We start from the raw sequence: 144,179 nt of genomic DNA, 5'->3' as shown, positions 1-144,179 counted from the left end.
CGGGTTTGAGAACTTCGGCAGTTCGCGGACTGAGTTCGCAGACTTGGCACTTGCCATCCGATTTCTCTTGATCAACAAAGTTCGCAAACTTTTGGTTCAAGAAATAGGACTTATACATAAATGTGTTTCCACAACAATGTTTATGTCCACCGTTGGTTATGTAATCTAAACTCTCATTTCTATCATTGAAACATTCTCAGAGAACGTTATATAGTTGTTACTCACAGACTATTTTTCGTCAGAGCAATTTTCAAAGTGATTGAAACATATCATGACTTTCGTCACTAGGTAAAGATAAAATTGATCGAAGCGAAAAGCTTACCAACACTTATTTCGAGATATAGATAGGCGAGGTATACTCGGATCTAAATACCAAATGTGTATAATCCAGTCTATATATATAGCATACGACTTCTTGTCTCAAAGAGTAGGAGATATAGTAGATAGACTTTTGAGTGATAGATAAGTTCAAGTCTTCACATACCTTTTTGTCTAGAAGCTCCACCGGTTCCTTGAGTAGTTCTTCTTCTTGTATGATTAATTTCCATGGAGTCCTTGAGGTCAACTACACTTTTTATCCTAGTCCGAGACTTAGCTATAATAGACTAGAAATCAAGACTTATAGTTTTGATCACTAACATTGACAAACATGCTTGAGAAAGCAACGCATGCGAGTTCGACCGAGCAATTCTCTAACAATATCCCCCTTTGTCAATTTTAGTGACAAAACTATCAATACATATGGAATACAAAAAAGATAAAGAAACTTTAGTGGCTCCTATTCCATAATCTAATCTTCAACATTACTCGAAATCTTCGTCACTTCCAAGTACTCCAATGATCCCAAAGGTTTTAAGTTTAGTATCACCGTTGTTGAAGATCCGTAGCTATAACAATGAAAAAGCATCGGTCTCGATCATTGTTATACAATGTCATAGTATTATTACACAGTGTCAAAGTTCAATTGTATCACAACTTCAACAATAATACTATGGTGATATGTATCACTCCCCCTTAGTCAATACTCCATCTCACATGGAAACCACTCCTCCTTACATAACGATCCGAAAACCATATGTATTTGTAGTATGAAACTACATATTAATTCTCCCCCTTTTTGTCTATAAAATTGGCAAAGGTACAAGAACGGGATTATAATGAAATTTCCGTAAAAGACATTACATGACCAAAAGAAAGAATACATATCAACTTAATTTAGTTGCAATCATATAGCCGAAGCTAATAGCATTCATCAAGGAGTTTAAAGATACAAGATAACCCCTCTAATATTCCACAGCCGCACTCTCCACAAAGATAGGACCATTAAGCACAAGTTCAAAAGAACTCTCCCTCATTAGATGTCATTCCCGAAAGAACAACAAGAGCGACCTTAATTTCAAAAAAAAAGAAAAAAAAGGATTTTATTGGATACTAAAAACCAAGAGAATGATTTCTACATCCAAAATACTCAATAAAATTAATCACAAGTAAACCCATGATTAATTTAACCGGTATACACAATCAAATTAAGCACAAAAAGTGGTCAACTTAATTGAATATGCTCAACATAAAAAGTAAACTTATGGAACATATGACTAACATAACCATTAGAAAATGATTAGGATAGCCGTTCACATACTCAACACAAGGAAGGCTTATGGAATATATGAAAACTCAACTAGACTAATTACAAGAGAACTCATAATTAATCTAATTGGGATACACAATCAAACTAATCAAAAAAGTAATCAATTTAATTGTCAATCGTTTTTGCTCGACATAAGAGAACTTACGGAGCAATAAATAAATAACCGAACGAGATGATTAATTTAGTTCAAAATGCTCGACACAACATACCTCATGGAACAACCAACAAAGCCAATCATAATTAATCAACTTTGTTGTATCGTGCTCAACATAAGATACATTAAGAAGCCTCACAGTAATACAAAAGATATGGATCAATAAAGATCTTTACTGTGGAATACACAAGGATTCATTCTATCTTCCATCATTATATCATAATAACATTAATAGAGATAATCCTTGAAAACAAAAGATTTTAACCTATCTTCCATCAAAGATTGACAATATAGGCTTAACTTTTGTATTTGTCAAAAGTCTATTCATCCTTTAACTCAATAGTGAATACCGATCATGAACGACTTTACTTTTGACAATATATGGGACCTTCAAGTCACGGACGGAAACATACATATCCCATCACAAATTTCAATATAACAAATCATAAAGATTAATACTGCAAAAACATCATCCTCCAAATATTTTTAGAATTTTAAACTCAAAAACCTAAGAAGAAACAAGAAGATGAAAAAACAATAGCTATGTGTAGTCACAATCGTCGCTATTCAAGCACTAGTTATTCTTACAACTAAGCCAAAGAGAAGACGTACTAGGCAACAATAAACAACAAGCTAAAAAAAACAGACTCTAGTGATGTGTCCGAACGCAAACTAAGATCAGATAGACGGTTCAGGAACCTCACGAATCATAGGGTCTTTGAGCTTGTGATTAACAGCTACCATTATATCATCGGAGAGATGATTCTCTTTGCAAAGATCGTTGATTTTCTGTTTTATGAGACCAAGGTCAGAGACAACCTTTTCTAACTTAGTTTTCAAATTATCAAGACCTTTTAGAGTATCAACGAGATGTTGTTTTGCTTCCCCAAAGTATTTCAGAAAGTCATGAACAACTTCAGCAGAGATCATATCATCATTCTCAGCATCTTCATGAACATAAGCAAAGAAACATGAAGCATTGCGATGATCTTCATTTACAAGTGTTCTCTTCCTCTTGGATTCAAACGCAACACATTTGTTAAGGAATCCTTTTGCAAAACCACCGTATCAAGAATAAGAGGAATACATTCTTGAAAAGCCAAAAAAAAACACACCAGGAGTACACGTACGTGACTTGTAACCCAAGGGGTTGCATATTTATTCTTGGGGAAGATATTCTAGGGTTTCAATTGAACTGTGGACTCGGACCAGAACATGTATCTGTACGAGTACAATAATTACCCAAAAAAATAAATCCCCTAGACCGTTTATCACAAACAATCAACTACAAAAAAATTGAGTAGTTGAAATAAGAGAAACACAAATTGCAACAAATTTAGACTTAACCAATACTTGATTTGGCAGATTTGTCACGCAGATTTAGCTATGGACGATAAGAAAATAGCTCAATCTTGACAAATGCAAGCAACAAGTATACCTAATTATCAAAACATCTTACTCAAAGGTTTTTATGAGTAAGTTCTTTAATCTTGTGATTAATTAGCACAAGTACGAGCCACAGGCTCATCAAGAAATTTGTGTTTATGATTAAGTCTTTTTTTCCTTCTAAAAATAGGGAGAGATCCATTTTGATGTGAGAAATTATCATAAAACTTATTGTCATCAAAATATGAGACATAGTTGACGTTCTTACCTGAAATATTTTGACGTGAGGAAGAAGACATCCTGTTAACGATTTCTTTATAACCTTCAATTAACTCTTCCAGATTATTTCCCAACTTATCAATTATCCTCCTTTCTTCTTTCTCATAGGGAGTAACATTGCTTCCAGAGATCATGACACGATTTTTCTTTGGAAAATGTTTAGTAAGACGTCTGTCATGCTCTTGAGTGTACGAGGAATTTACTGAACTGACTTTCCTGGTAACATACACAGGGTAGGTACGAAAACCAATCGGTTTAGTCATACGAATGTCAGTTACACCTTTAAGAATTAAATCTAAGGTGTGTTGAAGTTGACCCAAGGAGTTTTTCTTCAACTTAGAGGTTCCTTTTCGTTTAACCGAACTCTTCGTCTCACATACCAGAATACTTTCTGATCATCAGAATTATTTGAAAGTACGGTCTTACTATCATCGTTAGAATATCTCTTCTCTTTGTTAGATGTGAAACATCCTTGACTGATGGAGGGTTTAGGCACATCTTTGTTCACTTCTGAATGTACATCACTTTTAGTAGAGTCAGAAGTACTTGGCATGTCAGATTGCATTGAACATTCTTGAATAGAGAGCTTACTCAGGCGACGTTCAATTTCCAAGGCATCTCTTTCGAGACTATCCTCTAGGTTCATGCATGAGGACAGATCTTCAGCATCACCATTTGGTTTGCAATCTCTTATAACACCAAGAAGAACATTAACATAGTGCTTTAATCAGTTAAATCCATCAGCTTGGATTCTAGCAAGACTATGAATCAATCTACTCTCTTCAGCTAAATTCCATTCATTAGAGAAGGTCTCTTTTGAAGGATAAACACGATCACACATGTCAGTGTTATACTGTCTCGTCAGAACACCAGATATTTCCAAATTCGAGATTGGTGTCTCTTTCTCTTTAATAAATTTAGACGAGACATGTTTTTTATTTCTGGTAACGCGTTTATCAGAGATAGTACTCTTGTCCATAGAGTCAGAACGCTACAAACATAGACTTTTGAGGTCTTGAACGTGTTTGCCTGCTCTGATACCAATTGAAAAAGCGGGGTCTAACAACACCACCCAATATTTCGCTTAGGGATCTGTATGGACTTAACTCCAATATATTTTAATAGAGAATCAACTAGACAGTCAGACTCAATCTAGATTAAAGTACATAGAGGAGTTAATATCTATATCTTGTTTTGATTTACTCGAGATAATAGAAATCAGCGAGTCTTTAATCAAACACAAGGAATAACTTGGATGGTACCAAAGACCAATATCCAAGGATCAATCAATGACAATCAACAACCAAAGGTTGGATTACTCTAATCTAAACTCCCAACCTATATTATTTCAATTATAAAGATAAAACAATATAATGCAGAAATTGAAATAACACAGACACCAGAAATTTTGTTAACGAGGAAACCGCAAATGCAGAAAAACTCCGGGACCTAGTCCAGATTGAACACACACTGCATTAAGCAGCTACGGACACTAGCCTACTCCAATCTAACTTCGGAATGGACTATAGTTGAACCCCAATCAATCTCCCACCGATCCAAGGTACAGTTATGCTCCTACGCCTCTGATCCCAGCAGGATACTGCGCACTTGATTCCCTTAGCTGATCTCACCCACAACTAAGAGTTGTTACGACCCAAAATCGCAGGCTTTAACAATAAACAAATTTGTCTCACATAGACAAGTCTATCAAAGGATCAATCTGTCTCCCATAGATAAACCCTAAAGGTTTTATTCCGTCTTTTGATAATAATCAAGGTGAACATGAACCAATTGATAATCCGGTCTTATATTCCCGAAGAACAGCCTAGATTAATCAATCACCTCACAACAATCTTAATCGTATGGTAGCGAAACAAGATGTTGTGGAATCACAAACGATGAGACGAAATGTTTGTGCTTACTTTTTATATCTTTCCTATCGGATAACTCTCGCGATCTCAATCTGATTGTACTCGTACATAGAAGATGCAAGATCAGATCACACAACTACGATAAAAATAGTACCGGTCTGGCTTCACAATCCCAATGAAGTCATTAATTCGTGAACCCGGTTTGAGAAAAAAAAAACAGAGGGTTAAAGGAGAATCGAATCTAGTATGCAAACTAGTATCACACGTAAGGTGTGGGGATTAGTTTTGCACAATACTAGATGTCTGATATATATAGTCTTTCAAATCAGGGTTTGCAATCAATGTTAGATTAGTAAAAAATCATTCAATAGCCACCGTTAGATGAAAACCTGATTTAGATTCAAGCTAATATTTCTCAACCGTTAGATCGAAAACTTAGCTTGTTATACACTCTTGGACTGCACGCTTCTAGCTTTATTAATCGTACCCAAATGTGTGCATTGTTGATTTAAACATAGTCAACCAAAAGGTTAGCCATATGAGCATTTCATATCATACATGTTCTTCTTCACCATAACTAGTTCAAATGACTCAAATGAACTAGTTAAGAGAGTTGTTCAATTGCAAGGAAATATCATGTACTACATAAGACACAATTTAAGCAAAGATGATTTGATTCACTCGAATTGGTTCATGAACTTTATAGCCACGGTTTGCAAACTGCATTTCTTAGTCTTTATAAGTTTAAGTTCAGAAATCATCTTCATATATATAACACTTAAGCAATCCGATAGAGTTCACAAACTCCAGCAGAAATTCTCGGGATGAGAACTACGCCGGTTCGCGGACTGGGTTCGCGGACTTGGCTCACGCAAGTAGTTTGTCAAACTCCAGCAGAAATTCTCGGGTTTGATAACATCGGCAGGTCGCGGACTGAGTTCGCGGACTTGGCACTTGCCATCCGATTTCTCTTGATCAACAAAGTTCGCAAACTTTTGGTTCAAGAAATAGGACTTACACATAAATGTGTTTCCACAACAATGTTTATGTCCACCATTGGTTATGTAATCTAAACTCTCATTTCTATCATTGAAACATTCTCAGAGAACGTTATATAGTTGTTATTCACAGACTATTTTTCGTCAGAGCAATTTTCAAAGTGATTGAAACATATCATGACTTTCGTCACTAGGTAAAGATAAACTTGATCGACGCGAAAAGCTTACCAACACTTATTTCGAGATATAGATAGGCGAGGTATACTCGGCTCTAAATACCAAATGTGTATAATCCAGTCTATATATATAGCATACGACTTCTTGTCTCAAAGAGTATGAGATAGAGTAGATAGACTTTTGAGTGATAGGTAAGTTCAAGTTTTCACATACCTTTTTGTCGAGAAGCTACACCGGTTCCTTGAGTAGTTCTTCTTCTTGTATGATGAATCGCCATGGAGTCCTTGAGCTCAACTACACTTTCTATCCTAGTCCGAGACTTAGCTATAATAGACTAGAAATCAAGACTTATAGTTTTGATCACTAACATTGACAATCCAATCCAACCCACGATATTGACTTGGCCACAATCCAATTCCCGATATTGACTGAACCGTTGCCATCTAATTTCAATATTGCATAATCAAATTAATCCCAAATTACAATCAATTTCCACACAAAAATAAAGGAAAGCTAATAAATTTTAATACCAAAGGTTAATTGTTTAATTCCCACTCTAATCTTGGAATGCAAAACCACTACATATCTTATAGATGGTTTTATGTTTTGCACTTTCAAGTAATCAAGACCAATACGATAGTAACTTCGCTATATTGTTACGGCTGTTAGCCACAAAAACACCAGAGAGGGGACTTTTATCAAGTACACTTCGACCCACCTTTGTGATAAAACTGAACTTACACAAACTTTGGCCCTTGCATTTGATAACGTAACTGACAAATAAGAATTTTGCACTATTAAAATGTCATGAATGAAATCATAATCCAAAAACTAAAGCTATTAGAGCAACTGCAGTGGTGCGATCAAAACCAAAGATTAAAGATCAAAAAAAAGATCAAATTTTGGGTTTAGTCCGTGTTGTCACGTAACGGTGGCGATTAAAATTTAGTCGCGCGTAATTTAAAGATCCGCCCCAAAAAAATTTCATCGGGCGTATCTCAAATGTCCGCCCAATCAATCACCAGGCACACTTTAAGTTTACGCCTGTCAACAGGCGTACTTTAAGTTTACGCCTCATTTTTTTTTTTTTTTTTTAATTTGAATTTTCATTGGGCGTATTTTAAATCTCCGCCCGTTAACAAGCGTACTTTAAATTTACGCCCAGCAACAAGCGTACTTTAAATTTACGCCCGACTATATTAGGATTTGGTATTTGGTCGCGACCAAATATGGTCTGGAATTTGATCTTTGGCTGGGATTTGATCTTTATTCCGTCCCACTGCGTCACGATCTCATCCCAAATTTTTGGTTATACTCGCCCACTGTGGATGCTCTTAGTAGTTTTTATGAACAAAAATGAGGTAACAGATCAAGAAAATGGTGTACTCTCAAATTAAATAAGATTATAACCAAATAAAAACTTTTAAAATTTTACAAATGCTGTAACTAAAAATCTATGAGAGGATTTCCATACTTAAGGAAGTATTCAGATATGATTCCGGAACAATACGGTCAAAATTATACTTAGTTGTGTAATTTTAGAAAAATTATAAATATGAGTTGTAGGAAAAATAATTTACCATATGATTCAGACCAAAATATAGCAATACTGTGAGTCAAATTACTTGACTATTTGATATACGTAACTGTTTCATACCCCCAACGTCGTTATCAAGTCAAATAAAGATAATCAACTTGCAGTCAAAAAGTACAAGCAACTTCCTAACATAAATTTACCAAGACATTGATCCAGGACAAACAACGAAGCATTTACTATTACCTTAATTTTCTTAAAATATTCTTCTCATCAAGAGAATCCACCCCTGATCAAATCAGTCTATGATCTTCATTAGTACAGAATTTGCAATGAATACGCCAAAGAACAAAATACCAGATGTTATTGCTTGAGAAGTATTTCTTGCAGCTGCAAACAAGCAAGAAACATAGTGGCATCAATTAAAGCACCAAAAATAATGAAGCTAAATATCTCGGGCGGAGAAACAGGTACGATCCCTTTTTGCATACGAATTGATGAAACATAAATATATGAATTGTAGAGAAATTAAGGCCAAACCTGACCATGGGTGCATCCCGTGTAAACCTAATCATCTCTGGAAATAGAGAAAACCATATGACAAACGAAAATCAAATTCGTATTAAAGAAAGTAATTTAAATCAAAATCTAGTATATCGGCTCTCTTTTTTTCTCGAAAATATGATTGTGGATTAAGGAAATAAGATGATTTGGAAGAAAGTTTCACTTGCGCAAACACGGATGATAGAGTTCTAGGGAGTAGGGACGCAGAAAAAAAAGATTAGTAATATATTTCTAACTTAGGTTCATATTTCCTGCAATATTAATTAGGTTAGATCTGTATTTTTTTTTTCTTCTATTGAATTGAATTATGTAGTTCATGGAATCTGTATATAGACCAGAGATTATACACGGTTTAGAATTAGGATTCTGCGTTTTATGTATAAAAATTTATTTATTAGAGCTTTAATATACATTATTAAATTTCCCTTTTCGGCACGATTTAATTTCCTAACATCCTCACGATTTTGAATTCCAAATTATCACGGTCGGAATTGTGACGTGGATTTCAAATTCTCACGGCTTGAGTTCCAGACTAAATTTAGTTTCCTTCCTTTTTCTTTTTCCTATTTTTCTTAATCAATTATACATTGCCAAGTGTCCTCACCAGAATTCTTGTTTCACAAAACTCAAAAAAGACTTGTTTCGGCCAATAGGAAGCGAGGGTTTCCTCACCATTCAACATGAGAGCTTTATTTGTCTAGGCCTTTAAGTCTTTAGATGGGAAAACCCCTCCACCCCAACTTGCCTTGTGGGCTTTAAAAGGAGCCTTTGAATTTGCTCTGGTCATTTCAGTGGTGGGCTCCTAAATTACCCTCCTGATTAATTTTGGGTAATGATTAGTTAGTGTTAATAATAGTTAATGTAATGATTAGTGCAACGATTAAGTTAAAGATAATTAGTGACATTAAAAAATTATATGGTTTTTTTTTTAAAAGAAGTAGAATTATTGAGAGAGTAAAGTTAAAGAAGATGAAGAAGGAAAACATGAATAACGATGGATTTTACCAACCACAACTTGAGGAAGAGTATTTGCGTACCCAGGTATGCTTCAAACTTAGATAATGTTGGTTGAATTGCTCCAAATTTTCAAAAAAAAATGGAAATTTTTAGTATATATTTGGGCTTGTTCGGCTACCTTATGTGAAGAACAGGTTACTGAACTCATCTGAAAGTGTAGTTCGGTTACTTTTTCCAAACACGCAGGTTACCGAACTCGCACTTTAATGGAGGTTTTAGTCGTTCGGTTAACAGACATGTTACCGAACTTTGTTTATAGATTCACAGAGTCATGTTCGGTTGGTTCGCAAACTTTAATGCAACAGCATATCTTACCGAACTCCACATGTATGCAATTAGTGAAGAGTACGGTTTGTCAAGATTTTTTGCCAACAAACCGAACATAGTGGGACAAGTTCGGTTAAATTAAAACTCTACATAGTAGGAAAAATAGCACAGTTCGGTTACATTGGATTTTTTTTTCTTTTTCTAATATGGGTAGAGTTCGGTTACTAGATAGCTTCAAAAATTTTTGCGAACCAACTGAACAGAGTAGGCAAAGTGCGGTTAAATCATAACTCAACATAATGGAAAAAATAACACAGTTCGGTTACATTTTTTTTTTGTATCATGGGTAGAGTTCGGTTACTTACTAGTTTTAAAAATTTTTGCGAACCAACCGAACTCGCAGTTGGGTAACTTAACTTTAAATCCTATTGAACCGCACTGTTCTTCGTGTTCTTCCTTTCAGGAAGTTTAGTTAAAAAACTAGGATTTTTGTGAAACGCATCCTAACCGAACAAGGCACTGTAACTTCCATATGAACCCTATTTTGATGATATCTATTCAATTAAAAGTAATGTGGAACAAGAGAAGAACATGAGAAAAGAATAATTTTCAATCGAACGAGGAACGTCAAGGAAAGAGAGAAGAAGAAGAGAATATTTTTTTTTACAAAACTAAAAATTTTCGATTCCCCTCCTATTTTTGTTTTCGATTTTGATTTTGGTTTTGATATTGATTTTGATTTTGATAATAGATTCATTTAGATTAGATTCATATAGTTATTAGGTTAGCTTTAATTTAAATTAAAGTAAAGGGTAAATGTGTATTTACTTAACTTTAGGACACCCCTTATAAGTATAGGGAGGTTGGCCTAATAAGATCATGGTCCCCCCAAAAAAACCATGGTCCCTAAAAAATCATTCTTTCATTGTTGCAAACTTGCAATCATGCCACCATTGCAGGGATCATGGTTTTATTAGGCCACCTTCCCTATAGTTATAAGGGGTGTCCTAAAGCATTGAAATGACTAACCTACCCTTAACCTAATTTAATTTAAAGCCAACCCAATAACCACCTATATATATATATATATATATATAACCACCACCTCCTCCCACCACCAACTGATGAGTGCTAAAAAGTGCATATTTCTATATATTTTTCTTGGCATTTAACTCATCTTTTGTGCATTAATTCTACATTTTATCCCATATTCTGTATTTTCATTGTTTTCAAGAATAAATATTTTTATTAATTAATTTTGCATTTTTAGGTACCAAATAAAGTTTGGATGAATAGCGGAGCGGAAAAGAGCAGAAAAGCGGTGAAAATCCGGGAAGAATTACACAAGGAAGCCGCGAAAAATGTTGTGCACAAGACCAAAAGGCTAGAAATGGGCTTAACAATGAAGAATTGTTCTTAAAGAAGATATGGGCTTGGCATACCCAAGGTCCAAAACCCTTACCCAAACCCATTTCCAATATCCATACCCGCCTCCATCTTCAGCCGTCAGATTGGATCATCTCAGCATCCTACGGTCGCTTCATCATAGTTCATCAAAATCTGAAGTTCCTGTCTAACACCACAACACCTAATTCTAATCTCAACCGTCATTTTTAATGTATTCATCATCCAACGGTCGGTCAAAGCTTGTTCTCATCTTGCCGTCTGATTCATTTCATCATCTCATCATCCTACGGCTGATCTTCGCAAATCATCAAAGTGGATGATCCCGACTAACACCATAGCACCTAACACACCTATACCCCAGTCGAACCAAACACTCCCTACTCCATTTTCCATCGACTTCTTTTTCTCTTTCTCCCTCACCCTCTGCAGAGAACAACTCTGCCATCACCATCACCTTCTGCCATCACCATCATCCCTACCAGCCACTACAACCACCCTACATCAAATACAACCAAAACCCATCCTTCCCCCATCATCCTATGCTACCTATTTCACTGATTTCACACTCCCTCTCTCTGTTAGGGTTTTGAAATCGATGAACTAGGTTGATAGGCAGAGGAAGCTCGAGCTGGAGCGTAGCAGCATGGAAGTCAGGAAGAGGAGCAGGAAGAAGAGCAGCAGGAGTATGGGTGAGAATTGTCATGTCAATTTCTTTAATTTCAAAAACCCTAATTCACTGTTTTGGAAATTTGGGGGAAAGTGTAACCCTAATTCGAATTGTATAAATAGGAGCTGTGAGGGTGTTGTTGAGGGTATGCCTGGATTAGCTAGAGCACCACCTCAGAGGCCTGGACTAGCCAGTGCCCTCAATTATCCATGTTCTGTGAATTTCAATTATAGTTCTTAATTCAGTTAATTTCAATTTCAAATGTTAATTATGTTTATCATGTTTTTAATTACTGTCAACATGTTCTAGTTCTTCAGTTAGGGCTCAGATGAAGCCTATTGCATTGTTGAATGATGTATTGCTAGGATAGTTATCTTGATGCCTGTTTTGCTTGTGCAATGGGAAGAAATCAGTGCTCTGGTATGCCTGTGATTGACTGTGCTGTCAAAAGACAGTCAATACTAGGGGCATATCAGTGAGCAAGCTGATTTTCCTCCCATTCTAATATATGCTCAAGGTCTTCAACTCAACCTAGAATTGCATTGCTTGATTAGGACACAAGGTGAAAATCAGTGCTCAAACTCCTCCCTGCCCTTGGCTTACAGCCTTGGTTCTTAACTGTTTTGCCGTATTGCTTTGCTGTTTTGGTTCTTAAATTTCATGTCATTTGCTTTGCTTTGTTAACTGTTTTCCCATCTTTGCCTTGCTCACTGCCATAGTGCTTTGCACCCATTGATAGCTTAGGAATGCTTCAATACACCCCAAGTCCCTGTGGAATGACCCTGTCTTGCACACATTACTACAATTTGACCCTGTGCACTTGCAGGTATCACTGTAGGCTGCCTTTTGCTCTTATTTTATACATATCCCAAAGCCTACCACCAACCACCGATTACCACCACCACCACCACCACCAATTACCACCACCACCACCACCAACCACTGATTACCACCACCACCTCCGATTACCACCACCACCACCGATTACCACCACCACCTCCGATTATCACCACCACCAACCACAGATTACCACCACCATCTCCGATTACCACCACCACCAACCACCACCACCACTATATATATAGCTTAATTTAAAACATTAACAAAGATATTCTCACAAACCATTACTTGTCATTCGTTTTTGGTCGAATAAATGAGAAGTAATCATCAAAATGAGTTGAAAATGGAAGTTGCAGAGAGGTTTAATGTAGGTTTTTTTTTCAGAGAAAAGTTCGGTTATCACGAATTAATTTTTTCTTAACCGAACTCAGAGTTCGGTTGATTCGCAAAAAATACTTTTAACCGAACTCCTTATATTAGAACAACACAAGTCCATAAGTTCGGTTCCTTCGCAAAATAAGGATATCACCGAACTTTAGTTTACGAAAATAATGAGAAGTCCAAAAGTTCGGTTCGTTCTCAAAAATGTTAAGTTTTCTTCGTAACCAAACTCTACCTTTGAAACTTCGTAACCGAACTCTACCTAATTCGCCAAGAAATAAATTTCGTAGTAACCGAACGTTTGCCTAATTGCATATATGCATATATAAGCCCAGTTCGGTTGATTCGCAAAATATGTTGAAGTTTGCGAACCAACCGAACTTCTAACACTAGGTTACTTTTAACCTGCAGTTCGGTTGGGAACTTGGTTACGTTGAAGTTTGCGAACTAACCGAACACACAAGATGTACCCAAATAAATTGTTAAGTTCAAAGTTCAGTTACCTACCATTTTATCCTAGGTTACCGAACATTACACTGTACGACCAAAACCTCCATTAACGAGCGAATTCGGTAACCTGCGTGTTTGGAAAACGTAACTGAACTATAATTTCAGGTGTGTTCGGTTACATGTTCTTGACATATGGTAACCGAACTGGCCCAAATCTACATAAAAATTTCATTTTTTTGAAAGTTTGGAGCAATGCAACCAACATTATCTAAGTTTGAAGCATACCTGAATACCCAAATACCCTTCTTCCGGTTGTCGTTGGTAAAATCCATCGTTTTTCATGTTTTCCTTTTTCATCTTCTCTGACTTTACTCTCTCAATAATTCTACTTCTTTAAAAAAAAACTATCTGATTTCTCACTAATTATCTTTAACTTAATCATCTCACTAATCATTACATTAATTATTATTAACATTAACTAATCATCACCCAAAATTAATCAAAAAGATGATTTAAGTATTAATATAAATATCTAGATGAGGAATGACCTAAATTTACTTTTAATGTCTTTACCCAAAATAAAATCATGGTCCCAAAAAATCGTTCCTTATATTAGTTGAAGCCGACTGACCATTACCCAAGTCTTTCTTTTAACAGTTCGGCATTGGTTGCTTACCAAAAACTGTAGTGGGGTACTCCAGCAACCTAATCCCTCCAATAAGAAACTCCAAAATGGTTCCGGTGGGGACATCATTTTTTTAATCACGACTTCTCTACCTCACATTCTGCCTTGCATTCGGTGGTCATTTGGCAAAAAAGTAAAACCGACAATTAAAAGAAAATCTATCACTGATGAATATTTACAATTATCCACATGACAACTCAGAGAAAGGACACACTCATCCCCAAACAACACAAACAAAACTTGAAAACAAAGTTTTAAAAACCCTAATACCAAAGGCCCATTTTAGACTTTTAATCCTTCATTTTTTTTCATCACCCTGGTACCACCACCATCTTCTGCTTACGAGATGCACCTCATAGAGTAAGGCGTCGGGGACTCCATAGCCGGTGCACCATATACCCTAGGATGATCACTTTCCATTCCGTAATCCATCATCGGACGGTACTCGAGCGTTTCATCATGATCATACACAAAATCAGGGATTTCGATTTCTTGTCTCCTGATATGGTCCCACAGAAAGTCTAACCTATTCACATACTTCAACTTCGCGTACAACCTGAACCACAAACAAGAAAAGAAAAAAATCACCATTAGGTTAAAAATCCCTGAAATTATTCTCCGCTATATGCGCAATCAAGATAATATCAGTAGAAATTAACTAATATGCGCACTTACCCTCCACTGAACAAGAAACGGCCAAAGGTTGCCAAGAAAATCTTTGATTGTAAACCAGGATGAACAAAATAAACCGCCTCAAGATTCTCTTTAATGTTGATAGGAAGAGCTTCGTAAATTGATCGCAGAGTTGAAATTCCAGGAAAATTATCACTTCTTTGAACATCTGTATGAACATACACCACAGAGAATGGCCTTTCTCCTAATTTTGGAAATATCTTCTCTTCCAAATATTTCTTCAATGATTCTGTACTCAATTCCCTTGCTGTTTCCATCAAAATCAAAGAAAAAGAACACAATCAAAATCTATAAAAGAAATGCTAAGAAAAACATCAAAATCTGTAAAACAAACCATAAGAACATCAAAAATTCCAGAAAATGAAAACTTACCAGGCAAGAATTTTCCGATGATGCGAAGAATCTTACGGCCACGCTTATCACGACCTTGGATCTTGAAGATTTCCATCTTCTCAATAAGTTGTTCTTCATCAGAAACACTATTTGCTGCTACGATTTGCATGATTTGTATAAGATAATAATAATTAACGATTGAAACAAAAGAAACTCAAAAAGAACAAAGTACTCTGCGATAAAGACGGTTTTCGATTTGGGTGGAGAAACGAATGGAGAAATGGGATCTATTTATATAAGTGGATTTAAGAGAGAGAATAGAAGATTTTGCAGAATGAAACGGTAACTTGTCCTGTAGCTTAGCTGAGGGTGCAAGGGGGTTAAGAGAAATCCAAACAAAGCCCAGAAAAGAGGATATTCTAAAGCATCTTCCAATTTCTGAACAATAGGATCAGTTTGATGAGGAGGAGTTCACGGTTCAATGTTATGTGCAAACTGACAAGTGTGGGTCCCTTTTTAACTCTCCCCATTTTGTCGACTTTTATTATAACTAACCCTAGATTGTTTGACGGTTGAGATGTAATCCGTTTGGTATGGGTCTCGCTAGATTAATGGTTTGTGATTTAATTGGGACAGATAATTACTACAAATGCCATTGATAACGGCGACTTGAAAGTTGAAAGGGAAAGGATTCTGTTGCCGTTTTCTTATTTGCCGTTATTAATAAAGATAAAAGGAATTTATCTTTCTATCTCCTTATCTTGAACTTGAAGGAGAAGAGTTCAACTGTGGAACTTGCCTTCGGGGTTTCGTCGACTGTTTTCAATCCGACAATTGTAAAAACAACAAACATGTCACCTCATGGAAATAAATACAAGCAATAACTAACAACGTCGTTGTATGAGTTAAAGAGTTTAAGCGTAAGGGTCCCTGATGGTTTTGATAACGTACATCCCTTTTCATTTATCACAAAACAGGCAAAAAAAAAAAAATCTCCATCAAATTTTTTCTTGGGGTAATTTGCGTTACCTCCTCTGGAGAAGATCATAATTTGAGTTACCTCCCCTACAAATTAAATATTAGTAAAACCTCCACTCGTCACTTTTTCCATCCAAACCCGGTTAGCTGAGTCAGCTGTTTCGTACAGCTGGATGCTCTTAGGGGAGGTAACTCAAATTATGATCTTCTCCAGGGGAGGTAACGCAAATTATGATATTCTCAGCTAATCGGGTTTGGATGGAAAAGGTGACGAGAGGAGGTTTTACTAATATTTATTCTGTAGGGAAGGTAACTCAAATTATGATCTTCTCCAGGAGAGGTAACGCAAATTAACCCTTTTTTCTTTTATTAAACCAAAGATTTTATTATCAAAAGCTAAAAATTACATAAAGGAAAAAGTTTTACAGAAATACAAGGAGGAAGCAGATTATCACCCGATAACATATTTTGCCAATGCCAACTTGGGGAGAGACCAAAAAAAACTTACAGGTTTTAGATTCAAATTAAGGATATCTATGCTAGCAGCCTAACACGTGGTTTTGATCTTGATTTTGATCGGAAGATTTTGAGCAAAAGTCAAGGTTTCTGATTTACAAAAAAAAATCTTGATTTCGAGTGTTTTTATGCATTAGGTTCAAAGAGAATCAATGTTTAAATCTAGTTCGAAAATTGATATTTTTTGTTACATGAACAAGGAAGAAGTGGAGATGATCGGGTGTATTTTTTCCTGATGATCTACTCCATGACAGTATAAATGATTGGAAATCCAATCTTATTGGAAGATTGTAGTTTTATAAGTTCAAATTTATGAGTGCCGAGCGGATTCTTTGTGACAAAATTAGATGATCAGGATTATATATGTTAGGGGCTTGGAAAGTTGGGGGATAATATGTTAAACTTAGAATTAGATTTTTATCTTCAAACCAGGGCATCATAAAGTTTCTTCACCTTTCGTGTGGGTAAAATTTTCTGGTCTTAATTACTTTGGAATATTGGAAGAAAGAGAATAGAGATATTATTATCAATTGTCAAAGCTTTAGGGAGACCAGTCCAAGCTGATGAAACAACCTTGAAGAATGATATTGGTTTTTTTGCTAACATCCGAGTTGAAGTTCATTTTGCTAAAACAATTATAAATAAATTTGGGTGCAATATAAGTTTGGTGGTTTTTTCCGAAATATTGGAATTTCTAAGGTGCCAAATTTTTTTTAGCCATTGCAAGATTTTAGAATGCAGAGCAATAAGAGACGTGATGAACAAGCATGTCGATGAAAAAACTATAACTGTTGGAGCTAAAAAAAGTTATACAAAAAAAAAGAAAAAAAAAAAAAGTTGCTTGGGAGACATTATTTGCTATTGTTGGCACTTTTGCAGGTCTCGATATTGTTTGTCAGAGAAGGAAATTATTAATAACGCTCTCAAAGATATTAGTAACTATCAAAATCTAGTTATTGAAAAGTCTTTAAGCGGGAACGATATTGCTAATAAGACAAATATAATATTATTACTTCAAATATTTTTGCAGATATGGGAGCAGGAGAGTTATTGGAATAATGCAATAGTGTGACATATAAAGTTTGTAAAGTAAATTTTATGTAATTAGTGGTGCAAAAATTGTTAGCACATATCTTCGGATGGTACATATAGGAAGTTGACACCTCGTCAGCTACTAAAGGTGATTTTTAAAAACCAGCTTTCGAAAAATTATGTTATACAAGATTACAAGTGGGTAACAGTGATATTAGTCCTAGTTTAAAAACTAATTTGATAATGGGGATAGAGAAATTTAAAAAAATCCTCCGATTATTGTTTTCCGTTGGAGCATTACTTGGTCAAATTAATAAGTTTTGGTATATCAAGCTTGTTGTCATATGTAGTTGATCAAATTTATATATTGATTTATAGTCTATTAGAGTTAGTCTCAGATTAGGAATTGAGCGTAGTAGAGTTGAGTATCAGAATTCACCAAGCAGAATGTCTTCAGTTCATTTTTAGCTTCTTGTGGAGAAAACTCAAAGCAAACTTGCCAGCTAGAAAGGTAAGGTTCTCTCATTTCAAGATAGAGTTGTCTCGGTGAAATCTGTTCTTAGTGCAATAAAACCTCCATATACCGATACTCCATATATTAATAAAAAGTTAAGTCCCAACTTGTAAAATTTATTATCAGATAAAGAGTATTACATTAACTAGTTGGAAGCCTAACAAGCTAAGCTCCAACAACAGACTATACTACATTAATTAAACAGGTTAGCGTGCTAGCCTACCAGCAACCTCATGGGTAACCTAGCCAAGGGAGCCGAAGCGGATGGGGGGATTGAGATTGTGTCACAGGGGGGGAAAGCTAACTCTACCTTCCATGTTAATTCCTGCAATATTACGCCATTGAGGACTCGAACCTGGGACCTCCTGGAGCGCGTGAAATTTTGGGAAACGGGGATGACCAGCTAAGCTAGGTGCCCGGTTTTTAATAATTTTGTTAGATCCCAAGTATATTAACACATGGAGTTTTTACTGTAGTAACATTCTTGTTTATAACAAGGATGTGTATAAATGGAAAAGAAGAATTATAAGTAAATGACTGGAGATCCAAATTTAGAAATCATTTAGCATGGCTTGGGATGAAGTTTGTACTCCTTTGAGTGAATGTATATTAGGCATAAGAAGAATAAAGGTTGTTATTAAACCCTTACTCGTGAAGTTGGTATGGAGATTAATTACAATAAAGAATACATTGTCCGAATTTTTTCTTGCAAACTATAGAAATAAAAGTGTAAGTGGATTACTTACAACATAAAATCTTATATCTGGCCTAGTTTGAAATTGACTTAGAATGAATTATAAGAGGATGTTATCGTATATATTTTGAAATAGTCACATCTCAGTCTTTCTTAACATCAAAAAAATATTAAGGCATGTAGTGTATCTGGATGTACAACTACATTTGTTATCAGATGTGTTTCGATCTAGGGAATTTTGGAGGGATTTTCAGTATCTAACTAGAGAGAAAAATTCACTTTATACCCATTTACTTGATTTGAAGAGAAGATATCAAGATCTACTAAACGATGTACCTTCACCAAGTAGAAACTATCATCTTTGGCAAACAGAGTCTCAAATCAACTTTACTAGGTTTAGGTGGAAATCAATTCACATACCACCATTAGAAGAACAATTAGCTCATCGAGTTGTGATTACGGAAGCTACGAAGAAGGAAGATGTGGTTTTCATTGACGAATTGGTACCTGAATTCAGTGAAGATATTACTCCAAATTCTGTTTCTGATGCTACTACAAATTCAACTTTGGATTCGGATCTAATTTCTGGATCTAAAACCGATTCAGATTAGGGTTTGTATGGGTTTTCAAAATCAACATCAAACATTGAAGACTCTGTTATTTCAATTAGTGAATTCACAGTCTCTTCACCTGAAGAAACCAAATCAATTCCTACTGATGTTGATGAAGAAGTGGATTCTCTTGATTTGGAGTTAATTCCTCCATTTTTCTTCGTTTAAAATGATGTTGATAATTCATTTGAGGTTGTGAGTTTTCAGTTTACAACAATTGATAAAACTGAAGTGAATGATTTTGGAAGGACGGATCAGACTGATAGACACATTTTTGTGTCTGATATAATCTCAATTGTATATATTGTTAGTGCTCGATTTTGTATTTATTTTGGCTTTTTATGTCTTTGTAGGTGTTTTTGGAAAAATAAGATTTTGCGGCGAAATTGGCTCGAAAAGTGTTTTTTGCGTTCATGGGAGGACATTTGCTATTCGGACCCTCACTTTGGATAAGGGGTAACCTAATTACTAAGGGGCGTCCCATTTCCAGGCAGCTGCTAATCGCACCCCTACTCTGGATATGGGGCGACCATCTTCTACATTTGAATTATAGGTTTTGGCGGGAAATATCTTGACAGTTTCTGGCAGATTTAGGGTTCTTGATTTGAAGGAGTTTGAGGTCGATTAAACCTCTGATTTTCATAGGATAGACTCCTTATGGGTCTAGGAATCTGATATGGGTGTTGAAGTCGATTAGACTGGGCTCAATCGACGGATTTTTATCACAACAGAAAATATGGAAAGTCACGTGTGTGACCTGTTTTAGGGAATTTTAGAGAGATTAAAGTGTTGTAAACCTTCCCAAAGATTTGTATCTATCTAAGGAAGAGTTTAGAATAAAAAGGAAAGCTCAGAAACGCATAGAAATTCTAAAACAAGAAATTGCCGCAACTTTGCCGTGAAGAGAAGGAAATAGATTTTGGAAGATTTGGGAGAGATTTAATCGGTATTTTTGATATAAATAGATTGTTTGGGTCATATAGAAGGGGTGTCGAGAGTTTGGGGACCCGAGGAGAGCCAGAGAATAAGAAATCAGAGTTTTATCAAACTCTGTTTCTGCTGCTACTGTTGCTGAAGAGGAAAAACACGAAGAACATTGACGCACAAGCAACTGTCGCAGAAAACTGTCGTTGTTCAACAACAGAAGATAAGTAACGTTTATATACAACAATAATCATTGTTTCTCTCTGTACCAGAGATCTGTAACACTTTAAAGCTGTTGCAAATCAGCTGCTTTACACCTTTCACTCTTTTAATCAACTTTTGAGCAACAAACATGTATTTTGAGCAAGTGATTAATATGAGGAGCTAAACCCCATTGCTGAGGCGATAGAGGAAGCTATTTTTCCAACAAAAAGTGGTATATTCTTATTTATTTATTTATTTATTTATCGCAATTATTTTTATGATTGTTTTGCCTTGAGTGAAAATTGTTTGAATGATTCTTGTTAAGAAATTGTTATTTCTTTTGATAGAGCATGCTTGGACCTAGATTTTTGATGTTCTATGCTTTGGATTTACACTTGTTATTTTGAGAATCTACTTGTTGCAATAGTTTAGAATCAAATTGAACTAAAAAAATTGCATGAATATAAATATTGGATTAAATCACTTTGAATTTGGAAAATAGTGGAATCTTAGCCTTACATCATGTTTGTTTTTTCCTCTATGTAGAGGCTAACCTCTATATAGTGGTGGGTCCCATTTATTTGGTGTTTGTTTTTTCCACTACCTCTACAAAGATAGAGGCAAATCTCTATCTATATAGAGGAAATCAAATAGCACCAATGAGGTGCTATCTTTGAGCCTCTACCTCTATTAAACCTTCAAATGACTAATATATCCTCGAACAAACTTATAATGTCCAAAAATAATTCCTTAATTTAAAATCTAAAATTTTACATGTTTCAAGAAAAGTGATACTTTCGCCCGTTTCAGAAAAAGGGATATTTTCGCGTTGTTTCAGAAAAAAGTGATATTTTGCTCCGTTGCAGAAAAAGTGACACTTTAGCCCCGTTTCAGAAAAAGTGATACTTCCCCCGTTTCAGAAAAAGTGATACTTTCACGCCGTTTCAGAAAAAGTGATATTTTCGCCCCGTTTCAGAAAAAGTGATACTTTCGCATGCTTCAGAAAAAGTGATACTTTCGCGCCGTTTCAGAAAAAGTGATATTTTTGCTCCGTTTCAGAAAAAGTGATTTTTTCCATGTTTCAGAAAAAGTGATATTTTTGCCCTGTTTCAGAAAAAGTGAAAATTTTGCCCCGTTTCAGAAAAAGTGATATTTTCGTTCTGTTTCAGAAAAAGTTATGTTTTTGCCCCGCTTCAGAAAAAGTGATTTTTGCCCTGTTTCAGAAAAGGTGATTTTTTTTTTCCGTTTCAGAAAAGGTGATACTTTCGCCAGTTTCAGATAAAGTGATACTTTCGCCCGTTTCAGATAAAGTGATACTTTTGCCCGTTTCAGATAAAGTGATATTTTTGATCCGTTTCAGAAAAAGTGATATTTTTACCCCGTTTCAGAAAAAAGTTATACTTTCGCTCCGTTTCAGAAAAAGTGAACATCTTTGGTTGTATTTTCTAATAAATTTTTTTCCTTTTGGAATTTTTGAACATCTTTGGTTGTAATGGATATTCATGGATTTTTTGAATATTATAAGGGTAAAATGAGAAATATATAAAATTGGGTACACAATATAGAGTTGTTAAGTGGTCAAACAAACATGATTTTAAGAGAGATTATATACTGATATTTATATAGATATAGAGGTAAACCTCTATATAGAACACTCTACCTATATAGAGGAAAAAACAAACGTGTTGTTAGTATTCTTTTAATATTGATATCAACTTTGATTGAGTTTGCTATAATTTTTAGTGAGTTTTCTATTTTAATATTAGAATTTAAGTCCAATTATTTTCCTTCACAAGTCTGAGAATCGAACCACTTTTACCACTATCTACAAATCACATCACAGACCGAAATTGGTGGGTGTTTTTCAACTATTTTGAATTCATCTCGTAACATATTTGATCCAGGAAAGTATCTTAAACTTATTAAGAGGTTTTGTTATTTGTCTGGTGTTTATGAGTTTCGTTTGGATTCAATTGCTTCATGTTCTTTTGCGCTATATGTTTGCTCAGTTTTAATGGCTGAATTTGATACAAATCATGTATATGAACTGAATTCTCAGAATGGGTACTGGTCAAATTCAAGATTTAGAGATCAAATTGTGTGTATGTTGGATGATGGTAGTATCTCTAGTGTCACCTGGCAGCTATTTGTTAAAATACTTCTAATGGATATTTTCTGTTCTGAGCACAAAATTCATATTAATATAGTCTGACTTGCTGATTCTCGTTTGTTATTCGATCGTGGTAAGTGTGTTGTTGTTTCATCAATTGCTTATGGTAAATTCATTTTTCAGTTGATTCTTAACATGGGGTATAATTTAGATTTGAGGATTCTCAATTCGATTGCTCTTGTACTTGTTCAATATGTTGATATTGATAGTTCTTGTGTGATTGGGTTCGTATTACTAGAAATATACAATGGGAATTTGGTTCTTGAGCTGCTACCAAAACATGGGTGTCCATTTAAATTTCAGTTTCTGAATTCGTTGGGTCTTAGAGTTGTGAAGGTTGCTGAAATTGGTGGTGAGTGTAATTTGGTTGCTAACTTTTCAAAGAGAATCAGCTTTGACAAGGCACATACATGGCACGCTCAAGTGCTTGAAATGAAGGGGGCAGCAAAAATTTTCTTCCAGCTAATATGTGAGTTAGTTGAGGGGATTGCAGTTCATTTTTGTTATAGAGGATCTGTTTTTACGATGGTTATAAGCTTGGGTACCAGACAGAATTTCAGTTTCTATGCCTGGTAATGTTTGTATTGGTCGACAAGGGTGGCAGTGGTGTCGGTGGTACATCGTTCATATACCATGTCAGGATTTGGCGTATGTATGATGCTAGTCAGCTGGTTAATGAACTTCCGCAACAAGATTTTATTCTCTGCTCTGTTTTGATACTTCAAGTGACAAGTAATAGTGTAGCTGGTACTGCAAAGGATTTATTTGTTCAACTACTTCGTAACAAAGCTTATATGCAAGCAATTGTATTATCTACCAAGTGATTCGCGTTTCAAGTTCAGTTGGTGGTTGTGTTAGATTTCAATATTATGCCCAAAGGAATATTCTCATAGCTACTAGCATGGTTGTTCCTTTTTCTTTACAGGCTCTTCAACATAAACTTTTTTACTGCCATAGATTGCAGAGTCCCATATCTCAAGCAACAGAAACTCAAAGTCTGAATATGATGCTATGGGTAGAGTACTTGAGCTGGAAATTCAAGTTGTTTTCATCTGGATTGTGGAGTATTAGATTTTTATGTATGGGTTTGTTTTTCTTACCTTCATATCTTCATGGTACTGCGTTATCACCAGATTATTCCAGCCGATGTCTCTTTCATCCCCTCAAGTTTGCTCGCTGGATATATGATAGAGGCAAGCTGTTAATTACTCATGGGTATTTTTCTTTTGCTGTTGCTTCTGAATGTTGTGTTACACATTTTATTAACGCCCACAATTCAGTTGGTACCCTTCTAGAATTACATGACTTTTCTCTTGTGCCCAGACGGGACTGTTTTCAGTTGGTAATTTCTGGGTTAGTTCTAAGAAGAATGCATCGATTTCATGTGATGGTTGTCCGAGTTTGCTTCCCTATCTATTTTACAACAACTAATGGCGCTACATTCAGGTCCGTGCTTCTTTTACTGATTTTCTCAACTGTGGTAGTCCAAGCACATGGGAAGTTTGTGGGTATTTTGTCATACTCGCCTGTCATATTTGGTCTATCGACCAACAAGTGTATATCTCCATCTTGATCTCAATGGAAGAAAGAAGATAGTACAACTCTTACATACTGTAATGCACACTCTAACTATGTCCGAGTCTTTGGCCTGTGCAAGTACAGTTTGGTGGTTCTCAATGAACTGCACATCTGCTGTACTGGCTAGTTTTAAGTTTCAGATTCTGGAGCAGTTGGTTGATCACGGGAGAAATGCCTACTACAAGCTCAAGCAACTCGCACCAACTGCTAATGGTCACCTCGAGGGGATACTTGTGCGCATTCACAGTCAGGTTGGGACTTTTCGTGTGTAGGCTACAAGATCAATTCACACTGCAACTGCTCCATCCCTTGTCATCATATTCCCATTATCGTATTTGACAAACTGCTCTACGGTGGTCGGAAAGCTACATCAGCCTTTGTACACACATACAAGCCTGGCAGCTGAAATTTTCGTCAGATATTAGAGTTGTTATGTCTTACCTTCATCCTTGAGGACAAGTATGATTTCAAGGGGAGTGGAATGTCATGTGACAAGGGTGCCCATTATCGTATTTGTGTAGGTACATTAGTCAGTTGTAATGAGTGGCTTGGATTAGCCCACGTGGATAGTTAGTGATCGTCGGATATTTAGAGAGGGAGTGAATGAGATATATGCTCTCATATCTTGTAATAAAACTCTTAATGAGAAGAATTATCAATAGAATAGCTTAGTTTATAATTTAGGCTTGGTTCACTATGAATCAAGGATTCACTTACTCAAATTATGATCCAAACCCTGTAGTTGTACATCCAGGTACACTACAAGGCATCTGGCTCGATTAGATGAGACTAAGTGGTGCATCCAATCCCAATAAGAAACTTTATTCCTTGTGAAAATATACCCATTGTTATTGGGGAGAAGGGTACACAAATTTGGGTATTTGATCAAAAATGTGATTTCTCAGTGGTTGTTGTTGTAAAATATATAAGAATCAAATATCCTAAGGTGAATTGGACTTATAAATATTGGTCAAGGTGTATTCACCCAAGCATTTCAAATAAAATTTTGTGCTACTGATGTTAAGTTTCAATCTCAATCTTACGGTTTTGGAGCTGTGATCTTAGTTTAGATTCGGATTTGTGGTATTTTCGTTACGCAAGTCCAAAGAATTTTGATGATGTTTTAAAGTTTCCTAAGCATGCCAGTTCTGATAAAAACGACTTGGTTCACAACAACTCTTTGCATTATAACGGAGATTTGGTTTTTAAGGAATACGGTGGTTTTTGATAATTTCAGCCTTGAAAGAGAGGTGTAAAAATAAAAATATGCTTATTTATAAAGGAAATTAGGATTGTATTAAAAAGTAGCATGTGACGTGGAATTCATGATCTTCAAATCCTAAAGTTTTTTGTTTGAGTTGTAGGAAGGTGAAATTTTTGGCAGGAAAGATTTTTGTTTTTGTTTTTTGCTCCTCTTGATTTGTGCATTATTTGTTGTGATGGGAAGCTAAAGGAAATTCATAGCCCACTTGTTATGGTTTCATAGTTATAAATCACATAGGTTTGGTATTGAGTGCAACCGATGTGCAACCAACTTTATTGGAGAAGTCCTTGCTATTGCCTTTTTTCTAGAATGGTTTTGGCTTTAATGGTTGGACAAAATTATTGGTTAATCCGATCATAACTCCATTATTTCTACTTTTAAGACCGAATATCCTCCTTGAACTGTTATTTCAAGGTGGAAAATTGTTCAAAGAACATTAAGAGAGCTGAGATTTAAACATAGTTTTGGTGAGACTAATTTTTAGTAGATAGAATGGCAAGGATCGAGATTTGAAATGGAATGATAGGTCATATTGTTTATTTGGTTATCTTTGTATTTTCCTTCTGTTTGCAGTGCTCTTGATGAACCGTCTTTTATAATAATTTGGTTCCTTTATACAATAAAAATTCAGCATAGTTGCCTCTTTGTTTGATAATAGTTTGGCAAATTTGTGTTTGGAGTTAGGTTATTACATCTTTGTTTATTACACCTAAGACGTTTTTCTTCCTATTTTCCTTTTCCATTTTTATAATAAAGATTAACTTTTTTTAGTCAATTTTTATTTTTACAAAAATGTTTGTTTATAGATAAGCTTTGGTGCCTATTTAAGAGATGACAAATTAAAAAAAAAAATATTTAGTTTTTGGTACTTGGATTTTGTCCAAAATTAATGTTCGGTCTAATATTTGTCCAGCTTTGTGTTTGTTACTTGGAATAAACGTTGACTTCGATTGATCTGACATTAATTTATTTTATAAATAAATAATAATTTGTTTACAACTATACGCTTGGAGTGGGCATAGATTCAACTAGGTATCACCCAGGCCTTCGACCTGGGCTCAACCTCTCGTGCACCTTCGGCGCTTTGGACTTAATGAGTCGATCACATTTTGTCATATCCAATTCCATTTGGCTGGTGGGATATTGTTGATGATGCGAAATATTAAACAATACTAAAAATTACATGTATCATACTATGAAATATTTAAGAAGTAGGAAGTAATTTGATATTACAATAAAATTTCGGGATACACTACATTTTTGGTTTCCAGATTAAAACACTCATTTGACTCATTTGGCATCAATAAAGTTATTCTCCTAGCAGCAGTACACCTAGACAATGCCACATAAAGTTGACCATGGATAAATAATGGAGTGCATAAATCGATGCCCACATACTTCACCGATTGTCCCTGTGATTTGTTAATCGTCATTGCATATACAACACGTACGGGAAATTGGTGTCTTTCCATTTGTATGTCTAGCTCGGAAGGTGAAGGTTGAAAAGTTATTCTTGGGATGAATACTATCTCACCATCCTTTTCCCCTGTTATGATTTTAGCTTCAATCACATATCGTCCACACCTCGTGACCACCAGTCTAGTACCATTACACAGACCTTCTTTTGGTGCAAGATTTCTCAACAGCATAACCGGACATCCAACTTTAATGTCTAGCTTAAATAAAGGTGATCTTGGTGGATTCAAATTGTTGAGAAATTCGGTTGTGAACCTTGAATCCCTTCGGTAGTCATCCCGAATCATCTTGTCAGTAGCAAGATATGTGTAAGCCTCACCCTGCAAATTTCCTAATGCCTCCAGATTAATCTTATGGACATCTTCATTACGTGGAGATAAAATAATTCTCTCGGTTAAGTGTTCTGTTGACATTGGTCCATCCTTTCCCAGGAGCGGGTACACTGAAGATATCATCTCATGCATGTTTTGAAATTTGTTCATTGTCGATGGTAGGTTAACAACTTCTTTAGAGTTCGTCCCGATCTACCATATGAACGAAACAAAATTAAAATTATTACACCTACGATATGTATATTTTTACTTTGTATAAACGTTAAAAAGATATAGTTGGTTTATTACCTCTAGTAAGAAGTTAGCAAATTCCAAAATTTCTGGTTGTTGTTCCAATCGCATATTTTGGTTTAGTGTCAAGACATTAATATAATCCCAAAGAAATGAACTTCTTATAGATGCTCCAACAGTTTGTTCACGACATGCGTTCGAGACCACCGGTAAAGTCTGTCGAAAATCTCCACCCAAAACAACTGTTACACCTCCAAAATGTCTGTCATCACTACGAATATCTCGTAGTAGACGGTCAACCGCCTCCATACAAAATCTATGTTGCATTGAAACTTCATCCCGTATGACCAATCTGACTTCTTTAAGTAGTTGGGCGTACTTGGAGTCCTTACTAATCCCAATATTACTATCTTCTTGGACATTAAATGGTATCTTAAAAGTCGAATGGGCTGTGCGACCTCCATCAAGAAGTAATGAAGCAATACCCGATGAAGCAACAGTTAAAACTATGTTTCCATCTCTACGACAACTTCTTGCTATTGTGTTGTACAAAAAAGTTTTCCCAGTACCCGCACTTCCATTCATAAAAAATATTCAACCATCGCGGTTATTCACAGAATCCACTATTGCATTGTACGTCGTCTGTTGTTCGACATTCAATCTCTCAATATCCGTATTGAGCACAGATTCCCTTACTGCAAATTGAAGTTGTCGATGGTCCCAAATATATATGTTACCCACTATTTGACCCCAATCATGTCTTGGTCGTGGCATTGACTTATAATTATCTAGTTTTTTTCCAGATTGTCGAAGCAGTTGATCCAACAGGTATAATCCGTAATCCATAGCATGTTCATTAGTTGGATTTGGGATATTAAACATCGATCGTAATCTATGTTGAAGATCATCACATATGTTCATTCCATATTTCGCCCATAAAAGCTCCGGTTTTGTTGGATTGCATTCTGATAGGATAATGCATAACAGTTTCCTCAGCTGATTTCCAGTTTGCATAACCACCACTTCTTGAAGGCATTTTTCCGATTCTCCATCATTTGCTAATATTCCCAGTGCAATGCATGCCTCTTTGAACGTATCATGGACCGTGCACGCTTCTCCATTAGTTACAGTCCTTAACCCGTCAAAAGACTGGGCACCTCTTACATTTGTGAGTAACATACGTAAGTAGTACAACTCGCCAGCATTAGGGCTAATAAAATACATTCTTCCAATTGAAAAACCTTGTTGTCTGATTTTCCACTCTTTAGTTTCTTTTTTCCATACAAAGTGCTGCGGGAACTCTTGATAAGTATAGGCCGGAGCTGTTGGATTTTTAGCATAATACTCAAAATAACCCATCAAAGTGGTCTTATGTTCCTGTGTTGTTTGTATAACAGAGCTCATTGATCGCTTTGAATTATACACAACTCGTTGCTTATTTGGTAGATGCACGGATAACCGCTGTACACTCGAATTCTCTTCATGTAACTGGTACTCCAATAAACGCCATACTGCCTCGGCTGGTCCAATGTACCTCGCATTAATGTACTGTTGAATCTCGTCATGTTCTCCCAATACCATCGTAGTTCGATCACCACCTTTGAAAATATATTTGTTAATATATTTAACCGCTCTTATGCCCGCACATATTTCCACATTGATGTGGCAATTGAACATTCTTGATAGATGTGGATTATAGGGAACAACATCAAAATTATATGCCTTTTTGTTATTTCTGACCGTTACTTCTCTTCCATCCCGACGCCGACGATAACTTGGATACCCACCCTAATCCAAAGTTGTTGTGTTTGTGTAATTCTTTGGATATCCTTTGGTACATTTTCCTTTTTCCATACACGGTGCAACCAGATCTCGATCTCCACATGGACCGTGAACCATACACTTGTTGACCGTGTCAAATAGTATGGGGTCATTTTTCTCATCCGGAAATTCAGCGGAAACAAATTTATCAACCATGTCTGACGTACGAATTTTTTTCAGAATCTTTTAAAAATATAAGACAATGCATGTGCGGTAATCCTCGTTTCTGAAACTCGATGGTATAAACATGGGAAACAACTGTACCGAAAACCTTTTTTTCCTTTATTTCTTTCATCAGAGCTTTTCTTTTAAGCTCAAAAACGCGAGCCACCAGATCAGGACGATCAAGTGCAGTTTGACGTGGAAAAGTGCATTTCTTATTTCCGGCCAATTAGGATTAGCTGTCATTGTAAGAAAAATATCGGGATGGTGATGAAAACGTGTAATCGCCATTGAATCCTGATATATCTCATGCATATGCCTTCCGCTCCTAGTATGTGAAGATGGTAAAATAAAAGGATTACCTCTATCCCCCGGATTCAAATCATCATTTGTCATATCTGCGATGCAACTGTAACAATCTGAACGCAAAGTTGGTTGGTGGAATCTGAGACATGCAAGTTTATTCTGTTCTGTAGCGGCCCATGCATCAACCAAAAATTCTTCAAATAGTTTTCCGGCTCTTAATATGGTGGAATATTCTGAACGACGTTCAAATATGCGGTAAGTATAATACTCCATTTGAGATAATTTGGTATTCGTATAGGTATTCGCGGCCGTATCCCTGTGCCTTAATGTTGGTGACCATCCCATCTCTCCAAAAGGAAAGAGCAAAACATAATGTAAATGCAAGTATGCTGGATGACACTCCGAAATTTGTTGTAGCCTGTTATTTTATCTCAAATGCAATATAATATCTCGTGGCCCAGTCTGTTTATAAGTTTTTTCTGGTACGATAACCGCAATCTCTTCCGCTACCTGTAGATTATAACGTCTTACATCAGTTGATTTGTTGTAATGAAGGGAAACTCGGAAATTCGGGTCTGCATGACTCATTTGATCCAATATTGCATAGGCTTGGCGATACTTGGTATAGAAAACATTAAATTGGAGCATAGTATCCTGAATTGTTTGAAGGACATCCACATTTAAATTAGGATTTCATTCGCCACGAACAAACAATGCAAAAGCAGGATCATAGATGTATAGTTGTGAGTAAACCGCATGTCTCTCATTCGTAGGCAGTGGAAGAATTCCTCCTGTCAAATGTCTTAGTTCCCCATGTATTGCAAAAGGTCTTGGACCTCTTCCTTTCAAAATTCTTTCATCCAATTTGCATCCAAGGCTGGTATATGCGTTTGCTTCATTATACTCTCTGATATAATTACGGAAATAAGTTGATCTTGCGTCATTGCCTTCAAATAATTCCCTTAAGGGTCTTGGAGGTTCACGCAGTAAAGGAAGCCGAACTTTTCCTTGAAGACAACACATACCAAATTTCGGGTTTATCAAAGATGAACTTGTTAGTTTTTCCGCCATCCAGTGCAATGCCCCGCAATGGCGACACTCAACATCCATTTGTCCCAGAAAATGACGTATATTGGTGTGAAGAGTCGGGATCTGGTTCATGGTTGTAATTAGGGAATGTATGTCGTCGTCGCCGTAATCTACTTCATCACTATCATAATCAACATTTTCTTCTTCAACAGTAACTGAGGGCCTGCACATGCGTTACATTATGTAAAACAATATACCTATACTCATGCCCCCAGGTGAAAATTGTTAGAGAAGATTTAGATTCTTACATTAGAATGTTTTGAGCTGAGAATGTGGTACCAACTAAAGGTGTCCGTTGTAAGGTCATGTCGGGCATAATATCACTTCTTCTTGGTAAAAATGTTGACTGCATATGAAATTTATAAGCATTTACGAACTTATTTGAAACCTAGAAATGTAGTTTCATATAAGCTAAAAAAATTGAAGTCTTTTATGATCTACTACATATACCTATTCATATGCTTCAAACAAAAAAATAAAAAATAAAAAAAACATATACCTCTTCGTCAGAATCAGTATCATGAGGCGCATATGATCCTTCCTCCCTCTCTCTAATAATGATACTTCCAGGACGCGTCCGTTTCGAATTATGATTCTAAATTTCCGACAATTTAATCAGGAGATGTAAAAAATGTAGCTTTCAATTTTAGAATAATTTCCACAGATTATGGTGCATGTACCCACCTCGACATAAATAGCTTTTCTTTTACCCTTTAGTAAACGTTGCCGTGCTTCTCTTTCCGTATCATTTTGCAACTGTTTTGATTCCGTGAAACAGCGTTGTGGTTGTTGAGTTTGTATATGAAGTGCTACTTGTGGTGGTAATCTATCGCTCTGTTGTTGTACCTCAGTGCGATGAGAATCTTCATTAACCATTTGTGTATCATTTTGCAATTCTCTCCTGCGACGCCTCTGTTGGCCAACTGACCTTCGTGTAGGAGCAATTCTATCCTGATAATTTTCCATTTTGTGTCATGTATGCGATGGTGGGAAAAAAAAAGTATATCGACGATTTATATTGGAAGCAATGCATGTAGAATCTTCAGGTTAACTGGGTTATTAGTTTATTGATTAGCTTTCAGTTCACTGAAGCAAGTTTTGAAATTGGATCGGCAGTTGATTGAAATATTGACCAATATTTCGGGCACGTAATCATAATAAATATCCGGGTAAAGTCTTAATGAAAAGGTGGATCAAAATTTTTTTTGGACAAATATTAAATATCATTAAGACCAAGCTCACTAAAACACGTACATCTACAACGATGGTGGCTCTCGCTGCATTTTCTGCTCGTTCTCTTGCACGCCGTTGCCGCTGTGCTAACGACGCTTTCTGTCGATATATAATATCAGTAAAATTTTAAACTGTAACTGTACAAATTAAAAATGTATAAATTATACATACATTTACTTGGGCATCTATGTGAATTTTCTGGGGATTTTCATTAACCGTTGCCGCTTGATCGTTCCTGCATGAAATATCCGGTCAGTGTTGCTAACGTCTTACTTCAAATAAGACCAAAGATATGCATCCGACCCTAATTCACTGGATAACTTATAAAAGCAATCATAAGTGCTTGGTTATTGGTTAGCGATTATGTGCGAAGTTCACAATTGTCCACAGTATTCTCCCATTTGATCAAAATGTATAGCATCGCACCATTTGATCAAAATAAGGTCCCTTTGTGCGAAGTCCTTCAAAGTTTCGTAAATAACAGTGACCCACAAAATAAAATTTAAGTTTTCCCAAGCACACAAAACTATGATGCTATTTTTATGGATTAGTAATGTTTCCAATTTTGAACTTAAAAAACTATTTTGAACGAAGAAAGCAAAGAATACTATAACCTGTGCAAAGAAAATTAATTGCACAAATATGGTTATGAGCAGACATAAGAAAACATTGAATAAGTTCAGTATACAAAGAAAATAAAAGAGAATCAAAACTGTTGCAGCATAAAATGAACTGATGGACCATGGAAGGATCCGATAGCTAAGTTATCTTCTGTTCACATGTTATATCTTCTTTGGCTATCTTCTGTATTCTTGAATTAATTTTTGAGTGCGATAAACCAATCCATTTATAGAAGATCAGTGTAAGTTAGCCCCACTAAGTAACTGTTGCATAGTGGGGAAAGCATAGTGGGGAAAGAAAGTAAAAAAACGACAACGTAATGGGTGACCATAGTTATGGTTTGGATTTCAAATAATAACTGTTTATTTATATGTTGTAACCACCTTTACTAAAAACCATTATGTATTTTGGCAAACAAACACCTACCAATTTTCTGTAGTTTGGCAAACAAACAGTTACCAATTTCTCATTATAAATTAATTTTGAGGGAATCTCCTTAATCTGCAATTGTGTTGCTTCATTTTTTATAAACATGTTCATTTGCAATTCCAAATCAATATTATCATGACTATGGACATCCAAACCTGAGTATTTTTCCCTACTAATTTAATTTTAATCTTCCGTTATGAGTGAAACCTTGGAGCCGCATTTTTCTTAGTATTTTCTTTAGTACTAAGTATACGTGTTACCGGGATTTTTTGGATCCCAAGCCCGATTAAGTTAAGTTCAAGTGACTGCGACGGAATGTATGCAAAAAGAAATATTGATAATAAATTATATGTTAAAAAAAAGTTAACATTGTACTAAAATTTATTTACAAAGTAGAGTTACAACAGTCAAGTTCAAATGCTTCCACAACAGCTTTTACAGGTAAATTTCTCAATATTGCATTAAAAATTAGAAAGCTCAATGTTGACTTGGTATACATTTATCAGGCTTTTAAGTGTACATTTTCTTCACCACGTTTGCGAATATGAAAGTGTTTATAAGCAGCATGTGTATCCAATGAGGGGCACGAACAACAATCTGAGAATACCATACACTGAATTAGCAAATTTGCTTCACATATGCAGAAAATAATAATGATATGAGCTACCTTATGTTTTTGTTTCCATTCAGGCCCATAGTGCAAACTAAGATAAATGCGGTCTGTCATTTTCCGACCTTTCTACAAAAATTAATGGGAATGATATGAGTAGTAGCTTATGTTTTTGTTTCCACTCAGGCCCATAGTGCAAACTAAGATAAATTCTCCCATTTGCCAATAAGAATGTTTGACCCGGTAAGAATGTTTGAAAATGTGATATCGTTTACCTCTGGAGTATCAACGTATTTTTTCTTCCCCAAATCAGTTACAATCAGCCGACCCTCAATCGGCTGTTATCGTCAAATCATGGAAAGTAGATTACATTTCATGGAAAATAAAATAAAATAAACCGATAGAAAAAATAAAATGAACAAACCTTCATATCATGGAAGTCAATCAGAACACCATTCCTTGCTAAATGTTTAATCTTGTGAAATCGAGAGTTTCCGTTAATATGATAGTCAGAAAGCAAAGCGCAAAACATCTAAAAATATGATTATTGGATTTTCTTACCGCGTAATCCAAGTCCCGATCCATCTGTTACAGCAATTAAAAAGTGTGAGACACTAAGAATTAGGTATTGTTGAACTAACTGTGTGCCAATGAATTAGCATACCTCGCCATATATAGATAAACATGGATAATTTGTGTCCAAGAACAAACTATTAGTTGTTGTTCGCCGCACTCCGTTTTTTTTTCTGAAAAATCAGCCACATACTTTCAAATTTCAATAGCCTAAACCAAAGTAAGATATGGTCAGAAACAACAATACAATCTTTACAAACTACCTTTGATGTATTCTTCCTTGTTTTCCTTCCTTTCGTCTTTGATGCGCGAATCTTTTATACTTGCATGGCTGCATCCCATCTTTGTTTTTGCATTTTCTCTTTATTTAACTGAATTAGCTTTGTTACAAACTCAGCTGTAGTTGACTCTGAAGGTATTCCAAATTCTGGTCCGATCACACTATTTCGTACAATCTTCCTGTGATTGCTGGTTTGATAGATGTAGTTGTGCCTAAATATAACCGGGGCTGTCGATTGCCATTTGCAGGGAACAGTTCTCATCACTTTCTTTGTACGACTAGGGGTGTTAAAGATGCAACTGTGGACATATCTCACTGCATCCATGAATCTAGCAAAACTGAAAAAACAAAATTACACCCAACAAAAATGAAACCGGAAATTACAGCACACAACAAAGTTCAAATAAATTTCATAGTGATGAGAACAAAAGATTCTGATGTTTTTGAAACAGGTAATGAAACTGGGTAAAAAAAAAGTGAGGAGAAGTCATATAATCTGGAGAGTAGGAGTTGGTTTTCACTGTTTTGTAAGTTAAAAACCGAACAGTGGGATTAGTACGGCATATAAATACTCCACGTATACATCATAAACTGAAGAGTGGGACCTGAGTTAGACACGTTTTGGAAGAAAGAAAACTGTGTTTTGAACCACCCACTATAATAAAGTAGAAGAGATACGCATTTAGTTGTGAAGGTAGGTGAATAAAACTACGCCCAGATCTGTCCCATGGACAACTGACGGTGGATGGCCTAAAAAGCCACTCCACTATAGATTAGTGATGGCTTTCAATAAAAGCATTAAACTTGTGGTCACGATGTAATATCCCTTATACACTATCTCTTTAATCTTCTTTTTGTTCCGGACGACTGAATATAATTTATTATCAAATCAATCAAAAAAGTGAACTAAAAATCATCAATGACAAAAGTAATTTCTAGTAACCCCAATTTCATTCATTACACAATCAAAATTCATCTATTCACAGAATTATACTCCAATTATACAAATTGACCAAGCATCATTTAATTTTTGCCCTAATTCCAACTTTTTGTAAACCAAATCGATGACCAAAGATTTGATGGAGGACACGACTTATCAAAGAAGATGATTTTAACAGTCGTCAACTTGTATGTCATGGGAGAGATGGAGATATCACCGAGATATTGATAACCAGAGACGGATTTTTTCAGCCCACTGACCACAATTCTTAATGGTCTATGACTGTTTTGGTAGCGGAAATAATCGCATGAGATGGTGGTCAAATAGTATTGGTTTTCTTAAATTAGGGATATTTTGACTTTGGGTCCCATAAAATGGTATACCTTTGCATTTGGAGCCTAACTTTGTCCAGCTTTGAGTTTGGGTCCCGGTCAAAGGTTGACTATTCTTGACCATCCAACAATCAGTTAAATATGGGTTATTTTAACAAAAATATTACTTTTTATTTATTTACTAACTCTACCAAGTTATCCAAGACAGTGAAATGACTAACGAAAACGTTTTATTTTTTGTTAAAATATCTCATATTTAACTGATTGTTGGATGGTCAAGAATAGTCAATCTTTGACCGGGACCCAAACTCAAAGCTGGACAAAGTTAGGTTCCAAATGCAAAGGTATATCATTTTATGGGACCCAAAATCAAAATGTCCCCTTAAATTATTGGATGGTTTTGGTTTGAATTTAGGGGTTTGGCATCGATTGATTGCTAGGGTTCTTGTATGTTATCTAAGAATTGATCTATGGGTTGCAAAAGTTGTGATTGTTCTCGGTGGTGGAATTTTTTTTCGAATAATTGCTGGTGTATTTGATTTGTCCGATGTATCAAGAGACAAACACCAAGCTTATCTTCTACAGACTTGGACGAAGGTGGGGGCGGTATTTAGCAAAGGTGAATTTATAAGGGTGTAAATATAATATTACATGAGTAAAGGGTATAATAGTAAAGTTTATTTAATCTATTACGGAAGGTTAGATTTAATCAAGTCAACTGAAGTCAACGTCATCTCCAAGTACCAAACACAAAGTTAGACAAATGTTAGACTAAACACTAAGTTTGGACAAAATCTAAGTACCAAAAACCAAATAACCCTTAAAAGGAAGATGTTATCTGCCTGGTTTGAAATATACCCCCAATAAATAAAAAAAAGGATGCGATGTGGATAGTTGCAAATGATACCCATATTTCATATTAGGATGACATTTGGATTTCTGAAAATATTTTGGCTCAAGAAATTGATCTAATCAATTATTCTTTATTAACATCAGAAAAATCTTAGAGCATATGACTTGACTAAATGAAACTAAGAGGCGCATCCCATCCGAGTTAAAAAAGCTTATTCCCTATGAAAGTCTACCTATAATTGTTGCAGAGAAGGATACACAAATTTTGTCATTTGATTAGAAACGCGATTTCTGAGTGGTTGCTGGTGTAGAATATATAAGAAACAAGAAGGTGAATTGGGCTTATGGAAGTTTGGTTGAGGTGTATTCATCCAAGCATTTTAGATAACAATCTTGAGTTTTTTAGAAAACTTTGTGCTACTAATGTTAAGCTTCAATCTAACAATTTTAAGTTAGCTTCAAAGTGTTATTTGTGTAAACATTATACAAATCGTCTGGATCATGTCCTCTGGAGCTGTGATTTAGTCAAGGATTTGAGTTCGACTTTGTGGAATTTTTCATTTCAGAAGTCCAGAAAATCTTGATGATGTTATAAAGTTCCTGAACATACCAGTCCTGCTGTTGAAAAAATTTGGTTCACAACGACTCTTTGTTCTATAGTGGAGATTTGGTTTTTAAGGAATATGATGATGTTACTCAGTCTTCAAAGAGAGGTGTAAAAACGAAAAAAAATCTTATTGATAATGGAACTTAGGATTATATTAAAAGGTAACATATGTAACGGGGCTCATGATCTTCAGATCCTAAAGTTTTTATGTTTGAGTTGTAGGAAGGTAAAATCTATGGTGGTAAAGAAGTTTTTTTTTTCCTCCTCTTGATTGGTGTATTATTCGTTGTGATGGGAAGCTAGAGGAAACACATGGCCTGTTGGTCATGGCTTCATATTTATAAATCGTATAGGTTTAGTGTTAAGCGCAATGAATGTACAACCAACTTTATAGCAGAATTCCTTGATATTATCTTTTTTTGTAGAATGGTTTTGGCTTAAAGGGTTGGAAAAAAATATTGTTCAATCTAATTACAACTCTATTATTTCTATTTCTAAGACCAAAAATCTTCCTTGGACTATTATCTCAAAGTAGAAAATTATTCTAAAAACTCTAAGAGAGCTGAGATTTAAACATACTTGTCTTCAGACTAATTTTTAGCAGATGGAAAGATTAAGAGGGGTGTTATGTTGTCTCGGTGTCGATGTGAAGAATACTTTATCCGGCCTTCTTTCTTAGGATATTTTAGATGGCCTGATAGGTTGTATTTTTGATTTGGTTAGATTTTTTCTCCTTTTGTTTGCAGTGCTCTTGGTGAGTCGTCTTTTATAGTAATTTTGAGTCCTTGGAATAAAAAAATTTGTTGATTCGACAGGAAAAAAAAGGGAAAGAAAGATTTATTTCTTCTTCTTAAAATCTTTATTTGTTGTGTCGTTTACCATTTTTGTGTTTAGAGTTAGGTTATTGCCTCTTTTTTTGTTACGCCTAAGATGTTTTTCTTTATATTTTTCTTCTTGTTAGCGATAAAATCGCTTCTTTGTTTATTACGCCTAAGACGTTTTTGTTCATATTTCCATTTCTTTTTTTATCGATAAAATCGCCTCTTTTTTGTTACGCGTAAGACGTTTTTCTTCATATTTCCCATTTCCTTATTTATCGATAAGATCGTCTCTCTGTTTGTTACGACTAAGACGTTTTTTCCCATAGTTTTCTCTTTTTTTTATCGACAAAATCATCTCTTTGTTTATTACGTGTAAGACGTTTTTATTCATATCTACCATTTCCTTTTTTATTGATAAAATCGCTTTTTTATTTTTTACGCCTAAGTCGTTTTTCTTCATGTTTTCCTCTTTTTTATATCGATAAAATCGCCCCGTTTTTTGTTACGTCTAAGACATTTTTCTTCATATTTCCCATTTCATTTTTTATCGATAAGATCGCCTCTTTGTTTATTGCTCCTAAGACTTTCTCTTCGTATTTTTCTTTTTTTTACCGATAAAGTCACCTAAGATGTTATTCTTCATTTTTTTTCTTTTTTTTTATCGATAAAATCGCCTCTTTGTTTGTTACGCTTAAGATGTTTTTCATCACATTTCCTATTTCTTTTTTTTTATCGATAAAAATCACCTCTTTGTTTGTTACGCCTAAGATGTTTTTCTTCATGTTTACCATTTCCTTTTTATCGATAAAATCGCCTTTTTATTTGTAACGCCTAAGACTTTTTTCTTCGTATTTTCCTTTTTTTTATCGATAAAATAGCCTCTTTGTTTGTTACGCCTAAGACGTTTTTTTTATGGATAAAATCACCTCTTTGTTTGTTACGCCTAAAACGTTTTCTTCATATTCCCATTTTCTTATTTATCGATAAGATCGCCTCTCTGTTTGTTACGCCTAAGATGTAACGCCGAAGATGTTTTTCTTCATATTTTCCTTCTTTTTATCGATAAAATCGCCTCTTTGTTTGTTACGTCTAAGACGTTTTTCTTCATTTCTCCCATTTCCTTTTTTATTAATAAAATCGCTTCTTTGTTTGTTATGCCTAAGCCGTTTTTCTTCATATTTTCCTTTTTTTATCGATAAAATCGCCTCATTATTTATTACGTCTAAGATGTTTTTCTTCATATTTCCCATTTCTTTTTTTTATCGTTGAGATCGCCTATTTGTTTGTTACGTCTAAGACGTTTTTCTTCATATTTTTCTTCTTGTTACCGATAAAATCGCCTATTTGTTTATTACGTCTAAGACGTTTTTCTTCACTTTTTTCCTTTTTTTTATCGATAAAATCGCCTCTTTGTTTATTACGCCTAAGACGTTTTTCATCACATTTCTCAGTTTTTTTTTATCGATAAAATCGCCTCTTTGTTTGTTACTCCTAAGACGTTTTTATTCACATTTCCCATTTTTTTTCTATCGATGTAATCACCTCTTTATTTATTACGCGCCTAAGACGTTTTTCTTCATATTTTCCTTTTTTTTATCGATAAAATCGCCACTTTGTTTGTTACGCCTTACACGTTTTTCTTTATATTTTCTTTTTTTTCGATAAAATTGCCTCTTTATTTGTTACACCTAAGACGTTTTTCTTCATATTTCCCATTTCCTTTTTTATCGATAAGATCGCCTCTCTGTTTGTTACGCATAAGATATTTTTCTTCATATTTTTCTTCTTTCTGCTGATAATATCGCCTCTTTGTTTGTTATGCCTAATATGTTTTTTTCTTCTTCATTTTTTCCTTTTTTTTAATCAATAAAATCGCCTATTTGTTTGTTATGCCTAAGATGTTTTTCATCACATTTCTCATTTCCCTTTTTATCAAAAAATCGCCTCTTTGTTTGTTACGCCTAAGACGTTTTTCTTTATATTTCCCATTTCCTTTTACATCGATAAGATCGCCTCTCTGTTTGCAACGCCTAAGACGTTTTTCATCACATTTCCCATATCTTTTCTTTTTGTCGATAAAATCGGCTCTTTGTTTGTTACACTCAAGATGTTTTTCCATCAAATTTCCCATTTCCTTTTTTATTGATAAAACCGCCTCTTTATTTGTTACACCTAAGACGTTTTTTTCTTTCATATTTTCCTTTTTATTATCGATAAAACAACCTCTCTGTTTGTTACGTCTAAGACGTTTCTTTCATATTTTCCTTTTTTTTTATCGATAAAATCGTTTCTTTGTTTGTTACGCATAAGATTTTTTTTTTTTTTTTTTTCATATTTACCTTTTCCTTTTTTACCAATAAAATTGCCTCTTTCTTTGTTATGCCTATGACGTTTTTCTTCATATTTTCCTTTTTTTTTATCGATAAAATCGCCTCTTTGTTTGTTACTCCTAAGATGTTTTTCTTCATATTTCTTTATTTATTGATAAAATCGTCTCCCAGTTTGTTACGCCTAAGACGTTTTCTTTATATTTTCCTCTTTTTTTATCGATAACATCGCGTCTTTGTTTTTTTACGCCTAGGACATTTTTCTTCAAATTTTCCTTTTTCCTTTTTATCAATAAAATCGTCTCTTTGTTTGTTACGCATAAGATGTTTTTATTCATTTTTTCTTTTATCAATAAAATCGCCTCTCTCTGTGTTATGTCCAAGACGTTTTTCTACATATTTCTCATTTTCTTTTTTATCGAGAAAATCGCCTATTTGTTTGTTACGCCGAAGACAATTTTCTTCATATTTTCATTTTTTTTATGGATAAAATAGTCTCTCTGTTTATTATACCCAAGCCATGTTTCTTAAGATTTCTCATTTCCTTTTTGATTGATAAAATCGCCTCTTTGATTTTTACACTTACGACTTTTTCTTTATATGTCCCTGTTGATGGGGAAAAACGATTTGCTGGTTTTTTAGGGAATGGAGAGACGACCGTGCGGACGGAGGCTCCTCAACAGAGCAAACTGCCCAACCTCAAACAGATGCACTGCACGAGAGTGCTTTGAGTTCGAGAGATCAATCTGTAGGACTCCGACCTAAACCAAGAAATGGTCGTTCCAGAGTCAATTCGGTCACAAAGAGGGAAGATGGTTGATATGTAGGAGGAAATCTGAGAAGTGCGCGAGATCAATGGTGATCAAGGATTGTGAATCTGTTGTGGGTTTCTGCAAATGAACTGCTGGGTTCAGATGAGTTCTGGTTGATTGATCGAATTCTTGAGAGTGATTGCTCGGATCAGATTTCTTTTGTTTTCAATCATGGATTCAAAGACTTATTTATATTGCTAGAATGTGGATACATTGATCTCCAGTAAGTGTGACGGTTGCTCGAGTGAAAGAGTGAGAAAGCGGAAAATCGTGGTTTAACCAGTTCCACGTCGTTCAGAGACTTGGTTGATTGTCCACCCACTACTTTGCTAACTCTCTCAACTGCTTGCACGACTTACTCAAATTTCTCATCATGGATGAACACACGTGTCGTAGGTCGCCAGACAAAAACCCTAATTAATATTCCCATATGACGTGATTGATGTCTCACGAACATGGGAGTCTACAAGGCAGACGTGTATTTGATCAGTCAGTCGTTGACTTGATTAGACGCTGAGTCTAAGTATTATTCAGTAGAACATGATTGCTGAATGCTCTATGATTCATGTATTGAACATGTCTACTGGGACGTGTAGTTCTTGGATGAAATAACGTTGATAATTGAATCAACATAATGAATATCGATAGTCTGAGCAAATATTGTTCTTATGATGAATTGTTGAACATTGGCAGTTGAATCCATATTCGAGCATCTGAGCAAATATTGCTCATTCGATGAATTACTGAATATTGATAGTTGAATCAATATTCGAGCATATGAGCAAATATTGCTCATTCATAAGTCTTACTGAATATTGACAGTTGAATCAATTTTCGAGCGTCTGAGCAAATATTGCTCATTCGATGAATTATTGAATATTTCCAGTTGAATCAATTTTCGAGCATCTGAGCAAATATTCCTTATTCGATGAACTACTGGTAGCATGACCAAATAAAATATTAATTAAAATATTGGTAGATGGACCGCATATTATATAATAAATCCAGATGTCGATTTCTGGATCAACATAAAAATTGTTAGTGTTTGAACTTGCTCAGAATTATGATTTCCAGAGCATTTGTTCGAAACCCTAATTTTGATCAATTGATGATTTACTGAAAACTGAGTGAAGGAGGGACCAGCTACACGGGATGATGGCCGACCATGTAGCTCCCAAGTGCTCGAGTTAGCATGCACCAAAGTCCTTTGTTGACCAGTTGGTGAAAGGATGATCAAATGCTGGTTTAATCATTTATTAAATAGTGCTCGTCTGAGTGTTAGGTGATAAAACCTAATGATGGAGAGATGAGGGACCGACCAAGGAGTCATGGGACCGGCCCTTGGTGGTCATGGGACAAGCTGGTTGGAAAGAGTTTGGACCCAATATGAGCAATTGAGAGCAAATTAGGTCAAAATTATGAAGATATGTGGGACCGGCTCCTTGCAAGACTTAGGGCCGACCTTGGTCGGTCAAGGTAGCATGCTCATGTCACCATGATGTCCATGTCCCAAATCCTGAGAGTTTTGGTATTTTCTGGTGCGCGTTTGAGCAATATTTTGGATTTTCGGAAGAGTTTGATATTGACTGAAACTCTCAATTTTGCTCGAATGAGCAAGTAGAACTTTGCTCGTGCGACCGATATTTTGAAAATATTAAAATAATAATATTTTAATTTTTGACGCGAGAAGCCTAGCCGGTCATGTAACCATTTGACTTTTTGGTTTTTTCATGGTTTGAGCAATATTTGAGAAGATATTGAAAAAACTAGAGTTATCGCTCAAACGATGAAGTTCCATGAGATGAAGGAAATAATGATATGAGAAAATAAGGGATTGCAAGGTGTGGGACCGGACACGTCTAGGGCATGGCTGGCCGGCTAGGTGGCCCTGTCCCGTGACACCTATTTTTTATTTTTTTTACATCGTTTGATGGAAAGTATGGAGAAACTAAGAGTTTTTCTCAAACGAGAGAGTTTGCTCAAATTTAGGAATCTTCATGAGATGAGGAAAATAATAAATTAAAGTAAAATAAAATAACGGGATAGGGGGACCGGCCACTACTGCATGACCAGCCGGCCGGTGGACCCGGTCCCACGCCTCTTGTTTATTTTATCTAATATTATTATCCATAGGTTCCTCATTCGTCCATATTTTTGAATGCTCGTTTGTGCGTTCGAGTGCTCGTTTGTGCATTATTTTCTGAGTAAAATCGCATCATTTTCGGGGCTTACTCGGTGATGGCCCAGATGCCCGATCATTGAATATTTATTACTAATTTATGAGACTCAGCTGAGAATAATTCGTGAAACAGAGTAATAAAAATTACTTGAGTATTTATTACTAATTCATGAAATTCAGCTGAGAATGATTCATGAAACGGAGTAATAAAATTAATTGAGTATCTATTACTAATCCATAGAATTCAGCTGAGAATTCAGGGAACAGAGTAGTGAGATAAAATGGTTGTGTATTACTAATCCATGGAATCCAGCTGAGGATCAGTCACGGAAAGTAGTAATGAGATAAAATAGATTATTTTCTAGGAATTCAGTTGATGAATGACACGCTAGAATTAATCTATTTGCAGAATTGAGATATGAGATAATTGAAGCATCATATTCGTTCTGAGGGGTGTATAGTCAGGGAGCAACGAGCAGCGTGACGTCCTGAAGGCGTTAAGCTCTCTATATGTCTAGGAACCTCCCAATCATTAAGAGATTCTATACACATTCTCTTTACGTAGTCAGAGAACAACGAGCAGCGTGACGTCCTGAAAGCGTTAAGCTCTTTAACAAACATTATGTCTAGGAACCGCCCAATCATTTGATTCTATGTAGAGGTGATGATGAAATGTGTGAAGCATCGAACGCTCAGCTGAGAGGCCTTTCGAGAAATATGTTCATCATAGTTCTGAGAGGAATGCTCGCTCAGTCAGAGATCGTGAAATGGTTCACGGATTATAAAACATGAATCGTCACATACATTCCTAAAGCCAGGTCAGAAACATGTAGTATCATGATTTTACGATTTTGACCTTTGTCGAAAATCCACCATCAGCACTCCCTTTTCTATTTTTATTGATAAAATTGTAACTCTTTCGTTTCTTTTTTTCCCCGCAAAACTATTTATTTAAAGAATTTGATGCCTATTTATTTTGATCTTTATGGGATGACATCCCACTAGGACTTCTTCTCTTAATCCTTTTGTTCGAAACTGAATTCGTCCTAAAAGGAATTTTTCAAATTTTTCCCTTCTAAAACGACGACAACTAACACAAGTTTGTGCTAGTTGATTCTCTGGTGTTTTGTTAAAGTACCCCTACTTTTCACATTACACTAAAAAAATGTCCCCATTTTTTTGAAATTTGTCAAAATACCCCGTTTTATTCAAAAGGAAAATTCCATCCAGTTAAGTGCTAGGTGGCAGTTATCTTTCCGATTAAAAGTCCTATTTACCTCTGAACTACATCTCCTTGGAGGGGAGGTTTAATGTTCCGACGATCCTGAAAACGGTGTAACGATCCTGAACGGGGCTCGGCGAACCTGAAAACGTTGTCACGATCCTGAACCGGGCTCGACGAACCTAAAAATATGTCGTAGACGGTCGATTTCTTCCAACCAAAATCACCAAAACACTTGAGATGATGAACCCTTTTTGAGGAATGAGGTAACGAACCTGAAAGCGGTGTAACGATCCTGAACCGGACTCGAAAAGCCTGAAAAATGATGTATAAAATCAATGTGGGAATAAATAAAGGGCAAATATGTAAAGTAAATTAGACATAACTAATACTAGATGGAAAGACTAGCGTGAGGGCACTTTAACAAATTGTAAAAAAACGGGAGCATTTATTTTTTGGATATAAAAAAACCGGGATACTTTATCAAAATTCTCAAGAAAAAACTTACGTCCAATTGCAATCCCATTTTATATCATTTGTGAAAAGATTATTTTAATTCCCTCTTCAGCTCTTCTCCATCAAAGACAAGATAAGGATGCCTTATTCACCCCGATTTAACAACACGTATTCAATTATAACGTGATTTATTGGAAAAAGTATGAATTAGCACGAAACAGGATGTCAGTAAACCCTTAGAGAATCCATTGTTAAAAAGAAAGCAGTTAGTCCAGAGGCAGAGGATCACATGTATCTTTGACGTAAACGTCCAAATCCGATCCACTAAGGTAGCGTAGAATCTCCGATCCATATTTAAAAAATAAGCACGATTACTCACAATGATTAAACAAACCTAATTGGCTAATTCCAAGTTGAAGTTTCTACTCAAGTGTGACTTGAAATAAAAAGAATGATAAACAAAGTCCAGGGTCCTGATAAAGATGGCATTTTTGTTTAATGGAAAGAAAAGGATGGCATGGAAATGGGCCAATGGCCTTATTTATGTGGTTAGGTACCTAGTCGTTGGATTCATAATGCCTTACTGATCCACATGGGTGTCAAATAAATGTTCAACAACATTTAGAATCTGCCTCTGAGCTTTAGGTGCTTAAAATATTGAAGAAATGAGAGATCCAAAAGAAAAGGAAAATCGGTCAAAAAGATAGTGCGTATGGTGCACCATCCTCGAATATCAGGTTGTTTTTTTTGGTTCCAATTTCTTGTTTACTGCGGGTGCTTTTCGACCGTGTATAGTTCCTCTGACCATGCATTTCGTTTGGCCTTTGTTTTTCTCCAAGTCCCAAATTATCTGGCCTTTGTTGCTTAATAATCACAGTCCATGAATTTTGACGAAAGACACATCCTTATTATATAAACCTGAGAGCAACCAACTTGACAAAAGGTGGTTCATAAGTCTTAGTTTCATTCAAGTCTGGCGAAAAACAGGGAAGAATTACTTAATTCGATTAGGAGAATGCAACTTGTTATTAGCTCGTCTAATTAATTCCAAGAACAGATAAAACATACTATGATTTTAATTCTGAAAAGATTGGTTGAGAAATCAACATCAACATGGCCTACAAAAATGAAGTGGATGGAATACATGAATATAGTTGCTAACTATCTGACAAGCAAGCAGTTCTGAAAAATATATATGTGGGTGCACAGTTTTGATCCTAGTTTCCAAATCTTCTGATTGTTTTTTTTCAGATGAAAGAAAGACCCAACATGGAAAAAACTCCAAAGATGATGTAAAAATAGAAACCAATTAGCGGTGATACAGCGGTCTTTAATCCAAAACCGTGAGCGGAAAATTGTACAGACACTGACCCACTGGAGAAAAAAATAATTTATCTCAAAATCTGCATAGTACATGTTAAAGCAGATCTTATAATTTCCAAGATATTTCAATCAAGGAGTACAAAAGTTTCACGCATAATTCATCTTCTACTCGACGCACATTGCACGCACCCTAGTCAGAAAGTTGGGAAATTATCTTATATCTCCACTGTCTGTATAGAGTGTGATCGATATAATTGTGGTTCAGGTTCATAAAAGAAGGCATGACACCATAATTACATATTTGCTCAAGTGCTCAACATTGTACCGCATAAATGGGATCACGGTCGCAGCATGGCACAGAAGACTAACTGGCAACATCGGTGGTTTTAGGCCTCAGAGAATGACAAGGTTTTAAGAACGTCAGCGTGGAACTCGTGCCACCTTTTCTTTTGGGGCGTCACCTGGACTAGCTATGCCCACCTTCATTACTTACAGGGACCAAACAAGCCACGGTGTAGGTGTATCTTTTCAAGACAACAAATATTTTCCCGAAAATCACCAATAGTCTCCACAAGAACATACCCCATCGAGAAAATGATGAAAACGTTTCGAGTCACGGATTATGATTTTACGTTTCTCAACCACCGATATGAACTTTGCAGCGTTGTGACAGTCGCCACAAATCCGGAGGTTCTTAGTTATTGTTATAGGTCTTCCATGGTTAGTAACTAGAAGTCCAAATGCAATAGCAATTTTCTCACTGTGTTTACTGATCATATCTGCTTTCATTTCCTCGTCGACATCATGAAGAACTAAATCCGTGTTAGGAACGTACCCAGCTTTTTGAATCTTTGTTATAAGTTCATCTAGCATCGAATGAATGTCATCCGATTCTGGGTGCGATCTATCTCCCACTACAAATCGATACACTTTTCCTCCGTGTTCTATGAAACTGCAACCTGGATGTTTTCTGAGACCTCTCTCCTTCATCAATGCCCTAACTTGTGAGGCTTCTCTCCATAGTCCTGATGCAGAGTACATATTGCTTAACATGATATAGTTCCTTGGATCCGTTGGATCGAGCATGAACAATTTTTCAGCAATTTCTTTCCCTAGTTTAATGTTATGATGGACTCTACAAGCCCCAAGCAATGCACCCCAAACACCTGGATTTGGGTCCGTAGGCATTGCTTCAATAAGCTCGCGAGCTTCATCCAAACGTCCCAAGCGACCTAAGAGGTCGACCATGCATGAATAATGATCTACATCTGGTTCAACTCCATAAACTTTTGACATACTCTGGAAGTAGTGTTTACCCTCTTCAATGAGTCCTGAATGGCTGCATGCAGATAAGATATGCGCGAACGTGACATGATCTGGCTTAGCGCCATTCTTGACCATGAGATCAAATACCTTGATTGCTTTCCTTGCATACCCATGGATTGCATATCCTGCAAGAATTGCAGTCCAAGCTATCTTATCTGGAAAACTTATCTCGCTAAAAGCTTCATATGAAGCATCTAACCTGCCGGATTTGGCATAGACACGAATAAGTGCGGTTGCAATGGGCATATCTGAACTGAAACCAGAAGACAAAATATAGCCATGCATGGCCTTCCCTTGTTTCTCTGCTGCCAGCTCTGCACAGACCTGGAGTAAGGTTACAATAGTAGCTCGATCAGGCCTGAAACCTACTCTTCTCATGGAATTGAAAAGATTAATTCCATCCTCGAGAAACCCATTTTGACTATAAGCAGCAATCATCGAATTCCAGGAGACTAAATTCTTAGAGGAAATGGTGTTAAAAAGTTCACAAGCTGCATTTACACATTGGCATTTCCCGTACATGTTTACTAAAGAATTAACAACTTTTATCTCAGATAAGAAACCAAATTTCAGAACATGACAATGGATGCTCTTACCTTCTGTTAATGCTCGCATATTGATACAAACAGGGAGAAGAGAGATAAGTGTAACCTCGTTTGGTTCCACACCCATCTCAGACCTCATCTTAGAGAAAAGACTGAAACATTTGTTCACATTCCCTCTCTGGGCAAACACCCCAATCATGGAATTCCAAGATATTAAATCCTTGTCAGGTATTTCTTCAAACAACTTGAGTGCACTATCAACACTACCAAATGTCGCATACATAGTCACCAGTCGATTGCCTATGAACCCATCACTGTAATTTCCATGTTTGATCATCTGGGTGTGAACTTTATGAACATCTGAAACGGTTGAGCAGGAAGTTACAGTGAAATGGAATGGTGGGAAAATCGGTGAATGGGTCAAATTGCAGTAGGAAGGTGGACACTGTTGATTTGTAGTGCAGAGATTTCTTCTGGTAAGAATATTGTATACAAATGTAGGTTGACGGTAAAAGAAGTAGGAATTCTTGGAAATACAAGACAAGACATGAAGGAGGCAAGACTGCAGCGGAGGAGTAGCTTTTGCTATCATCATCCATCTCCGAAATTTCAAATCATAAAAAAGAAGAAAAAGAAATCTGAGGCTACATAAAATTTAGATAAATCCGCATGAGCCGGTGTGCAGCTTATTATACTAAATCGGTTAACGGGACTATACAGTTGAAATTCAAATCCTAGCTTACAATGAGTTTTCAATTGTCTGCAACCGAATCATTTAGAGCTGCAACACGCCTATTACTACGAAAAATAGTGCTTAACCAAAAATATTTACTCAAACCAGGAGACTTTCATTCTTTTACAATTCAAAATATAAAGAAGATTAACATTGTTAAAAGAAAGATCTCAAGCAAGGTGAAAAGCAAAAACCATCAGCACTGACATTAAAATAGAGTACCCCCTCACTGCAATTTTCTCGTTTTACTGGAAGTCGGCCTCTCTTGCAATAGGAACACAGGCGAGTATACATGTCTCCGGATAACCATAACAAGAACCCAAGTGTTTGCAGCCAAGAACAATATGCTCGCCAACCAAAGTTGGATGAAGACATTTTTTTCCTTAAATTCTAATAGATAACCCCACATCAGCCAATGGACTTGAGCACACATCCATACGAAAATGCAGGACAACCCTTCCCACTTCAGTTTTATATTGCTCCATGGAAGTATTAGAGGCAACAAGCAGAAGAACCACACAAAGTACTGGGCTGTAATAACCTGTCATCAAAGAAAAATACATCATCATTCCAAATAACAACTTAAGATAAGTAAACGTGGTTACAGTAGCTCTCAGAATCGTAATGTATATATAATAAGAAGTTGTTTCATACAATGACTAGGCAACTAGCAACAAATTTAGAGACTGTAACCCGACGATGGTGAACTACAACTTCCAATAGCAAGTTATCAAGTGACTTAACACCAAAAGAAAAACAAGATGGTTCTGAATTCCAAACCTTGTTGAATGCTACAAAGGCTACTGTCTGCACAAAGAGGCAGAATGGCAGGTCTTGAGCAAACCGCACAATGAGCGCCAGCTGGACAATCAACTGAGGCAAGAACGAAATGAGCTTCTCCACCACAGAGAACGCATGCTCATGATGAAGGTAGATGTGATAGAAATAGATAGAGAAATTGTGCCTTGGGTCGGTGCGAGTAAGATGGTATAGAAGTGCCTCATGTAGAAACTCCCATCCATACAGATAAAAGGAAACACCGGTAAAAATTAAGAAAGTCCCAGAGAGCAACCCAAATGTTAGTCTCCTTCTTGTAAAAAGATTTCTCAAAAGAAGCAATGGGTTGGCCATGCAGGACAGGTTTGGGATGCTTGAATGTAGAGACGATTCTTGTTGAATCTGGCTCCATTTCTGGATGACAAGCTTCTGACCAGTTTGAAGGTTGAGTGGATGAAGAACAAGGAGAATAGGAAGCGCATAGATAATTGGGTAGACCCTAAAATGAACCACAAGTCCATACCATATTGCTGCTTGCAGAACACTCCCTGCAAGCATAATCCAAGGTAATACTGAGTAAAATATACAAGTGATTCTTCTTAATCGACATGCAGAACATTATAGGAGTTCCTTTTATATAATGAAATCATGGTTTTCAAAGAAATAAGATATGTTTCAAATGAATGTAGGAGGGTTAGAACTTACACCATTCATGAGACAGTAAATAATCCACAGGACTATAGGCAGACCATCGGCTCACAGTTTCCACGAGTGCCAATGGTGAAAGTAAATGGATTGAAGAGCCACAATGCTACAGAATTTAAGCATGTTTTCTCAGGAACCCCCCGTAACTTCAAAATTGAGCGAATAAGTATCCCCACAAGCAAATCTACATAAAATAAACAAAATTCAAATTACTGAGTGCAGCTTCAAGATATCTTATACATAATACATGATATCTTTTTCATAAAAGATACAGTATATTGGCTACTAAAACTAAGTTCATTGAATAATGTTATCCTTGAGCTCTCCACCAAGTAATTTTCCACAATAGGTAGGGGATAAGCCATAGAGTAAAGCAACACTTCCCAAAACACTGGAACCTAAAGTATATTACAGAATTTGGTATATGAAGTTCAAACGGTAGTACGGTACTCAATTGGGGAGTTATGGAACAAATGGAGTAAGATTACAGAAGCAACCCAGAGAACATGAAAAATGAGTATTCATCTTTTCAGGTTCACAGGATCCCATAGAAGAACTTTCTACATTAACTACTAGTACTAAAACCAGGCTGAGGAATTGAACTGAAGATGTGCCGACAGGGTATGAGATTCCTCTCACCGACTCATCTATTGACCCATCATCCATGTTTACTAATTTCACTACAGTAGAGCATTTTGCAGTGTGAATGACAACAATTCAATAGATACAACTTCACTCAATTGGCTAACATAAGATTGACATATCAGAATTTCAATAACAATTTAAACAAACAGCAAGAAGAACTTCTAAAACAATAACAACAATTCAATAGATACAGCTTCACTCAATTGGCTAACATAAGATTGACATATCAGAATTTCAATAACAATTTAAACAAACAGCAAGAAGTACTTATAAAACAATAATAACAAAGCAATAGAGAGTCTAGCGACTAAAAGATTCATAAACTAAGGCAATACATCCCAAAACACTTGAACCTAAATTATGTTTCAGAATTTGGTAAGTGTTAACCATTTCTACCAAAATTACTCGTCCCACAATGAGACTCCTTACAAACTATGAACACCAAAAATGAAAGATGTTATGCAATATGGTTAAAACCCTAAAAATTTGACATTAGCATATTCAATGAACTTAATTTGATGAAATCTTTCCCAAAACATTAGTCTAATCTCATAATCCTATACCAACAGGCCAGAATAAAATAAGACTTTTAGATTTTTTACCTGAAGCAGAGAAAAGAAATTTTCCCCAAGATTGATGAATAAATGAATTGGGTACGAGTAGAAATGCAAGCAAAGGCGAATATCGATATGTAGATCTCTCATAAGGAGATCTTCCGGAAGCCATTAAAGAAGCAGCATCAGAGAAGACATAGTAATCAATGTCTGTGTATCTAACTTCCATATGAGTATCTTGCCATTCTCCATAAATTATTAGAAAGATACGAAGGGCTGCAGAAAATATTAGAAGAGATCGGAAATTGATCGACACCATTGATGCGTCTCCGTGAGAGAGAGAGGGAGAGAGAGTGTTGGGGGACTGAGAAGTACAAGAAATAAGAATTCACCAAGGGGTGAAAAAGGAACTCATCTGTATTCTTCTAATTACCCTGACCGGCTGCAATACAAAGCTTCTCGCGAGATATATATGGTCTTTGCTGCAAGCAAGTAGTGATATACTACTACCTCCCATTCAAAAACAGGCTTGTTTCATGTACAACTTACACATGAAATAACTATCTTTTTGAAACAGAGGGAGTATTATTTTAAGAAAGAAAGGAATAAACTCTGAGTCTGACATGCATTTGTATTTACCATAAATTTGAATTGCGGAACTAACTCGAAACTGACTGAAGGATACATTCATTCTTCTTGACCATAAAAGGACTTATTTAAAAGCTTTTTACAAGAACAACTTGTTGGCTGTTGCCAATGAATACACGGATCTATATCAGCTAACATATAGAGTACCTAGAGAAAGGTAAAGCACAGAGTAATCGCTTTTGCCTCTTTGATGTGTGTACATAGAATTTAATTTGCGAGGACACTGGCCCAAGAAACAGAACATTAAGAATCTGCGAGGGAATTGGCGTAGAATGATTGAGAGCTGTACAGTAGGTCTGCAGGATAACTTTGCTCCGCCAAAATCTCATTAGGATGGACTAAAATCCTCGCTTGCGAAACCTGATAATTCTGCAAGCTCTGAAAAAGTTTTTTCTCCACTTAAAATCTGCAAAATAAACACCCGAGTCAGGAGTAAAGCTTGAAAGACAACGTTGGGTGATGCACTCGTTTATGAGGAAACATGAAACCCAATGATGATTTATATTTAAGAATAGAAGCTGGAGAAAAATTCCAAAGAAGAATATAAACTGAAGGAAAATAAAAAGAGAAAGCGAGGTTCCTGACCTTTCCGTTGATCTCCCAAGACGGGAAACCTTCTAGGCGAGCAACTGCACATTCCAAGGCCATATTGGTCCCTTTCATGAAGCCATTTGGAAAGCATTCTACATAGTTCAGTATTTTTGCACCTTCTTGTCCAAACATCTAATATTAAACAAATGAAGGGGTTTCAGATTAGAGTAAATGATGAATATTCAAAGAAAATATAAGGAAAACAAAAACAGAGCTCATATATATAAAATATTTAAAAGTGCTACAAGGCTCTTATACTTCACACTGGGAAGCTCCCACATTTTTACAATCTTCCTACTTACAGTTGTCTTTTTATGGAGCCTAATATTTGAACTCATTTTGGTACTAGAATGGCAAGAAATCTGGATCTTCAAAAGCAAAACAGCGAGAAATTACCATTTGGAGAGGATAATCCTGTAATGGGGTTAGGATAATTCACAACTTCGTTCAACTAACTGTTCCTAGACATGGTACTCTACATATCAATTTGACGCCACATCTATTTAAACACAAAACTAAAATTGACGCCAGCAACTTGTGCTGGAAGCAGAGGGTCTTATGGAATTCTAAGGCAAAGTCCAACACCACTGAAGAGGAGCCAGTCTCCCTGAATAAGAGAACTTCTTAGCCAAAGCAACTATGGAATGCAAACTTTTATAGCTTGCTTGGAAGCCATCAAGTCCTAGTCTTTTGGTTAATGAAAGCTTCTTCATGGTTGCTGCTATGAAGACACAACCTTGACACATATGCCAACTGAGTAGAGGTTTTCCAAGGCAGCACAACATATACTCTTTTCTCTTCTGGAAAACGCCAGCATACATTTCTCAAATATACAAATTTTAATTTAGCTTTGGGCACTACGTCTATGAACTGCTCTACTTAAACTTGTGAGGAGAAGTATGTATAAAAGAAAGCACCTCCTTCTGTTCTAAACAATGTGAACACCAGAAAGCTCCATACATTTTAGCTCCTATAGAACGCAGATGCTTTGCAAGAGAAATGCCATACGGAGTTGATTTTGTCGTTATCTCAGTTTGATAATATGGCAGATTAATGTCAGCCATGCTGTACAAACAGAATGAGATGATGAGAAACTACCTTAAAGCATTTCCAAACCACAAGGAATTAGTCCCTAAAATTTCCGAACATGTATATTTACAAATCAATAAAATTATAACCCTTTTGGCAGACTGGTTAGCACATCTAATAAAGCAGAAGACTTCTACACTAAAAAAAATTTGTTGTAATACTCCCAGTAAATATGCATGCTCTTTGTAGCTAGATTGTTCTTCAATCCCAAGGAAAAGTCATCTCTGAAAGCTAATAAACTTCAGCTCAAGTTTTTTCTTAAAGAGTCTTATAACTCTAGTATCCAAGTATGAAGCTGTTGGACCGCAAAAATATTGTTTACTGCTCTTGTTACGTACAATTTAAATTTCTTCTTGAATCGGGAAGTACGCACACCATAGTTATTGGAGTGGACCCAGAAAAATGAGTTTAAAACGTGTCAATTAGGGATATTCAATGCATATCAATGTGCAGATAAATATATGAGAGTGAGCACAAAAAACTGAGACTTCAGGCTTAGTAGTGAAACTGTGAAAAGTTTGAAATGAAGAACCGGCCAGAACTACTAACTGAATGGCAGTTTTAGTTTTGGTTTCCAGATAGTTAAAAAGTAAGGAGGAGGAGACAAGAAAAGTATCCAAACCTATGAACTAAATATTATAAGCAAAGAAGATATATATCCATGAGCTGAGATCAATGGAGTTACATGACTAACCTGTTTGACATAGGTGCAATAGTCTTGTATGAAGTATTTAAAGCAGCAACTACTAAGCCAGCAACACATATTTGCAGACCCACCGACTTCTGTATCTCTTGCCATCCCAAATCCTGAAGTATGGAAAAAACCAACAAATAACTCAGAAGCTGTGTCTCCAACAGCAATGATAGTTATATATCTAAATGGAGTTTTCAATTTTGTAATGAGTACCCTTATAATTGCGATAAATAAGGTGGAAGACAAGGCAGCTGATAACAAACAGTATGAGCAGGCTGATCCAGAAAACTGTGTGCTCAAAATGTACAGAAAATAAGCACTAGCTGTTGCCATTGAAGTAACAGTCGCCGTCAAAATCATGCGACCATCAGTTTCGCCTAGTCCAAAGATTGAATTCTGACGACCCAATTGTACACCAAGGGTTGCAACTAATCCGTACGCGAACATACCAACTAGCGGAAGAGGAACACCTAGCCAACACAAAAAAGAAAATCAAAGCAAGACAACAAGTTTTACATAGACTTCACAATTTTGTTATGTGACTGCTGAGATTATCCCTCCTTTTAGTAAAAACTGACAATCTCAACAAATGGACAAATGCAGGACAAATAACAAGCAAAACAAATTTCAACAGCTAAGCTTAACAAAGAGAATGATTAACTCATCAGCACCGTTTGTTCTACATTTTAAACTAGTTTAAAATGACCAACCCACAAGAATTTCTCTTCAAGATCAACATTTGACAGCATTTTGACCTAAAAGTGCTCTAAGTCTCTAACACTGATCTTGTTCCACAAAGAAATCTTGTTCTAAATCTCTAATTCTCAATCTCAATCTTTAGAAAACAATTCATATCATGAACCAACAATATGTAAAACTAAAAATGAGATCAAAACCATACCGAAAACTGCAGCATAATCACTATTAAGTATATCTCCACAATTTCCACCTCCAATAGGGCAAAAAGCATCAGAACCCGTCACTTTAAGATAAGTCAAGTACCCAGTTTCCAAAAACCCTAAAGATCCAATAGCAGCACACAAATTGTATGTAGAACTACTAATACTCTCCTTCTTCTGAGTAAGAAAAGAAGAAGATGGTGGTGTTGATTCAACTTCTGAGTCTGTATTATTCTGAGTTGGTCCTCCTGATAAACATTTTACAGGTAAAATCACCATCCTCTGCATCAAAATCAGAAATTAAAAATTAAATCAAAATCAAAATTAATGATTTCTGAAGAGATAGTAGTACTAATACCTTGAAGTGTGACATGGGAATACGCGGAGAAGAGAGGAAGTGAGCAGATGAGGAGTGTGTCGGAACTGAGATACTTAGGAAGCTTGCCATTTCCGATTTCCTCTCCCCCACTCACTCGCTCAGTAGAAGGACAATTTCTTTGAAGTTCTGATGAAGCAGAACATCTGAGGGAGCAAAGGTATTCAACTTACCGGTTAGCGAGTCAAGGAGTAGATTATGCTGTTCGTTCCGTCTACGAGACTTTTGACTGTTAACGGATATTGTCATATTTACACCTGAGTAACCCATAAGGGGCTAGCCCCATTGGCCAGAAACCTGACTCTCAAGTAGGAGGTTTATGGATATATTTTGAATATTATTCTTAGGAAAAACCCTTTCTTTTATCGGTCAAAAAAAATATTTTCTTAAACCTTTTAACTATGAAGGGTATTTTCGTATACTCTGCTAAACTTTTACGAAAGGGTAATCAGTGATAACTGAGATGTTACAGGGAGGTAGTTAATTGAGATTTCAAATGACTTCCAGAGAGTTTCCAAATATCCATAGACAATTTCGGAGAGTCTCCTAATGTCTCTTGTTATTGGTTAAAGACTTTTTTTTAAGTCATTTAAATTCTCTGGAACTCCATGTTATTGGATAAGGAGAATTGAAAGTCACTCCAACACCCCTGTTATTCGAAGGAGAATTGAAAGTCATTGACTTGTAATTTTCAGAGATATGGGGAGACTTTTTTACGAAAACAGGCATGGTAGAAATCTCTCCTCAAGAGGTGATATTTTGGGAGACTTGAAAATTTAAGGAATATTTGTTTTTGCGAGTAGGACCAGTTTTTTTTTTCTCTTTTCTTTGTTTGAGATGATGACCAAGGGATGAGCCATTTGCATGGTAATGCGGCTGACCTCATCTGAATATATTGGACAACTCCTCTCTCTTCTTATTTTATGTTGTGTATACCGGTCGAGCTTTCTCTTTGACACTTCAAAGGAATCTCCTCAGATGAAACAAACGAAAAGATGCTAACCAGTGATGAGATAACATAGCAAAAAAAAAAAAAAGTGGGATGACAGAAAACTTAGCATATGACAACAATGATTTTTTTTCTTACAAAGAACAAATATTTTACTAGGTATTCATGGTACTTTTAGTAACATTGTAACGTGCATAATTGTTAGAGCATATCTCGGTTGAACTCACCAAGCGTTGGTATGTCAAGTTTGGTTGTCATATTTTAGTATCAAAACTCATCTAAAGTCGCTCGATTAAATACTAGAGTCAACTTCGTTTAGGTTAGACTAGAAAGTCTAGGAATGATACGTACAAGTATTACTCCGAATACCTGAAGAATGTGAAGAAGTAACGACTACAACGACGACATCATCCTTCCACTTGAGGTTAGTAATATTGACTTGATTTTGTTTCCATTCCTAACGTATCTTTCAAGTCGTGCTATATTGAAAACATAATATGCAAAGATGTATATATTGTATGTAATACTATAGTGATGTGACTTAGTCGTAATAGTATGATCAAAGTGTCAAGGAAAACATATTACGAAGTATGAACGCTAGCTTTTGGAACTTCGTAAGAACGACATCGACATAATCTATTGTACATAGTTATTTGATTATGTGTGCATTATATATGAATGATTTCACCCTAGGAGACAACGTTTTATAATATTTGTTTAAAGGAATTACATTTACGAACTTGTTTCATAATCGAAAGGGAATCATGATTGGTCTTGCTATTTTTTGAATATCTTTTGGATGACCGATGGAAGATGACTTTGGTAGAACCTATCTTAACTTGTTGAGATTTATGGTATAACCGGTCATAGCCTATATAATATAGTTTGTTGTAATCGGTCATGAGCTTCGTTGAAAATCTAGTTGTAACCGATCACAAGCTTATATTAGAATGCAAGTTGTAACCTCCCATAAGTTACTTTGGGAACCAAGGTATAACCGGTCACAAGATGAATTGGGAAGTTCATTGTAATCGATCACAAACTACCTTTGGAAGCAAGGTGTAATCGATCATAAGATAACTCAGGAAGTAAGGTGTAACCGATCACAAGCTACCTCTGGGAAGCAAGGTGTAACTGGTCACAACCTGGTTTGGGAAACATGGTATAACCGATCACAACTTACATTGTGAGGTTGGTACAACCGACCCCAAGAAGCAAAACCGCGTTTCCAATATTCACATATCTCTGTAAATTTTTTGTGAAGCTTGGAATTAGGATTTGCTAAGAAAATTCTAGATGTCGACATATTTGAACATGTATGTAACTCTTACCATTTATTGTTCAAAGATATTCCTTGATACTCAGAGTGATCCCTGGTTCGAAAAAGTGAAAAGCATATAATTATGATTTTCATCATATATGTTTCAATTGCCAGCATTTAAAACATATCCTTTGGAAAATATTATTAGTTAATCTGTTGAACTAATAATATAAGTTTTTCTATAAGAGTTTTCGGAAATATTGGTTAACATTAATTAATTGGAAATAGGAAAAACCGAATTTAGGTACCTTAATGCATATCTTGAGAATATTTTCGATTTTGGAATTTTCTTGTTGTCCAAACAACCTTGGACTATAAATATTTGAGTTTACATTTCTTGCAAACTATTCAAGGTCGCTTTTAAAAGATGACACCCTTACAAGATCAAATGAGAAAAAAAAACAGTAACGGGTCCTGCCTAAAGAAAGTTCTACCTATTTCATTGTATTGTAAGATACATGTTGATCGTGTCTCTTCACATTAAGATTTGCAAAATTAACAATTGTCACAGATACTCTAAAAACGGTCGCAACCCCTCAAATACAGTCACAACAATCACATCCTTTCGTAAGTTTTAAATACATGCACTAACCACCTTAACAACCAAAACATCAGCTTAAATTCCAAAATTCCAGAAAAATGGACGTCAACCATGAATGAGAGGAAGTGATTCAAGAGCCAAGTACTTTGGGATCCAACAAGCCTTTACGTGAAAGGTTCATAACACTGCTACTGTTTTGCGAAATAACAAATCCTACGAAAATGTGGAACCAAAATTGGAGACTACTATCTGAAGATATTCTGCATGAAAAAAACAAAGAAATAGGTAATCAGGACCACGATATCGAGGATGAACAACTCAAACACCTGGTTTTATTTGAAATTTAGAAATCAGTGAACCTGATCAACAGGTCTCTCAAAGAATTCCCAAATCTTCTTTACCATCTTCTACAGAAAAAAGAAAAAACACTCATCCATGAAGAACTAAACTACAACAAAACACAAGTTCGAGGATATTTCTTGCAGCTTTACAATGGATTGAACACCCAACAAAGAAACGTGTTTAAAGCTGTAAAATAAACAATCAAAGACAAAAAATAAAATAAAATGGGGGAGCGTTTTTCGTCTTTGTAAGCAGTAGGACGAGAAAAACATATTTATTCAATCTGTTGGCGACCGAATTAAGATCGAGATCGAAAGTTGTTCTAACAATGGCTTCATCAGGAATAATATCACTTTCATTGTCTGGGGGGAGGACAACACATTCAACATTTAAAATACCCCTACAACTTCATAAAGACTCAGTTTGTGGCATACAAAAGGGAACATATTTGGGAAATTCAATGTGCAAGGTAGACCTAATAATATAGGATGAAGCAACGATGATACATAAACATGCCATCGAAGCACTGGATAGGACATTCAAGGATCTGCTGAGCAATCGGATAAAAATATCCAGAGGAAAAACTAACGTCTTGGGTGGAGATTTTAGGCAGATATTACCGATGGCTTCCAAAGTAACCAGGAAAATGATTGTTGACGCATCGATAAATATATCAAAGTTGTGGAGACATTTCAGAATCTTCAGCCTTGATGAGAGTATGCGAGTAATTCCTGGCGTTTCATCTGCAACGAAAGAAAATGAGATATTCGAAATGAGTACTTGATCTTGGAAATGGAAACCTTTCGGCGATTACACTTAACGATATGAAATACCCAACCTGGATTAAAATACCATATGAGTATAAAATCGTAACAGATGAGGATTGCGTGAAACAAATTGTGTCCATCATATATTCAAGCATGCTCGACAAATATGGAGATGCAGAGTACTTAACTGAAATATTGGCACCAACCAACGATAGTGTTGATGAAATAAATCAATACATTGTTTCAACTTACCCAGGAGAAGCACATCATTTGTTGAGTTCAGATAACATTAATCCGATGACAGGATCCATTCAAAGAGAATACCAGGAAACATAGCAGCTAGAGGTGCTCCTCCCATTAATCATTTGCTCTTTGCAGATGATTGTCTTATCTTTACACATGCTAATTTAACCAGTGTCACCAATCTCTTACAAGTTCTCGAAGATTTTGGTTCTCAATCTGGTCAGGTCATTAATTTTGACAAATCATCTATTTTATATAGTAGTAACTTGGATCCTTCATATTGTAACTCTCTTAATCACATTCTTGGTGTAAAGAATATGGACAATAATGAGAAATATTTGGGATCTCCACTTCTCATAGGGAAATCTAAAGTACAATCCTTTGAAGAAATCAAAACTGCTTTTGAAAGGAGGCTTGCAAAATGTCATGGTGAATCAATGTGTCAAGTTGGTAGAGGTACAACGGTGAAAGATGTTCCCAATGCAGTTCCTTTATATCAGATGAGTACTTTTAAGATTCCAAAAAAACTGATTAAGCAGCTAGATACATTGCAGAGAAAGTTATTTTGAGGTTACAAATATAATAGAGGTAACAACCCTATCTCTTGGAGTAATATGTGCATTCCAAAAGAATTTGGAGGTCTAGCTTTTAGGGATATAGAGATGCTGAATCAAGCTCTCCTGACCAAAATGGCTTGGAGAATCAACACACAACCAGATCTGCTCTGTGTCAAAGTGTTAAGAGATAAATATTTTAGAGGTGAAGAATTTCTGCATATTCAGAATTATAGAAATAACTCTTCATGGATTTGGAAGGGTATTGAAGATGGTCTCAAAATTTTACAAAGACATGTGTGCATGGAGATCAAAAATGGAAAGAAGACTCGAATATGGAAGGATCGTTGGATTATAAATCTGCAAGATATACCAATTCCTTCTTGTTCAAGTCATGAGAGTTATACGTATGTCTCTGAACTCATAAACTCAGATAACTCTTCATGGAATATCAGTTTATTACATATTCTTTTCACCCCGGAAGTTACAGATAAAATCATAAGAATGAAGATCAACATGGAAGAAAAAGATGTTGTCAGATGAAGGCCTACAAAGGATGGATTATTCACAGTTAAAAGTGCCTACAACAAGCTTGTAGAGAATACTGTCTCTCAACAAGCTACACTTAATACTGTACCTAAAGAAGTTTGGAAAGCCCTTTGGAAAACGAAAATTCCTCATAGAATCAAGCTCTTCATCTGGAAGTGTCTTAAGGATATAGTGCAGATAAAAGATAAAAAAAAACTCGTTATAATAGCAGTATTGGCTTTCAATGTAACATCTGCAGCTGTCAAGTTGAATCTCTATATAATCTCCCACTTGAGTGTAGTTTTGCTCGGTATGTTTGGATGCACCTGAATGTAAACATTGACAGAGTTGTAGAAAATTGTGGGAGTATCAAAGAATGGATGATTTCTTGGTTCAACAATCAGCATATAATAGGTTTAGAAGAGCAGAATACTTAGAAGCTGACTTTGATGGTGGGATGCTGGATTATATGGAAAGAAAGATGTGAAAAGATCTTTGAGGATAAAACCCTAAACCCTATCTCAACTGCATATAGAATACGCTTCCATTTACAAAACTTTGCTTTGTCTTTGAAACATACTACACATCCCTGTTATAATATATTGAACATCACTGAATGTGCACCTGCCAATACACATGTAGTCTTTGTTGATGCATCTTTTGATCATGTAACTAATACTGCTGGCGTATTGTGCTTTTATCTACTGCAGGTACCTACTCAGGTGTCAAAGGATCCTATGCAGACGGAGTGATCGACCCCAAAGCTGCTGAGTGCATGGCTATTATGGAGGCTCTCAGCTGGATTAAGGAGAAACACATCACTGAAGTTCACCTTATAGCTGATGCAGAGTTAGTTGTGAAGACTATCACATCTGATATTAGTTTAGTCATATGGGAAAGTAATAATCTTATTAGTAAGATCAAAACATTGATTTCTTCTTTTAGTTTTTGCAAGATATCTCATGTCAAAAGAGATCTAAATAATGTAACTGATAATATTTCAAATAGAGTGAGGAAAGACAAGCTTTGTGTTGAAGAGTTCATGGATTTTTCACCATGGATAAACTCTGTATTGCTAAGGCATCCTATGCCTGTTTTATCTTAAATAACTGTTGATGGTGGTTTTTAGCTTAGAGTTAAAATTGTAAAACCTTAGTCAAACAGTGACGTCACACTTGTGTAATAATGTCGCCGCTAGCATATTTATTGAACCGTCCAACATGTCTGCGTAAAATTACCGGGGTACCTTTTTTAAACATATATGCCATGCTCCACGGCAGAGCCCTCGGTACTGACTGGCATCATCTCTACACATGCCAACCACGCATACTATCTAAACGTGCCAATGGCATGCTATGACCGCCACATCACCGCGCCAAGGCATTCCAACCATGCCAGCCGCACCACGGTGCCAATGGCATACCATGCCAGCCACATCTCCGCACCAAGGCATGCCAACCATGCCAGTCGCACCACAGTGCTAATGACATACCATGCCATCCACATCTCCGCGCTGAGGCATGCCGACCATGACAGCCGCACCACAGTGCCAATGGCATACCATGCCAGCCACATCTCCGCGCCAAGGCATGCCAACCATGCCAGCCGCGCCACAGTGCCAATGGAATACCATGCCAGCCATACCTCCGCGCCAAGGCATGCCGACCATGCCTGTTGCACCACAATGCCAATGGAATACCACGCCAGCCACATCTCCGCGCCAAGGCATGCCAACCATGCCAGCCGCGCCACAATGCCAATGGCATGCCATGCCAGCCACATCTCCGCGCCAAGGCATGCCAACCATTCCTGCTGCACCACAGTGCCAATGGAATACCATGCCAATCACATCTCCGCGCCAAGGCATGCCAACCATGCCAGCCGCGCCACAGTGCCAATGGCATGCCATGCCAGCCGCACCACGGTGCCAATGGCATACCATGCCAGCCACATCTCCGCGCCGAGGCATGCCAACCGTGCCAGGCGCACCACAGTACCAATGGCATGCCATGGCAGCCACATCTCTGATCCCAAGGCATGCCAACCATGCTAGCCGCACCACTGTGCCAAAGCCATGCTGCCCTACCACCATGTCGTTGGCTGCCAAACGGAGGGTTGCAATAATCAACGGCTACCCTTCGATCTGAGATGCAATCTCAGCCGTACAAGTTCACCACCTAACACATGGAAACTTCCGGCCCAAGTCCAAACACCACGGTTTATGCCAAAACCCTAATTTTGGCCGCGCCTAAAACATGCCAAAGTCATGCAGCCCTACCACCATGCCGCTAATTGCCAAACGAAGGGTTGCAACAATCAACGGCTACCCTTCCATTTGAGATGTAGATCTCATCCGTACAAGTTCGACACCTAACGCATGAAACTTCCGTCCCAAGGCCAAACATCACGGTTTATGCCAAAACCCTAATTTTGGCCGCGCCTAAAACATGTCAAAGCCATGCGGCCCTACCACCATGCCGCTGGCTGCCAAATAAAGGGTTGCAACAATCAACGGCTACCCTTCCATCTGAGATGCAGATCTCAGTCGTACAAGTTCGCTACCTAACGCATGGCAACTTTCATCCCAAAGCCAAACATCACGGTTTATGCCAAAACCCTAATTTTGGACGCGCCTAAAACATGACAAAGCCATGCGGCCCTACCACCATGCCGCTGGCTGCCAAACGAAGGGTTGTAACAATTAACGGCTACCTTCCATCTGAGATGTAGATCTCAGCCGTACAAGTTCGCCACCTAACGCACGACAACTTTCGGCCAAGGCCGAACATCACGGTTTATGCAAAAACCCTAATTTTGGCCGCGCCTAAAACATGCCAAAGCCATGCGGCCCTACCACCATGCCGCTGGCTGCCAAAACGAAGGGTTTCAAAAATCAACGGCTACCCTTCCATCTGAGATGCAAATCTCAGCCTCCATGTTCGCCACCTAACGCATGGCAACTTCCGGCCCAAGGCCAAACGTCACGGTTTATGCCAAAAACCTAATTTTTGCCACGCCTAAAACATGCCAAAGCCATGCGGCCCTACCACCATGCCGCTGGCTTCCAAACGAAGTGTTGCAACAATCGACAGCCGCCCTTCCTTCTGAGATGCAAATCTCATCCATATAAGCTTGCCATCAAACGCATGGCCACTTTTGAACCAATGCCAAGCACTAATTTTGGCCGCACCTAAACTATGCCAAAACTCTAGTTTGTCCGCGCCTAAACAACGCCAAAATCCTAGCTCGGTCGCGCCTAAACCATGCCACTGGCTGAAAACGAAGGGTTGCAACAATTAATGGCCACCCTTCCTCCTGAGATACGAAACTCAGCCATACAAAGTTGCCACCAAACGATTTATGACAATCTCTTGGCCACGACGCCAAAACCCTAATTTGGTCGTGCCAAGAGCATGCAAGCGCTGCAACCATGCCGCTGGTTGCCAAACGAAGGGTTGCAACAATTTACGACCACCCTTCCTCCTGAGATGCAGATCTCGTCCGTACAAACCTGTCACCAAACCACTCGTGGCAATGTCTTGGCTGTGATGCTAACTCTTGGTCACGACACCAACTTGGCTGCGATGCTAACTCTCTGGTCACGGAACCAACCTGGCTACGATGCCTATTCTTTGGTCATGATACCAACTTGGCTACAAACGCCAAATAATTTGGCCACGCCACACGTATCAACATGCTACACGTTTTCCACGAAAACACTCGAGACATCAAAACATGTCATAAACTGGGGGATGCTCATCAGGGTATTGGTCTGACGGTTTACATCGTGCGGCGTACACTACGTCCATTACATGAAAGTGTCATAAGGGTGAGGCGGTTAGTAAATACAAGAAGTAATGGTGAAACGTTTCCTTCATTATGGAAACATCAATTCCAGGCGTTACCCGTTACCATTTTCTTCCATTTACTTAACCGTTTTCACTTCTTACGAGACCAGGGTACGTTTAGTTGCGACTTGTATATATACGTCTCACCTATTTCCACCAAAGACAAGTTTTTGGTCAGGAGAATACAACACTCAGAAATCACTTGTTAGCTTTCCCATCTGTTAGCTTTCCACTTTCTAATACAAGTCGTCAAACAACTACTCTTCCCGGTCAACTATTCTGGTCTCAACATTCTCTTCGCTTTCCTCTCTAGACCAACCTTCTCCTTCACTTTGTGACCGAAGCAAGTCTGGAACGACCATATCTTGGTTTAGGCCGTATTTGTACAGATTGATCACTCGAATCAAAGTATTCCCTTGTAGTATATTATTTAGGGTTTATACTCGTTTCTCACACACACACTCGAAATTACCAAAATCAGCAGAAACTGTTTTCACCCTCAAACAAAAACGTACAATCTTTATAAAAAAAAAACAACGTCAAGATGTTCCGTACTTGAACTTAAAATTGGGGTTCCCGTAATGCTACTGCAGACAATAATTAAGAACGCGGGTCTCTATAACGGAGCACAGTTAATTGTAAAACAAATTGGTAAATTTTTTTATTGAAGGACATATCATAATAGGGAGTCACATCGGCTTTCATGTGTACATTCCAAGGATGATATTCTCTCCTACCGATGCGAGACTTACCTTTTGTATTCATAAGAAGGAAATTACCTGTAGAAGTATGTCTTGTTATGACAATCAACAAAAGCCAAGGTCAAACACTAGAACAAGTTGGCATCTATTTGCCAAAACCACTTTTTACTCATGGAAAATTATATACGGCAGTATCTAGAACGACATCAAGAGAAGGTTTGAAGATTCTGATAAAGAAAAATGATAAACAACCAAGTGGTTTTACACATAATATTGTCTACAAAGATGTCTTCAATAATTTTCACCCAGGTAACAGCCCTTATAAAAGACAATTTTATTAGGTAGAACTTATAATATTAACTATAACATCGAGTTCTATCTAATGCAGGTGTCATTCAGGTTGCAGACACTCCAATACGAACGCCAATTTCATAAACTACAAAACCTAATGCATGTGTCCTTCAAGTTGTAAAAAATGCAATCGCAACTGCAATTTCATAAAATCCCATGGGAACCGCAGAATGCCAGAATCATGACCGATCTAAAATAGCTGAATTCGGCATTAACAATGCTTGGATGATGATAGACATCTAAAGAAAAAAATACGAGTTTTCCATGTAAATCCAACTTCTGGAGAGTGGTCTACCAACGAATCTTGATAATACCATTCATAAGCGAATTATATACGTTCTTTCATTACATCGTGATATCCGGGGAACTGTAGATTTACGTTGTCCGATATACTAGGACGCATATTACATATCCTCAAATTCCCCACTTACCCTCATTCATATATGGCCTCATTCATTCATATATGGCTTTTAAATTGGTAAGAGTGTCATTTATGAGTTTGAACTTTGAATCCAAAAACACAACTCAATATTTGTAGGGTTTCTCACACACCGTTCAACTATATGGGAAATTAGCAATTGCCATATTCGGCAATTCGAGATGGAAATGTTGCTAAAAATTTATTCATAGATTTCTTACTGTATCAGGGAATAAATTCTTGAACAGAAGGAGTATAAAATTTCATAACCCAATTTTGTGCACACTCATTTGAATAATGTGCCAAGACAAATTGATCTTGCTGGTCGGAATTAATTGATTTTGTTGGCCAGTCTTAATTAGTAATCTACTCTTTACCTTCTCTTTACGGTGAAATAAACCCTAAAAGCTTGAGCGTCGTTCTGCTCAGATCAACCTCCCAAGCTTGTGCTAACCTTTCCCTTCCAATTGTTGTTCTTCACTGCTGATTTAAATCGTTCTTTAATTTTTTATTTGGATTTTTTAAACTTGATTAATTGCAATTTTAGGGTTTCTTGGTGATTCTTTGGATGATTAGTGCGTGGGTCAATTGATTTTATGATCTTCATCCAAGCTGCTGCAACATCTCCATCTTTGGTACCCCAAATTGGAATGACTACTCCATACCCTTTCGGCTTAGTTTCTGTTTTAGTAATAAATTTAAGGTTGTACCCCATGTTCCCATTTGTATTGATTTTATCTTTCTCTATTTGGTTAGAGTTAGCTGCAGTGTTATGGGGTTTTAATTTAGATCTTTGATATTAGTTTGTATTAGGATGATTAACAAATCCATCATCTCTTAGTTTTGATTTGTTTCTAGATTGGTTTGCTTTATTTTTTTATGGGTCTTTTTTATTTATTAGTAATGTGTATTATCAGTGTTAGATTAAGGGGGTTATGTCTACAAACGATTCGTTGTTATCTTGATTCTTTGATACCCCCTTTAGATGTAGAAATTCAGGTTGTGTATGTTCAGATGTATGTTTGCTGCATTGCTGATGTTGAGAAGAAATGGATCAAGTTTGTTATTCTACCAGCAGGAACAAGGATACAACAACCCAAGTTATGGAAACCAAGACAACAATAACTTGTTCTTCGAGATTATCATCAAGTTCTTCATTCTCTACAATTGTTACCACATATCCAATGCCGAGACAACCTATTTCTTTTTGATTCAAATTCTTAAAGATCGATTCAGATTACCGTTATTACTCAAGACACTTTGGATACTTTTGTTACTTTAGACACTATGGTTACTATTTGGCTACAATTACTGCTTCTTGGGTCACTGCTACCCTGATTGCATTAGGCAATCTAAATCTAGAAAACTCCAGTTCATGTTATATACATGTTCTGAGAAACATTGGGTTGGATTTGATCTAATCATTTCCTTGTGCATTAATACACACTAGTTTTGTTTTCAAAATCAGATTGGGCCTAGTTGTTTGGTCCTCTCCTCTGCGAGAGTGAAGGTCTTCTGAAACTGTTTTTAAATCTGATGGGATAGATTTTACTGGCAAGAATTGGTGGAGATATTACAATTTGTATGATTTTCTGTAATCTTGAAAAATTCATGTAAGGTTTGTGATTCCCTTAATCGGCTCTATCAATGCAAGTTCTGAGGTTCGTCTCTTTTTCGAAAAAATAAATAAATTAGTAATCTACTATTTATTATTTTTTTTCTTTTAACCTTGATTAACTTGATTAAAATCTAAAATTGGTAAATATTAATATATCATATCCTAATAAATATAAGGATTACAAAAGATAAAATAGGTAAGCATATATAAAGACCATAATATGCTTCTGAAGATGATTTGTTTCCGATTAATGGGCTAATTGTGATTTGATCTTAAGTGACTTAGTTAGTACTGTAAACGTTACTAGTAAGATTATCATTTTTTTTTATCATCAGTAGGGTTATCAATTGCTACAACATATATAGTAAGGTTATTTTTTTATTTCATCTTCAAGTCATACTCCTTTTGAAGAACATCAAGGTGCCTTATGGAGTTGAAACACCAATATGCTAAAAAAAAATGCAATTATTCTTGTCATTTTACATGGAAGACGATCAATGTAAGCAACTTCATAGCGTAACTGTTTTAAGTATCTTATATGTAGCCAAGCTTAAAGAAGGGAACGAGAAACCAGTTACCTATTTTTGTTTTGTAATCACATTAATTTATTCTAAGATATATATTATTTCCCATTTATAGATTTCAATTGAATTAAAAAATTTAATAAAAGATAGGATTAATTTGTTTTGTGCACACTCACACTCTTTAGAGCACATTGGACTCAAAATTTTAATCTCCAACCCGTAATTTTTTGTAACTCTTATACTTATGTGTCATTCATTTGCAGATATATACAAGTCAAAACTTGTGCACCCCTCTAAAATCGATGCGCAAATATTGGCCCTATCTATTGGTAGGTTTTTTACTTTTTTCGTTGAAAATCAGTTCTAATATGTCTATTGGTAGGTTTTTTACTTTTTTAGTTAAAAATCAGTTTTAATATTTTATTTCCAATGAAAATAAAATATTCCATTTAACACGAGTCTTCATAAAATTGAGTTAATTTTTCTTTGTTACCTTCTAAAACTTGTAATATCTTTTTATTACAAAAAAAAAAAATAATTTTCATTAATTCTTGTATATGAAACAATATTTGAGTACAAAATAAAAAAGAAATCTCAGAGGTCAGGAAAATGGTTGGAAGTCGAGCGACAAGCTGAGCTCCAACCCCCTTCTGAATAGCAACTCATACTCTATGAAACAAAAAAATTGCCTATTTTAGAAGACGTATCATTCCTAGTAAGAAAATTCTTCAGTCTCTTAAGAAAAATCACAAACTCCTCTCCGAGCTCTCCCAAAGTCGTGAAAGCCAAGGTACCAAAACGATAACAATGCCTAGAACATATGTTAAGATATCTTTTTTGTTTCGATCTCCAATCACCTTGATGATAATGATTTATTTTTACCAATAACTGATCAAAGATGGAACAGATTAAGAAAATTCTATCAATAGTTCTTTCATCTAATGATATAGTACAAGCTAATTACAAAATTAATCGACCATAGTTATATGTAGCTGATTTTCTTGCTTTATTTCAATTCGCTTCATCTTTATGTGACTCACATCGTGATTTCCCTTGTTTTGTGCTTCAACATATAAGCCATCTATTCAACCTTTATATATATATATATACTAATTTTTTGTCAACATCATCTGATTTTATATATACTACTTTTGTGTCAACATCATCTGATTTCAATTTATAATTTTTTTTAGGGAGATGGAAGAATAAAGGAGAAATATAGGTAATGAAGTCTTACACATTTTTAAGAAAAAATATCTAAAAGATAAAAATAAAATAAAAAATGGAAATCAATTCATACATATGGGAGGGGGAGCACCCTGATTTTAATGGGGTGCAAAAATCTGGGCTCGATATATTCTCTATTTTTAAAGCATTTGGTATGACATCCAAATGAAAAATATTTGTGAACACGGAAAGGGCCATTATATAAGGTGAATGCAGGGATATTATCTATATTGTGAAGACCACAAACTCTGGAGTGCCCATGGAGAATAAGAAATGATATGTTACAACTACATAAAAGCTCAAGTCACTCCTCACTATATTTTTGAGTTTATTGGTAGGAAAGATAACATTGTGGCTCTAGACCTTGGAAGGTATATAATGAAGAAAGTTATAAGATTCATCTAATGTATTCTGATAAGAAGACTATGTCGACCTAAACCTTCATGATGATCATAAACTTGGATCAATATCTTTCATTTCTCACCAGAACTTTGTAAGCACGGAACTCCTAAGCGATGAATTTGACATAGGGATGGTGTCTAACCCTAGTTGTAGGTATGCCAAGGAAACCCATATGTATGAATTAGCTAAATTCCTTGCAAAATATTATTAAGCCGATATGATATAGTGAATCTATTTATCTACATATCAATAGAGACAGTTCGAAATGCAACCAATACAACCATTTAGGTTCTATGTTCTAGCAGGCTGAGCTCCAAATGGAAACTTGTGTAGTTATGTCAATACCTCTTCCATTGGAATATGGACATGAAAACAAACGCTCAACAAATCCCAACGTACAACTCGAGTTCTAAATAGTAATTATAACTCACTGATAACCAACTAATTCATGGGATTGTAGAGCGTCTCCAGTGCTAGGGGTAAAGCTCATTTAGGGTAAAGATCATAAAAAAGAGGGTAAAGGTCATAAAAAAAGGTGACCCATAGAATTTCAGATCTTTTGTACGCTTATTTCCTTTACAGGGGTCAAGGGTCAATAAGAAAAGATGATATGATGTCATATCATGAGAGGGGGTTAAGGAAAAAGTCATATCTATCAATTTCTCCATGACCTTCGTCTTAAGAGTTTACTAAAAGGCTATTTTTAGACCCTTACATTAATCCCAATCTTTAGAAATGTATTTTAATATGAAGAGTCTTATTTTCATGTGTTTTTGTCACATAAGAGTGAACCATACGAGAAAAGTGTTATTTAGACCTCTGTATGCTTTAAAAAGGCTCAAATGCATTACGCTCGCATGCAAGTGTTACAGAATAAAATCATTGCAGCACTCACCAATATTTTATCGTTATAATTTGTCATGCTATTTTTCATGGATCATTCTTTTCAACAACGGACTACGGCACGGGTCATACCCTAGTAAATAATATATAACAATAAATATGTATAATAATAATTATTTTAAGTATTAGAGTTAATATAAGTTTATAATTAAAATTAGGAAAAGAATTAGAAGTGAGAAAACCAAAATCTAGAGACAAGGTGAAGGAGTGGAGTTAGGGTTTCTTTTAAATAAAAAGATTGTGGCGAATCAAGAGGAAATTATAGTCAATAGAAGGTAGAATGCCTGCAGATCCCTTTCTCTTTGGGTGATTTGTATGGTTTCAACTTCGTATGATTTGTATTTTTGGATTTCAGTAATTTTTATAGATAACTTTATGTCTTCAATTGATTTGAAGCACAGACAACACATATCAAATAATTTTTATAGATAACTTTATGCCTGATTAATGATAACTTTCTTGTGTTATCATTAATCAGGCAACCAAACACAGACAACACATATCAAATAATTCTTTAATTTGTGAAATTGACAAAAGGGAGCATAAAAAATCTAATCAAATTGAACTACATCAATAGAAGTAATAAACAACCATAATCATCCAGAAAAGGAACAAAAAAATAACATGGAAAACTTGATTAATTATCATTATATAATTCTCTTTTATTTTTTAACTACATCAGATCCCCAAATTCCTTTTTAAGTACATCAGATAAAACCCTAGTATCTTTTTTTTTCATCGTTACAAAAAACTTAAAAACTATTCCCATATAAACCTTATTAAACCAGCTTCATAAAGTGTATCTTTAACCCTTAATACCATCCTAATAACATAAACAACATAAAAGAATACAAATACTGCAATCAATGCCAAGAGAACATCAAAACAATTGAAATTCTTTTCTCTCTTTTTCTTCTTCTTCTTCTTCTTCTTCTTCTTCAACCATGACATCTTAAAAACTCTAAAACTTATTTACCTTATATCCTAATGCATTTTGTCGTGGATTATCCAGTGCCTCGGATTGGGGGAAACTCTTCAGATGTGATATAAATAGTGTGAGAATTAAAACCCGTCCGACTCGGTACGACTAGGTCAGACTTGGTATGACTGGGTCTCTAAAACCCCAATAAGTAGTATATATAGAAGTATACAACTGACTCCTCATTCTCTTTCACTCTTAGTCTCTTACTCTTTTTTTTCTCTTAACTTGAAATGAAACACCATATGATGGAGGCAGATAAGATTGGTTACTTGAAGACTTGTTATAATCTGAGGAAAGAAGCTGACCCATTTGATGTGATGAAAGATAAGGTTTTGAAGTCTGTAAGAAACAAGCTATCTGTTAGGCATGCAATATCTATTAAGGTGTGTTTGATAATCCTATGATGTCTGATTGAGATAATCCTGTAGACTATGTGCAGTCAATAGATGTAGACACTAAATAAGTCATCTTCTCCAAACCCTATATTGGGTGGTGATTTTAAGGGTTTGAGTTTTCCAACTTAAGGAACACCAACTTCAATTTCGGCGTAGAAGGAGGTAGTTGGTTTCCCTTCTGTCCCATTTTCTCTCTTGCCATACAAGAGAAACGAACCTTGTAGAACTTTAAGCATTTTCTGGTTAATGCTTGATTTTATTTGGGGAATATAGGATAAAAAAAAGTTATTAGTGTTAAACATTTTTATTAGATTCAATGGGATTAGTGTTGGTTCTCGAAGATAGGTTAGAGTTATAGATATTTCTGATTTTTTTAAGAGGGAACTTTATAAAAACTTAAAGTTTCTTTCTCCTTTTTTTTTTCCTTGTATTTTTTTTTGAGACTCTAGTAACCAAATTAGTCGTTCCACTGACTAATTTGAAGTATGTGAAACTTCATCTTCCAAACCAAACAAAATATATGTCATATTATTCGAGTAAAAAAAGGAAAATACGTTTTAATTTCAATAATGACCATTAAAATAACTCAATCTCAACCGAACTCAAGATTCTTAAGAGCCAAATGAAAAAGAAATGAAGATTCTAATGATGATATTGGTTAGGTATATTTGATATTGTTCGTGATATCAAAAATATGTTCAACCCAGATTGGCTATGTCATGTCAGGTTTAGCTATGAACGTCTAGTTAAAATTTTAGGGTAATTCACCATATATAATGTATGTTTGAACATAGATGTCAATTTCTAAAAATTTTTGTTTTGTTTGTCCATGATTGTGTTTCGGAAATCTTAATGATGTTAGAATGATTTGAGTTCTTAAAAAAGTTGCAGATTTAGGTCTTACCTTTCATTGTACTTTGGATTTGTTCAATTTAAGATTAGTATGAATTTATCAGAAATATTTTGGTAACATGATATAATATGTCCAATTTTTAGGATGACATTGTAAATTCAATATCTATTGTTTGAACTTTTGGTTTGCTGTGAATTTTGGATATGTTTGAGTCATGTAAGTCCCTATCGGACAAAGTTATCACCCAAAAACATATGATATAATAAGTCTGCAGTTTGTAAAGCTTGCTCTTATTTGCATAAAAACTTGAAAGGAAATCATCATTGCTTCTTTGTCGTGTGTTTCTATTCAACGGTTTTCCAGTATTGTGAAAATTATTTATAAGTTAATGGATAAGCTTGGTTGAATGACATGGAACGAATTGAGGAAACTCGTACAACTTCTCGGAATAACCCCGATAAGAGGATTGGAAGGGCACAAACTAAGGAAATTCGTGCAACTTATCATAATGCCACCGATAAGTGAATTAACATCACACGAACTGAGTAAACTTGTGCAACTTATTGATATTATAAACTCGTGAATTGAAAACGAAATCGGTTGGTTTGTTGGAAACATTATTGATATTGTGAACTCATGCATTTAAAAATATATACTAAATAATTTTTTAAAAACGTTATTGGTATCATGAGATTATTTATCGGATATATAATTGAATCCTCAAGTTTTACCGAAATATCTTGTTATATGTTATCTTTGATTAATTAATATTTCATCGAATGTTTTGAGAACGAGAACGCATTCTATTGAGCTGTCATCTCACCCTAGTTGACATTGTTCCAAATTTCACGAAATGTGGAAGTGGGAACTAAAATGTTAGGTTAATGATTGTGTTATTATTTTCTATATTCTTGAAGTGTAATTTGAATTAATATTTTTGATTGAAAATATTGTTAAGGATGATCAATGAATTCAGATACTTAAATTCATGTACATAAATTTTCAATTATGTTTGGTACAAAAAGTTTATGATAAATATATGTATAAGTTCGTTGCGACCCATAACACTTCGAATTCGGATCTCCATATGAGTTTAACTTGCCCCGGAACTCAGGATGATACAAATATTGGAGCATGATCTGGTACTATTTGTGAAAGTTATGTGACCCGTGCATGAAGATTGGATTCTTTCTAAGATCCATTAGAGATACCGGTATTGTAGCTAGTCAGACATTTGTATTAGGCTCTTTTCTTCTTCCTTTCATTATTTATTACTTGACAATTCTCATCTTTCTGAGCTTCTTCTTTATGTGCCTTAGTGACACTATGAGTCATGGGAATCATGATCAAATATGTTATAAGAATTATATACAAGGGTTTCTCGATACTTTTTATTCAATAGTTTTTCGACCAAAATATTTGTTTACAAAAAAAAAATAAAAAAAAATCTGTTTTTGTATGCAATTTTTTACATCATATATTGTTAGAGCATAGCTCGGTTGAACCCACTAAGCGTTGGTATGTCAAGTTTGGTTGTCATATTTTAGTATCAAAACTCATCTAGAGTCGCTTGATTATTTACTAGAGTCAACTTTGTTTAGGTTGGACTAGAAAGTCTAGGAATGTTGAGACGTACAAGTATTACTCTGAAGACCCGTATAATGTGAAGAAATAACGACTGCAACGAAGACATCATCCTTCTTCTTGAGGTTAGTAATATTTACTTGATCGTGTTTCCATTCCTAACGTATATTTCAAGTCGCTTTATATTGAAAACATAACAAGCGAAGCTGTATTTATAATACTCTAGTGATTAGACCTGGTCATAGCATTATGATAAAAGTATCAAGGAATTATATTATGAATTATAACACTTACCTTTTGAACTTCGTAAATACGACATCAACATAATATATATTTAGTTACTTGATTATGTGTGGGATATAGGTGTGATTTCATCCTAGAAAACTATTTATTATGACATTGGTTTAAGGAATTATACTTATGAAGTTGTTTCATAACTGAAAGGGAAATCATGAATTTGTTGGTACAGTTATTTACTGAATATCTTTCGGATGACCAATACTGAATGACAAGGTAGAACCTATATTGACTTATGTTGATAATCAAGGTATAACCAGTCAGAGCCTATAGTTTATAGCAATGTGTAACCTATCTTGACTTATGTTGACCAAATATTTTTCATTTGGAAATAATGGTCATTTGCAAATGAGATTTCTATAGACTTTCATAGAGTTTTTATTTGAGTAACTCCCGGAGACTCTCTGAAAATCTAGAGATTTTTAGTGATTCTCAAAGAGTATTTTATAGAGTGTTTATGACTTGTAGAGACAAAAAAACGAGTATGTGATTTATCAAGACAAAAAATTTATAATATCTAACTAGAAATTTAAAACATCTACAGATTTTTTATTATTATTGAAAAGACGAGGGTACCCAAATACATAACAATCTTTTATTTATCAACCTATAAGTCTTCTACCGAATGTGATCGTCTATGGACTTAGTCGAGACAATACAACTAATTCGGTTCACACTTTATGTGGTCGTCTATGGATACGAGATCAAGACAATATGACAACAAGATCACTTGTGTAATTGACTATGGATACAAGATCGGGACGATACGACACCGAAGTGTGTGATTGATAATAGGTTCGAAAATAACCAAAACTCTATATGATCAATATCAAGTATTACGGAGTTAACGTACTTGTGTATTTTTCTTAATTATAATAACAATTATAATGCGGAAAACAAAATAAAAGACACTGCAAGATTTTTTTACCTAGGAAACCGCAAATGCAGAAAAACCGCGGAATCTAGTCCAGTTTTGAATACTCTCAGAATTAAGCCACTATAAAAATCTAATGACAACTTCGTATAGTTGAGACCAAGCAGACTACCCATAGCTACTTAGTTCCCTCAGTATCCTTGAGTCTTCGACTTCTAGAGTCACGCACGTGAATAACAAGTCCTTTGGATCGTATTCCAAACAACAAAAGAAGAATCTGTTTTGTAACCACTCTAATCAATATTGCTAAATATATGAGTCGTTGACAAAGGTTCTTATCTTTAACCTAATAAACTCCTTTGTCAGGTTAGACCAATCTTAATATTGATTACCGAAATAATCAAGTTCTAGATTCGCACTCAATCAATATAGATCTCAAAGAGAAACTATATAGAGTATCCGATCTCACGCAACTAATCAATCAAGTCTATAAAAGATAAATCGATTCTGGTTGGATCCCAACCGATCAAGGTTTGTGCACTAAATCCACAAGATATGAAAACTAATAAGAATTCTTCTTCGTCTTCAAATCTTCCATTGTCTTCAAATAACTGCGCAACAACACTTGAATCCTATTGTGATCAATCACGCACATAATGGAGTCTGTTAACAATGGATTATCACAAGATTTCTTTAGATCCGAAGATGGTTTTAAAGATCCCGTCGATACTTTTATCTTGTCTGAGCGAATCTTATATCAGAAGAGAAGATTCTCAAGAAAAAACAAACTAGGTGCGGTAAAAGTTTCAACAACCGTTAGTCAATAAAATAAATAATCGAAATCTAATACACTACAATTATCTAGTTTCCCACCAACGACACTCGTAGAGCTTATTGATCCCACATAAGTCTTAAAACAAGCGGCCGTAAGAGATTTCACCTAATTAGGATACTTTCCTCTCCGAATAGACTCCACCAGAAACAACAAGAAATGAAGTTTGCTTGGCTTCCAAATGGGTCGCTTCTGAAAAAATACCTATTAAAGTGATGGCCAATCAGATGTCGATGACACGGAAACTTCATGCTAATGTGGCCATATCCAAAAGTAAATATGGGGACGAGGTGTAGCATTTTGGGGGTCTCTTATTATAATGAAAGATATGCTGTAGCAATTGATAACCTTACTGATGATAAAATAAAAAAATAAAAAAAATGATAATCTTACTAGTAATGTCTACAGTACTAACTAAGTCACTCAAGATCAAATCACAATTATCCCATTAACTAGGAAACAAATCATTGATAATTTATTTGATTGATAATTCGTTTGTGAAGATCAAATCACAATTAGACCATTAATAGGAAGCAAATCATCTTCAAAAGCATATATTATGGTCTTTATATATGCTTGCCTATTTTGTCTTTTGTAATCCCTATATGTATAGGATAACATATATTAACATTTACCAGTTTTAGATTTTAATTGAATCTAGTCAACTAGGAGAACTTGTTAATAAATTCAAACAAAAAACTCTAGATTTAGGTGATACTTGTGAATTAGTTACCTTTCAACAAGCTAACAACATCGATGAGGTTGAAGAAACAATATGGGAAGCAAGCGCCATTGGCAAGGTGATAATAAAAGGAAGAATGAAAGCAGATGTGGTGGAAAATTTTTATCAAGTTTACATGGCCTTTTATGACTGAAGAAGAGGTTAAAATAGTGGAGTAGAACCAAACATGACGATCTTTAAGTTTAGAAGATGTGATCTTCTCCACAAAGTAATTGATGAGAGGCCATGGAGTATTAGCAGACCGTTTCTTGTAGTTCATGATTACATTCCTGAAATGATCTATACAGGGAAATACTGTGAGTTCCAAATTCTGGATACAACTCAAGTTCTTATTGACAAAACACATGAACGTGGCTTCAGTAACAAAAATGGGGAGTATCATGGGAGATGTCATAGCCATTGAGCCAAAAGATGCAGTCCCAATTGGCAGCGACCCGGTGAAAGTTTGCATCAATGTAGATCTCTCCCACCCACTGAGAAGAGGAGTGACAGATACAAATAATGCTGGGATAAGCCGTTGGATTATTTTTTTTATGAAAGACAGCCAGCTGGAATATGTACTGAATTCTATGTTATCAAACACTGCAAAGGGGAATGCAAAGATGCAACATTGTTAGCTCTGCATGGCATTAAATGCTTTCAGAAAAACTGCCATGCAGAGATGCAGTAAAACATAATACATATTAACATGCATGTATGAATATAGCAATTACAATAAGAAAAAAGAACAACGGAACTTCATTCATCAGATTAATAGAGCTAACAATAACCCTTGGATAGCTCTGGGAGATCTAAATTTTCATTTATTTGATAGTGATAATAGGGCCTCAACCTCCTATGATGGACTAGTTAATGGCATTGTCTCTGATTGTGGCTTAGAATATATTGTTTATGTTGTAAAGGACTACACTTGGTCTAATAACAACCTAGGTATAATATTTGTGCCCAAAATTACTTTTAGGCGCTAAACACGATTGATTTGATGTGTAGATGTGTAGTTATGGTTAGGATACGAATTGATAAACAATAAAAGAAACACAGATTTAACGTGGTTCAGAAAGTTTTGCCTACGACCACGGATGAATCCCCATAGGGAGAGATATTTTATTAATTATCATAATACAATGGTTTTTCTAGTTCTCTTCTAGGGTTTGGGTTTGTGTATTTTATCCTTCTTTGTTTAGGGTTCAGATCCCATATATTTATACAATTATGTAAACTTGCCTACCAAGTAAATTGGAATGTTCTAGAACTACCTTCTTAGATAAATTGACGGAAACAGATCGGTGGATATGGACCATCATACACGAGTAGCTGGCATGGGACAAAGACTTTATCACTATAAAGGATAGCATTCGCCTATATCAGTACCCAAATATTATGGTACAAACATACATGATCAAAAACATCTAAATACACATGGCCTTAGAAAATGGCAACTGGTCTGTCCATTTTCTAATTCTAAACTCATGCATTTGACACAAGTAGGCAGTGATCACAGTCCAGTAATGTTAGTCAGTGATTCCACGGTACCAAATTGTTGGAAACCTTTTAAGTTATTTTTAACTTAGTTAAACGATGAAAATTGTGTTACTGTTATTGCTAATGCTTGGAATTCTGGTATCAGTGGTTCACCTGCTTTTCATCTGGTCACAAGACTACAAATTACAAGGAAAAAAATTATCTCTTTGGAATAGGGAGCATTTTGGTAATATTAACCAGAAGGTAGATAATCTACAAAAGGAGCTGAACATGCTGCAAGAAGGGCCTCAAGATCAAATGATCAAAATAGTATTATCAACATCAACAATGAACTGAAAACACAAGGTTCAAAGTAAATTTTACCAACAGAAATCCAAAGATACTTTCATAAAGGAGATGGACTACAACAACAAATATTTTCACACCAAAGCAAATAAGAGAAGAAAAAGGAATAATATTGATTCCATACATGACCATGATGTCATCTGGCTTCAAACAAGATATCAAATTTCAATGCACCTGACTTAGTGTTAGAGCACTGCTCGGTCGAACTCGCAAGCGTTGCTATCTCAAGCTTGTTGTCAAGTTTAGTTGACAAAACTATAAGTCTTAATTTCTTGTCTACTTATAGACAAGTCTCGGATTAGGATAGAAAGTGTAGTTGAGCATTAGACTTCACGGAGTTCATCGATTGAAGACGAAGAACTACTAAGGGGAGCTTGTAGAACTTCATCAATAAAAGGTATGTGGGGACTTGAACTCATCTATCACTCAAAAGTCTATCTACTATATCTACTATTTGAGACAAAAGTCGTATAGATATATAGACTTCGATTATACACATTTGATATTTCGAGTTGAGTTTAACTCGCTACATATTTCTCGGAATATGTGTTGGTAAGCTTTCGCTTTAACCAAGTTCATCTTATATTCTTGACGAAAGTCAAAATATGATCATGTGAAAATCGCCTTGTAACATCTTACATGATTTGTGTGAGACAATCATTTGATGTAGACTCGGAATGTTTCGTATTGATCATTCGATCACTTGAGAATTGCTTTGAAGCTAATAGTTTGTGTGAGACATCTATTGTCGTCTTCTAAGAATGTTTCAATGATTGAAATGGGAGTTTAGAACAAATAAACATGATTGGATATAACACAATGTGCGTACTTGTATGCTAACTGTTGCAAGTTATTCCAAGTCCGGGAACCATAATATGCATACTCGTACTCGTACTGGTTGGTTAATGAAAGTCCGATAACTTAGTATGCATACCGGTATACGTACTGTCGTGAGCTTCAAGTTCTAGAAATCAACTGAGTCTGGAAGGTATGTGTACCCGTTCTCATACTGGGAAACCCAAACTTAGTCCGGCTACTTAGGTATGCGTACCCGTTTGCATACTTGAGTAGGTTATATTCTCAAATCGGTTTGTTCATGAACTAATACATTTATATATTAAGGAATGCAATCTTTTGCAAACAGTGGTTATAATGTTCATGAATTGATTAGAGTGAACCAAAATCGATTTTGCTTCAATTGTGTCTTGTATACTTCTATGAGAATATAAACAATTGAACAACTCTAGAACTAGTTTCATTTGAACTAGTTATGGTTAAGATGAATAAGGTTGATATGAAAGTGTTCATATGGCTAACTTCGATTAACTATTGTTGAGCCAACAAAGTGTGTACGTTTAGGTACGGTTACTCATATCTAACGGTTGAAAGATATTAGCTTGAGTCTAATCAGGTTTTCATCTAACGATGAATATTGAATGCTTTGTTACCAAGGTAATATTGATTGCAAATCCTGATTTGAAGAATATATATGGAAGAACTCTATCAACTGAGAAACCTAATCCCCACACCTCTTGTGTGATACTAGTTGCGACTAGAGTCGATTCTCCTTTAACCTTAGGTTTTTCCAAAACTCAGTAGGTTAACGACTTAAAGACTTCATTGGGATTGTGAAGCCAGACCCAACTATTTTCTCTGTAGCTGCGTGTTCTGATCTTGCTGTTTTCTATCGTGGTTGAGTACTATCTTCTCTAATATTTTCTCGATATTTAATCTCCGATAGGAAAGATAAAAAGTAGTCACAAACATCTTCGTCTCATCGTTTGTGATTCCACAATATCTTGTTTCGCTACCATATGATTAATATTATTATGAGGTGATTGATATTTCTACGCAGTTCTTCGAGAATATAAGTCCAGTATATCAATTGGTTCTTGTTAACCTTGATTTATCAAAAGACGAAACAAAACTCATAGATATATCTGTGGGAGATAGATTATCTATTCAATAGACTTTTATACATGAGATGGATTGGTTTATCAAGTCTTCGACTTTGGGTCGTAGCGACTCTTAGTTGTGGGTGAGATCGGCTGAGGGAATCAAGTGCACAAAATCCGGCGAGGTTCTAGAGGCGTAAGGAACGCGACTGTACCTTGATCAGTGTGAGATTTGTTAGGGCTCAACTACATTCCAGTCCGAAGTTAACTTGGAGTAGGCTAGTGTCATGTAACGTCTTAATACAGTGTGGTGTTCAAATCTGGACTAGGTCCCGAGGTTTTTCTGCATTTTCGGTTTCCTCATTAGCAAAATTTCTGGTGTCTCTGTTATTTCTTTTCCGCATTATATTATTTTCTATATAATTGAAATATCACAGGTTGTGTGTAAGTTCAATCAATTGTGAATCCAACCTTTGGTTGTTGATTAAATTGATTGACACTTGGATATTGGTTTTTAATACCGTCCAAGTTATTTCTTATATTCAATCGGGGTCACAAATTCCTATTTGTTTGATTGCAGATTGAATTGAAAAATTGAGATATAACTCTTTGATATACTTTTCTAAAGATTGAGTCTGACTGTATAGTTGGTTCACTTGAAAGTATATTGGAGTTAGACCATACAGATTACCGAAACGAAATATTGGGCGTGGTTGTTAGACCCCCGCTTTTTCACTTAGCATTTCAAGAAAATCAGCACACCAACTAATCCAATTCTTGAAGAGGGTTTGTATAGTATACTGCCAACAATTGTTACTGAGGATGACAATAATTTCCTTACTAGAGTTCCTACACCTAAAAAAGTCTTTGATAATCTTAAAAGTATGGAAAACTGGAGTGCCCCTGGACCAGAAGGATTTCAAGATGGGTTTTATGAAAGCCAATGAAACATAATTAAGAATGATATTTGTTTGATGGTTACTAGATTCTTTGAGACTAAACATATTTCAAGGCAAATAAACAATATATATATTTATCTTATTCCAAAGAAGAAAAAGTCCATATGTGCAACTTACTATAGACCCGTTGGATTGTGCAATACTTCTTACAAGATTATCTCAAAGATCTTGGTTAACAGAATGAAACCTTTGATTTCCAATATAGTATCCCCATTTCAAGCTGCTTGTGTCACGGGTAGTCTCATACAGGACAACACAGTAATTGCTCAAGAAATAATACATTCTATGAAAAATAAAAGAGGACAGATTGGGTGGTTGTCACTTAAACTAGACATGTTAAAAGCTTTTGACAGGATAAAATGATCTTTTTTGTTAAAAGTTCTTCAATATTTTGGCTTCTGTGAGGATAACTGCAATCCAGTGCATCAATGCATTAGTACAACTACTTTGTCAATAATGCTCAATGGAAGCCCATGTGAAGAATTTACTCCCACTAGAGGAGTTAGAGACCCTCTTTCTCCCTATCTATTCATCTTAGCTATGGTATTTATTTCAAGACATATCACTGCTGCTCAAGAAAACAAAAAAATAAAACGTATTAAAGTGGCCGCACTTGCTCCATCTATCAATCATTTTCTCTTGCAGATGACTGCTTGATTTTCACTCAAGCAAACCTTACTTCAGTTAACAATCTGCAGGAGTTACTTCATAATTTCAGTTCACAATCAGGTCAGATGATCAATTTTGATAAATCTACTGACCATTTCAGTAAAAAAACTAGGCCTGAAGTGGCAGAAGCTCTTAAAATGTCCTTGGAGTCAAGACAATGAATTCTAAGGAGAAATATTTGGGATCACCTCTTATTATTGGTCATTATAAACAAGAGTCTTTCAAAAGTATTACAAAATGTTTTGAAACAAGATTCTCTACTTGGTCTTCATTCAACCTTTATCAAGCTGGAAGACGTACCATGATAAAGCATGTCCTGAATTATGTGCCAGTCTACCAGATGGGTACTTTCAAGTTACCTAATAATGTTATAAACCAGCTCACTGCTATTGAGGGGAAATTATTTTGGGGTCATAAAAATAATAGAGGCTCAAATCCAATTTCCTGGCATAATGTATGTACTTATAAGGATGTTTATGGACTAGCCTTCATAGATTTAAAAAAGCTTAACTTAGCACTCCTAACTAAGTTAGCATGGAGAATATGCAATGAGTCAAGCCATATCATGGTTCAACTGTTGAGCAGTAAATACTTCAAAACAGGAGACATCATTCATCAAAATATTGGCAAAAAACTGTTCTTACACTTGGAATGGTATTCTAAAGATTTGGCAATTGTACAACAACATTACTCCGTGGAAGTCAACAATGGGGAGAACATAAAGATATGGCTGGACAAATGGGTACCAGGTTTGGATCATCCACCTCTTTCTAAGAATGATTCTTTCAGATTTTATGGAGAAGTTGTAGAATTAATGCTCCCAGATACAAATGGAATACTACTCTCCTGGATCATTTATTTGATGTTGATACATGTAGAAGAATTCAATCTCTCTTCATTGATAAAACTAAAAAGGATGTCATGGTTTGGATGCCTGCAAAAGATGGTAAGTTGTGACGGACCGGAAAATTACGCCTTTGGCCCCGCAGGCCGTAACTACCCCGATCCGCCATGATGAAGCTACGATCCGGGCCTCAAAGCTACGCAAGTTCACACTCATTTTCCCTCGCAGGCATGCTCGACGAGCATGATGCATCTAACTTAGGTTCCATACCATTCCAACTTACTCTTATTCTGCGAAAGTTTATCAAGTAAACCAAAAACTTTCTTAAAACGGCAAAAACGGCCTTTTGAGACCCTAGACGATGAAATTTGGCTAAATTCTGGTGACTATGTGGATCTATAGACCAACATGTCTTGATATTTGGGCCGTTTCCCATCAAAATGGACTCCTGTTGAGCTAAATTATGACACTCGGGTTTTTAGCCTATGTCGAACGCCTTGATAAGAAGTATGAGCATCCAGTGAATGAAATGCAACTTTCCTCATCAAGTTTGGCCACAATCATCTCTTGCATCGCATCACCGAGCTTAGATGATATGAGAGGCCAATGTGCCGCAATCATCTCCCAAATAGATGATATGACCGACAAAGTGCTGGACCGGAAATGCTGCAACTCATTGTGGCTGCCTACGTACCCTTACCTATTCTAAAGGGATCAAACACATACCTTAGTTCATCCTCGAAGGGACAGAAAATTAAACCAACACGTTTGCGAGGCCGTGGACAAGCAATAAAGGTAATGGCCTAGTTTGTATAGGATGTTCTGTCAAAATGCATCCAAGTGATGCACGTTTGGTCCGAAATATGGCATAACGATGCCTAAGCATCAGATTCCCTCTTCTCGAGGCTGCACAACTATAAATGAGCCTTAAACATCATTTATACTCTTCGGTCTAAGCTATGAAGCTTACTTGGTGCATAGTCCGCATATACACCATCAACCAGCTACCCCTCGCTATATATGTTAATTTGACATTTTTACAACTCAAATTGGGGGAGAAAAATTATTCATCAATTCCCCAGGCCATGATAGCTGCACCTTACCATTCTGGCCAACTAAGACGTACGGACGTAATGGCTGTACATTCAGTTCTGGCTCACATGCCAGTTTCAATGTCCAGCTATGACGGCTGAACATTTCCTGAGCCAGATCCCGTGAAGGGTCGTGAAGGCTGTACTTCCGTCTTTGTTACATATGCCACTCCAATGTCCAACCTTGATGGATGTACATCTCTAAGGTTATCTCACTTGGTGCATGGTCCGTATATGCACCTTCAACCAAGTACCCCTCCCTATATATGTTAACTTGACATTTTTACAACTTTTATTGGGGGAGGAAAAATCATTCATCAACTCCCACTTTTACTATTCATGGCCGTTGCCATATACCCGACCATGACGACTGCCCGATGCCAACCCGATGTCCAGCCATGTTGGTTGTTTACTGTCAATCCGATGTCCAACCATGTTGGCTGTCCGCTGCGAACCCGATCTCCAGCCAAGTTGGCTGTCCGCTGTCAACGCATTGGCCAAGGTCCAATATTCCTTCTCCTACGCAACAGAAGCTTTGGATGAAGCTTCATCTCGGGCCATGACGCATATTTTAGCATGCGCCATGCTAAAAACAGGGGTGTTACATTATTCACCCCTTTAAAGAATTTCATCCCCGAAATTCAAAACAAAACTATTGTGGACAAACACTTCGGTTTGGATTTCCTGAACAAAAGTCCCGTACCAGATGCTCAAAAATCACGTGTTTCTTCAAGTGGTCATGAACAACAATTTAGACCTTCTAAGCAAACGTCCCATACCGCATACTCAGGAATCCAAAAAGAGTCCACAACGTTACCAAGAATCGCAATTGGCCAGTGCCAAGAGGATATCTCGACCAGGTATCTCAAATCTGCATCCTATACTATACACTCAGGGGTCCCTAAAGTTCACAAAGTTGGTGCCAACAAATTTTAGTACTGTGTGAAACAGGATCCAGTTGCCCACCCTCCCTGACGGTTATCCAGGTTGCCACTCGTAAGTGGGATGCTAACCGGTCCTGGCAACGCATACAATCGGCCAGTTTCCAACGTGTGGGGATGATCAGTCCGATTGTCTACCCACTGTCCCAGACGGTCTTCCGGATATCCACTCGTAAGTGGGGTGCCACTTAGGCCAGACAAACTCATAGTACTTAAACAAGCTCAACTCGAATCGCAAAGTAACTGGCATAGCAGTTACAAACTCTTTTCGTTGACGAGTCCACTACGCATATTCCGTAGAGTTATTTCAGAACTTGCTCTGATATCAACCGCGACGGACCGGAAAATTACGCCTTTGGCGCGTTACCCCGCAGGCGGTAACTACCCCGATGCGCCATGATGAAGCTACGATCCGGGCCTCAAAGCTACGCAAATGCACGCTCATTTTCCCTCGCAGGAATGCTCGAAGAGCATGATGCAACTAACTTAGGTTCCACACCATTCCAACTTATCCTTATTCTGCGAAGGGTTTATTAACTAAACCAAAAACTTTCTTAAAACGACAAAAACGTCCGTTTGAGGCCCTAAACGATGAAATTTGGCTAAATTATGTTGAGCATGTGGATCTATAAACCAACATGTCTTGATCTTTGGGACGTTTCCCATCAAAGTGGACTCATGTTGAGATAAATTATGACACTCGGGTTTTTAGCCTATGTCGAACGCCTTGATAAGAAGTATGAGCATCCAGTGAATGAAATGCAACTTTCCTCATGAATTTTGGCCACAATCATCTCTTGCATCGCATCACCGAGATTAGATGATATGAGAGGCCAATGTGCCGCAATCATCTCCCAAATAGATGATATGACCGACAAAGTGCTGGACCGGTAATGTTACAACTCATTGCGGATGCCTACGTACCTTACCTGCTCTAAAGGGATCAAGCACAGACCGTAGTTCATCCTCGAAGGCACATAAACTTAAACCAACTCGTTTGCGAGGCCGTGGCCAAGCAATAAAGGTAATGGCCTAGTCCATATAGGCCGTTCCGTCAAAATGCATCCAAGTGATACACGTTTAGTCCGCAATATGGCATAACGATTCCTAAGCATAAAATGCCCTCTTCGCGAGGCTACGCAACTATAAATGAGCCTTAGGAATCATTTATACTCTTACGGCTAAGCTATGAAGCTTACTTGGTGCATAGTCCGCATATGCACCATCAACCAACTACCCCTCCCTATATATGTTAATTTGACATTTTTACAACTCAAACTGGGGGAGCAAAAATCATTTATCAACTCCCCAGGCCATGATGGATGCACCTTACCATTCTGGCCAACTGCGATGTACGGCCGTAATGGTTGTACATTCAGTTCTGGCTCACATGCCAGTTTCAATGTCCGGCCATGACGGCTGAACATTCATTAAGCCAGGTCCCGTGAAGGGTCGTGAAGGCTATACTTCCGTCTTTGGCACATAGGCCAATCCAATGTCCAACCGTGATGGTTGTACATATCTAAGGTTATCTCACTTGGTTCGTGGTCCGTATATGCACCTTAAACCAAGTACCCCTCCCTATATATGTTAACTTGACATTTTTACAACTTTTATTGGGGGAGGAAAAATCATTCATCAATTCCCACTTTTACTATTCATGGCCGTTGCCATATACCCGACCATGACGACTGTCCGCTGCCAACCCGATGTCCAGCCATGTAGGTTGTCCACTGCCAACCCGATGTCCAGCCATGTTGGCTGTCCACTGCTAACCCGATCTCCAGCCATGTTGGCTGTCCGCTGCCAACCTGATGGCTGTTAACTGTCAACGCATTGGATAAGGGCCAATATTCCTTCTCCTACGTAACAGAAGCTTTGGATGAAGCTTCATCTCGGACCATGGCACATATTTTAGCATGCGCCATACTAAAAACACGGGGTATTACATTATTCACCTCTTTAAAGAATTTGGTCCCTGAAATTCAAAGCAAAGCTATGCTGGACAAACACTTCGGTTTGGATTTTCTGAGAAAAAGTCCCAAATCAGATGCTCAGAAATCACAGGTTTCTTCAAGTGGTCATGAGCAAAAATTTAGGCCTTCTGAGCAAACGTCCCATGCCGCATACTCAGGAATCCAAAAAGAGTCCACAACGTTACCAAGAATCGCAATTGGCCAGTGCCAAGAGGATATCTCGACCAGGTATCTCAAATCTGCATCCTATACTATACACTCAGGGGTCCCTAAAGTTCACAAAGTTGGTGCCAACAATTTTTAGTACTGTGTGGAACAGGATCCAGTTGCCCACCGTCCCTGACGGTCATCCAGGTTGCCACTCGTAAGTGGGATGCTAGCCGGTCCTGGCAATGCATACAATCGGCCAGTTTCCAACGTGTGGGGATGATCAGTTACATTGTATACCCACTGTCCCAGACGGTATTCCGGATATCCACTCGTAAGTGGGGTGCCACTTAGGCCAGGCAAACTCATAGTACTTAAACAAGCTCAACTCGAATCGCAAAGTAACTGGCATAGCAGTTACAAACACTTTTCGCGCAAAAGTTGGCATACTCTCCAACTTTATTTCCTTTGAAGGAAAAATACTCGTTGACAAGTCCACTTCGCATAGTCCCTAGAGTTATCTCGGAACTTGCTTTGATACCAACCGTGACGGACCGGAAAATTACGCCTTTGGCGCGTTGCCCCGCAGGCGGTAACTACTCCGATGCGCCATGATGAAGCTACGATCCGGGCCTCAAAGCTACGCAAATGCACGCTTATTTTCCCTCGCAGGCATGCTCGACGAGCATGATTCGGCTAACTTAGGTTCCACACCATTCCAACTTACCCTTATTCTGCGAAGGGTTTATTAACTAAACCAAAAACTTTCTTAAAACGACAAAAACGTCCGTTTGAGGCCCTAAACGATGAAATTTGGCTAAATTCTGTTGAGCATGTGGATCTATAGACCAACATGTCTTGATCTTTGGGACGTTTCCCATCAAAATGGACTCCTGTTGAGCTAAATTACGACACTCGAGTTTTTAGCCTATGTCGAACGCCTTGATAAGAAGTATGAGCATCCAGTGAATGGAATGCAACTTTCCTCATCAAGTTTGGCCACAATCATCTCTTGCATCGCATCACCGATCTTAGATGATATGAGAGGCCAATGTGCCGCAATCATCTCCCAAATAGATGATATGACCGACAAAGTGCTGGACCCGCAATGTTGCAACTCATTGCGGCTGATTACGTACCCTTACATACTCTAAAGGGATCAAGTACGGACCATAGTTCATCCTCGAAGGGACATAAACTTAAACCAACTCGTTTGCGAGGCCGTGACCAAGCAATAAAGGTAATGGCCTAGTCCGTATAGGCCATTCCGTCAAAATGCATCCAAGTGATGCACGTTTGGTCCGCAATATGTCATAACGATGCCTAAACATCAAACGCCCTCTTCGCGAGACTACGCAACTAAAAATGAGCCTTATGCATCATTTATACTCTTCCGGCTAAGCTATGAAGCTCTTACCAATTTAAAAGTTCAAACTCATAAATGACGCTCTTACCAATTTGAACCGTGTGTGAGAAACCCCACAAATATTGAGTTGTGCTTCAAAGTTCAAACTCATAAATGACGCTCTTACCAATTTGAAAGCCACATATGAACGAGGGTAGGTGGGGAATTGGGGATATGCAACCCGCGGCCTAGTTACCGGACAATGTAAATCTACCGTTCCCCGGATATCACGATGTAATTAAATAGCGTATATAATTCGCTTATGAAATGGCCGATAGGAATCACTTTCCGTAAACCATCAACCACGTTGCTGGTATTTATCAAGGATTTATTTATAGGAATATAGTTATTATCAAGTTATGCATGGAAGAATAAAAGAAGAATATCTGGAGCCATAAGGAAGCCATGTATATTATGGCATTAATGTATTGTTCTATGCCTTACCTGTACCGCGAAATTTACTCCTTTGAAGCATGAAATCTTCTCTTTATAAAGAAAATCCTCTGAACCCCGAAAGTCGGTGCAATTTTATCATTTTCATATACAAAAACCAAAGAAAAGGTTAAAAAGATAACATAGTCGAAAATGGCAGCTAGATCCTTGTTCAAATCGTCACTTCCTCTTCTCGTTGTTGTACGTCCTCAAAACCTCACCAGGTAAAACCCCTTGAACGGTATACTAAACATTGTTTTTCCTGTATATTCAACTTTATATCAGGGACGGGCCTAGCAAGGGGCTAACCCGGGCTATAGCCCGTCCCAATTTTTGAGCCAACAATATTTTGCATGGGAGCATTTCTTAGAAGGGGAACTTAGGCGCAGGCCCCCAAAAAAAAAATTCTTACCGCCAGGCCCACAATTAATTTCTGATATAGTCGCACCCATAATTATTTAAAAATATTTAAAACGTACTGAAAGACTCTATTACTCTTCATCATTTTTGGGCATAATTTTTTTTCTTCTCCGCCGGTTTCTTTCCCTATTCCTCCATTAATCTCTGTAACGGATCTGCAAAGATTTTTTCTCCATCATTTAAAGAAATAAATCATTTACAATCGATGATTCAAAGAAGTAAATCATTTTTGACTAAACCCTAGAATACATTTCAACAAAAATGGATGAAACAGACGAAGAAGAAAAAATCAAGTAGAAGAAACAGAAAAAAGTTATGCAGCTAAATTTTCCCTTATATTGTCTTATGCACTAAACAAAATGATGCAGAATACATTATGCACGTGCATAAAAATCCATAAATCAGAAAAGTGAAAAAAGTAATGCATAAGACAATATGCAGCTTAAACAAAATAATGCATAATGTCTTATGCATCTAAAAAAACTGATGCATAACCAGAAAAAGTGAGAAAAGTAATGCATAAGACATTATGCAGCTAAAACAAAATAATGCATAATGTCTTATGCATCTAAAAAAAACTGATGCATAACCAGAAAAGTGAAAAAAAGTAATGCATAAGACATTATGCAGCTAAAACGAAATAATGCATAATGTCTTATGCATCTAAACAAAACTGATGCATAACCAGAAAAATGAAAAAAGTAATGCATAAGACATTATGCAGCTAAAACAAAAATAATGCATGATGTTTTATGTAGAAATAATAATGGCATAATGTCTTATGCACTAAACAAAATGATGCAGAAGACATTATGCACGTGCATAAAAATCCATAAATCAGAAAAGTGAAAAAAGTAATGCATAAGACAATATGCAGCTAAAACAAAATAATGCATAATGTCTTATGCATCTAAAAAAAAACTGATGCATAACCAGAAAAGTGAGAAAAGTAATGCATAAGACATTATGCAGTTAAAACAAAATAATGCATAATGTCTTATGCATCTAAAAAAAACTGATGCATAACCAGAAAAGTGAAAAAAAGTAATGCATAAGACATTATGCAGCTAAAACAAAAATAATGCATAATGTATTATGCATCTAAAAAAAACTGATGCATAACCAGAAAAGTGAAAAAGTAATGCATAAGACATTATGCAGCTAAAACAAAATAATGCATAATGTCTTATGCATCTAAACAAAACTGATGCATAACCAGAAAAGTGAAAAAGTAATGCATAAGACATTATGCAGCTAAAACAAAATAATGCATAATGTCTTATGCATCTAAACAAAACTGATGTTATGTATAAGACATTATGCACAACATCTTTAATTCAAATCTAATCATAAATTTCCGATTGAGATCAAAAACATGGAGACAAATAAGGTATGAAAATTTCCAATTCAGTTGATATCGAAATACTGCAACACACTTCTTACCCTTTTCAACTTCAATTTTAATTTCTTTTTACTTCTCGAATAATCAAAGACAACAAAAACCCAAAATCCCCAGATGTAAACCGCAGATTTTGAAACAGAAACCCTAGTTTTATTGAGAAGATTATTCAGAAAAGGATTTGGGAAAAGATTTGACAAAGGGAAAAATTCAAATGTTAAAAACGAAGAATCGGAGTTCACCATTGTTTTCTTCTCGTTTTCTCTGTTCGTCGCTCGAAGAAAAGGGTAGTTTGGCCTTTTAAAAACTGAGAAGCAGAATTTCATAAACTATGGGTCTGCTACGAATTTTTGACGGGAAAATGGGTGCGCGCCTGAACTTTTCGGTCCGTGGGTTTGACAATGGAAAAATCTGGAAGAATGGGTCTCCCTATAGTTTTCACTTCTTAGAATAAGTATTCAGCCCACCTTTTATTATAATTAATCAATAAAATTTAGCCCAAATGACGTATTTTAGTCCATAATTTGGCTTAAAGCATAACTTTTTTTCTCTCCGATCGTGTTTTGCTATTAAGTTTGTAGATATAAAATTTTATTTGTCCAAATCCCACCTAATAAGATTTTCCGCTCGATGATCCATGATAGTATATAGCCCTACCATAAGAAAAATTCTGGATCCGTCTCTGCTTTATATCTCTTTATAATCTTGATTTACTTTCTGTTCTGTAGGCTCAGGCATTTAACATCCATAGTTACAAATGCTCAGTATCAGCAGCAACCAAAACCAGGCTTTGCTGGAACAAGAAACCATGGACTACTATCGGATTTTAGGTGAACTTGTTTTTCTGTTTCTGAAATGATGAATTATTAGGGTTTTTTTTTTCTTCTTTTAGGTATCGGAATAAAGTTTTTATTCCATTGACAATTTTTCGTTACTGGTGTAGGATTATGTCAATATCAACAGCTGCAAGTACCAAGGTTCTTAAGTCTGTTCATGTTAGTGAAGCGCATGCACTTGTTCAAGCAGGACACCATTACTTGGACGTTAGGTAATCTTTATTATCAGAATTCTCTGAAAGAATCTGTGAATGAATCGTTTTAAATTGCACTCTTAGTATTTGATTTTATTTGCTAACTTAGTTTGATTTTCGAAGGTCTGTCGAAGAATTTAATGCAGGACATCCTTCGGGGGCTGTAAATGTTCCATACTTGTTCAAATATGGAGACGGTATGTTCCACAAATAGAGATCAGATCAATATTATTCACATTTTTGTGTATTCATTTTCTCATTTTGGATGTGTGGGAATACTAGCATTGCTTTGTTTGTCATATCTCCAGTGCCTTACATATCCATAATTTTCCGATCAAGAGAACGTCCATAAACCGATGCTGATTAAATTTGTTTTGTTTGTTTAGATTCAACAAAGAATCCTAATTTCGTGGAAGAAGTATCAAAACTTTTCAAAGAGGATGCTGAAATTGTAGTGGTACGTTGATATACTATAAATCACACTAATTATTTTGCAATTCTATACATGCTTGGCAGGACACTTAAATCTTCTTTTTCTACATACAGGGATGTCTCAAAGGAATTAGATCTCTTTAAGGCTGCTGCTGATCTTTCAAATGCTGTAAGTTTCCTAGTGCTTTACGATTACGACACTAGTTAGCTGCAAATACAAGTGAAATGTTTTCAAAGAGTTCTTGATTTGAGCCAGAGTGTTAGCACCAAAAATCCATTAAACCTTTAACATTGTCCTCAAATGTTATATTTTACGATAATTACAGAAATCTGAGATATTTGTTGTCATTTCTTGCAGGGGTTCAAAAATTTAACTGATGTGGCTGGTGGAGACCAAGAATGGACTTCCTATTGAGTAAGCAAAGACCTGTTCACATGAACACCACATGTTTTAGGAGTTGTTGACAAAGAATAAGGAAAACGTTAGGTGCAAAAATATGCCAAATTGTAATTTCAGTTTCTAAATTCTCTGTGGAGATGTGATGTCGTGTTCATGTAACTGAGGAAAGGGATTGAATACAATAATAATCTGCTTGAGTACCTAAATATTCTATGGAAACGTTATGTTGCATCTTTCCGTTTCACGACTTGTTTATCTTCCTTTCTTTGTTTATCTTCCTTTCTTTGCTGGAAAAGATGAGCAGCTAAGATTCTAAAACTCCTAGCGTCCTATGATCCTACCGCTTCAAGATCCATCCAGTCCAGTCCATCCTTGCCTGGCCGAAATTACACAGTAGTCCTAGTCCAGCACTCATTGTGCTGTTAGAAGGAAGATTGGTACATGATTCATTTATTTTTGGTATTGGTACATGAATTAGCATGTTTGCAATTGTACCGCTGCACCTGACATTAAATGCAACTCACATGCCCCGTACTGATACACATATGTTTATCAGTTTATGGTCTCAACTAGTTTGCTGGTGGTCAGTTTGAGTTTAATTTGACCGCCAATACCAATAGGCTTGTTCTCTTAAAAATTTCCTTCAATATGATTGCATAAATTTCATTTAGGTGTCTCCTGTATGAGTTGTGGACAGAATACCACAAAGAAGGGTATTTGCTGTATAGAAAACGAATTCTTATATAATAGAGAAAATTCATTCATACATTCTTGAATCATTTGATATAAAGTTTATTCCTCTCAAAAGGGAAATGTCATATCCGGATTACAATACTGGTACATAGCTCACAAATACAAACAAAAGACATAAATATGAAAACATACTCACCAACGAGTATAGCAAAAACGGTCATACATTGGTAGTAAACCATTAAGAATGAGCTAAATAACTTACACGTTACTCAGCATCATCTATATTGTTTCTACTTAGCAAAAACATTGACCTTCATGCCTGAAGAGCAGTGTCCTGGTATGCCACAGATGAAGTAATTATTTCCTTTCCTCAATGTATATTTATCATTTCCTGTCCACATTGCCTTAGCTGATTCCCTTTCAGTAGCCTTGCAACTTTTATATCCAATTTTACTTACGCGAACGCTGTTGTGTGCCCCCTCAGGATACCTAAAAACTGTATCATTAAATTTCATGTGCACAAACGAAAGTTAGCATAACTATAGCTGATCGAAAAGATTAAAAAAAACAAAAAAAACCAAAATAGAGAGTTGAGAGTTATAGATCTTTAGTTACCAATTACATCTCCTGCAAAGAATGTTCTGCGAGTACACCATTTATTGTATGAACCAACAAAACCCCATTGCTTAGTACCACCAACTACGTAGACCTTCGAGGCGTTGGCAATGGAGATTGATGACAATCCAACAAGGATGAGGCTGATCAGCAAGAACTTGCATACTAGAGGTGTTCTCATGGCGCCCATATTGATTGATATCTTCTGCACTATGTACTAAGATAGATGGAATGCTACTTGTTGTGTATATTCATGTTCATGAAGAATTTGTATATATAGCAGATTTTCAATGTAAGGTAAGTTGACTTGTTAACTCTATTATTATTACTATCAACGCGATTCTAAAATAATGGATTTGTTAGCATATATTCTGCACTAAGCACGTCTAAGTTATTGGTATCTGGTTATTTTACTCAATGCGGCATGTGCTCTGCATAACATACTGCGCAAGTTTTGCTATTACAGATGATTTTTCTTGTATTCGACAGAGTATTGCTATCTCCTTACATTAATTAGGGAAATTGTTGGGAATATATACGTTTATAGGCCTGTTCTGGACCCTCACTTTCATTTCTAAGCCTCTTTTTTTATTTCTTACAAATATAATCCTCTCAAACGGATTCCATCCACTATTGTTATCTCAGTCAATTTACCGCGTTGACTCGTCCATTTCTCGTCAAAATATCACTCAGCGATATATTGTGGGTGTGCGGAGATTACAGAAATAACCTTCCCCTACGTGTGTCAGTCACATAAGATATTCCGCCCACGTGTGTCGATCTGGATGCCTAATCTAACATCGACGACATCTCGCTGATTATTAAACGGCCATGATATATTTTCATTGTTATTATCGATAGACGTGGCATAGCGCGGAAAGGTGTAAGGAATAAGTGAAGAGAGAGAGATATCGGTTCATTTTGTTTATTCTTCTCTCTTGTTCTTCAGAGAGGGTTTATTCTCTGCTAAAATCTGTTTTTCAGAGAGGGTTTTTTTATAGTAAAGAGAGAAATCAGTGAAACAATGTTTAGATTAAGAGAGATTCGAAGAAGAAATTGAAGATTTTCTGCTGGTGAAGATGCCGAGACGGAGGAAACATTCTACAGAGAGGTAAGAAAAAACCCTAATTTGACGTTTCAGTGTTGATTTTAATGTTCCGGTGTTGATATACGTTATGGGTTTTGTTTCTAGAGTTGGTTGTGATTAGATTTATTAGGGTTTGTCCGTGATTAGATTTCTAGGGTTTTCTCTGTTTATAGATATTTTCTGTTTATCTGTTGATTATCAATGTTCGAATTTGTTCTGCTGATAATGATTTTTCTAGGGTTTCGATAATATGTTCTTAATTTCAAAAATGAGTTCTTAATTTCAAAAATGGGTTTTGCTGATAATGATTAGTCGAAATTGATTTCTAGGATTTTCAATGGTTTGTGTGATAATGATTTAGATAGGGTTTTCCAGAATTTGTCTGATATACCTTGTTGTTCTTGATTGTAGAAAGAAAGTGGTTCAAGAGGTTATAAATTAGGTTCAACATGATATGTTTCCAACCAGAGATATTAAGGTTAAGGATGCAATCAACACTGCAATGTGTTTTGAGTTTAAGGGTTTGTCCAGAGTAGATATGGGTGTGAATCAGTTAAAGTCAGGATTAGTCCTATGTTGAGATTAACCAGTAGAGAGACACTGGATCTTCTATGGTTTGTTGATCCATGCTTACCCTTATCTATCATTAATGATTAAGAGTTTTGATTTTTCTGGGAAAATGCAATTCAAGATGAACATGGTTGGATTACATTGCATTTGCAAGTGCTGCCAATAGATTAGAATTTTGAGATAGATGTATCTCACATTATCGCAGAGTCAAAGCCTCCTCCACCTCGGATGACACCCAAAAAGAATGTGACTCCAAAGAAGCCAGTCTCTAAGACTCCAAATAAACCAGTTGGTTGTAGCAGTTCAACACCCAAGACTGTAACAAACAGATTTAAGGATGACAACAAAGGAAGAAGAAGTCCAAGAATAGCCAGGATCAAGAAGAAGAATCATATAACAACATTCATTGGTTTAGGTGATTTAGATGACGAAGATGTTTATGTTTCACAGTTTACTCAACAAACACAAGCTAGTGTAGCTGAGAATAATCCTGTTTTGGAATCTGAAGAACACACATAAGCTAGTGTAGCTGGACTTGAAGAATTGTCTCAACACACAAATGCTGGTGTAGCTGAACTTGAAGAATTGACTCAACACACAAATGATGGTGTAGCTGAACAAGTAAATGAGATACCTATCTTTGAGGAACATCTCAATCATGAATTTTGGGTTCAAGCTGCAACACAGGCTAGTGTGGTAGAAGATTTGTTTACAATTTCCCAAGAGTACAAGAAAAGTGATGATATGTCATGCACTTGAAGAATGTATAAGAAGATGAATGTAATCCTGATGATGAACAAAACAATATAAGAGGGTATGAAAGTGAAGAGAAAGATGACAAGAGTTACAATATGTTTCTACAAAAAGCTGAGAATGGGAATTTTTCAGATGATACTGCAAGTGAGAGAAGTGATGATGGTGCAAGCGATGATAAGGATGTTGCAAGTGATGGTGGTGATGCTGAAAGTGGTGGTGGTGATCCAAACTTTGGTGAGGTGGAGGTTGAGAATGACAAGGAAGGTAATTAAAGTCATTGCTTTTGTCTTTTTTAAACTTTGTTGGGTTTGATTTTAGATTTATTTAGTACTAATGCCCTTGTCTCCGTGGCTTTGTAGAGGACCATTATGTGGACTTGATCTCTGACAGAGAAGAAGAAGGTAAATTGTTATTGATCTTTGTGGCTTTGTTTTTAGTCTTTTGTTTTTCTTCTTTTTTGTTTTGTTTGTTATGTTTGTCTGAAATCTAATTGAGTCATTTGTTTTTTGGCATTTGTATCAGAAAGCAACAAAACTAATGGGCTTGAAGTTATAGTATAAAATCATTTCTCTGATCCAATGGGTCTAAATATACAAAGCCTCATGATAACACACAGTTTGAGGAAGACTATGCACAACATTTTAAGAAGGAGGAAGCAGAAGAGATGTTCCCTGAGGGAGTTACTTTTCAACAACTGGATCCTTATAGCCTTGTGAAGGGAAGCAAATTTGTGATAAAAAAAGCATTCAAGAAGAATTTGAGGGACTACTGTGTGAAGCATATGTAAGGACCCTCAAGCTCGTCAACTCTATTGACCAGTCAAGAGATGACTAAGCCGCTAATGAATCGATCAATTATAAATGAACGTTAACTAAAATAAATTAATCTAACAACGATCTAGATACGAAATTAGTATCACTAGATAGATCTCGAAAATTTATGCTCAATGGACGACTCGAACGTGTCTTTCGGATACCGGACGAAAAAGATATCATCAGATTAGTATGAAGGGAAAAATGGTAATTTTGCTTTAAACCGACTGGGGATGCCCTTATCCATTTCCTGAGTGACTTAGTAAATATCATCTGCCTTATCTCCTACGCGTGTCGAAGAGAAACTGATGCAGCATCTTGATACCTTTCCTAATTTTGGCCTTTTTTTAGATTTCCTTTTCTTTTATGATTTCCTTTTTTAGATGCTCGATTTTTAGGAAAGTTAGGTTATTATAAATAAGGGATTGTAAGATAGTTTTTGTCATTCAGTTTTTAAGAGATAATAAACTAGAGTTTTTTTATAAAGCCTTGCGTTGATTTGATTCTGTCATCAATTCGAGAGCCTTGCATCGAGTCTGATTCAATTCTTCGATTCAAGAAGTCAGGTCTCTGGAAATTTTAACCTAAATTTCTAGATTGAGCTGAGTTACCGTTGATACGCTGCGCCAGGTTGGTATCAGAGACAACTACGTTCCTTGTTTGATAACACGATGCCAAGACCTCGTCGTGCACCATTGCGTACTGAAGCAGAAATCACCCGAGATGCTATTGCTGAGCTACAAGCCCAGATGGCCACGATCACTACCACTCTCCAAGCCCTTGCTGTTCAGCAACAACCACCACCAGTTCGAGAAAAATATTGAACATGAAAATAATAATAACAGTAACGATGGTGACAACGAAGAAAACCCGTTTTCAGAAATAGATAACCCCTTTGCAAATCTACGCAACAACCGTCCCCTGACACAAGACAACGTCCAAATTGCAGCAGCGGATAATCATTGGGAAACAAGATTCAAAACCGAGATACTAGAGTTTCATGGAAATTCTTCGGCTGAAGAACTTCTCGATTGGATAGTCACGGTGGAAGAAATTCTGGAGTTCAAACGAGCTCCAATGGATCGATGTGTTCCTGTTTTAACGATGCGTTTTCGTGGAAGAGCAGCTGCATGGTGGACACAATTGAAGACAACTCGTGCACGTCTCGGAAAACCGAAGATCATGTCATGGGATAAAATTACATCGAAACTTAAGAAAACATTCTTGCCTTAAAATTATGACCAGCTTATGTTTCAGCGTCTCCATATCATCCGCCAAGGCACCCGATCTGTGGCTGATTACTCCACTAATTTTTTTTTACTTCTCAATCGAGTTGATATACAAGACTCTGAGCGTCAACTGGTAGCACGGTTTACAACAGGATTACGACAACAGATTCAACACACAATCAATCTCTTCCATCCATTGACACTGTCAGAAGCACATCAACAAGCTTTAACTATTGAGGCACAAACCAAATCATCCTTTTCATCCTGGTCTACTGTTCGTTCTTCTCGACCAAATCACACTCCGACTCCGACAGATGACGATGTTTCTGTCAAAGAAGACACACCCATTGTTCCAGCTCTTGACAATCGGCAAACTCGACCAAACTCACTTCGTTGATTTTCTTGTGGAGATATAGGTCACCGACAGTCGAACTGCCCCACTAGAAACAGAAGAGGCCTCCTCCTTGACACTGCTGCTAATGACGTTGAAGTAATTTACGATGAGGAAGCTGCGGAGCCACAAGATGAAGTGGAAGTTCTTACAGCTGATAGTGGACCAGCATTAATGTTACGACGTGTGTGTTTAGCTCCGCGTGGAACATATATCAACCCTCAACGACATAATCTTTTTCATTCAAAGTGTACTATGGAGGCAAGGTGTGCAAATTCATAATTGACTCTTGAAGTAGCGAAAACGTCATTGCCGAGGAAGTTGTAAACAAGCTTCAATTATCAACAGAACTACATCCTAACCCTTACAAGTTGGCATGGTTGGATCGGAAAACCGATGTACTCATAACTCGACGAGCATTGATTTCTTTTTCGGTGGGTGATTCATATAAGGATCAGATTCATTGTGATGTTGCTCCGATGGATGCTTGCCATCTACTCTTAGTACACCCTTGGTTATTTGATATTCGAGTACAACACGATGGCTATCGTAATACCTACATTTTTCGTTACAATAATCGCAATTTCACTCTACAACCTTCTTTGCCCGAGAAACAACACACACCATCAGCTCCAGTCCTTCTCTTGCAGCAAAAGGATTTTGAGCAAACACTTCGAGAAGAGGGATGTGTTCTAATATTGATCAATTCGGTTGTCAGAGAGCCTTTACCATCACCTCCAGAACACTTTCAAAGACTATTGGAGGAGTTTCAGGATGTTTTTCCCAATGAGTTACCACCCGGCCTTCCTCCCCTCAGATACATTCAATACCATATTGATCTAATTACAGATTTTGTTCTTCCTAATCGAGCTCATTATCGTATGAGTCCGAGTGAGCATGAAGAACTTAGACGTCAAGTTGAGGATCTTGTGTTGAAGGGATATTTACGTGAAAGTCTGAGTCCGTGTGCAGTCCCAGCTTTGCTTATACCAAAGAAGGATGGATCTTGGAGGATGTGTGTCGATAGCCGTGCTATAAATAAAATTACATTACGCTATAGATTTCCCATTCCCCGTCTCGACGATCTATTAGATCAAATTGGAGCTGCAACGATTTTCTCTAAACTGGATCTTCGAAGTGGTTATCATCAGATACGAATCCGTCCAGGAGATGAATGGAAGACGGATTTTAAAACTCTAGAAGGACTTTTTGAATGGCTTGTCATGCCCTTTGGCTTGTACAATGCACCAAGCACCTTCATGCGCGTTATGAATAAATCTCTTCGGCCCTTCATAGGTAAGTTTGTAGTCGTTTATTTTGATGATATTCTCATATTTAGTAAGTCCTTAACTGAACATCTTGCACACTTGAGAGAAGTACTTCTTTTTATCCTTCGAGATCAACTATTTTCCACACTAAAGAAGTGTGAGTTCGGCTCTCCTGAGGTTCACTTCCTTGGATACATCGTCTCAGCAGGAGGGCTAGCCGTCGACCCAGGCAAAGTAGAAGCAATCAAATCTTGGCCTACTCCTACTACTTTATATGAAACTCGAAGTTTTCATGGTCTAGCAACTTTTTATCGAAGATTTGTGCCGCAATTTAGCAGTTTGATGGCACCTATCACTGATTGTATTCGTCATGATAGTGTCTTCACTTGGACTACCGAAGCAACTACAACTTTTGAGATCATTAAAACAAAATTGTTATCAGCACCTATACTAGCTCTTCCAGATTTTACTCAAGTTTTTGAGCTACATAGTGATGCTTCTAAGTTGGGCATTGGTGCTGTCTTGAGCCAACGCAACAGGCCTATCGCCTTCTTCAGTGAAAATCTGGCTGGAGCTCGTCTACGTTATAGTACTTACGATGTGGAATTTTATGCAGTGGTTCAAGCAATCAAACACTGGAGACATTATCTTTTCCATAAATAATTTGTTCTCTACACAGATCATGATGCTTTAAAACACCTGAATAGTCAAGATAAAGTCTCATCTCGTCATGCATCATGGATATCTTACTTGCAATAATTTACGTTTGTTATCAAACACACGTCAGGTGTTTCCAATCGAGTTGCTGATGCCCTGAGTCGTCGCCATTCTTTGCTGAGTGTTCTTCATGTCTCAGTTCCGGGATCTTCCACCTTTGTTGATTTGTATGAGTCTGATGATTTCTTTAGTCAAGTTCTTCTTGACGTTCAGAATGGTCTTTCTCGAGATTTCACTATGCATGATGGCTTTCTTTTTCGAGACAGTCGTCTTTGCATTCCAGACTGCATCCTCCGTCTTAAACTTGTTGCTGAAACACATAATGAAGGTCACATTGGTCGCGACCGGATGTTGCATTTACTTTCTCAGTCTTATTTTTGGCCTGCATTAAGACGTGATGTTGAGCGTTTTTTCGAACGCTGTACAGTGTGTCAGACATCAAAAGGTCATGCCACGAATGCCGGTCTCTACCTTCCTCTCCCTATTCCAACACAACCATGGACATACATCAGTATGGACTTTGTGATGGGTCTTCCTCGTACACAAAAGGGTTTCGATTCAATCTTTGTCATTGCTGATCGTTTCTCCAAGATGGTACACTTCATTCCATGTAAAAAGACAACAGATGCAGTCCAAGTCGCAACACTTTTATTTCGAGAGGTTTACAGACTCTATGGATTGCCAACTTCCATCGTTTCTGATCGGTATTCTCGGTTCTTAGGTCATTTTTGGAGGTCTTTATGGAAATTACTAGGAACCATCCTTGACATGAGCTCCGCTTATCATCCTCAAACGGACGGTCAAACAGAAGTGACCAATAGATCTTTGGGGAATTTGCTTCGCTGCCTTGTGGGTGATTCTATTAAAACTTGGGATTCAAAACTTCCTCAAGCAGAGTTTGCTCATAATCATTCACTAAATAGAAGTTCGGAGTTCAGTCCATTTCAGGTCGTTTATGGTCTTCTCCCTCATGGTCCTTTGGATTTATCTACTCTTCCAGACCGTACACGTCTTCATGGTGTAGCTGATGATTTTGTAGACAACATTCATAAGGTTCATACGCAGGTTATTGCCAATCTCGAATCATCCTCCTCAAAGTACAAAGCTGCGTCTGATTCTCGTCGCCGTCGTGTTCTCTTCGAAGTAGGTGATCAAGTTTGGGTATTTCTCACTAAAGATCGAATGCCGGCTCATGCTTATAATAAACTCAAGGCAAAGAAAATAGGTCCTCTCACGGTCGTGGAATGAATTAATGACAATGCTTATCGCCTACAACTTCCAGCAAACATCAACACTTCGGATGTCTTCAATGTTCGTTATTTATCACATTTTGTTCCACCAGACCCAGTTCCAGATTCGTGGTCGAATCCTTCTACCCCGGCGGGACCTGATGCAGCATCTTGATACCTTTCCTAATTTTGGCCTTTTTTTAGATTTCCTTTTCTTTTATGATTTCCTTTTTTAGATGCTCGATTTTTAGGAAGGTTAGGTTATTATAAATAAGGGATTGTAAGATAGTTTTTGTCATTCAGTTTTTAAGAGATAATAAACTAGAGTTTTTCTCTAAAGCCTTGCATTGATTTGATTCTGTCATCAATTCGAGAGCCTTGCATCAAATCTGATTCAATTCTTCGATTCAAGAAGTCAGGTCTCTGGAAATTTTAACCTAAATTTCTAGATTGAGCTGAGTTACCGTTGATACGCTGCGCCAGAAACCCATTTCTCTTTCTTCTTCTTTCTTCTATGTTCTTCTTCTTCCTGTTCTTTCTCTTTCTCTACTCTGTCGATCTCAATTCGAAGAATTGAGTTTGTTATCATAGGAGAATTCATAGAAACGTGATGTTGAGAATATTATATATGATTATTGGATTTACGCGTGGGCGGATGTGGGCTCTCCACTGTGTAAGCACTTCGATCAGATATAATGTTGTTACCATTAATTCTCTTTGGATACTTGCTATGTAGAGTGCGTGTAGAATGAGTACTGGTAAGGTACACATCGTTTTATGACTTCGAGGCCGTAAAACCTCACGGTACTTTAATGATCATTAAAGATTCCGTAACAGTCATGCCTTGCTACTCCGAAGGAAGACGTCGCTCAACTATTATTTATGTTGTGAATGTGTGCCGGTTTATTGGTTGGTAACTTTATATTTCAGTACAACTTATTATTTTATTTATGCTTTAACTATTTTTTTTATTTTATCTTCTTTAGCAAAACTTGCATTGTCTTTAAATCATTCTAGGGATTAGTCGAAAGTTAGTTGTTATTTCTACTGGGCACCCTTTGGGATGATGTGCTCACTCAATTCCCACATTCAGTTTCAGAGACAAATCAAGTTGTGCATGTGGCGATGAAAACTTTGAGGAGTTGGTTTCTTTAGTTGGTTAGCTTCCGCTATGTTTGTTTTGTGTTTATATTCTATTTGTAAACAAACTCATTATTGTATATGTATCATCTGAGAGGAGTTCTCGTATTTATTTTCAGAGAGGGTTTAGATTCGGGTTAATCTTTGTTTAGAAATTCTTTCTTAGTGTTTTAAATAGATGTTTTAGATCGTTAGTGCCTCATTTTATAGTTGATATCTTGGATTAGTCAGCTGCTAGCTTAGGGGGCGCTACAGTATAAACACCAGGTTAAGTTAAGTGATTCAAACAACTTGAAGATTAGGGTGAAGTGCATTCACAATAAGAAGACCAAATATCCTATGTTCATTTATGGAAGAGTTATGAAGGGTGAAGGAAATATATTCACTCTAAGTTGGAATCTGAAGCACACATGCAATGGATATGTTAAAGGGGAGAACAAATGTGCAAATCCAACATTCGTAGCTGAATGGTACATGGAAAGGTTGGAGACTCTTGGAAATAACACCAACATCCCTGATCCTGAGTCATTGGAAAATGAGTTCAATAAAACAATGCATGTGAACATTAAGTACCATACAGCCTGGAGAGCAAGAAATATTGTATTGCAGAAGCTTTATGGCAGCTATGAGGAGCAGTACAAGAAAATTCCTGCATTCTGTGAAATGGTGAAGGTAACATTTTTCTTGTTTCTGCATTTTTCTTTTTGTTTGTTATGTTTGTCTTTAGTTACAAATTATATTGCAGATATATTATGCTGACTTGGGTAGTTTTTTGTAATTGCATGAGAAAATGCCTGGCAGTGTAGCTAGCTTCTCATATGGAACCACAGACAATACATTCTTGTCCATGACACTCTGCTTCAAGCCTTCTATAGAAGGTTTCTTGGCTAGATGTAGAAAAGTCATTGGATTGGATGCTTGCCATTTGTATGGGAAGTATGGTGGTGTGTTAATGGCTGCAACATGTCTAGATGGTCAAAATGGTTTAGTTCCTCTTGGTATAATGGTGTGTAGGAATGAAACCACTGAGAACTATAAGATATTTCTCAAATACTTGAAAGCTATATTGGGTGAAGACTTGCATTTCACCATTATATCAGACAAGCAGAAGAGGATTAGTGAAGATTGTGACCATTACTTCTGCTTGGATGAGCACAGATTATGTTTCAGGTAATGTTATACTATTCTTAATCTAATTCCTTTGTGTTTTATTTTGTTTTAAGCTTTTAATAATATCTCCAATGACTAACTATTACTTGGCTACTTGGCAGCCATTTGATGAAGAACTTCAAAAAGTATTTCAAGTCATTCAGCTTACACACTCATTTCTGGAATGCTGCCAAGTGTTACAAGAAGAGAACTTTCAGGTATATGTTTCTCAGAAACTGGACAAAAACATAGATTGAAATTGCAACCTAGGAGCATTCCAGATAGGCATACACAACATGAGTTTGATAGTATTTATGTTTGTTTTTAGCAACACATGGATAAAATGACAGCTGAGGATGAACAAGCTGCAAGGTATCTCATGGATGAAAAACCTGAATGCTGGTCTAAGTCTCATTTATCAAATGATAGCAAGTGTGAGCACATTAACAATAATTTTTCAGAATCTTTCAATAACATGATTAATAAGATGAGGGATAAGACTATCATTACAATTGGAAAAATGTATGCTAAACTTATGATGGGTATTTTCTTCAAGAGAAGGAATGAATGTGAAAAGTAGCAAGATGGTCAGTTAGTTCCAAAGGAAATGAAGCTGATTTCAAAGATGATGGACTTAACTCATCTGTTTGAGTTAGTTGGTGCTGTAAGGGGAAAGGTGTATGGGGTTAGGAGTGTTCATGAGGCTGTGTTTACTGTGGATATTCCCAAGAATACATGTAGCTGTTTGCAGTAGCATCTGAGAGGATTTGCCTGTCAACATGTTGTATGTGTTTTGACATCTTTGAGACCAAACTGGCTGAGTAAGTCACACTCTGTTTTCATTCCTCTTTTTTTATTCCTTCGTTTTGATTTGTTATATTCCTTTTATTTTTCTTTGCTCAATCTTGTAAACTGTTAATTTTTTGGATCCGCTTGTTTGATTTCATGTTGTAGCTACTGTGACCCTGTGTATAGTATGTGGATTATTACAGAAAGACATATGCTCCATAGTTTGAACCACTTTCAGCTGAAATTGACTGGGTAAGAGCATTTATTGTATTATTAAAAAGAAATTATATTGATTATTATGCAATAAATATAGAATAATAACTAAGGTTCTTTTAGGGTTTCATACATGCTTTATATAGTACACAACATTTTAGGGTTTCATATCTTCACTCATATCTTCTCCTCCTTTCTTTGTGCAGACAATATTGGTAGAATTCATTAATCCTCCTGTTATCATAAGGAAAACTGGAAGACCAAGGAAGAAAAGAATTCCTTCTTATGATGAAGCTCACCATGTGAAGAAAATGAGAAAGTGTAAGAAGTGTGGAGTTTATGGTCACTATGAAGTAACTTGTGCTGGTGGAGATGTTGGAAAGGATCCAAAGGGCAACAAGCCTAAAACCTGTGTTGATGGCTCAACATCAACCACTTATGTCCCTGAACCATCAAAAACAAAGTACAATAGAAAGAGAGTAGTTTTTAGTTCTTTTGCGGGTGCATCTAGTACTGCTAAGTCTGGAACGAAGATCAATAACAGTTCAAAAACATGTGTTGGTGAATCTTCTAAATAAGGTGCTGCAAAATCAGGCCAAGGGACCAAGAAAAATGCTTCTTCTCAACCTGCTTTCAATCATACAAACAACCATGTTGGATCTGTTAACAACAAAGTCACCTTCACAGTTGCAGATCCAAAGGGAAAGAAGAAACCAAAGAAGTACAAGAAAGTCTGATTCCCTGTTAGTGTTGGTCTTTTTTGTTTTGTGAATGGATCTGAACAATTGGGTTTATTTTGTGTTTGCTTAACTTTGGTTATCTTTTGTGAATAGATGAATGGATGTTTTTGTAAGACAATGCAAGTTCAGATCTGAAAATAACTTTATTATAAAATTGTTGCAGGCTACATTTTCAGATTTTTCTTAAATACCTTGCATATTTCATACACTTTACCCTTCAATGTTTTTTTGGTTTCAATAACAAGAGCGTCTGAAGCCCATCTGAATGTATCACAAGCTTTCTTCTTGCACACCAGGTATGCTATGTTGAAATTATGTTGATTTCTACATACCTTCAGTTCTAATTGAGAATTGCAATTGTCTTTAAAGCATTTTTGATTGTCTAGTGGACAGTTTGTAACACTGTGATTGTCTTCTCCACAGGTAATACAACCCTGAGCTAATGGAAGCTTGACTGGAAGTACTGAAGTATGGGAAGAAGCTTGAGAAAACCACTCAAAGTAGTTGCAGGTGGGATTCAAGCATTTCAAGAACAACTTTCCATTAGTTTCATCTATTTTAGACCTCAACAAAGCTCTTACTCCATTACAAGGTACATGTTTGCACCTTGAATAAACCCATGGACATGCCTTTGTTTCATGATCTTCTTCCATTTCACACATTAAACTTATTATCATACTACTTGAAGAACTTGCTTTATCATTCATACCACCACCCATTTTTTCAGATCTGAAAATGAAGAAAAGTTCATTTCTCTGGTGGTGGAGATGTTCATTTATGGAGAAGAAGATAAGAATGTCACAAAAGAAGTGCCACGTAAGCGGTGCCATGTAAGCAGTGCCATGTACGCAATCTGTGGTGACGTATACAGAGTCAACACGTCTAGTTGGGTCACAATAACGGATTCAAAGGACTATTAGGTCTTTTTATGTACAGTTAACGGGGCTAACTTTCCGTCCATCAGTTTTGATCAAAACTTGCCTAGTTTTGTAAGAAATAAAAAAACAGGCTTAGTTTTGTAAACCATAAAAAAAAACAGGCCTATTTTTGTAAAAAGCCCAAATTATTGCTCAATCATTTTGATTAGTTCAAATTTTAGTTTTTACAGAAGTGTACTTATCGATAAACATAAAAGATTAACACTAATAACGCGTTTGGTTGGCAGAATTGGCAATTAAACTTTAATCAGGCCAATTCTCCGAACTAAACATAAGAATTTTTTTCTTCCAATCCCGTTAGCATGCACTCGACCGCATAACAAGTTAACGACTCACTGATCATGCATTTCTAAATTGTCAGACTTCACATCCATTTATGTACGTCTCTATGACCGGTCCCAACAGTTAAGCGCAAAGATTGCGTAATATTGTAATCAATGGCCTGACTGATAGTGCTGCACAATCTGAAGATGTAGCGCCAACATGGCTGAGAGAAGAAAGGCTACTTAGTACATGCAATACTATGCGATAGTGTTGCATATCCTTGAATCAGAGTTGGCCCAGCTCAAAGAAGGAATTAGGGATGCGATGCAAGTCATGGGACGACTTAGGCATTGACCAATGCATATGCAATAGAGGCGTTGCCAAATGCGCCATTAATGACTATTGATCGGCAGAAAGAATGCAAGTGATGCACCTAAAGTATGAAGCAAAACCAAGCAGTAAGGAATGACTCAATTGGTATGACATTACTTGTATGTTGGCATCCAAATGAGCTAAGTACATGGCCAAGATAAATGTAGCACTAAGTTGGTTGTACATTGGCTCAAGCCAAGTTGAAGTAGTGGGATATGGGCTGGATGTTGGCCAAAGCTATCAGTTACATGTTGTATGTGCATCACAAGCATGCCAGAGTAAAAGAGTGAGTTAGAGACGGTAATAATGTGGCTTTATAACCGAGTTTTGCATATCCTAACCTGCAAGACTAGTGTGTCGCAATTCTGCAAGCGAGCATAAAATCTATCAGTTAAAAAAACATTGTGGCGGTTAGGGAAACTGCCTATGGGCAGATGGTTGTTCATAGGCCGTGAAAATGGGTTTCACATGGATTGACCTAGATCTTGGCATTATAAATAGGCCAGAGAACCTTTGCAAGTGGAAGTCTTCATGTTTAGAGGAACCACATTGCAGTAGAGAGTGTTTGTTGTAGGCTTAGAGAGAATAAGCTTGTAAGTTCGTTGGTTGGACAAAATTTTATAATCTTCCCCTTAAGCTAATGAAAGTAAGTTTGTTGGATTAGATGTTTTACTTAGTATTCTGTTGGTTCGAAAGTACTCTCCAAATTCTGTGAAGTATAAGCATGGCATTAACCCCTCTTTGTAGTATGGGCTATGATTGAAGAAAAATAGAAAATCGAAGTAAATCTTCCGTTACATACTCAGAGTAGTGTGGTTGTTGGAAGGTGTGACAAATGTGGCAGGTTAAAGGTGCATGCACATTATGGACAAAGTTCCTAATAACACCAATATTTTTTTGAACATTGTAGTTTATTTAATAAAAAACCGAACTTACATATTTGGAACATCATAATGGGTCTTACCTCCTAAGAGCCTAAGAGATAAAGACAATACTCTTGTGATATCCGCTTTTTGGTTAGAGGTCTTTGTCGATTTTTCTAAACTCAACTTACATAAACTACATAGTAACATGTTGGACAACTTGATTAGGAGGTTCGGTAGTTTGTTGGTGATGTGAGACTGTCTGGTTTTATTACCCACCCAACTTCGTCTTAAATCCTGCGTCAGCTGCTTTGTTGGAGATTGATGTGATTTGTAGATAGTGGTAAAAGTGGTTCGATTCTCAGACTTGTGAAGGATATTAATTAGACTTAAATTCTAATATTAAAATATAAAACTCACTAAAAATTATAGCAAACTCAATAAAAGTTGATATCAATATTAAAAGAACACTGAGGCTAAGATTCCACTATTTTCCAAGTTCAAAGTGATTTAATCCAATATTTATATTCATGCAATTTTTTCATTCAATTTGATTCTAAACTATTGAACAAGTATATTCTCAAAATAACAAGTGTAAATCCGAAGCATAGAACATCAAAAACCAGGTCCAAGCATGCTCTATCAAAAGAAATAATAATTGCTTAACAAGAATCATTCAAACAATTTTCACTCAAGGCAAAACAATCATAAAAATAATTGCGATAAATAAATAAATAAAAATATACCACTTTTTGTTGGAAAAATAGCTTCCTCTATCGCCTCAACAATGGGGTTTAGCTCCTCATATTAACCATGTTCTCAAAATATGTTTTTATAGCCAAAAGTATACAAAGAGGTGAAAAAATGATAACACAGCCGATTCGCAACAGTGTGAAGGTGTTGCAGAATCTCTGTTACAAAGAGGAAACAGTAGCTAAAGACCTAATGCAATTACTGTTGATAAACGATAGATGGGTTCTGCTATTGAATAGCGATAGTGTTCTGCGACAGATACTTGTGCGTCAATGTTCTTCGTGTTCTTCCTCTTCAGCAGCAGCAGCAGAATATTGTATTTTTCTGCAACTCGATATCTAGAGCTCTGTGGTGTTCTAAACTTCTCTGAAAGGCTTCGTCCCCCCTTCTATGAGTTATCCCAACTCCTTTTATGGCCCACAGGTCGATTTAATCTCCAAGAAATCTTCTTTTTCTTTTTGCAAAAGTTACGGGTTTTATCTATTCTTTCCATATCCTCATACGCGGCTTCAAACACTCCTTGTTTTGCTTCTCACGCGTCTTCCAAGTATAATCCAACGTCCCAGACTCTCTCAAAGATAGTCTTAACTTCAACAGAGAATCCTATTTCCTTATCTACCTGATAGTTTCCATATATCAACCAAAATCCCGTGAAAAACTTCACCTCCCTGTTTTAGACAACTCGATGATTTCCTCCTCTATTTTCGAATCCAGAGGGATTACCATCCCTATTTTGATAAATCTAGTGAATCCGAAAAAATATCCACGTCAAACTCCAACTAAATCTACTCCTAGTCATCAACAGAACTTCGATAAACTTCCACCTCCTCCGTTTCACTCCAACACGGTTGTCCAGCCCAAAATACTCGATCCAAACATACACACCAACCCTGTCAGGCTCTAACAGGTCCATTCCAACGAAAATAAGCCATTGAATCTCCATAGAAATCGCTCAAAACTCCAACCCTAAATATGCCTGCGTCTGCACTATTTTCCCGCCAATTTGAAATTTGAGTTTGGGAAGAAAGGTGGTCGCCCCCTATCCAGAGTGGGGGTGCGAATAACAATTGCATTGGGGGTGTCCTGGGGGTGCCCCTTATCCAAAACGGGGGTCCGAATAGCAAGTGTCCTCCGGGTGCTTTCCGACAACTTTTCGAGCCAATTTTTTCCAAAAATGTTTATTGGCCAAAAATACCTACAAATAAATAAAACACCATAATAAGTACAAAAATGAGCCTTAACAATATATAGAATCGAGACAAATCGGACACAAAAATGTGTCTATCAAATACCCCCAAACCTATTATTTGCTAGTCCTCGAGCAAAAATAAAATAGAAATAAAATCCTAACTCACTGTCGCAGGCATCGTCGATTGCATTTAGCGTTTGCAATAATCCTTTAAACCCCTAGGTGTCCCTAGTGGCTGAGTTATAGTCTCAGGAGGGCTTACTAGAGGTATACCCACAAAACCTTTACTCCAGATCCTAGCTATCTAAGCAGAACCTTGGAAGGAACTAAAGAATCTCATTGGTTGGCATACTTATTGACTACAGGAGGAAGTACCCTGATGCGAAATTCCAATTGGTGTACTCGAGTTCGCACTCAAGCATACTAAAATTCATATGAAGTGACAGATCTCTACTCAGATAGTCGCACTATGGACATCAATATCCGGAGTCAAAACTAATCACATGGATAGATTAAGAAGATGGATATAGAGAAAAACATAGATGGTTTTGATGTTTACTAGGTGAACGGTGTTTCTCATATCTGTCTGAAGGCCTCCTCCAAAATGAACATATCCTAATGGATTGAGATACTAGTCTGACTAATATCAACATACTGGCATATACAAGGGTACCAGTGGTCGATAATCCTAACTCTAGGTCAACACAACAGGCGTATACAAGGGTTCCAGTGGTCGACTTTATTGAATTTATTCCAGTTGGTCTGATGGTCTGGTCTCAATTTATCTCTTTTTTTTCTTTTTTTTTCTCTTTTTTTTTTGTATATCAATCACTCTAATTCACCCTAGCATTGGTAACAACTTGAATCGTGAGCCCCACCTAATCACTTAGAGAAACATAGTTTAAAAACAAAACAAAACAAAAACAGAAGTGAAAAGGACTCAACGAGATATGGTGAAACTATCATGTTATTTCTAACACCTGAGCTCTGTGCTTTTATGAATAGACGCTTTAGATGTTGCCATCTAGTCAGATTGGTTCCTCAACTCCTACAACCAAAATGCTTCCATCCACTTAAATTGGTTAGTGCCATCCTTAATAGGGATAAATTTCTAGGCTCTGGAGTTTATTTATTGCAACGAAAAGGTAACAAAAAGTTCTACCCCACCCCCAAATTTAAATCTAACATTGTCCTCAATGTTTCTAATTAAAGAACAGTACCAAAAATATAAGTAACATGACGAAATAGTAAAGAGAGAAGTCGGAAAGATAGTACCTGGGTGAAGTGTAACCAAAAACCTACAAAAATAATATACAACATACAAAATTGCCTCGATGGTCAATCAAGGTAAACAGGGTCCTCCAGAGGGACCTCCTCAACATCACCTGTAGGAAAAGGCTCTAAAAAGGGCTTCAATCGCTGACTGTTAACCTTCGAATAACTACTACCATCTGGTGTCTCAATCTCAACAGCACCATGAGGAAAAACAGTACGGACCACAAAAGGACCGGTCCACCGAGAGCGCAACTTCCCGGGGAATAGATACAAACGAGTGTCATACAGAAGAACTTTTTGACCTGGAGAAAATGACTTTCGTAAAATATTCCTATCATGCACAAGTTTCATTTTGTTCTTATACTCCTTAGCACTATCGTATGCATCTCTACGAATCTCGTCCAACTCATTGAGCTAGAGCCTTCTTTGAGCTCCTTCCTTGTCAAGTGAAAAGTTTATGTTCTTAATAGCCCAATAGTCTTGATGCTCTAACTCAACAGGCAGGTGACATGCCTTTCCAAACACTAAACGATGAGGTGACATTCCAATGGGTGTCTTAAACGCAGTACGGTAAGCCCATAAGGCATCAGTAAGCCTCGACGACCAGTATTTCCTGTTTGGATTAACTGTTTTCTCTAGAATACGTTTAATTTCCCTATTGGAAACCTCTACCTGACCACTAGTCTGAGGGTGATATGGGGTTGCTACTTTATGGGTAATATCGTATTGTTTCACTAAAAGAGCAAACGGTCTATTACAAAAGTGTGAACCTCCATCACTAATTATAGCTCGCGGCATACCAAAACGTGTAAATATATTCTCTTTCAAAAACTGGACTATGACCCTGTGGTCATTCGTTTTACATGAAACCGCCTCAACCAACTTAGACACATAGTCTACAACGACAAGTATGTAAAGATAACCAAACAAAATAGGAAATGGACCCAAAAAATTAATGTCCCACACATCAAAGACCTCAATCACTAAAATAGGGTTCAAAGGCATCATATTTCTATGAGAAATGGTTCCTAACTACTGGCAACACTCACAAGAAACACAATGACTATGTGAATCTTTAAACAACGAAGGCCAGTAAAATCCACACTGCAAAATCTTAGCAGCAGTCTTCTTAGCACTAAAATGACCCCCCACATGCATGTTCATGTCAAAAGGAGATAATACTAGACTGGTCACTCTCAGATACACATCTCCTAATAATCTGGTTCGGACAATACTTAAACAGATAAGGATCGTCCCAAAAGAAATGCTTAACCTCGGCTAAAAACCTAGAACGTCTTGCTTACCCCAATGCTGAGGCATTCGACCAGTAACAAGATAATTCACTATATTTGCATACCAAGGTGATTGGGAAACATAGAACAATTGTTCATCAGGAAAACTGTCCCTTATAGGAAGGGAATTATTCGGGGAACTAACAACTAGCCTAGACAAGTGGTCTGCTACCACATTCTCTGCACCCTTTTTGTCTCTAATGTCTGGAAAAAATTCTTGTAACAAAAGGATCCATCTAATCAATTTAGGTTTGGTATCCTTCTTAGACCAAAGGTATTTCAAAGCAGCATGATCAGTATAGGTTACGATCTTAGAACCTAATAAATAGGATCTAAACTTATCCAAGGCAAACACGATGGCTAGCAATTCTTTCTCGGTAGTTGTATAGTTCATTTGGGCATCATTCAGAGTTTTGCTAGCCTATTAAATCACATGGAGTAATTTGTTTTGTCGCTGACCTAGCACAACGCCTATAGAATAATCTGAAGCATCACACATAATTTCAAAGGGTAGGTTCCAGTTAGGTGCCTGGACTATCGGGGCAGTAGTGAGTAAAGTTTTAAGCTTATCAAAAGCCTTTAAGCAAGCATCATCAAAGACAAACTTAACATCTTTTGCAAGCAAATTGCAAAGAGGTCTAGAAATCAAGCTAAAATCCTTAATGAATCGACGGTAAAAACATGCATGCCCTAAGAATGACCTAATATCTTTTACGGTTTTTGGGACCTGTAGAGTCTTAATAAGGTCAATTTTGGCTTTGTCTACCTCTATACCTTTTGAAGAAACGATGTGCCCTAAGACAATTCCTGATTCAACCATGAAAATGGCATTTTTCCCAATTAAGCACTAAATTCTTTTCCTTACACCTAGTCAACACTAATGTCAAATGATGCAAGCACTCATCAAAAGATGAACCAAACACTGAAAAATCATCCATAAAGACCTCTAAAAACCGTTCTACCATATCAGAAAATATGCTCATCATACAACGCTGAAAAGTTGCAGGGGCATTACATAACCCGAAAGGCATGCGTCTATACGCAAAGGTACCAAAGGGACAGGTAAAAGTGGTTTTCTCTTGGTCTTCTGGGGCAATAACGATCTGATTATAACCGGAGTAGACATATAAGAAGCAATAGTGACTATGTCCAGCTAACCTCTCTAGCATTTGGTCGATAAAAGGAAGGGGAAAGTGATCCTTCCTTGTGACCTTGTTCAATTTCCTATAGTCAATACAGACACGTCATCTCGTGGTCACTCGGGTTGGGATTAGCTCATTATTATCATTCTGGACTACAGTGATACCTGATTTCTTGGGGACAACCTGAACGGGGCTAACCCACTTACTGTCTGAAATTGGGTAAATAATGCCCGTATCTAACAACTTAAGCACCTCTTTTCGAACTACCTCTTTCATGTTAGGGTTCAGTCGACGTTGCATCTCCATAGAAGGTTTGGAGTCTTCCTCTAAATGTGATGCATAGACACAGTAGGACTTATACCCTTAATGTCTGCTATAGTCCACCCTAAAGCTTCCTTATTGTCTTGAAGTACTTTTACTAGCCTACTTTCCTGATCACTATCCAAATCCGAAGCTACAATCACAGGTAAAGTCTCAGATGGGCCTAAAAACACATACTGTAGAGTATATGGTAGTGGTGTAAGGTCCAACTTTGGGGGCTCTTCTAAAGAAGGAATTAGGGTAGTCTCAGAAACTGGTAACGGTTCGAACCTAGATTTCCATCTATTAGTGTCTAACACAGGGGTAGAATCTAATAGAGCATTCACTTGTTCAATAGTACTATCGTCATCAAAATCTAAACCAAAATAGGATACACAACTTTCTAATGGGTCTTCAAATAAAATGTTAGGTAATGACTTCAACTAAGGCTTCTATCATGTTCACCTCTTCAACACATGTGTCATCTAGATCATAAGGTATCTTACTGACATTAAAAATGTTCATCTCTATAGTCATATTACCAAAATATAAATTCATCACACCATTTCGATAGTTAATGATCGCATTAGACGTAGCTAAAAATGGGCGACCTAAAATCACAGGTATCTAGTTCTCTGGGTCAGGGACAGGTTGGGTATCTAGGACCAAGAAATCCACTGGATAAATAAACTTGTCGACCTCAATAAGAACATCCTCGATAACACCTCGAAGGATTTTAACAGACCTATCAGCTAACTGCAGTGTCATCTGAGTAGGTTTCATTTCACCAAGTCCTAGCTGTAAGTATACATGGAATGGAAGTAAGCTCACACTGGATCCTAAGTCAAGTAAAGCCTTTTCTACCCGGAAGTTACCTATTGTGCAAGCAATGGAAGGAGAACCTGGGTCTTTGTACTTTGGAGTTGTGGTGTTCTGAATGATTGAACTTACGCGACTAGCTAAAAAGGCTTTCTTATGGACGCTAAGTTTTCGCTTTCGCGTACACATATCCTTAAGGAACTTGGCATAAGCAGGAATTTGTCTAATTGCATCTAATAAAGGAAGGTTTATGGTAACTTGCTTAAAAACCTCCACTATGTCATTAAAGTTCGATTCCTTCTTTGTTGGTACTAATAAGTGAGGAAATAAGGCTCTGGGAACAGAATCAGACCTCTCAGGAACTGAGTTGGCATCATCAGAAATTTTATCAGTTTCCTTAGCTAGTGGTCATGAGGGGTGAACTACAGTATGTTCACTATCGGGCATGGTTACCTGATTGTCTACTATTCTACAACTCTTAAGGGTTCTAATAGCATTCAATTGATTCGATGGTTTTGTACCTACTTCATGAACTCCTCTAGGATTGGGATTATTCTGACTAGGGAACCTACCATTATCTGTATCACTTAAGGTCTTAGCTATTTGGCCGACTTGAAGTTCTAACTTAGCAAGGCTCTGAGCATTAGTTTGAAAATTTTGCTTGGTTTCCTGTTGAAAACTAAAATGGCTCTGTGCTAATATTTCCTGAGTTTTTGCTAACATCTTAATAGATTCCTCTAAGCTAGTCGTTTTATTTTCTGGGCCTGATGTATTCCTAGTGTAGCCAAAACCTGGGGGAGCATTAGAATTATTAAACTGACCCTGACTCTGGCCCTTAGACCATGAAAAGTTCGGATGGTTCCTCCAACCAGGATTATAGGTTTCTGAATATGGGTCAAACTTCTGACGATTATCAAACCTAGTGTTATTATATAGAGAATTGGCTTGCTCTTCATTATTCTGGCCTTCCCAAAAAGGCTCCAATCTACCACTAGTGGTACCCACTTCTAAAGCTTCTAACCTTTTCGCTATAGCAGCAATTTTGGCATCTGATTCATAGCCTCCTTCTACCCTATTAACGTTTCCTCTGCCGAGAAGAATTGTTTTCTGGGGTCCCCTACTACTTTCCCATTGTTGGGTCTTTTCGGCGACTTCAGGCAAATATGTCATCGCGTCATCAACTGTTTGGTTCTCAAATCCACCATTACACATATATTCTACTGTGGTTGTGGTGGGATAATCTAAACCCTCATAAAGGATCTGAACTAACCTAACCTTTTCTAAACCATGATGAGGACATTGGGCTAATAAATCATTGAACCTTTCCAAATACCTATACAAAGTTTCTCCCTCCTGTTGAATAAATGTGCAGATTTGCGTCCTAATAGACGATGTTTTGTGCCTAGGGAAAAAATTGTTCAAAAAGGCAGATGTAAGTTGTTCATACGTTTTGGTTGACCCGGAAGCCAAAATATATAGCCACGATTTATCTTTATCTTTCAGGGAAAAGGGGAATAACCTAAGTTTCAAAGCATCATCATCTAAGTTTCTAATCCTGAGGGTACTACAAATTTCCTCAAAGTCCCTAACATGGAAATAGGGGTTTTCATTTTCTTTCCCTAAAAATATTGGGAGCAGCTGTAAGGTCCCAGGTTTAAGTTCATAAGTTGCTTCCGTCTCAGCTAACCTGATACATGAGGGACGAGTAGTCCTAGTTGGATTCAACAAAGCTTTCAAAGTTGCCATTTCTGGCGCTATCAGAGCAACATGGATTCTCTCCTCAGTCAAAGGACGTTCAAAAACAGACTCTTCAAAAGTCGGACTATCTAGATTAAGGTAATCGAGACGCTTCGAACTACTAGGTTTCTCTTTAACAAATCTACCTAGTGCGTCTCTTTTACGTTCAGGCATACAATAGAATTTTATAAATTGGAAGGGTAAGCAAACACAGATCAAGGCCGACTCAACCAAATCAAACCTATTGATTTCTAGCAAACAAAAAGCATGATGGCTCCACTTAGATTGTTTCTAGACCAGCTTCTAATCCTTCGAACGGGAATTCGTTACAATTTAAGCAAACCCCTTTGGAATCAATCCGAGTTAACGTAAGTTGAATATAGGCGAGGGAAGCTCGGTGGATCTTTGATACCCAAGGCCTCACCGATATTACAAAGCGGCGCAGTCACGCATTCAACTTACAGAAACCGTCAAGAACATCGAAGTATGCATAAAAGAGTAACCAATATTTTTCGAATGACTTTCCTGTTAAGCTCTTTACCCTATCGGTCTCGTTCTAGTCAAAATTTTAGGCTTAGTTTCGCGCAGGTTACGTGTTCCTAAAGCGGGTAAGAAGAGAACGGTGATGAAATCCGAACCCTTATCTTGTATGTCCAGGCCTTGCCCTTTACTAGAAAAATAAATGTCCGTATTCAGTCCTCAACATATATGCATATGAAGGAGTCCAGTAACTCGCTGACAGGGGATTCGCGAGTGTTTAGAATCTTACCTCCCGTTCCAGACGGGGGATAAATCGGTTGCAGTCGACTCGGGTCACTGACTCCGATGTCTAGTGTACGAACCCAAGGTGGAGAGACAATATCATAATTGTCCTCCTTCTCTGCAAACAGTTTATATTTAAAGTACCCTTACATAGGGTAATAAAAAAAATAATGTACCAAATTCCAAAAGTCCAAAAAGAAAAGAAAAATTACAAAAATAATAAACCTTAATACAGTTTTTTTTTCTAAAAGAAAATAAACAAACCCTAAACTAAAATTGTCTAAAATAAAATTGTCTTCTTTTCTGTTCTTTTTGCTTTAATCTTTAGCTCCAAGTCTTTATGAAATCACCAAACTCTTTGGCTCAATTTTCTTTATGATCCACAACCTGTAGACACAAGATAAATACCCAAAAACATAAAAAAGAACAAAAATAATAAAAAAATAAAAATAAAATAAATCTAAAACCTTAAAAACAAGTCCGCGTCGGCGGCGCCAAAAATTGATGTGATTTGTAGATAGTGGTAAAAATGGTTCGATTCTCAGACTTGTGAAGGATATTAATTAGACTTAAATTCTAATATTAAAATAAAAAACTCACTAAAAATTATAGCAAACTCAATCAAAGTTGATATCAATATTAAAAGAACACTGAGGCTAAGATTCCACTATTTTCCAAGTTCAAAGTGATTTAATCCAATATTTATATTCATGCAATTTTTTCATTCAATTTGATTCTAAACTATTGAACAAGTAGATTCTCAAAATAACAAGTGTAAATCCGAAGCATAGAACATCAAAAACCAGGTCCAAGCATGCTCTATCAAAAGAAATAATAATTGCTTAACAAGAATCATTCAAACAATTTTCACTCAAGGCAAAACAATCATAAAAATAATTGCGATAAATAAATAAATAAAAATATACCACTTTTTGTTGGAAAAATAGCTTCCTCTATCGCCTCAACAATGGGGTTTAGCTCCTCATATTAACCATGTTCTCAAAATATGTTTTTATAGCCAAAAGTATACAAAGAGGTGAAAAAATGATAACACAGCCGATTCGCAACAGTGTGAAGGTGTTGCAGAATCTCTGTTACAAAGAGGAAACAGTAGCTAAAGACCTAATGCAATTACTGTTGATAAACGATAGATGGGTTCTGCTATTGAATAGCGATAGTGTTCTGCGACAGATACTTGTGCGTCAATGTTCTTCGTGTTCTTCCTCTTCAGCAGCAGCAGCAGAATATTGTATTTTTCTGCAACTCGATATCTAGAGCTCTGTGGTGTTCTAGACTTCTCTGAAAGGCTTCGTCCCCCCTTCTATGAGTTATCCCAACTCCTTTTATGGCCCACAGGTCGATTTAATCTCCAAGAAATCTTCTTTTTCTTTTTGCAAAAGTTACGGGTTTTATCTATTCTTTCCATATCCTCATACGTGGCTTCAAACACTCCTTGTTTTGCTTCTCACGCGTCTTCCAAGTATAATCCAACGTCCCAGACTCTCTCAAAGATAGTCTTAACTTCAACAGAGAATCCTATTTCCTTATCTACCTGATAGTTTCCATATATCAACCAAAATCCCGTGAAAAACTTCACCTCCCTGTTTTAGACAACTCGATGATTTCCTCCTCTATTTTCGAATCTAGAGGGATTACCATCCCTGTTTTGATAAATCTAGTGAATCCCAACAAATATCCACGTCAAACTCCAACTAAATCTGCTCCTAGTCATCAACAGAACTTCGATAAACTTCCACCTCCTCCGTTTCACTCCAACACGGTTGTCCAACCCAAAATACTCGATCAAAACATACACACCAACCCTGTCAGGATCTAACAGGTCCATTCAAACGAAAATAAGCCATTGAATCTCCATAGAAATCGCTCAAAACTCCAACCCTAAATCTGCCTGCGTCTGCACTATTTTCCCGCCAATTTGAAATTTGAGTTTGGGAAGAAAGGTGGTCGCCCCCTATCCAGAGTGGGGGTGCGAATAACAGATGCCTTGGGGGTGTCCTGGGGGTGCCCCTTATCCAAACCGGGGGTCCGAATAGCAAGTGTCCTCCGGGTGCTTTTCGACAACTTTTCGAGCCAATTTTTTCCAAAAATGTTTATTGGCCAAAAATACCTACAAATAAATAAAACACCATAAAAAGTACAAAAATGAGCTCTAACAATATATAGAATGGAGACAAATCGGACACAAAAATGTGTCTATCAGAGATGTGGTAAAACACTCTCCTTCGAGAGTGGTAGAAGGTGAAGGCTAAGGTTATTAGATAATCTTGAAAGACTACCCACAAGAGTAGCCAAGTTTTTGAGTGCAATAGTTCCGAGAGTTTGCCATCCCTAGTTGGTAAACGAAGTACCCGTCGGAGATAACTACCTAAAATTTCCTCGCAGTCGTCATCCCTAGTTGGTAAACTAAGTACCCGCCGGAGAAGGTAGCTGCGAGGAGAGGGTCCACTTGGTACTGAAGTTGAGGATAATATATGTACAAGTTGTTGTGGAAGCAAGCTGACGTAGAATCGTCGTCGTAGTCGGATGGTTCGTAAACCTACAGAGTGATTGATGTCTTCACCTAAAACTAGACTTTCATAGCTATTATTACAGATCGTTGCAAACATGTATATGGACCCAGCAATTAAAACAGACACAAAGCAAACACAACATTTAGACTGTCCTAAAACTAAACCTAAGAGAGATACAGAGTATTTAAAGCACTTAAACCACCATAACACTGAACCAAAAACATTAAAACATTTATTTATTAAACATACAAGACAAGCCCTGTTTCTGGATAACTTTTGTTCAGATCTTTATCATTCCCCCTTCGGCTTTATCCTGGAAGTAAACAGCTTTTGTCCCACCCATCATTATGCCATGTCTTTTTACCTTTGGGCCCTTGGACACTGTCGACATTATTACCATTGAGCCACTGATTTTAATCCGCCTGAATCCCTGAACTGACCCGGTATGGAACCGAGTTGTTGTATAGAAACTCAAAAACTCTTTGTTTTGGAGATTTTGTTGTTAATGGTTGTGTGAAGAACGTCAGAGACATCAAAGTTGTAGTTATGGGCTGAGAAGGCCGTTGTCCAGGCATTTAGGATCATTACAACAAAACAATACTGAGTTGATTTCATTTTACTCAATGAGTCATCTATTGCAGATTCGTCAATGTCGTCGTTGGTGCAAGTCTCTATGGTTGATTGATTTTGGCCAAAGATGATGAGTTTGATCTCTGATGGTGGTTTTGATTTTTGGGTTTTAATTGAAGTTATCCATTTTTGAAACCAATAGGATGATAGAGATGGGTTTTTCCTCTCACTGGTTGATGTTTTGTTTTGAATCTCATGGATCAGTTTCCTAGAGAATTCAACTAGTTGATTGAGTTTGATTGAGTGATTGAAACAAACAGATCTTGGGGTGGAGGTGTATCAGATGGTGGAGGAGGACGAAACCAAAGGTTGATTTCCCAAGAGATAAGAATTACCGATTGAATCCTGAGATGAGACTTTTTCCATAACTTTCACCTGTAATCCTTCTTGCCGGGTGTAGAGAGGCTTCGCCAGATGTTGATGCCTTAACAAATTTGTGTTAGCACAACTCTGCAATGGAGCTTCAATTGGAGAAGCAAATTCCATGGTGATGATGAAACAAAGATTTTCGTTCTCAGAACTTCCAAATCAAGCCTACAGCCATCTTTCCTTCCTAATCGACTTTTAATAAACAGATTTCAAACCAAACTTGATTTCTATCTGTTAAATAGAAAACAAGATTAAACGGAGATTACTGGTAGAAGATTTACAGGGGGTTAGTCGTGGGAGAGTTCGAGAGATTTTAATGTATTTAGGTTTTCTCCTGTTAGTCCTGAGGGAGTTTGAGGGAGTCTCTCCAAATCTCCGTTAGTCGTGGGGGAGATTAGAGGAGTCTCCTAAACTCTCTAGAAAACACATGTTAGTCGCTGGGGAGTTTAAAAAAAATTCTTGAACTCCCTGTTAGTCATAAAACCCTACAATACTAGGGAGTTGGTTGCTTTGGGGAGTTCGAAGGAGTTTTTAGTGTATTTTGGTCTCACAACAAATCTCTCAAAAGAGTAGAGATTTGGGAAGGAGTTTGGTGCGTAGAAAACCATAGGAGAAAGAAGAGGAAACGTTTTTTTCCAGGTATGTTTTTTTTCTTTTTTGATCTCCATGATTGTTTATAATAGTTTGATTTGTGTACTATTTTGATTGTTTTTCATATATTTGATCTCCATGATTGTTTATTTTGATTGTGTGCATAGTTTTTTTTTATGGGTACTCTCTCTCTGTCAAAACCCTAATTTGTGGTTCAAAAGATCTTGGCAAGAAATTGCATGATTTGATTATAATGATATCTTTAAATTCAACCGTTGGAATATGATGAAATTTTAGTATGTCGTAGTTTACCTTGTTATAGAAGTACAGTAAACTTTTCACGCGGATCAGGTCACGTTTGCTACTGCAAAGCTTGCACAATATATGACTATGGTCTGCTGAGTTTAAATCCCGAATAGGGGACTGATTCCTATTTATCCCATTCTCCGCTTATCGGACAAAGCTGAAATTTTAGTATGATGTTTGTATATATGAAATTTACCTACTGTAGATATTTCATGAAGTTCTGATCACTTTAGGTACACCAAAGTGTGAGAAATCCGGAACTGAATTCTGTATGCACGTATTGAAAGTAGTCGGGTTCTGAGTAATGTATTTTTTTAATGAACCGTTGGAATGCTATGATTTTTGAGTGTATTGTGGAATATTGAGTTGTAAGTGTACCATAAAAATTTAAAGAGGATCAGGTAAGTATTAGTACTTCAAAGATTGGACAATCTGAAACTGTGTTTCAGTGAAACAGAATTCCTTTACAGCTATCTTCATAATTTGTTATGTCATCATGCATTAATTGGCTTGATACTTTGCATGGGTGTCATTGATAATCACTATCACTTGTTAAGTCATCTTATTTAGACACATACTTCTCTTCTATTCTATATGCCAAAGTTCAATACAGTGGTGTACTTCATTCCGTATTGGCGTGTTTTAGCCAATTCATACGGTGCTTTTGTTATAATGATATCTTTAAATTCAACCGTTGGAATATGATGAAATTTGATACAGAGATATGATCATTTTCATTTATTTTTTTCTTTTGATTAAAGATCAATGTTATTTGCAAATAAGGGTTTATTGTTTCTTAAAAGAGAATGAGTTAGGAGTGAACTCTCTCAAACTCCCCCAAACTCCCTCTAATAAACTCTCTCAAACTCCCTACACTCCCCCAAACTCCCTGAACTCAAAAACACAAAACTCTTTCAAACTTCCTACACTCTCTCAAACTCTCTCAAAATCCCTGAGATTTAAAATACACTCAACTTCCCTGAAATCACTCGAGGACTAACCCCTGTTAGGATTGGGAAGATCATTTGGTTGCTTAGATAGGGTTTGATAATGATGGGTCGGTTGAAACTTGTACACTATCAGATAAACCGAGTTGCAGAGCAAAACTCGGAAGAGAGAGGTTTTTTTTTTCTATTCCATAACAACACCAATCATGCAGTCTTTAAAGTTTAAAGAGCAGAAATGCGAAGGGTATTTGTGTATACATACATACACAGATAAATAGATAAGGTAAAAAAAAAGTAATCAAAAATGACAACTAGATCCTTAATCTCATCCGCGCTTCCTCTTCTCCTTGTTCGTCCTCAAAATCTCACCAGGTAATACCTCTAAACGCACAGTAACCACATCTCTGTTAAGAAATCTCAGTTTGATATCCCTTAAATTACTTTCCACTCTATAGGTTCAGGCATTTATCATTCATTGTAACAAATGCTCAACCTCAGTACCCAAAATCAGCATTTGTTGGTACAAGAAACCATGGATTACAATCGAATTTTAGGTAAATTCATTTTCTCATTCTGAAATGATGATTTCTTAGGTTTATCGCTGGATATTGGATAAGGTTTTCATTTCATCGAATTTATTTGATAATGGTGCAGGATTATGTCAATGTCTAGTTCTGCAAGTGAATCAGAAAGTACGGTTCCTAAATCTGTACATGTTAGTGTAGCTCATGAACTTGTTCAAGCGGGACACCGTTACTTGGACGTCAGGTAATTTTAAACGTATCTTATAAAAATTGTGTTTGCATTCTTTGAAAGAGTCTGTGGAGGAGCCTTTTTGAGTTGCATTCATAACATCTGATTTTGTTTGCTAAAAATAGAGTATGGAAGATCGATTGAATTTGCTATGTTTTTGTTGATTTTTGAAGAACTTCTGAAGAATTTGCTGCAGGACATCCTCCTGGGGCTGTAAATGTTCCATATTTGTTCAGAATGGGAGCCGGTATGTTTTGTATATTGAGATTAGTGTTTTTAGTGCTACATCGAAAATTCTTTGTAGATCAATATTCTATAGATGTCAAGGGGGCTTTGACATCAGCGGAAAGCCCCTGACAAGAAAGCCTCTGATGGTCATGGCTTAGGTAGTTCATTATTACATTATTTTTTCAGGAAAATATTTCTACTGCATTGCAAGTTTTTATCATTAAAAATGAACGAGTTTATTTCTGCCATGAAGTTGTTTACCATTTTCAGTATATTGCCTATCCAAAATTTTCCAATCAAGAGAACAGTATCCGTAGATCCATGCTGATTAAAATTGTTTTGTTTCGTCTAGGGATGGCGAATAATCCTAATTTCTTGGAAGAAGTATCGAAACATTTCGGTGAGGATGCTGCGATTGTAGTGGTACGTTGACATACTATATGTCTTACTAATTACTTTGCAACTTTACACATGCTTCTATTCGGGACATTTAATCTTCTTTTTTTACAGGGATGTCAGAAAGGAATGAGATCCCTTAAGGCTGTTGCTGATCTTTCAAATGCTGTAAGTTGTCTAGTGCTTTAAGACACTATTTTGCTGCAATATTTTTAAGTGGAACATTTTACATACAAACCACTACCTCAATGAGGTACACGTAGATTCAATTTTTGGTGTTCGTTCAACTATTTATTTGTGCTGTCGGTTTAAGATGATTGATGCCTGTTGTTCTGTTGTTCTGTTGTTTTAACTTATTCTTCCAGCTTAAATCTTTCGTGTTCATCCAAGTGTTGACTTTCCAAAGCTGATAATTGCATTGCGTTTGGGCATATAGTTTGAATCTTATATAATGTTTTGTGTTACTCTAAGGTTGATTGCTAGACTTTATTAGCTGGCAATGCACAATGGTGGTGAAAGCTAATAACTGTTCATTGATAAAGATCTTAGCTATTGAGCCTGCCTGCTATATATACCTTAGAGCTAAGATTAAGATGGCATACCCGAAGTGAACTGGAACCTAAGAGGGAAAATGGCGAGAATCGAACCACCACTACATTATTTGATATGTCAAAAAGTTAAAGATTTGAGCACCAAAAATTCATATAACCTTCAACATTGTCCCCAAAGATGGTATGTAGCTATTAGTGTTTCTTGTAACATATATTTATTTGTTCTATCAGTTTAAAATGACGTAATTGATGCCTGTTGTTCTAGTTTTAACTTGTTCTTCCTGCTTAAATCTTTCATATTCAGTAAGTGCTAACTTTCCAAAGCTGATAATTGCATAGCTTTTGTGCTATTTATAAGGAAGGATCTCTGAGCAACGCCAAACCCCTCTAGTTTGAAGTATGTCTAATATTTTGAGTTAGTTGAAGGTTGATTGCTAGACTTTATTAGTTGGCAATAAATGCACATTGGTGGTGGAAGTTTGTAACTGCTCATTGATAAAGATCTTAGCTATTGAGCTGGCCTGCTATGTGCACCTTAGAGCTAAGAAAAGCCACCAGTACATTATTTGATATGTCAAGAAGTTCTAGATTCGAGCACCAAAAATTCATAAGACCTTCAGCATTGTCCCCAAAGATGATATTTTTAGCTATTAGTGTTTCCTATAATATCTCAATTACAAACATTGAAAAAAACTGAGATGTTTGTTGCCAATTTTCTGCAGGGTTTCAGCGGTGTAATTGATGTAGCTGGTGGATACTCAGAATGGACTGCCAATGGACTTCCCACTGAGTAAACGAATGGCAAAGACCTGCTCAAATGAACACCAAGTTTTTTACAAAGAATAAGGAAAGATTGTGCAAGAAAAATTATGATTTGAATCTAAGGAAGAGATTAAATACAATTATACTCTTACTTCAGTAGTTCAGTTTCCAAATAGTCGATCTAAATTATGTATAAGATGTACAAAAACTGAGATGCACCAGCTTTCGCAAAGCACTTGCAAACATGGGTTACACCTCTATCTGTTACCCCATTCTTAAAACCTGTAGTGTTTGGTTCTTGCAATGGTCTGGACCACCACAAAACGCATGGTCCAGTATATATTTGCAGTCCATTAACAGATATCTCCCATCTTCCCAAGATATACCTAGGAACTGGATCACGATGTGCACCAAGCATGGCGTGGTTGTTTTGGGCACTGTAATGTCGAAGTCACTAAAATACACTATGCCTACGCCAATGAGTCGATATTATGGACGTTAAAGAAACAAGAAGAAAAGTTGCAACTTGCAATGCTGGCCGTGAAAGAGTGCGCCTAACCTTGAAAAAGAGAGACTGAAAAAAAAGATCTCCCTGTTTCTCCTCATTTCAAACGGATAACTAAACAAGAAGAAATGCTTCTTCAATTATCAGTATCCCTGAAATGGAGAAATCACCACCACCACCACCAGTCCTCTGCCGCTATTATATGTTCACTCAGCAAGAAAGGCCAGCGTCTCCTCTCCTCTATCGACTCTTCCGGCGGAGATTCCACCATTTCCCATCGCCTCATTCGCAAGTTCGTCGCCTCATCATCAAAATCTGTTGCTCTCAACACTCTATCTCATCTTCTCTCTTCTGATATCCGACATCACTCTTCTCTCGCCCTACCAGTAAGCAAACGAAATCATTCACTCCTTTCACATCTTTACAATTTTACTAAATTATCTAATCCTCTTGAATTTTTCATTGTAGATGTACGAGTGGATTACTGAGGCTTCTTGGTTCGAATGGAACCCTAAATTAGTCTCTACTGTCATTGCTTCACTTGAGAATCAAGGACAATTTGATGTATCTGAAAAACTCGTTTCTGATTCAGTTCAGAAATTAACCTCTCAAGAACGAGAACTTGCGATATTTTACTGTAATTTGATTAATTCTTACTCGAAATACGGTTCTAAGAAAGGGGTTTTTGATTCTTACAATTGCTTAAAAAAACATTTTCTCTCTGGGTCATCTTCTCTGAATCGACAAGCTTATGAATCGATGATTAATGGGTTATGTACATTGGATTTGCCTCATGATGCAGAGGAAATGATGGAGAAAATGAGATTAGAAGGGTTTAAGCCTTCTGATTTCGAGTTCAGGTCGGTTGTTCTTGCTTATGGGAGATTAGGATTGTTAAATGAAATGAGAAGAGTTCTTGATCAAATGGAGAATTCTGGTTATACTTTAGATACAATCAGCTCAAACATTGTTCTATCTTCATATGGAGCTAATAAGGAATTATCTGAAATGGTTCTATGGATAAAGAAAATGAAGAGCTCGAACGTTCCGTTTTCAATTCGTACATACAATTCTGCACTGAATTCATGTCCTACAATCATGGCAATGTTGAAAGAACCCGAGTTTTTACCTCTTTCAATCGGAGAATTGATCGACAATGTGAAGAAAGTGGAAGGGGTGTTGGTTCAAGAACTAATAGATGGTTCATCAGTACTACTTGAGAATTTGAAATGGGATTCTTTAGAAGGGAAATTGGATTTACATGGAATGCACTTGGGGACTGCTTATGTGATCTTGTTAGAATGGATGGACGAGTTAAAGTCGAGGTTTCGCGGTGGAGGAGATTCAGTAGTGATTCCGGCAGAGATTAGGGTCGTCTGTGGGTTAGGTAAACATAGTAATGTTATAGGAAAATCTCCGGTTAGAGCTTTGGTTTCAGAAATGATGGTTAGATTGGAAAGTCCAATGAGAATTGGAAGGAAGAATGATATCGGAAGTTTTGTAGGGAAAGGAAAAGCAGTAAGAGACTGGTTATGTCCTGTGGTGTCAAATGAAACTGATGCAAGAGTAGCTGCCACTAGAGCTCTCGAATAAGGTGATTTTAGTGTTATCTTTTAAACTTTGTAAATTAAATTTGATGAATTGTGCGATTGGATTTGTGTAATTTTTAGGCAAGACATTGTTTTATTGTGATTGTCTTTGTAAGTATGTTGTTATTTTACTTGTTTTTTATGGTGGAAAGGTTCAAACTCTCACAGGCCGGCTTGAAAACATAGGCATATTATACATCTCACCACGTTCTGGTTCTGAAGACATGGCAGCAATAAATATTTTTTTCTTTCTTTCTTCCTTTTTAGATAATGGATCCAACAACTAGTAATTTTACGCGTTAAATTAGAAGTAATCCTCCTTGGAACACCATTATGTACACCCTTTAGAAAGATAACAGAACATCTATCTCTAAATACCATTGTGAAAGGAAGATGGGTGGTGTAGGAGCTCGAAAGCGATGGACTTGTGTGGGTGCTGTAGGAAGGAGGTTTAGGAAGTCTCGTCATCAGAATACGATCATTGTTGTTCACATTAATAACAGTAGAAGCCTCAGAGAAGATGACTTGGAAGATCATGTTCAAAAAGAGCTTGAAAAGAGCTGTGAACAAGCTGTGGATGTCAAAGAAGTAGTAGATGTTGGTAGTGAGATAGTGGAGGTTGCTGATGATGCCGAATCATCTGAAGTGCTGGCAGAAAAGCAAAAACAATTGCGTGAAGAAGGAGAACGTATCGAAAAACAAAAGCAATTACGCGAAGAAGAAGAAAAACGTATCGAAAAGCAAAAGCAATTACGCGAAGAAGAAGATAGACGTATCGAAAAGCAAAAGCAATTACGCGAAGAAGAAGAACGTATCGAAAAGCAAAAGCAAATACGCGAAGAACAAGAACGTATCGAAAAGCAAAAACAATTACGCGAAGAAGAAGAAGAACGTATCAAAAAGCAAAAGCAATTACGCGAAGAAGAGGAACGTATCGAAAAGCAAAAACAATTGCGCATAGAAGAAGAACGCATTGAAAAGCAAAAACAAATTCGTGAAGAAGAAGAACGTACCAAAAAGCAAAAACGATTACACGAAGAAAAACATACTGCAGCTATAAAGATCCAATCCTTCTTCAGAGGTCTTCTGGTATGTTAATAGTATTTCCTCTTTTTGATTCATTCGATTAGAATTTTTTTTATAATTTCTCATATCGAATCAAATTAACAGGCAAGACGAGCATTTCGAGCACTAAGGGGCTTAGTGAAGCTGCAGGCTCTGGTTCGTGGAGTGCGTGCAAGAAAGCAGCAACAAATGGCTCTGCACTGCATGGGTGCCCTCATCCGATTGCAAATGCGGGTTCGATCTAGGCAGATGCTCATGAAGACATGTGATGATTCATCTTAAATCGATCAACTCCACCGAAGGCCTGAATAAACGTTTTATTTCGATCCATACTGAATTTATCCTTGATTTATTCTTTTATATCGCTATTATTTCATCAGTGTCATCTATTTGTTTGTATATTTTGTGTGTGCTAGACAATACAAGCAGTAATAATTCTGGTGTAGAGCAACGACATATCAATCTTTCATTTCATAGTTCTATCAAACAAAACAAAACAAATCTTCCATTTCATAGTGATTAATAATGGCAGACACATAAAAGATAAGAGTGAACATAGTTACACAGATAATTAACATAAGAAAATTACATATTATTGCACAAGCACAAAGATGACCCAGTTACCTGGCAAACAAACTTTGTAAGGGCATAACTGATAAAAAAATTAATAGTTGTAGAAAAAGTTCGTTGAGACTTGTGAAGATTTCTGATTCTATATTTAATTTTAATACTAAGACAAAGAAAACTAAATTAAAGTTGATTTCAAGATTTAAAGATAACCAAGACACTAGATTCCATTATTACACATGAATGAATGATGGTAAATATTTCAAAACCCTAATTATCTTTTAGGTCCTTTATTTCTTAATTCATAAATAATTAGATATATTCTCAAATATTAATTGTATTCCAGATTATCAAATGATTAAAAAAAGTATAACCTATCAAATTGAATCAGAAGTAATTAATTAAGAAAATTATGCAAACATTTACAGCTCTGCAAAAGTAGTGATGAGTGAATTGTAAATTAAAAATTAGAGAAAATGAACTAGCTACCTATTATTCACGCGTAAATAGCTTCCTCCATTTTCTTCGTTGCGCGAGAATTAGCTCATCATGGTGTAAACTCTCTCAAAATATTGATTCATTGCTCAAAGTGTTTACAAATGATGAAAAATTGTGAAAATCAGAAATTTTCAACGCTTCTAAATGATGTTAGAGCGTTGCTAGGTTGAACCCACAAGTTTTGCTATCTCAAGCTTGTTATCAATGTTGTATGATAAAAAATATATCTTGATTTCTAGTCTACTAAGTCAAGTTTTGGATAGGTTAGAATTGTAGTTGAGTATCAGAGACCACCCTTGAAGACTGAAGATCGACGAAGATATTTGGAGAACTTCTGTATCAGGTATATGTGAAGACTGAACCATTCTATTTTACTCACTATACCGTCATATTATCTATTGAGACAATGTCGTATGACTTATAGTAGATTCACAAAGAAGAGGTTTCGAATCAAGCTTATCTTGTGAGAAATCTCGAAATATGATTTAGCGATTAGATGTTCAAAGGTCCTTAACAATATTAGTTCTATGAATTAATTTGTGGATCAATTGAAAAATTTCTCATGCAAATGATTATATCACTTGGGAATGTTTCAAATATCATAAGAGAAAAATATGAACTTACTGAAATTTCTACTCAAGGTAGGTTGCCGCAAGTTTAGTTGGGAACAGTTCACGAACCCGGTTGGAGAACCGTGGTGAACTGAATTTTACAAGTTGGATAAATATGCTAGCAGTTGGCGAACCTGGTTCACGAACCGTGGTCAACTGAGTTCGGAAGTCTAGTAGGGTTAGCGAACTCGGTTCACGGACCGTAGCATCCTGACTCGTGAACAAGCCCTACGGTTGGCAAACCGTTGTACCAACTGTCCCGATAATGTTTGTCAGATGCTCAAAGACTTATTTTTTTATTATGTTTAACATCGCTATAACTCTCTTAAAAACTTAGAAGACTTCATTAATTACTTAAACACTTATTTGTTTGTATCAAAATTAATTTCTTAGGTATTTAATGAACATCAAATAGCTTTCAGTTCTTTGGCTAACCTTGCCAAACTGAACAATCAGTATACATGGTTCGGTAACCGAACCTATGTGTATATTCTTCTATTGTAATTTGAAAACCTAAGTTTGTTTGCTTGATACTCAAGTTATCTTAACTTGAATTCTAAGCTAACCCTGGTCTTTGAAAATTATAAATATATCATCTCTGTCAACTAGGAAATTCAATCCCTGACACTTTGTGTCCTAGTTGATTCTAGAATCGTCCTCTGTTGACCTTTAGGTCTACGACTAAAAGACTTCACTTTGGGGATTCGTGAAGCCAGGTCCGACTATTTTTACCTTGATAGTTCATGAATCCTGATCTTCATTTTCTGTTATCGAGGTTTTCGTAATCTCTTTGAGAGGTGGTTAAGAATCTACGATGCTCTTCGGAAGTCGTACGTTCAGAATTTGTGAGGTTTGATAGCTTGTCTATTGCAAATAGATCTTCACACCTTGATCTTTGATCTAAAAGGAAATCAAACATCTTATATGTTAGAGACCGATTGGTAGCAAAAGTATTCACTTCGTCTGAAGCAACTCGTAGGCTGTAAAGGACGTCAGCTAAGGGAATCAAGTGCATAGAACCTTACGAGGTTTAAGAGACGTAAGGAGCGCGACTGTAACTGAATCACTTAGAGGGTGGATTCAGTCTCAACTACATTCCACTCTGAAGTCTGATAGTAGGCTAGTGTTTGTAGTTTGCTAAACGAAAAGGTTGGGTGTATTTGGTATCCCATGCGTTTTCAAACCGTTGCAAATCCATTGTTACAATAAACGATAAAAGAAAAATGCGGCTGTTACTATTCGTCTGTCGCTGAAAAATTTGTTGCAAAAGGTAAGAATAGACGACAGTTTTTCCACGATTGTTTTGGACAGTATATGTTCTTCTTGTAGCTCCAACAACATAAATTCTTTAGTTCGATTTTTCTTGCACTATATTCTCAACTCTCTGTAGTTCTTCTATAGGTCCCGTAACACCTTTATATGCTCTCAAGACGAAAAAAATTGTCATAACTTCAGAGTAATCCTCATTAATTCTGCCAGTCAGGGAAATACTGTATATTCATTCTTTTTTCTTGTCTGATTTTGATTCACACACCTCTGTTGTAGTTGACTCACTCCAATCACGTTCCCAACACCTTCTAAATTCCATCCAACCCCTTCTAGACAAACGTCGTTGCACAAAAATCTCGTGTAAGAGTAAGTAAATCTCGGAAATTCTCGTGTGCCCTGATTTCTTAAATTGGTGATTATCCAGCCAAATAGGATCGAATATAATGACACTTATATCATCCCTGTCTAGCCCAGAGGAACAAACCCAATTAGTTTCAACCCTTTACTCTCCCTAAAACATGCCCAAATCACGAACCCTAATTCTGTTCTTCCGCTGCAAAGGTTTCCCGCCAAAATTGATTTTTGAAGCTCCTTATCCACTAGCGGTGTCCATTTAGCACTTGCCATGCGGGTGCCTTTAGTAATTTTAGGTGGTACACTTATAGTTTTTCTTGGGTGCCTTTAACACATTTTCTGGGTGGCGGAAATATAACTTTTCGAGCAACTTTTTCCACGGGAGTTTATTTCTCCAAAAACACCTAAAAATACACAAAACACCAATATAAGTACTAACAACATAGATAGTTGAGATTAAATCAGACACAAAAATATGTATTTCAATAACCTCGATCAGTTTTATCGATCCTCGGAAATACGTGCATTTTGCATCTCTATAACCATCTTCCATCAAACTCAACTTAAAATCTCGTCTTTCAGCCGAGTTTACAAAGTACTGTGTATTAGGGAGGTGAGTAGCGGCCAGAAATTGTGATCTCCTCACCAGACAAAAAATAAATTTCGTCAGCGCGTTTTCTCATACACATGCATCTAGCACATTTTTGAGCTTCTCTTCGGTTCGCAACCCACTTAGTTTTACTAATGGGATCTGACATTAAAACAGACTAACACCAATAATTCGAACACTTTGGTGTCGTGCCACACAATTACTTTAATTGTATTTTTTTCTCATCGGTAGTACTTTGTAATAAACTTTTATCAAAAGAAAATGTATTTGATAAATTTTTAATTGCAAATATTATGGAAAAAAACATTTCCATTTTAGACCGATTTTCAAAAGCAACTCAAAAATATTTTCTTAACCTGGAAAAGCATAAGTTGTGAACCATCCTAATTTTTTTTAAAATGAATGTCAGTTTAACTTTATTGATCAATTGAAAAGATAAATTATATCCTAAAATATTGTACACTCAAATTATTTTTATTATATTCTAAATTTTGAATCTAATCATCTCTTTATCCTTTTGTAACAATTAATAAATTAATAATAATAAAAATGATAAAAAATAATTAAAATCACAAAAAACAAATGTAAATAACATTATTGAGTTATAATAATAAATATCCATAAAAGAATTTTGTTATTAATATTTATTTGAATATATGAACCCTCTTATTTAGACATTATCTCACACGATTTACGCCATTTTTTCTATAAAACTCAAGCCACAACGAAATTTGAAGCTAATATTTGGATGGTACATTTCTGTTACGAAATTCCACACTTCTACCAAAAGTGAGTACAATTCGAGACGTATTACATCACCGGTTATCATTTTGAAAATCAACCATTGAAAGTTAATAGTCGAACTTAATATTAGTGGATGGTGATGTTTAGTATCTCGGATTGCGCTCATTTTTGGTAAGATCGCAATTTTATAAGAGGAACATATCATCAAAATATTAGCTTCAAACACATTTTTGTTTGAGTTTTATAGAAAAAGTGACACATATCTTGTGAGATGGTTTTCAAATAATTCGTCCCATTTTAAAATAAAATATATTGAAACTAAAAATATATTTTATTTAAGTAGATAGTATTAAATAATAATTATTATATCACGTATGTTTTCGTCATTATTTATGTCGAAAACACTTAAACATGACGCGTTGAAAAGCAAAAGCAACTACGCGAATAAGAAGAAGAAGAACACATCAAAAAGCAAAAGCAATTACTCGAAGAAGAAGAACGTATTGAAAAGCAAAAACAATTACGCATAGAAGAAGAGCGCATTGAAAAGAAAAAAACAGATACATGAAGAAGAAGAATGTATCGAAAAGAAAAAACGATTACGCGAAGAAAAACGTACTGCGGCTATAAAGATCCAATCCTTCTTCAGAGGTCTTCTGGTATGTTAATAGTATTTCCTTTTTTGGATTCGTTCAATTAGATTTTTTTAAATAATTTCTCATATCGAATCAAATTAAACATGCAAGACGAGCATTTCGATCACTAAGGGGCTTAGTGAAACTGCGGGCTCTGGAGTGCGTGCAATAAAGCAACAACAAATGGCTCTGCACTTCATGGGTGCCCTCATCGGATTTCAAATGTGTGTTCGATCCAGGTAGATGCTCATTAAGATGTACGATGATTCATCTTAAAGTAATGAACTCCCCGAAAGGCCTGAATAAACTTTTTACTTCGATCCACACTGAATTCCTCCTTGGTTTCTTCTTTTATATCGCTATTATTTTATCAATATCATCTGTTTGTTTGTATATTTTGTGTGTGCTAAAAAATAAAAGCAGTAATAATTCTAGTGTAGAGCAAGTATATATCAATCTTTTATTTCATAGTTTTATCAAAAGAAAAAAAAACTTTCATTTCATAGTGCTTAATAATGGCAAACACACAAAATAAAAGAGTGGACATGGTTACATAGACAATTGACATAAGAAAATTGCACATTACTTGCACATGCACAAAGATGACCGAGTTACCTGATAAACAAACTTTATAACAGTACAACCTTGATTACTTTCATCCACCCTTGGAAGTACGTGCATTTTGCATCTCTATAACCATCTTCTATGAAACTCTATTTTAGATCTCTTCTCACCATTTCAGACCAGTTCACACAGTACTGTGTATTAGGGAGGTGAGTAGCGGCCAACAATTGTGATCTCCTCACCAGATAAAAAGAATTTTTTAGCGCGTTTTCTCATACACATCTAGCACGTTTTCGAGGTTCTCTTTAGTTCGCAACTTACTTAGTTTTACTAGTGGGATCTGACCTTGAAAAAGACTAACTTTAATAATTCAAACATTTTGGATGCATGTCAAATAGTTTGTGAATATCTTAATTGTATTTTTTTCTCATCAACAATACTTTATAATAAACTTTTATAATTTTTTTTTTATTTTATTGGTTCTTTATTGTAAGTGTTATGGAGAAAAACGATTTCATATTAGACCAATTTTTAAAAGCAACTCAAGAATATTTCTTAAGGCCGGAAAAGCGTAACTTGTGAACCCCTAATTTTGTTTAAAGGAATATTCGTTTAACTATATTAATCTACTGTAAAGATAAATTTTATTCTAGAATATTGTACATTGAAAGTTTTTATTATTATATTCTAAAATTTTCATAAAAAAATACTATTTATTAAGAAAGAAAAGAATATATTTCTACAAGGAACTTGTTGGAAGCCTAGCCACAAATTGGGCTCCAACACCTTTTGAATATCTAAACCTATTACAATGAAAAGAAAATTACCAACATTTGTATTCTAAATTTTGAATCTAATCCTCTCTTTATCCTTTTGTAATAATCAATAAATAAAAAACAATGATAAAAAATAATTACAATAACAAAAAATAAATGTAAAATAAAATTATTGAATTATAATAATAAAAATTCATAAAAGAATTTTTTATTAATATTTATTTAAATATATGAACCATCTTATTTAGACATTATCTCACACGATTTACGCCATTTTTCCTATAAAACTCAAGACACAACAAAGTTTGAAGCTAATATTGTGATGATATGTATCTCTTATGAAACTCCACACCTCGAGATGTATAACATCACCAGTTATCACTTTAAAATCAACTATTGGAAGTTAACAGTCGAAATTAAGATTGGTGGATTGTGATGTTTAGTATATTGGTCGCGCGCATATTTGGTAAGAACGCAGAGTTTTGTAAGAAGAACATATCAATTAGCTTCAAAATCATTTTCGTTTGAGTATTATAGAAAAATGGCGCATATCTTGTGAGATGGTTTTCAAATAGATCGTCCCTCTTTAAATATATTGAAACTAAATATATATTTTATTTAAGTAGATAGTACACTGAAACTAAATATATAATTTATTTTAATAGATAATATTAAATATTAATTATAATATCACGTATATTTTCGTCATTATTTAAACGACAACATTTTACCACTTATTGTTTGTTAGTTCCGCCACACTATATATTATAAAAGTTTACCAAACTTTTAACGACATAACATGAAATTATTTTCTTCTTTTGAGTAGTTTTCTTATCGTTCGATGTCTAAGATTTGCATTTATTGATTTTACATCATAACACTTATTAAATATATTATTAGATTGTATTCTGATTATGTTAATCAAGGCTGTTGTAGATGGAATTTTCTGATTAGATATCTCAACCATTAATCATCATGTCTCACTACATGTGCATGTCAACGCAATTGATTATGAAAACATTGTTGAGTCATATATGAAAGTACGCTTTTTGGATCTTCAAAACACAACATTACTTTCTAATGTAAAAAATACTTCAGTTGTGGACTTTGATTTGGATACAACATAGTTTCCTGGTTCGTTGTTGTATCTTTCAAGTACAACGAGTTAACCCCGGTAATGTAAACCATAATCAATGTTTCTCTTTAGTATGGCACGTTCTTGAAAATTATCTCAAGTATTCAATTCTTGTACTTAAGAAACATAGTACACTGACAACATGGGTTGTCTAGTCTTGTGCAATGCATTGTACACATAAGATTTCCTATAACGACGAAATTTTCAACTTGGGAAACAAGTGCATCCAATATTCTTCATTAAATTTTTACTAATATATAAATAAGTTTGGATTGGTTTGTCACTAAAGGACCATAATTCTTGATAAACTTCTCAATATGATGGGGCTATGTCAAAGCAAACTTATCTCTCTTTCTTAGGATTTGAATTCCGAAGAGCGTATCAGCTTCTCCTATATATGGATTTCAGTAACTTTTTGGTTTCAATCAAACATGATGTGACAGAACCAAACATCTCATCAACATACAAAAACAGAATAAGGCGTCCTGAAATGACGAAGGTACCAAGTACACCATAGTCTTTCGACAGCCACTTATAAGTCCATTACCTTGTGTGGTCTAATATAGACAGAGACTGTCAAGAAGATGACGATCAACCCAAGTGTTGGATTAATGTACAACGTATTTACTTTTAATTATAACTAAGACGATAATTAAAATTGCGGAAAGTAAAAGTAAAAAAACAACGAGATTTTGTTAACGAGGAAACCACATATACAAAAAAAACCCGGAACTTAGTCCAGTTTTGAATACTCTCAGAGTTTAGCCGCTATAAAAAGAGCACTACCAACTTCGTATAGTTTGATTATTCTTGAGAGCATTCTCTTCGTACATAAGTCAATCAAATCAATAATTGAAAACTAAAATAATAATGCATATTCTAGTTTCTCACCAACGGTACTATCTAGATGCATCTTAATCCCACGAAAGACATCCTTTGTATTTAGCACAATAATTTTACCCTCACAGAGAATAATGTTACTCACAGCCTTAATAGAAATACTTATTTCCTTTTCAGACTGGAGTTCATTATCAAAGATCTTTAGTTTACCAACTAGATCACTTTTTGTTAGTGTTAAATGATCGTTTGCTTCTACAATGACATGTTTTTTGAACTCATGTCTTGATGGTGATACCTGAGAATTTTACACACAATATATTTCTCTGAAATAATTCTTCCTAACGAATGTGAGGAGTTAACTATCTGAGAAAGTTTTTGATTAAATTCATCAAAGGTTTCATCATCAGACATATGAAGATTTTCCTACTCAGACGCTAGGTTTTGAATCCTTGTTTATTTCTTTACGGTATTCCCTTCAAATACGGGTTGCAAGATATCCCGAGCTTATTTCGAAGGTTCACATGTAGTCACATGATGTTAGATATCTTGGATTCTTCTGCAACAGTATTCTCGCCTTCATGAACTGTCGAACGAATATACCCTTTCCAACAAGTATCCATGTCTGAAAGTCACGGGCTTGTAAGAAGGAAAGCATAATAATTTTCTACCATAAGTAATTAGTGCCATCAAATCTTGGTGGTAAGTGAATTGAACTTGGTTAATACAAGCTTAGATTCATGTCTATAGGTTTGGATCGCTATAAACACATACAAGCTTTGAAATGAGAGGGTAACTAGTAACCACCAACTTTTTCGTTCAGGAGCCTATATGGACAATCCTTGCACAATCTATACGCTCGTTTATGAAACTATATTTTAAATTGTTTTAACAAGGTAAACCTAGTATATACCCGAACTGTTCACGAACGAATTCCAACAAGAACAAGCCTTGTAATTTATATTTCAATATACAAATTCAATAAGAATGGGCCTTGTATTTCTTTACAGTTGAGTTAATACTATCTAGGTTTTATAACCTTTGATATTTCAATTATAAAAATAAAATAATTTAATACGGAAAAGAAAGAACACATACATCATAGATTTTCATTAACGAGGAATACTAAAATCTTGTTGAAAAACCCCGAGACCTAGTCTAGATTGCAGCCACTGATTTAAGTTGTTACACCAATTACTTACTACCAGATTTCAGAATAGATGTAGTACCTGCTTCACTTGTATTCATGAACCTGTAGAACTCCTAGCAGAGCACCGTTCTCTTTATGAATTCCTCTTGTAAACCTTCTAGAAATAATCTAGAGATATCTTGATCTATCAAATCTAGGGTTTATGAAAATCACCTAAAAACATGTTCCGTAACTATCAAAGAAGATAACTTCCCTCTTCCTTACGATACCCAAGTAAAGTCTATTTAAATCTCACTCTTGTTCTTGAAGAACAAATATATGGAAAACAACCTTATGAAAATAACACACAATTTTCAAGGGATGGTTTGCGTGGTTACCTGAAACCTTTATTTATAGTGAATTATGAATGCTAGGTTGCTTGGAAATAAAGCTACCTTATCTAGTATCTAGGAAAGCAAACACCGAATATTTGACTAAAAAAGCCCTTTAATCATGTATTTCCCGTTTTAGTTCACGAAATGTTTCCAAAGTTCGTGTACAATTTTATATTCATGAACTTCCTTAGAACCGTATAATAAGTTATGCTTTAATAAACCACTCTTAGCTTCTCGTTATAAATCGGAATTGAGTGATTCTTGGCTCACTGAATTCCTATTCCCATTCATTATAACATGAGGAACTTTATAGGGATAAAAGTAACTCTCATAATAGTTTAGGCTCAAATATCCTCGAGTGTATACATATATATATACTGGGTATCACCCCGGCCTACAGCCGGGGCATAACCTTTTTCGATTTTCCTTTATTGTTTGGTCGGTTAGTCAGTATTCTCCCATAAAATTTTAGTAATTAACAAAACTGATTAAATTAAAACTGTCAAACATCGAGCCTACAAGATAATTGGGGTTTGTCGTGCACTATAGTGCTTTGTGGTCGTGTTTAATTAGTCGGGGCTTGCAGCCCCGACCGCGGCCTCTTAAAAACGCGTAGTGTTTTGTTGGTCATGTCAAATTAGACGGGGCTTACATTCCCGGACGTGGATCCTTAAATTCTTTTGTTATATGGCATTAAGGAAAATTAAATCACAATAGGAAACCTAATTATGTTAGGACCGACGCTGGGCAGTCATGATAACTTGATCTACATAAAAATCTTTGAATAACATATTAATGTTTTATAAAGGAGTGATTTGGCGGAAGGAAGTGACTAACTACCGACATTCAATTAAATCCTTAAATCTAAAATAGTAGATCGTAAGTCAAGCTGCCAAATTTCATACTCCATTCTGAAGTAATCTATTTCAAAACTAACTTGACTATATTTTTTGTCTAACTTATTATTGGCCCATGATTAATCAGGGAACTTAGAGCTTCTCCAATGGTCTTGTGGTCAGTTTCATATGTGGCATTGTGGGAAGACATCCTTTATCCTATATCACAACCAGTATTCCTAAATATAAAGAAAAATAAAAAACCTTCTCCAACCCTCTATCTATTTCACCACTCCTTTGTCGAGATGTGACCTTATTCATGTATTGATTAAAAAACTTATTCGATAAAAATATAAAAAAATATCAGATACGAAAGAACCTGATTGGAAAAATGGCCAGAAGTCAAAACATTCTCGATGATCAACTTCTATGAAGATTCCTCGTGGAAGTTCCTCTAATCCATTGACAGAAAGGAATAAGAGTACTGCGAGCCACGGATTCAAGGTAAAGCCAAGAAAAAAGGGAATTGAACACTTGAGGGGTTGATTAATAAAACTAAATCAAAATTACTCCTTCCTTGTTCATCAGTATAACCCAAATGAATGAACAACGACTAATTCATACTTATTTGGAAAGTGATGAAATATATTATGCAAACTACAGAACCCACGACTTCAAATAAAAACGGATTAATCAATCCTTCCACTATACGTCCAAATTATTCTTCGTTTTACTTGTAAGTTATATTACCAGTCTGATCAAAATAAAAATAAAAAATAGAAGTTATGTTACCATATATTTCACTTAATTCCGTTGTTACTTGGTACGATATTAACCTGGATATATCAATGGAGTCTGATAGGAAGGGAAAAAGAAGTAGCCCGACTGAAATATGATGTATTCATGAAGTATCATTGATCTGCCGAGATAGTATGATTATGACAAAAAAAGGAAGAACAGTTTCCGTTAATAAAAACAGGGAGAAACAGAAGAATCGTGGGCTATTTTAGATCTTAATTCCGTAATATTTTAATATATAAAACATTTTAAATATATCAAAATTATTTTTAATTAAGAAAATGCTGACTAGGATAGTTACACATCCTCTTAGTGAACCTCTGAAACAAGAGGTTGGTCAAGAGGATGTCTATCAAAATATATGCCACGTCGGATGTATATTAGTCAAAAAGGTTAAGGTTAGAGGAAGAATTTAAGAAAAATGAATGTGAATCCTACATGGCTGGAGACTTTTTCCTTCACACATATTCCATTGGAGAAGCTCTTAATTTAATTAGTTTTGCAGTCAAGTGTGTGTCCACATGATCTGCGAAAAAAACAATGGTCTCCCCCAGTCCAGCATGCGCTTTAGTGCCCGGACCCCATGGATCACCTTGGTCAACTCATTCTGAGGGTAGTTCATTACCTATTTTTCTAACTTTGAATGTTACAACAGAGAGAATCATAAGTTAGTCATCGTTAAACTAATTTGTCATACACCCTTTGATTATAGTTAGGAAACCGAGTCGCATAAGGAAAATAAAATTCTTTGCGCCAAAAATTAGTCACATAATTAATGAAACATTGATTAAAAAAAAATAGCAACATGTCCCTCCTTTGTCAAAATTCGAATCCAAATATCAAACTAACGTAGTTGTGTCACTTTTATATATGCCCAGTGGTCTCCTTCCACCGTGAAGACATGCGGCCAACACAAATCGACAGTCAAGGTTGGTTATATTTGGTCCGGGCCGCGACATAATCAATATCGTCCAATATAATAAAATCTCAAGAAATAGGACGGTCATCTATATAAAACATATAACGAATCGATCCGCGCCTTGGGATGACGAAATCAATGGTTGTAATTGTCCACATACACAAAAAACACTTTTTTTTGAAATATAGAATGTATATATATCGTCATAGAAATTATTCCATAGAGCGAGTACTTGTTTTGATAGATAAAGAGGTAGAGTAAACAAGAGAATCTAGTGTTTGTTACTAACCTTTAATTAAAATTTTCAAGATGACTTCGTGTTGTCTTCAACCTCTGTTCTTCAAGGATTGTTTTTATTTTATATTTTACTTCTTAAAACTAATCTAGTCCGAATCTGACTTTTTAGGAGACTAAATAAAAAATGTGTTTTGTCATCTAAATTTGACGACTAACTTGACATGCCAATGCTGGTGGGTTCAACCGAACAATGCATTCATAACAGAATATTCGAGATGTTTGGCTAACCCACCGGTATGGTCAAAATGGTGACAGTTTAGTCGAACCATCTCTTGCATGAGATAAGAGTAAGTAAACTTAAATTACTTAACCTTGAAGGATTATGCATGATAATTGACACGTAATTCATTATGTGTCTTTTCATTTCACTTTCTCTTCCGATATATATAGCTTTGTAATGCTATGTTTTGGGACTTGAAAAACAGTCGAGAAGCAATACAATTATCATGTTTTCTTTGCCTAGTAGTATTGCTGCTAATAATAATTATCTTTACACCAATTTTCATTAGTGATGTAAATACCTACCATCTATCCACTGGTTAATAAATATGAGAGCGATAATTACAACGCGTTATCAGCATGAAGAGCTCGTATCGACAAGCTATTACAGTCGATTATGTTTTATCTTGGCTAAAAACATAATATTATTAATCGGCGGAAATTGATAATTTGTTTCTCTAAATAATTTTGCTTTGTTTCCATTAAATATGATTTTATCCCTGTACTCATTTATATTATTTTTGTTGTGACCAGGGTATCATAA

The 144,179-nt window shown here is 36.2% G+C and overlaps 8 protein-coding genes, 1 long non-coding RNA gene and 2 pseudogenes across 9 annotated transcripts; 5 read left to right on the top strand and 6 right to left on the bottom strand.

The window, feature by feature from the left end:
- Positions 1-14,459: 14,459 nt before the first annotated feature.
- LOC113289049 (protein GDAP2 homolog) lies at positions 14,460-15,678 on the bottom strand. Its single transcript, XM_026538207.1, has 3 exons — positions 15,391-15,678; positions 15,001-15,265; positions 14,460-14,881 (listed from the first exon to the last, which is right to left on the bottom strand). Exons 1-3 carry the CDS (start codon positions 15,518-15,520, stop codon positions 14,665-14,667), a joined length of 612 nt encoding a protein of 203 aa, XP_026393992.1. The 5' UTR covers positions 15,521-15,678; the 3' UTR covers positions 14,460-14,664.
- Positions 15,679-27,065: 11,387 nt separating this feature from the next.
- Positions 27,066-28,460, bottom strand: LOC113291383 (ATP-dependent DNA helicase PIF7-like). The gene is made up of 2 exons (XM_026540921.1): positions 27,933-28,460; positions 27,066-27,836 (listed from the first exon to the last, which is right to left on the bottom strand). Exons 1-2 carry the CDS (start codon positions 28,458-28,460, stop codon positions 27,066-27,068), a joined length of 1,299 nt encoding a protein of 432 aa, XP_026396706.1.
- Positions 28,461-46,835: 18,375 nt separating this feature from the next.
- Positions 46,836-49,347, bottom strand: LOC113289046 (pentatricopeptide repeat-containing protein At5g40410, mitochondrial-like). The gene has a single exon (XM_026538204.1). It carries the CDS (start codon positions 49,334-49,336, stop codon positions 47,426-47,428), a length of 1,911 nt encoding a protein of 636 aa, XP_026393989.1. The 5' UTR covers positions 49,337-49,347; the 3' UTR covers positions 46,836-47,425.
- Positions 49,348-49,549: 202 nt separating this feature from the next.
- On the bottom strand, positions 49,550-52,531 carry LOC113289047 (annotated as a pseudogene).
- A 243-nt stretch (positions 52,532-52,774) lies between these two features.
- LOC113289048 (thiol-disulfide oxidoreductase LTO1-like) lies at positions 52,775-56,624 on the bottom strand. Its single transcript, XM_026538206.1, has 7 exons — positions 56,435-56,624; positions 56,079-56,358; positions 55,391-55,647; positions 55,178-55,290; positions 54,312-54,459; positions 53,389-53,526; positions 52,775-53,209 (listed from the first exon to the last, which is right to left on the bottom strand). The coding sequence occupies exons 1-7, from the start codon at positions 56,522-56,524 to the stop codon at positions 53,132-53,134; spliced, it is 1,104 nt and encodes a 367-aa protein (XP_026393991.1). The 5' UTR covers positions 56,525-56,624; the 3' UTR covers positions 52,775-53,131.
- A 36,794-nt stretch (positions 56,625-93,418) lies between these two features.
- On the top strand, positions 93,419-93,885 carry LOC113286510. The gene is made up of 3 exons (XR_003329352.1): positions 93,419-93,480; positions 93,670-93,740; positions 93,830-93,885. It is a non-coding gene; the product is annotated as an uncharacterized LOC113286510 (long non-coding RNA).
- Positions 93,886-94,867: 982 nt separating this feature from the next.
- Positions 94,868-95,655, bottom strand: LOC113286099 (basic blue protein-like). Its single transcript, XM_026534813.1, has 2 exons — positions 95,424-95,655; positions 94,868-95,304 (listed from the first exon to the last, which is right to left on the bottom strand). The coding sequence occupies exons 1-2, from the start codon at positions 95,611-95,613 to the stop codon at positions 95,099-95,101; spliced, it is 396 nt and encodes a 131-aa protein (XP_026390598.1). The 5' UTR covers positions 95,614-95,655; the 3' UTR covers positions 94,868-95,098.
- Positions 95,656-118,002: 22,347 nt separating this feature from the next.
- Positions 118,003-118,102, top strand: LOC113292069 (annotated as a pseudogene).
- A 6,717-nt stretch (positions 118,103-124,819) lies between these two features.
- Positions 124,820-127,543, top strand: LOC113289045 (thiosulfate sulfurtransferase 16, chloroplastic-like). Its single transcript, XM_026538203.1, has 7 exons — positions 124,820-124,965; positions 125,049-125,147; positions 125,248-125,361; positions 125,520-125,593; positions 125,927-125,997; positions 126,085-126,138; positions 127,244-127,543. Exons 1-7 carry the CDS (start codon positions 124,898-124,900, stop codon positions 127,313-127,315), a joined length of 552 nt encoding a protein of 183 aa, XP_026393988.1. The 5' UTR covers positions 124,820-124,897; the 3' UTR covers positions 127,316-127,543.
- A 247-nt stretch (positions 127,544-127,790) lies between these two features.
- On the top strand, positions 127,791-130,887 carry LOC113289044 (pentatricopeptide repeat-containing protein At2g17033-like). The gene is made up of 3 exons (XM_026538202.1): positions 127,791-128,174; positions 128,257-130,466; positions 130,548-130,887. Exons 1-2 carry the CDS (start codon positions 127,917-127,919, stop codon positions 129,379-129,381), a joined length of 1,383 nt encoding a protein of 460 aa, XP_026393987.1. The 5' UTR covers positions 127,791-127,916; the 3' UTR covers positions 129,382-130,466; positions 130,548-130,887.
- Positions 129,771-130,724, top strand: LOC113291382 (putative golgin subfamily A member 6-like protein 3). Its single transcript, XM_026540919.1, has 2 exons — positions 129,771-130,466; positions 130,548-130,724. Exons 1-2 carry the CDS (start codon positions 129,771-129,773, stop codon positions 130,722-130,724), a joined length of 873 nt encoding a protein of 290 aa, XP_026396704.1.
- Positions 130,888-144,179: the final 13,292 nt, after the last annotated feature.

Source organism: Papaver somniferum, chromosome 6 (assembly GCF_003573695.1).
Source record: "Papaver somniferum cultivar HN1 chromosome 6, ASM357369v1, whole genome shotgun sequence".
Taxonomy (NCBI): domain Eukaryota; kingdom Viridiplantae; phylum Streptophyta; class Magnoliopsida; order Ranunculales; family Papaveraceae; genus Papaver; species Papaver somniferum.
The sequence above is the reverse complement of the archived record's forward strand: the minus strand, read 5'-3'. Positions and strand labels throughout refer to the sequence as shown.

Excerpts from the sequence above, each read along its gene's own strand:
- LOC113289049 (XM_026538207.1), bottom strand. The coding sequence starts at position 15,520 with ATGCAAATCGTAGCAGCAAATAGTGTTTCTGATGAAGAACAACTTATT. Across the intron at positions 15,266-15,390 it reads CATCGGAAAATTCTTGCCTG|CAAGGGAATTGAGTACAGAA; the intron begins GTAAGTTTTCAT and ends TGATGGAAACAG. Across the intron at positions 14,882-15,000 it reads CGTTTCTTGTTCAGTGGAGG|GTTGTACGCGAAGTTGAAGT; the intron begins GTAAGTGCGCAT and ends TTTGTGGTTCAG.
- LOC113291383 (XM_026540921.1), bottom strand. The coding sequence starts at position 28,460 with ATGAATGGAAGTGCGGGTACTGGGAAAACTTTTTTGTACAACACAATA. Across the intron at positions 27,837-27,932 it reads TTGCTAACTTCTTACTAGAG|ATCGGGACGAACTCTAAAGA; the intron begins GTAATAAACCAA and ends TTCATATGGTAG.
- LOC113289046 (XM_026538204.1), bottom strand. The coding sequence starts at position 49,336 with ATGATGATAGCAAAAGCTACTCCTCCGCTGCAGTCTTGCCTCCTTCAT.
- LOC113289048 (XM_026538206.1), bottom strand. The coding sequence starts at position 56,524 with ATGGCAAGCTTCCTAAGTATCTCAGTTCCGACACACTCCTCATCTGCT. Across the intron at positions 55,291-55,390 it reads TATTTATCGCAATTATAAGG|GATTTGGGATGGCAAGAGAT; the intron begins GTACTCATTACA and ends TCCATACTTCAG. Across the intron at positions 53,527-54,311 it reads ATTGTTTAGAACAGAAGGAG|ATGTTTGGACAAGAAGGTGC; the intron begins GTGCTTTCTTTT and ends GTTTAATATTAG.
- LOC113286099 (XM_026534813.1), bottom strand. The coding sequence starts at position 95,613 with ATGGGCGCCATGAGAACACCTCTAGTATGCAAGTTCTTGCTGATCAGC. Across the intron at positions 95,305-95,423 it reads CTTTGCAGGAGATGTAATTG|TTTTTAGGTATCCTGAGGGG; the intron begins GTAACTAAAGAT and ends TTAATGATACAG.
- LOC113289045 (XM_026538203.1), top strand. The coding sequence starts at position 124,898 with ATGACAACTAGATCCTTAATCTCATCCGCGCTTCCTCTTCTCCTTGTT. Across the intron at positions 125,362-125,519 it reads CACCGTTACTTGGACGTCAG|AACTTCTGAAGAATTTGCTG; the intron begins GTAATTTTAAAC and ends TGATTTTTGAAG. Across the intron at positions 126,139-127,243 it reads TTGCTGATCTTTCAAATGCT|GGTTTCAGCGGTGTAATTGA; the intron begins GTAAGTTGTCTA and ends AATTTTCTGCAG.
- LOC113289044 (XM_026538202.1), top strand. The coding sequence starts at position 127,917 with ATGCTTCTTCAATTATCAGTATCCCTGAAATGGAGAAATCACCACCAC. Across the intron at positions 128,175-128,256 it reads ACTCTTCTCTCGCCCTACCA|ATGTACGAGTGGATTACTGA; the intron begins GTAAGCAAACGA and ends TTTTCATTGTAG.
- LOC113291382 (XM_026540919.1), top strand. The coding sequence starts at position 129,771 with ATGGGTGGTGTAGGAGCTCGAAAGCGATGGACTTGTGTGGGTGCTGTA. Across the intron at positions 130,467-130,547 it reads CCTTCTTCAGAGGTCTTCTG|GCAAGACGAGCATTTCGAGC; the intron begins GTATGTTAATAG and ends TCAAATTAACAG.